The sequence below is a fragment of the Ctenopharyngodon idella genome, chromosome 7 (assembly GCF_019924925.1).
Source record: "Ctenopharyngodon idella isolate HZGC_01 chromosome 7, HZGC01, whole genome shotgun sequence".
Taxonomy (NCBI): domain Eukaryota; kingdom Metazoa; phylum Chordata; class Actinopteri; order Cypriniformes; family Xenocyprididae; genus Ctenopharyngodon; species Ctenopharyngodon idella.
The window spans coordinates 22,799,316-22,943,494 of record NC_067226.1 but is presented as its reverse complement, the minus strand read 5'-3'; the positions used below and the strand labels follow the sequence as shown (position 1 = coordinate 22,943,494).

Here is a 144,179-nt window from a genome sequence, read left to right as displayed (position 1 = left end):
ATATATATATATATACACATACATACAGGGGTGCACATATGTGTTACGCAGGTGCGCATGCGCAGTAAAAATAAACGATGCGCACCAGAAAACATGGAGGGAAGCGCTTTTGAGTACCAACATTTTTGAGGACCGGTTCACAGGGACACGTTTACTTACTGGAGTAGGATTTTTCTCCGTCTCTGGTAAGATAGCAATCATGATGATAAGTGTGTTCTTTAATTATTAGGTGTGCAACGGATCGCAGGTAATCCGTGATCCGTACGGATAAGGTCCAATGGTTCGGCACGCATGTGATTCGCGGATTAACTGCTAAATTTAACCATCTTAGAGTGAAAGTTTATCATTTGGACGTGTTTTGTCTCGGCAATTAACACATTCAAACGATTTTAAAAGCGGAAGAAGAGGCGAAAATCGGGAGTCGCGAGCTGTTATCTGTGCGCACAGCCTCACACTGCCGAAACGCGCGCACGCAGAGAGAGGGAGAGAGAGAGGGAGAGTCAGACAGCGCTCGAACACCGAATTAATTCCTCTTTCGCGTTTACTTGCGCTTCAACGGACACATACACACAAAATTGTCAAAATACCTGTCTCGGCAAGTATTCTCTCGGTTATGTCATAAGTGAACAGTTGAGAAAGAAACCGGATGTGTGTCAGTTACTCGGTCCGTGTTTTCCTTCTTAAAGTGACAGCAGTCTAATATTCTTGCTGTTGTCTGTCATTAATGTTAGTAAAAAAAAATAAAAAAAATAAATAAAAATCATTATCATCATCTACCATGTTCGAGAGAAAAGAAGATAAGTGAGGAGAGCAGTCAAGAGGAAAGTGATGAGGACAGCTTTTAGGATAAGTGTGTCGTGTCGCATAAAGTGTGAGTACCAATCAACATCTCCAGGTGCTCCCTTGAGAACCGGACCAAAAAAGTTATGTGCACCCCTGTATATATATATATATATATATATATATATATATACTTGAAACCATTTTTTAAATAAAGATTGTTTTTTTCTTTTACTTGGGCACACTTCTAAGTCATTAAGCCATATTAGCTGTGCTCTGTTATTCCTTTACACTTTTATTTTAACCCATCCAACTTCACCCCTCCACTCTTGGAGATCTCAGATACACAACAGACTGTGCCAGCGCCTCTTTCAATGTCATCAGCCACTGAGCTGGGACCAGGTGCCCGCTCTTTCACTCTGGATGGCATCAGTGTCTGTGTGTGACTTTCAGTGTTGCCAGGCAACAATTTTGGACCTTGATTATAAACAGAAAGCTAGACTAGACACAATAGTGACCCCTGTTGGGCCGGGTTCATTTCAGTTGATGATTATTGAATATTTGCATATAGTATATCAGGTTTCAGCACATTGTTTTAAAACTGTAAGTCTCAATGATTTGATTTAATCACACAGAGAAAGGAAATTCACATCTGTGGCTCATTGTACCCTGGTTCACCCATTACATAAACCCACACAAACCACTTAATAGGTTAGTTCACCCAAAAATTAAAAAGATTACTCACCCTCATGACGTTCCAAACCCATAAGACTTCCGTTCATCTTCGAAACACAAATGAAGATATTTTAATGAAACCTGAGAGATTTCTGTCCCTCCATTGAATAAAAGACTAAATTAAATCTGTTCATCATATAAAGCGATCGAGTCTCTTCATAAAATGTGGACTAAACTGCTTAATTCATATGGATAAGTTTTACAATCCCTTTATGAGCTTTTTGAAGTGTCAAAGTAGTAGTTGTGGGGACTGTCAATGGGGGGCGGACAGAAATCTCTCAAATGTCATTATAAATATCTTTATTTCAAAGATGAACGTCTTTGGAACAACATGAGGGTGAGTAAATGATGATGAAATTTTAATTTTTGGGTGAACTAACCCTTTAAGGCACTAAACCACTAAGTGTATTCAATTTATTCTCCAGGTTGGGAGTAGATGACAGCTGATGGGAATATTGGGTGTCATTATGGGTTCTCAGCTGTACCCGTGTGCTCCCAGGCTTTGAGGTCCAAGACTAATCACTCAACCTTGTGAGAGTCAAAATTCCCAGGCCTTCAAGAGTCCCAAACGCAGCCGCTGTCCCACACACACTGATACTCCCCCTCGGTCCTCCCCTCTGTGCGAACGCACTCTCATCTTAATGAGCGTAGAATTGGAAATCAGGCCTGATTGTTCTTCGAGCGCCTGCCTGGAGGCACGTTAGTGCTGGATGGAGGACTTGGGCCCTGAGAAGTCATACGTTTCTCTCTTGTTTTATTGTGAGCAGATCAGGCTCCACAAAGGGCTCGTTAGCTGGTCCCCCTCCTCCTCTGTCTCTCTCTTTCCTCTTCACCAAGCGGCAGCTGATTATGAATATGGGCTTGGGGTTCTAATTGAAGAGCTCTTTGCTGAGGGGACGTGCTATGCCATGGATTGGAGTTTTAGTGCTTCCAGTGGCTAGTCCCTTCACCATGGTTCAGGATCACATGCTTCATATTACAAAGGCACGTCCAGGAGGGTTTGGTTGAGAGGTGGAAATCTGCAGGGACCTGATATCAATATTATATCAATATCTGGATCATGATAGTTATTCTTTAGTGGATAATTATATAAAACTGATATTACTCGCTTGTTTCTATTTCTCCTCTTTCCCAAAAGTATTTATGTAAAATTTTTACCTAAAACATTTAGCTTTTAAAATATCACAATATGGTAAAATTTGGTCCCTCATTTGGTCCACAATGAAGGTGTTTAAAAGGATCATTTACCCAAAAAGGAAAATTTTGTCATTATTACTTACCCTCATGTAGTTCCAAACCTGTATGACTTTTTTTCTTTCTTTCTTCAGTGGATCACAAAAGGTGAATATTTGAATCCTGCTCACCTTTTAATATAATGGATGTGAATGAGGACTGGATCTGTAAAATTAAAAAAAAAAAAAAACACCTTTAAAGGTTTCATAAAAACTGGTTAATATGCACTATTCCAAGTCTGAAACCATATGATAGGTATGTTTTGTGTGATGAACAGAGCAAACTAGTCACTATTCAATACAGTGACTGAATCATGAGTCAGTGAATTGACCTTGGTCACTGGATCAAAATGATTAGTGAATGAATCATTAATGGAAAAGATTTGATTCAAATAAAGGATTTGTTGACAAATCAGAAAACTACTTCTGTCATGAGCATGCTAGAGAGGAAGTCAATATACAGCAAATAGTCAATAAATAAAATTATAAAGGTTTCAAACAACATGAGGGTGAGTAAATGAAGACATTTTTAATTTTTGGGGGGTGAACTATCCCTTGTAAAGGTCAAAAAATGGATTCAATTGATACAATTAATTAATAGGTCTCTGAGACAAGCCCATTTTATGCTCAGTTATTCAACTCTGTAATTTTAAATGTGCCATTAATTTTAGAGGAGAGAGAGAAAGAGGTGTAGAGACCTGAATGGCCAGATTTATGCCAGTTCTAACGTGTCTGTCCTTTCTGTCCTTGAGAAGTGCTCAGTCACACTGTCAGCATCTCTCACACTGCGCTCAGGAGCCAAACCCCAGCATGCCAAAATCTGAGCTCACCGCATGAATATCACCAACTCACTGTGTGTACAGTCGCAGTGCTGGAAAAATGAACAATGTTTGGAGCAAGGCGTTAAAATAAAGACTGTGGAAGACATATGAGCATGATATGACATAATATAAATCCTTTCCCCCCATTTCCTGCTATGTGTGCACAGTTATTCATTCTGAATACTTACGAATAGCTACTTCTCATAAGAGTAAATCCGCTTAATATTGTGTAATAGATTGAGATTTCCCAGTTGTGTTTGTGGCACGATAGAGATTAATGTATGAATGCAAAAATATCCCAGAACCTCCCAAAGTCTCTCTGAACTGTATTATTAGATAAGCTTTTTTAAACACCCAGTGCAGAGATCACAAGTCTACATACTTCTTTCCAGCAGAGGGCAGTCCTCATCTCTACATACAAAGTACACTTGGCACTGCTACTCGCACAACTCATGGACATTGTTTTTGTGTCCAGTCAGTAGGTGACAGAGGGGGAGAAATTTAAATACTAAAGGCTAATAAGCTGATTTGAGACCTGCTGTCTTTTGCTGCCCTGTTTTCAAGCTCACCACTGCGGCTTCAGCACAGCTTGTGTGTGCCGTTGGTTAAGGTGTTTGATTTATGTGTTGATAATGTTATGAGGTCTTTTATTTTTTGACACTATGGTAATGTCCTGATTATCAGAATTAGACGTGTTTGTTTATTTTTGTCTATAGACATTTTTGTGCTAAGGAATGTGCCAAACAGTTTCAGTAGGCTAATTTTGTGCTCAAAAATTAGACATTTAGCCATACAGCGCTTTATTACGATCCCCAGCACATTTATGGACGAATTAATAATGTAAATCTATAGGCTATATATTTGTATTGTTAGTAGAGATACAAAAAAAGATAAACTGTTACATATGCACGCTTCGTTTTGAGACATCAGCTTGTAGGCTCTCAGCAGAATAAGAATGCCTATTAATACCAGTTCTGTTAACATTTAAATGTTTTTGTTTTGTTGTTTGAGGGTGGTCTGACAAATAAAAAAAACATTAAACACTGTTTACATACATACAAATAAATAAAATGTTTATTTGTTCACTCTGCAGACTTATTAGCTACTCATAAATAGTCTAATAAAAGAATTTCAGCGCCCACTGACCACAAAAATTCAAAATATGAAAGAAGTGCTATTTGAAACTGTATAACTTTTGTTATTCATGTTTTGCCAGCAGGACCCTGCAGAACATCTCAGAAAGCTCTGCAGAACTGAAACAGCCAATATTCATAAAGTTCTGCACGTACTTACTCATATGTTTTATTAAATATTCTGGCTAATAATTATGGTTTTAGCTAAGAATCTCTAAGAAAATAGTCCTCTCAGCTCCATTTAACACATTTCACTATGTTTAAATCCATTCCGCTGATTTTCCTAAAAATCAGTCACACAGATTGCATCTTGACCTGCTTACGAGAAGCGAAAAATAGGCTCCATCAAAACTTTGAACACAAAAAGATGTCCCTACATGTCCCATATCTCTCGGCCTCTCTCTCTTTCTCACGGGGATAGTAGCTGTGGTGGGGGGTGGTTTAGGTAGGTCAGAGTTCGCCATCACTGGAAGCCTTCTTCGTTCGGTAATGAATTCCCCAGGTCGGAATCCTGGGCTCTCCCGTTAAGATAAACAATGATTACACCTGGAGGGGAGAGTGAGGGAGCGAATCTGTGTGAGTGTGTGTGTGTGTGTGTGTGTGCGCGAGTGTGTTTAAATCAGTGGCAGGTGCAGCAGCAGATCAGGCCTCATTAGCAGCACCTTCTGCCACAACAGGCCTTCAGCAGATGGGAGTTCCACCCTCGTACACTACCTCACCTCATATGGCATGGGCGTTTGTGTGCGTGTAAGGAGGGGGTATTGAAATCAGCCTTTATAATAGTTAGTTGCGTACAAGCTGAGGCAGCAACGCAGTGGATCTGCTGGCTGATCCTGGCTTTCATGTATGCGTGATCTGTTTTTACTCAGCGCTGTGCTGCGGCATTTAAATCAGAAAGCCTGAAAGGAGAAGGGAACATTCCTTCTGTTGACATGTGGAATGACCAAACAGCTGATTTTCTTTAAGACCTTCACAAAACAAAATGACCAGCATGATAACGAGCAACAGCACCAAAAACCACAAGCACACACAGAGGCTTAAATGTATTTGTCTGAACATAATTTTACATTTATAACAGGATTAATAATCTAATGCAAATGATAGGAAATACCCGGCTCTTTAAATTTATGTTTCTAAGAGCAAATGTCTTGATCATATATTTTCTGTGAGAGATTAGTTTCATAAGTCCTTCTCATTGTAATACATAAATCCTTCTCCCTGGATTCATAAATATGTTTCACCATCAGCCATTCACAGTGCATCTAATACCTTCTTGCAAAGCAATAAGACATACATCTTTTAATTAAAAGGATTATTTTTATTATTATAATCATTTTTGACAGCATAAACAGTTGTTGACTCATTCTGATGTCTATACCCCTGGCCAGTGATAATTAAAAAAAAAAAATGTACAAGAAATGTAAATGTGAGTCAGCTCTGAGATAGATGTTTATATGTGAAAAGAATGTATGTGGAGAATCACATCCCACTATAGTAGATATGTACCTGCCTTGATGATTATGCATTAAAGAGGGGCCAAAAATGTACAAAAAAAGCCTAAATCAGTATTACTTGTTGATATGATGTTCTTTAAATGTGGATTCAAGACGTCATAATTATTACTTTGTTTTTAATCAGTTTAAGAAAGACAAGGGTGATACACTTAAAGGGTTAGTTCACCCCAAAATGAAAATTCTGTCATTCATTACTCACCCTCGTGTCGGTCCACAGCCATAAGACCTTCGTTCATCTTCTCAACACAAATTAAGCTATTTTTAATGAAATCCGAGTGATTTCTGTTTCTCCATAGAGATCCAAAGCAACTACCACTTTCAAGGTCCAGAAAGGTAGGAATTACATCATTAAAGTACTCCATGTGACTCCAGTGGTTTAACCTCAAGTTTATGAAAAAACAAAGGCCATTAGTTTCAGCACAGTAAAATAATTCCGTGTATTAGAATCTTAAAGGCCCGCTGAAGTGTCTTGGAACACGCAGCATTTTTCAATGTGTTGACGTGATTTCAACTGAAACAGGAAGACAGGGTGATATATCAAACAATTCCGCCCCTTTTTAAAAATAGCTAATAGCGTTTTGTTTATATCACAGCTCGGCCAGAGCCGTTAAACTCAGTAAAACCTTTTAATATCTAACCGTTTCTCCTCCTATTCTCCTCTATATCACTTTAAAATATAGCATTCTGTGCATAAATGGGTCTAATACCTTTCGTGGACTCGCGGATATGATCCGCTCTGTGCTCTCGTGTCCCTGGGCCAGAGCAGACAGTGCTCACGCTGTGGCGGTTCATGTTATACTAACGAGAAAACGGACTTCATTCACGTCAATGGAAAGCATATTTACACTGTCTAAATCGTTCCCTATTCAATATAGTGCACTATGTGCCATTCACCATGTAGAAACTAGTAAATGTGTGAACAAATGACTGATTTCAGCCGCAACTTCAGTGTCTGTTGATAGTGTAGGAGGAGGCGGGACTTCAGATTCTAGAGAGCATTTGATTGGACAGAAGATTTGAAGAGAAGCTGAAGTGCGATGTGATGTCATGAAAATCCGTGATTCGGATCCGGAAGTGAGAGACTGTAAGTTTTGAATGCTTATATCTCCTAAATGCGAATTTTGTCATTGTTTTTGAACACACCAGCTTATTCATAACACTAAGGCTAACATATTCATACTAAAAGCTAAAAAACCTAAGTTTTGATTTCAGGGGGACTTTAAAAGTAATGACAGCACCAGAGACTTACTGTAGCTTATTGAGAGTACACACTCATGTTTTCATGTCTGTAATAAAGGCAAAAAGCCCCAAAATGCCATACATAGACAAAAATACATCAACAAAAAGGAACAGCCAATGCAATCTGATCTTGCAAATTTCTATTTGCTTCATTCCTCAAAGAACTATTTTAAATTGTTCAGACAACTACAGTGTGGCATGATTTGAAAAACGGTTCTACTCCTTAGGTCTTTAATATTAATCTTTTTATTTTATATAACTTATATGATTGTATAATTGTACTTTATTTCTTTGTTTGTTGTTATAAATGAAGGATTAGTTTAATTTTTTTCAGGAGCATTATATGAAACAGGAGCACCTCAGGGTAACCAGACACCTGCATTCAAATATAATATTAGTTTTTGGCTTAGTCTCTAAAATATTCTTTCTATATTGGAGTGTTTTATGAAACCTGCATTTGACACCAGCCATGCCAACATAGTTTAATGTCAAAAGATGCCAATAATGTTGACACTGATGCTTAACACCCTTGTGCGTACCCCGTTGAGATGTCGAAGAAACCGAATCCTCTTTGCTATAAGAAGAACTTTATTTTATATCATAAACTGTCAGATTCAATCAGGCAAAAGCTGAATAAAGTTTGTGGACAGAAAACAAACCTTTGTGAAAAGGAAACCTGTGCTTGGAAAGTGTAAACACGGCTGGTCGCACCATCTGAAAATATATTAGAGTTATTCTGTTGATAATCGGGCCTTTGTGGACATGGCCTGGGTGTTTTGTTTCTAATCCAGCCCTACTCACAGCTCAGATCTACCCGTGTGATGCAGCAGTGTGGAATTGCTCTAATGGATCAGCTCTCTTTGGCTCAAATCATTGGTTTTGGCACAACCCTCCTGTAGCTTTTGGCTTAAAGGAGGCCATTCCTGACTGAGCCCGGACCCTGGCCAGTTCGAGATGAGAGATGTTGGTGTGTAAATGTGTTGCTTAATGTGCGATTGCTGAGCCCAGGGGTTCCCTTTAATCAAAGATGACCAACATTTCCAGGAAAAGCTTTGAATACAACACAAACAGGCAGACACAACCTTCTAAATGTGGCTAGACATGCAGACATGCTTGTGTTTCTCTTCTTTATGTTTGTTTTGCTCCAAGTCAACAAAATCAACCCTATTTACTTTCTTAACGCATTTTCCTGATCTTATTGTGCACAGTTCAGTAGTGCATGTTGATTCAATCATAATTAATTTATCTTCTTTTATGGAAATTTAGCTGATAACTTACTCTGCCTATTTGGCTGATGTCACAAATCGCTTTTTCAACCCCTGCTCTCCAATTACCTGGCCTCATTGTTGTACGGTTATGTAAAGCCAACTTTTTTATGATTCAATCAGCTCCCACTGTATAAAATCAGTGTATGCTCTGCACTTTTTCTTACTGAATATCTTGCTTCAGTCTGAAATGCGTTCGTTATTGAAGTTCCCTGCTGTTTTATGTATTCATGCCATGTTAGCGCAATGCAAGCACCAGGTATGCTAAGTGGTGCTAGAGGGTCCGCTGGAAAATATGAGGGTGAAACAAATGTATTTTTAGGGCCATTAATTAAAACATTAATTAAATATGTTTATTAAATGTGTTTATCTCCTTCCTTTCTACATAGATAAGTTCAAGAATAGTTGCTTTTATTGTATATAGTTTCTTCTCACCGCTGTACTTTAGCTGCTCATTGGGGTTGTAAGGTAAGTGTAAATTGGGGTTGCACTAAGTGTAAATAGCAACAAAAAATATTTTCTTTGCACTAATTGTAAATAGTAGTTAGCCTACTATTGTAACGGTTGGTCTTGTACAACGAAGGAATGGAATAGAATAGTCTTTAATAAGTCTTTAATAACTTTAATAACACTCAGGATATAAACTAGGGTGAATTCAGGTTGATTGGGACACTTTTCCTCATTCATCTCAATGGCAAAAACCCTATAGAACAACCACTTTAATACAAACAATACTGGACAAAGAAACTGAGGAAACACAGGACTAAAATGATTAACGTAGGACTGATTAACGTAACTTATGAACACATGCAAACTCAATCAATAACCATGTCAACAAACTAGTGAAAGGGAACACAGGCAAAACAGGAACAGAACACAGAGAAAATGAAACCAAAACAGAACTACACGTGACAACTATTTGCATAAATAGAGTAAATATACATTTATTAAGATCAAAAATGGATTCTGCCTTATCGGGAAATATACTTGTAAGTACCCCTAAAGCCCCTAACTTTACTCTAACTTTCAACACTTTATTCCCACTATTAAATACTAATTTGACACTTCAATTCCACTTTTTGAACACTTCGTCGAGCTGATGTACGATGTGAAAATGGAGAATAATGAATAGGGAAAAAAGGCGAATTCAAACTTGGTCGAAAACGCGGTTGGTCGTGTCAAAAGCTGAATCCTGTTATCAGTGAGATTTCTTATAATTATGGTGAGCAGAGATTAGTGCAAATCGCATCTGCCAACAAGGTGGGCTATTTGTAGTGTAAATAGACACTCCATACATGGCACAAAGTGAAAGGAAAATGTTTTAACACAAATAAAAAAAATTTTCCCAAAAAAATATTTGAATCATGTCTTTTGGCTTCAGTACATTTACGATATAAATGGCAATCATTTAATTTAGGAAATAATGTGTTGTATATAATACCACACTTTAATAAGTTTGTCACAGATGTGTCTTTGTACATGAAAACATGTAGCTGCCTTTAAGAAGAGGTTAAGCACAAGAGGATAATCATATTTGAAAACAAAAAACAAAAACAAAAAAAAGCCCTGATTGTTTAACCTATTCCACACTGATGTCTGTGTTAAAAACAGGGAAAGTGCACAAACAAAGAAGAAGAAAACAAGAAAGCACAGCTGCACCAAAGGCATGGACAAGACTGAGGAAATAGTGAGTAAATTCTTTCCTTTTACTGTTTACTTTCTTATTCCCTCATTTTCTCTGACTGTAACCACATTGGCCAGGGCCTTGGGCTGATAGGATCAATGTATAATCTGCACAGCCTCCGCATTATAGTGAAACCCAGAGCTCGAATCCAACAACACGCTTTTCCTCCAGGCTACAGATTAGGTAAATACAATGAGCAGGACAAAATGTCTGCTAGCACTTTGGAAGTTCCACTTGAATTTTGGCCCTCTATTAGTAGATTTATGAGCCTCCTGACCACAGAGCTCTTTCAGTAAGTGCACGGTGACAGATTGAGCAGTGCCTTTTGTCCTCCACTGTGTGGTTTTTAAAGAGCCCCTGAGGAATTTTCAAGAATGTGATTGGAGATGTGGTCATATGAGGATGGGCTAATTGATTGTGGTCTGGCACTGGCCAGAGGGCATATCTAACTATTTATGGATTAAGTGTTATGGTAGGGAGGAAAGGTCAAACTGTACAGATCAGTGAATATCTTAAGTAGGAATGGCTGACTCAGCTTACATGTCCTGGTTCTCCATGAACACGGGTAATGGGTGAATGAGACCATTCCTCTCTCAATTGAGACAGCAATAATGCCATTTCACTTGCTTTATTGCCAATACAACATTAGCAAATGCTGAACTCTGCTGAGAAATATATAAAAGAGCACAGAGTAATTTTTATTTATGTTTCACTCAAGGGGTAAAGCTGGTTAGTATGGTCCAGTTAACTCCTGCTGCCCAGTAGATGCCATTACTACACTATTTTGCTTCCAAAATTTTGCTCCATTGACAGCCATTCAAAAGTAGCAGTGTATTCTGACAAAATATTTTAATTTGTTTTTTTCAATATAAAAATTTTAATATTTTTTTTCCCTACAAGCAACATATAAAACCCAAGTATTTCATTACAGTCAATGTCTCATGATTCCTATACTGGGATAAATGACAATGCTAATAGATTTCCTCCAGGTATTATTGACCTTCTTCATGTCACTCGTGTTACTTCGTGTTACAGTTGTCTAGGACTTTATGCTGATACCCAATGTCATAACAGCGGTATCACCAAAAAGCAAAAGTTTTCATTGACCAATTTCATAATCCTTCTTGTGATGTATGAAAAAAAGGTTAAAAGCATATGTACTGTATCATGTTCAGTATAAAAAGGTGGCCTTAAAGAATTAAAAAACTTTTTCATATAGGTCACTGATAAGACTGAAGTGTCATGAGTGTACATTATTTTAAATCTCTTTACTAATTTTTGTTACAGTGGAGAAAGCTATAGCCGACTTACATCTTTAAATGACTAGAGGGCCTTTCATGTTTCTATGTGGATATATATCTATATATATATAGGGATGTCCTGCTCAACATTTTGTGCCCCCGATCTGATCTGAGTCATTGAATATTGACCCGATTTGACTTGGTGCACACTTCAAGTACAATGAAGTTATTAAAACCAATGTATACAGTGCTGTGCAGAGAAGCAAGATGCAACCCATACCTTATAGCAACGTTATGGCAATGAGTTAAAGCATATAATAATAAACAGAAAATTCACAAGTTCACACTTAGAAATAATCAGATATATTAAAATAGTATGCGTATTTGGCATGTTGTCCAAGGGGAGGGCTCGGAGCTTGGAATTAGTGAGGAATCAGGGTGGCGGAGGGATGCAGAAAACTGCTGAGGTACATAGGTGAGTCAGCTATATATATATATATATTCACTATAGTTTAAAAAAATGTTAATAAAATATGACAAGATTATGACAAGTTAAACTGTCAGAAAAAAAATTAATCTTAATTATGTCAGATAACACTTAAGCAAAACATGGTCAGGTCAAAGTCTGAATAATTTTTGGTTGTAAATTTTTATCAATTTTACTGGTAGTCCACTGTATGAAGAATTTTTGGGTCTAACATGTCACAGTTTATTTTGCTATCCTCACTTACATAAATGAACTATAGTGTCCTGCACCCACTAGTAAAAATAAATCAAAAATATCAAAAATGTCTGAATAATTTTTGGTTTGACTGTATATATACATACATACATACATAGGCCTCCTCTCGTGCTGATTGAATAGATAATTTGAACGTGTTCCTCCCAAACTTTGTTAATAATTTAATCATTAAATGACTTTCGAGTGATTCGTTACAAAAGTGAGCATCAAATATGCTAAACGTGTAAGCTCGAACCTGCGTGTGTGGTGGCCTAGAAATTAAAGCAGCACATTGAGCTTCTTCTTTTCCTTTTAATGGTGGTTGGCAAACCCACTTGAAGGTGCATACCGCCACCTACTGCACGGCACCTGCGAAACTGCTGGCGTAAAAAAAAATAAAAAATGATTGGGCTTATGATAGCCGATACCGATCAGTTAAAAAATGCCAAATCGGCCGATACTACAGTGGCCCAGAGAGCTCAACGCGCTGCAACTAAAGAAAACACATGCAAATAGAATAAACACCAGCAAATTAAGAAAACATCTTCATCAGTTTGACAACACGTGTTCTGAAAGTAAAATGCAACCAAATACAGAAACGCCCTGCAAATACACACAACGCACATACAATCAGGATGTTAAAATAAACAAAAAAAATAAAATTTCCTTTCAGGTCATCAACAACACCATGGATAAGTAAGTAGACATTGAACAATAAGCATGTCCCAGCCGGGTTCGTCACTTGTTGCGTCCCCTTGAAACATTTCTGTTGTGGTCTGTGCTATTTTCAGTGCATTTCTGTATTTGGTTGCATTGTGATTATTTGTAGCACACGTCTTGTCAAACTGATGATGTTTTTTCAATTTGCATGTGTTTTTCTATTTGCATGTGTTTTCTTTAGTCACAGTGTGTTTAGCTCTCTTGGCCACCGTACGATACTGATGTTATACTATATATGTATGTAAGACATTGAATCTATTTGTAATATATGTAAGACATGTAATCAATTTGATTACATTTCTCTTATGTATAATTTCTTTATGGTAATGCAGACGAGGGAAAACATAAGACGTTGTTAAATTCACAGAAGATGGGCTTCTGTTGGGTTTGGAAGCAAATGAAAAGAAACAGACACACATATGGGACGTTTTTTTAGTCCTCAAACATGCGCTTAGGCCAGATTCACACACCATATGGGAGTGGGTGAGAGTGTGGAAGCTCCTAACGCATTCTGAACACTCTGTCCAAGAACCCAGGAGTGAGCCAAGATCCCACTGGTCTGGCTCCGGTTCTGCCATGAGCTCATGAAAGCCAAGGTTACACTCCACAACTGCCTCAGAGCACTGCTGTGCCGCTTTATCTTTTTTTAGGGATGGAACATAGACTCGTAATGTTATGAAGTGTAATATACAATATGGCTTGCGTTATTGCTGTTACGAGACATATTATGTTGCTTAAGTGCATATATATTTGGATGGCTGTTAAAGGGAATTCAAAGGGAAACTGTAGATATTCTCCAGCGAACAAGACAAGATATGACTCATCACACATCACTCTGAAGCTGAACTTGTCCCCGTCTCCTTCCTGAAACTTTTTTTTTCTGGGGGGGTTGCAAAGAGTGTTTAAAATGATGGAGTCAGCCGCCTGAAGGGAGGGACCACTGACCTTCACAACGTTATGATGCAGCGCAGCTTGCTGGAGACCGTTCCAGGTTTCTGGAACCAATTACGAGCCAAAGTGAGGGAGAGAACGAAAGAGAGATTCAGAGTTGGTTTAAGGTGAACTGTGATAGATAAGAATAGCTTTGCAGCACAGAGAATGATGGGAGTTGTCTTAGGTGGATCTAAGCGGTGATAAGACTTTGTTTAGTACAGGCACGCTGCAAATTATTAAAGAATATGAAAAGTCCACAGCACACATAAATACAGAAAACATGCTCGGAGAGTCTCTGACACTTCCAACAAGAATAAACACAGCGATACCCATCTTTCGCCCAGAGGTTTCTTTTGGGGAGTATGTAATCAGTGGTTTTCTGTTTGTGGTTTTCTAGGCATGGGTGTGCAGTCGTCCTAACGCCTCAACCCCTCGTGGTTCAGTATTAATACCACATGCACCGGGCCGGACGAACCTCTGCAGGCATCTCTCACCCTCACCCTCTATCGCGCTGTGGGAACACGACGCCATCCTGTGAACCCCACAACCTGACAGCCGCAATGCGGGGGCCTTCGAGGTCCAACATGTGGCTACATTTGCAGGCGTGCTCCATTCCCTGTTTTTCGTTTCCTTTCTTCATTCCTCTTTCTCCTTACGCCTATATGCAGGATTGATGCGGGCCATTATGAAATAACCTACGCTATAGGGGGAAGCAAAGTAGGGATTTGTTGAAAGTAGGGAATAAAACACAAGAATGGTTTCCATTCTAAAATACCTATAGGCGGCTTCACATCTCCAGAGATGCATGATATGCAAGTGTATGGCCTCTCTTGTGCTGTTACACAAATTTACTGTAATCCAAAGGGTATCCAGTAACATAGTGTTTCACGTCCATAAAATGAAAGAACTGAACTTTAAAATTCAATACAGCCATCATGTTATTATTCAAGCTTGGGTTGTTTTGTTTCATTTTGAGAGGGGAATCAAAGAGATGACGTGGTAGTACAGCAGAAGTTTGTGCGTATAAGAGCAATATGTGTTTACACCCACATCTTTTCAGTAACACGGGCACTGTGATGGATGATCCCACGCAGCAGGGCCATGATGGGAACGGACAGCCAACACTAGAGGCAAACCATAGAGGCCTGACCGCTGGCTACCACACTCGCTGTCTTTGTGCCATGTGTTTCACTCTCTGCTCCCTGCTTTCAATTACAACACAGACAAAACAAGCATGGAACAAATGTCATTTCTCACAGTAGACCGAAGACCGAAGCTTTTAGCACTGGCAGTCTTTGTTCCCCTTGTTCATATGGTATGAGTTCCTTTTTCTATTCCAGTATTGAACATCTTTATATGCTAATGTTTAAAGGGACTGGTTTAAGTGTGGTTCAAGATAGTTAAGCATGAAATAAGGAAAGAAACAAGAGTAAAATAATATGAAAAACATTTGTAAAATTGAGGTAATAAAGCATGTATGCATGAAACTGAAAACATTACAGTAGTTAGGCATCAGGTTAGTGCCCTAATATGCAAACAGTTTCTCCATAGTTTTTAAAGTTGCTATATGTCTCTGTGCTGTTTTTAATATGCTTTAGGACAAACCATGTACAAATTTATAAGTCAACATCAAAGCTGAGTATTTTCTCTTTAAAACTGCAGTGATCTAAAAATGAGGTTTGAAATCGCTGGAGTTTCTGACGTCACAAACTACCTTGTAACCAATCACATCAATCTCATTGTTGAGATTCATAATAATCAACATATGAATCTCAACAATGGTGACAATCAACAAAGCTTTTTTGTGACGTTGTGAGTTGATCTGAATTTTTTGGGGGGTTTTTTTGTCACTATTGTTGAGATTCATACGCTGATTCTTGATGTCTGTGTGAGTCTGCATGACCTTGACACAACATTTTCTGCATAATGATTTAATAAAATTGTTTATAGTATTACAGCACTGCAATAGTATTGGCATGTGAAACTAACAACTATTAAACAATTTAGTCAGAGACCAGAATCCTGCATCAGTGAATCAGACCATTTTATGATGACTATATCATCACTTAAAAAGTGACCAAACATCATCTGATCTGAGCTTTTCTTGCGCTATAACAAACATGTATCAGAAACACACAAAGCAGCCAAAAAAATATTAATGTTAAAGAGTCAAGGGTCAAGAGCCCAACTAAAGCAAGCACTGACCACCAGAATGGTGACTTCAAACTTTATTATTTTATTCAATAAAACATCAACATCCAAACCTCTGTTAATTCTCAATAAGAACTTTAATATGAAATAAAGTCTGAATTGTAATAAGTGAAGATGCTGAGATCTTGAGAGATCTGTTAGTGTTTCATGTTCTGTTGGGATTTAAAGGGATTCTGTATTGTGTGTTTTGTGGGTCACCATTGTGCTGGAGAGTAGATCCTGTGCTTCAGTCCAGGATGAGCCAGAAAACATTGGTGTTGTGCTGGATGTTGCTTTATTTCATAACATATCGTTCATAACATATAGTTATATTCATTCATTAATTCAGTGTGCTTTTTCTGGTTAAATACAAGAGATCCACATTTTACAATTAATGTGTTTTGTTAGTAACAATTCAGGATATACATGTAAAACAACAGTGTTTTTTCTGTCAGAGTGTTTTGCACTTCATTAAAATTAGGATATTTTACATTTATCTTACAGACTTTGATTGGTAGTCATTGCTGAAAGTCATTTTTTTTTAAAGATTGTTTTGCAGTGAAGGTGTTTTATTATAATAATTCAGGGATTACCTGTAAAATACCAGTGTTTTTCTGTAGAGAAATTTTAATGAAAATTTCTGTTAAAGTTTTTTACACTTTATTTAAATTAGAATATTTTACTTTAATTTTAAGCTTTTTGTTTGGCAGCCATAGCTGCCAGTCATTGACCATTTTTTTTATGATTTTTTTTTTTTTACAGTGAAGGTCATACAGAATATGTGCTTAATGAGTAGTGATAAACAGTCAATATTCTAGTATTAATATGCATGCTAATAAGCAACTAGTTAAAAGACCCTAAAATAAAGGATTACCCAAACTTTCTTTTACACTATTAATTAACTAGACACTGCTCAACATTTTTTTCATACTATAACTTTTGACATCAACGAAATATCATACATACTAAAACCCATGCCACATAAATAAAGTTGTTTTAAGCATTATAACATGTCACACTGATGACATTAATAGTTATGTGTGGTTACAGCGCATTCATGAGACATCATGAGCTGTTAATGATGCTTTCATCAATATGTCATTGTGCCAAAGCCAAACGAGTTGTTGCTAAAACCTCTAATAAGTGTTGATCACCATATTAATTTCTCTGTATACCTTAGCTCCAGCAGTGACTCTATTGAGATGAACACATGTATAGATGCACATATGCACAGTCTTTCTGCTCTGACCACAGATGTATTGTGGAGCTTTATAAACAGCTGCAAAATTGTCTTTTCAAAAACATGCCTTTTGTTTTCCCAAGAAACGGTCCTCTTCCAATTGACGCATGGCCATAAGGACACCTGGGCTTCAGTTTACATGATATGGAAATGATTACAAGCATTTGACAGTTGATTGGACAGGGATAAAGGTATTAGGTTGCTGCATGTCTTAATGTGGATAGTTATTTTAGGCTCAAATGACAGAAGTAAAATGACATCACTAAAACACTGTCTGGAGGTTTATTACACTGGAGAAGTTACTAAAGGCATCATAAACAAGCATCACGTCAAACTTTTTGGTAGCTCAGCATGTACCACGTTCTTAACCTATCCAAACACTTTGAGATCCACTATAAATATCGCTCATTTTACCTCACATAATTAATGATGCTAATTAATTGGTTTATTTGCTAAATCTGTGGCAAGACCAACAATTATTTCTCTATTATTTCACACAGCACCATGACAATGTCAGTCGACAGATAGAGACTGATCACAGGTGCGTGTTTTGCCCCTCAAATGAATGGGTCTGACATCTGGCACAGGGTTGTAGTATTAGAGCCAGAGGCACCTGTGTATGTGTCAGGGACACTGGAACAGCAATCATGTGTCATCTTCTCTTCAGAGACAGAGATTTGTGGGTTTATGGGGTGGAAGGTAGAGAACTGGAAAACTGTCAAGTGCTTTTACACATGGGCTTACAATAGTGAATGAGTAGATTCAAATACGCTGCCTGGATTTTCAACCTCCCTATTGGCTCATACCCAGAGAACTACATGGATCATTTTGCTAAAGATATTCAAGGACTACTGACTACTGAAGATGCATGATTTTTCATGTCAAGCATCAAAGGCTTTCTTAAATTTCAGAGAGGCCTATTACAGATATCAATAGAAAAAGAAGCAAATAGGAAGTTCTTATCTATAGCGGTTCTTTAAAGGGTTAGTTCGCCCAAAAATGAAAATTCTGTCATTAATTACTCACCCTCATGTCGTTCCACACCCGTAAGACCTTCGTTCATCTTTGGAACACAAGTTAAGATATTTTTCATAAAATCTGATGGTTCAGTGAGGTCTGCATTATCAGCAATACAATTAATACTTTCAATGCCCAACACAAAAAGTATTTTCATCATTTCATAACATTAAGGTTGAACCACTGTAGTAGTTCATTAAACTGAGCTTGTAGGCTATCTAACTCAGACTTTCTCATTTGCATGTACTGGAAAAGCAAGCACCATGGACTGTTAATATTTAGTATAGAGTTCAGAGTATTATAGTAGTGGTTGTAATCACTACAGAATCATGTGGGAATCTTTTTTTGAGAACAATAGACAGCCTGATATGTATTAGTCTTGGTTCCTGTGTTCTGTACAGAGGAACATTTTATCCACGCAATGTTTCTATCTTTATCTTTAAAAATACCTTATGTCAAGTGGTCTGCCCAAACAAAATGACTCCCTAATGCCTTTTATATTTATAAGGAAATATATTAGGCTCAGTTCTGAGACTTTCATCCTAAAGAGCTCACAAATAACAGAAAAATACCCAAAATGTAAATGTATTGTAGCTATTAGAAAATTAAATAACAAAATATTATTTTATTCTCATATCTTAGGATTTAGCTGATGTTCAGCAATTAAATTAACAGGGTTTTTTTTTTCCACAAACAGGTTATTTGTAACTGGGTAAATTTAATGAAATAATGAAATCAGACTATTGGAAAAGTTTTTATCCAGGATGATAAGCATGAAGGAAAGACACTTTGAGGCACCATTTGGAGTTTCTCAAGCTGTTTGAAGAAAACCAAATGGTGTCTCAAGTATCTGTAGAAATCATTTTTACAGTGATGAAAACAGGCTTCAACTTCAATTTTCAGTCTAAACTCTAGTACTTCGGCAGAAAGCGATTATAATTTTCCATAACGCAACACTCCATTTTGTCTGCTGAATGGCTTAATTGTATTAAAGCAAAAGTTGGCCGCCTAACATAAACCATAATTACTGAACAGATTCTTCACCATCGAGGCAAACAGAGGTAAACGCAATATGTGGGTGACAGTGTCTATAACTCGAGTTATTCATCAAGCAATTAGGTGGACGTGAACGTCAATTTCCTCTTTACCAACTGTCACATTTACTCTCACTGTGTTGCGTCTAAAAGTGCGTCACTTAGTAATTTTCCTGCTGCGAAAAATACGTCAATTAAAACAAAATAATAATGAACGATAATCAGGGCGTGCGCCAATAAATTAAAAAAAAGAAAGAAAAGAGAAAAGTTTAGTTTGGAGTTTGTTATTTTGCGATGGGGATCTTAATGCTTTGGAGAAAAGGGAGTAAACGCGCGCCAAGCGCTGAGCTGTTGCCAGGCGCTGTTTTAACTCGCGCGCTGCCCGCTCTCGCTGACGCCAAACAACAAACAGCAGGTGACCCGCGCGCCACTCAGCTCTGACCAGCGCGCGCACCTGCAGCTCATTATGCTGCCTGAGGTACTTAATGCAGCGCAGGTGGGAAAGAGTTGCAGGCAGCGGCTTGGGAAAAAACACGAATTCACATAACAAATTTAAACACACACCTGTCGACACGTAGACCTACACATATAGCTAGTAATTTAAACACTCTTCATCTTTAAATGCACATCGTCCTGCGTTTACATGACAAATATCATGCTCAGAACACAAATAAGGCACACATATATGACATATCTCTCATACACTTCACCTTTAACTTAAGCTAGACTACATAGTGATGGTTTTAATTCAGCCATGTCCAAAGTGGCCCAATTAACAAATGGAGGTGAACCAATGATGTGCTCCTCATTCAAAGAATAGCTTTCACATACTCACACATTCTCATTCAGTGCAGCTTGTTCTCCCCATTTCTCACTACAGACCTGGGCAAAGTTCAACTAGGTGATCCAGGAGTGCATTTAGCACTTATGCAGCTGGCAATCTCAGTTGGAGCACCTAGTCACATTTAACAATGTTAAAGTAGAAAACAATTAGTTGATCTATTGTTTCTTTTCACTGGTAGACAATGATTTATGCTTAAATTATGTGTGTAATTTTTAAATTAGGTTTAAGGGTGGAAATTCATGCTTTTTTTAAGTGTACATTTCTGTGTGAATCCCATTGTATGAATTCAAATTTACCACCTCGTAAAATAAGTACGTTTTTTCATGAGATCAGGTTGGTGAAGATATCAAAATATTGTCTGCAAAATATTTTTGCCTACAACTGCTCATTGTCTGTGTATTATTGTAGTACTATTGAAAAGCATCCCTGAACTTTGGAAAGGCGCTATAGACTGATTAAAACAACAACATTAAAATCATTGACATGAAGTGAATAATATCTATTATTTCATTACAATGGCACCTTTTAAGGGGTAGGATATAGGCAGCAAGTGAACAGTAAGGTCTTGTGTTGGAAGCAGGAAAAATGGGCAAGAGAAAAGATCTGAGTGGATTTGACAAGGGTCAAATATATGATGGCTAGGTATCTTGGTCAGAGCATGGTTGGCCGGGTGCATGTCACCATTTACCTGGGGAAAAGATGGCAGCAGGCTGCATTATGGGAAGAAGGCAGGTTGAAGGAGGCAGTGTTATGCTCTGGGCAATGTTCTGCTGGGAAACCTTGTATTCATGTGTACTCCTGGTATTCATGTGGATTTTATTTTGCCGACACCTACCTAAAGATTATTGCAGACCATGTACATCCATTCATGCGATGGTGTTCCTTGATGACAGTGGCCACCTTTAGCAGGATAATGCACCCTGCCACACTGCAAACCCTGAATGGTTTGAGGAACATGACAAAGAGTTCAAGGTGTAGCCTTGGTTTGATTTAATCCAATTGAGCATCTATGCTGGACCAACAAATCCGATCCATGGAGGCCCGGTAGGATATAGGCAGCAAGTGAACAGTAAGGTCTTGTGTTGGAAGCAGGAAAAATGGGCAAGAGAAAAGATCTGAGTGAATTTGACAAGGGTCAAATATATGATGGCTAGATATCTGGGTCAGAGCATGGTTGGCCGGGTGCATGTCACCATTTACCTGGGGAAAAGATGGCAGCAGGCTGCATTATGGGAAGAAGGCAGGTTGAAGGAGGCAGTGTTATGCTCTGGGCAATGTTCTGCTGGGAAACCTTGTATTCATGTTTACTCCTGGTATTCATGTGGATTTTATTTTGCCGACACCTACCTAAAGATTATTGCAGACCATGTACATCCATTCATGCGATGGTGTTCCTTGATGACAGTGGCCACCTTTAGCAGGATAATGCACCCTGCCACACTGCAAACCCTGAATGGTTTGAGGAACATGACAAAGAGTTCAAGGTGTAGGCTTGGCTTGATTTAATCCAATTGAGCATCTATGCTGGACCAACAAATCCGATCCATGGAGGCCCCACACCTTATTTCAGTTAATTTCACCACACTTCTACAAGTAAACCTATACGAGTCGACTTTTCACTTGTTTTTACTTAAAGGATTAGTTTACTTCAGAATTAAAATATCCTGATAATTTACTCACCCCATGTCATCCAAGATGTTCATGTCTTTCTTTCTTCAGTCGAAAAGAAATTAAGGTTTTTGCGTATCGCAGAGCAGTGCAATATGTTTTTTTTTATTGCACTAAAATGGCCAATCATTCCGCTAGATAAGATCTTTATTCCTCGGCTGGGATCGTGTAGAGCCCTTTGAAGCAGCACTGAAACTGCAATTTGGAAGTTCGACCCGTTGAACCCTGTTGAAGTCCACTATATGGAGAATAATCCTGGAATGTTTTCCTCAAAAACCATAATTTTTTTTTCGACTGAAGAAAGAAAGACATAAACATCCTGGATAACATGGGGGTGAGTAAATTATCAGGAAATTTTAATTCTGAAGTGAACGAAACCTTTAAGAACCCAGAACGAACACTTAACTATGAGTTACCTTATAGAAACTCATTATACGCTATATCATGAAATAACTAAACATTTAATGCTACATATTTTTAGACTGCTGTTTCGTTCTTTAATTGTAATTCAATTAATAACTTTACCTTCTTTAGCCAATGAGCACATACTGTACATCTTTACATTATTGAATTTAAATCTTCTTAAATCATAAATTGAACGTAAACACAATCAGTTAATTCATTGTTATGAGTTGGTGTTTTATGTAAATTATAATTCTTTTATTTTTTTACAGTAGGTCTGCTTTTTTTAATCAGCCAAAGAACTTGCAGACAATGCTTTTTGCTGTGAGATCGGCATCCACCAACATGGTCATGTTAATTATTCAAACCTTGACCCCTTGGCTGAGCATCTTGACCTGCAAATTGTATATGCAATTAGATTATGGAATATCAGTTTGAAGCTGACTGAATGTCTGAATCCTTGTCGATAAAACACAGTGGTGCCAATAAAATGCGACATCCAACCACCGCGAAGTTAATGTGAGTGTCTGCCGAAGTGGTTGTCACGTCAGCATTACAATGATAAAATGCAATCATCCATTGCATGCCTTGTGCGTCCCATATTTTTCCACTAAAGACGCAGTGAGCCATACAAAGCCAGGACAATAAGCTTCCAGAGAATCGCTGCTCTTCAGCACTGTAATAACAGACTTTGTGGTGACATCTGCTTTAACTTAGACCCAAAAAGCCCTGCACTTAATAAAGCAGCATCAGTGTTGTATTGGGGATGAGAAAATGAATGTCTCTTGGAAGGAGTGGGGGAGGAATTCCTTCTCTCTTCACCATGTGAACCGCCTTCAAGAAGATCTCTCAGATGTGGGAAAGAAGAGTGAGAGTCACAACGCTGCCTGTTTTACATTTGTTAATGGATGAGAGTCTACAACAAATCTAACAGCCAAAAAGCCCTAGACAAAAAGCCCTTTCCTACTCATCCTATACACAAACATAATTGAAAGATCAGCCACGTATGTCTGTCACTGCAGACACAAGCAGACGGTTGTCTGGTTTTGGCTCTCACAGGTCTAAACATAGCATTGACATCACTGATAGTCTTATTTAGCCCATTGAGAGGCTAAGATGTACTGTAGCAATATATGGTTGGAACTTGACAAGACCCGGCTTGTTCTGTGCCTATTGTGTTGTGATTCCATTATAATGACTCAATCGATTCATTTCAGCCCAACTGCCCTGTCTCTGAGGTGGATTAGTCATGTCTGAAGAGGATAAAGAAATTGCGTGAAGAAAAGGGGGGCCTAAGAGTTTGCCTACCAACTGAGGAGAGCTTCAAGACAAACCGTTACGGCCCATACACCTTAAAGGATTAGTTCACTCCAGAATTCCTGATCATTTACTCACCCCCATGTCATCCAAGATGTTCGTTTCTTTCTTTCTTCAGTCAAAAAGAAATAAAGGCTTTTGAGAAAAAACATTCCAGGATTTTTCTCCAAATAGTGGACTTCAACAGGGATTGAAGGTCCAAATTACAGTTTCAATGCAGCTTCAAAGGGCTCTACACGATCCCAGACGAGTTTCTAGCGAAACGAACGGTCATTTTCAAAAAAAAAAAGAAAAAATTTATATACTTTTTAACCACAAATGCTCGTCTTGCACTAGCTCTGCGATGCACGTCCATGACTTTACGCATTACGTAGTCACATTGGAAAGGTCATGTGTAATGTAGGCGGAAAACAAAAAACTCTCATCTCATATTTTCTCATTTTCTCATCTCAAATGCCCTTTACAAAAAAGTTTTTTTGATCTTCCGCCTACGTTACGCGTCACCTTTCCAACGTGACTACATAATGCGTGAAGTCATGGACGCGCATCGCAGAGGTAGTGCAAGATGAGCATTTGTGGTTGAAAAGTAAGCTTCACTGAAATGGCAATTTGGACTTTCAACCCATTGTACCCCAGTGAAGTCCACTATATGAAGAAAAATCCTGGAATGTTTTCCTCAAAAACCTTAATTTCTTTTCAACTGAAGAAAGAAAGATATAAACATCTTGGATGACATGGGGGTGAGTAAATTATCAGGAAATTTTATCTCTGGAGTGAACTAATCCTTTAATGTCTGCTACTCATAGTACTAGGCCATGAATACTCAAAGAAAAGAAAAAAAGACCAAGGCATTTTTCTAAATATCTTCTTTATGTTTCACAGGAGCACGAATCTCACACGGGTTTAAAGCGACATGAGGGTGAATAAATTATGACATATTCTTCCTTTGACTCTGTCAATGATGTCTTCATGTCAAAATGAGGATGTTTCCCTAAAGAAGAGAGGAACAGTGCTGTCTGGAAACTTGTGTTTCTGTTTCTGTAATGTATGCATTATTGGTGAGAATCCTAATTTGCATTGAAATTCAATATTCCTCTTTCTGCAAGGAGTCCTAATCCTTATGCGCTGAGACATAAAGACCATAAGCCCCCGTCAGCTCCTTACTTGAGACATCACCCTGACTCCACGCAGGTAACCTAATCCACAGCCATTTCCCAGCACACCCCAGCTGCTTGCTTTCTCCTTCCCTGTCATCACACATGAGCCCAGTCAGGGTCCATTTGGAATGTGATTTATGGTCTAAGATGGCTGCTCTGATTTGCGACTGTAAATCTGGCATGTCCTGGGTTTTTGTGACTAACAAAGTATTGATGGGGCAGTGAACGTGGGCTGCAGAAATTTAACTGCACCACTGTGTATTTAATTTATTATTAAATTAGTGATCTTTATCAAAGGGATAGTTCACCCAAAAAAGGAAATTCTGTCATTATTTATTCACCTCATGACTTCTGTGGAACATAAAAGGAGTTTGTGCACTTATACACTATGTACTTATGCACTGTGTACTCAACAGTGTAGTGTATGAATTTTATAAGGTTATTTTATCATTCAACATTTGAGTCTGATAGCCCCTCCCCATCCACTACGTAATTAAAGCTGCGACAGTTGAGTGCACAAAGTGTCCAACATTCCCCACTTAGTTTTTTCGGTTAATTAAGTGCATCATCTGGGTATTTAAAGTGCACTTTTTCTTTTTGGAATTTTCAGTATGAACACACTATTTATACTATAAAATGTCAGAGAATAGTGCACAAGTACGTGAATTGGAACACTTTGCGAATATCATTTTTTAAACTAAACCTTGACAAAAATTAGTCTTTGAGAATGTCTAAGTATAAATCCAAATCCAAAACTTAATAAAAATAAGTATGTGTGTCTAAAAATCACTAGAGAATTTATGGTAACACTTTACAATAAGGTTCATTAGTTAAACATTAGTTAATGTATTAACAAACATGAACTAACCATGGGCAATACATTTGTTACTGTATTTACTAATCTAAGTTAACATTAGTTAATGAAAATACAGTTGTTCATTGTTTGTTCATGTTAGTTCACAGTGCATTAAGTAATGTTAACAAGATTTTAATTATGTATTAGTAAATGTTGATATTAACATTAACAAAGTGCAGTTCATTATTAGTTCATGTTAACTAATGTAGTTAACTAATGTTAACTAATGAACCTTATTGTAAAGTGTTACCAAATTTATAAGCCACTTTATATAGAACTCTATAGGAATCTAGTGGCTACACAATGGCATTACATAAGTTTTTCTTTTTTTTACCCCCACCTATGATTTCGGTGAACTATCACTTTATTGGAGTTTCAGAAACACAAATATGGAGACAAAAGCTACAACAATAACTTATTGGTAACACTTTATTTTTACAATACATGTATTACAGTGTACTTACCCAAGAAAGTACTGTAATATAAGGTAATTACATGGGTTAAGGTTAGGTTTAGGGATAGGTTTAGAGTTAGTACCTAGTTATAACCCAGTTATTGTAATTGCTATAATAAGTACATATTATGTACATGCAGAACAGGACTATAAAATAAAGTGCTACCAACTTATTTTATTGTGTATTTACTATAGTAAAACCAGAAAATTTTGCATAATTTCCAGCAACTAACACTAAAACAAACCCTAATCTTAAACCTATAGTATGTACATGTTGTTATATAATATTGCTCAGTACTTATTTGTGTAATTACACTGTAACAAGGAAAGTTTTAAATAAAGTGTGACTGGTACAACAATACAAACATTTAATAGGTCCTCATGTTCAGTTTCCATTTGGCAGTTTCCCTCAATCCATCTGTTTCAGCTGAAGGTAATGTCTCAGGGTTTTGTAAGAATGGAAGGTTACATTTAATTTATCAGAAGTAAATTGTAGCTTGCAGTTTAATTGCCTGATAAAGACAAAACATGTCAGTAACAACAAAACAAGGTGTGCATTTGGAAGCTGCTCCCAACAGATGTATTAATCTTTCATTTTTCACTGCAGATGTTGCTGAGGTACTGCAGACAGCCAACACAATTATCAGGTAAAAACCTCAAAATCCATTTAAATTACCTCAATTTACTCTCTTCCTTCCCTCAGACCTCTTGATGGTAATATTCATCCATTTTGAGTGGGAATTATTCCCTCATCCGGAGTTCATTGCACAGTTTCTTCAAGGGGGCTCTGATGAAAGCTTATCATAAGGCCCCTTGTATATTTACAGCGGCTCATGACAGCTGCATAAGAGAATCTAGCAGTTGATATACCCTTGCCATCTCCTTGCTCCACTAACAACTAAACGTTCTTGACTGAGGCTGCGGAATGTCTTAGGAATCATAAATCAAGGCCTTGATAGAAACTTGGCAGCCGCCACAGCGATCCGTTGTAATGTTACATTAGAGTGGACTGGTTAGAAGTTACCAAACAGTTAAGTGATGGATGTTTTTAAGCGCAGAGGGACAATTTGGTTTGATGATAATTTGAGAACGTCTATCTTTCTTGTCACTGCAGCCACTGCGAAAGCCGGGTCCAGAGAGCCGGTCCACATTCCTGCAGTAGATAATTATTGTGATCAACGTGGGGATGCACACATCTTTCCATCTGTCTATGATCTACACGTCGCTTGCTGTGCTACACCTTAAGCAGACACACACCATACAGAAATCCCCTTCCCAACAAAGCATCCCTGCTTGTTGCAGGAGAAACCCAAGGCTGTGTGAGAATGATGCTGTGGGAGTGGGTGAGATCTATTGAACAGCCAGTCACGGCTCAATATGAAGTTTGTTTGTTGCCTCCCTTGTCTGTGGCATATGCAAATCAGGCGAGTGGAGGGGGTGCGTGTGTGTGTATGTGTGTTTAGCGGGGTCAGTCTGTGGGAAAGTGAAGGAGCTAATCCTGAGTGTTTCACAGGGGAGGAGAGGACCATTCAGTCGCCCGCCCCTCCCGTGAGCCCACCCCACCACTACAGCTCATTGCATGCCACTTCTCAAGACAAGGACGTTGTGTTTTCTCTTTGTATCAAAGTCCCCTCTCACCCCACCCCCCGTATACACACAAACACTTTAATGCTGAACACCTGTTTCTGTACACACACATCCCGCTGATGCAGAGACATGATAAAATCCCACGCTCCCATCTACCGTGGACCACAAAAAAAAAAAAAAACTTTCGCATACAATCTGTGGATAATCACAGAATCAAATGGTATCAATCTAAACTGTCAACCTTTTTATGCATTCTTCAAAGTCTAAAATAGACAAAAGTATTCAGTTCCTTAATTAGAACATTTGCAAGTAAATCTGGCACCATAACCCTAGTTATCCCACGCTTGCAATCAAGTGTTACACAATAGAGTCTTTACGTACTTATAAAACGATTTCATAACACGTTTCATAACTGCCTTCAAATGTGCATGGGAAGCTCCTGCTTCCGAGTTATGAGATCACACATTCAAGTCATTACATATTTCATTGGCCAGAGGAGAAATGGCCCCCCAACTGAGCCTGGTTTCTCCCAGGGCTTTTTTCTCCATTGTGTCACCTGATGGAGTTTGGGTTCCTCGCCACTGTCGCCTCTGGCTTGCTTAGTTGGGGACATTTAATATTCAACAGTATTATTGATTTGACTGACTGACACTGTTGGATGAGAACTGAACTGAGCTGGACGATGACATTACGGTTTTCTGCAGAACTGCTTTTTTGATGAAATTAACTAATTTAATAATTGAAGATCTTTACAACGGAACTGAATCAACACTGAACTGACTTGAGCTAAACAATGACATTATTTTCTTTTAGAGCTGCTGTACAGCCAAAATGAACTCTGATCACATCAATGAACCATTTTCCTGTCATCAGTGTAAAGCTGCTTTGAAACAATCTGTATTGTATAAAGTGCTATATAAATAAAGGTGGCATATTTGCCTAAAGCTAATTGTGAAAGATGAGTGAGTGATCAACTTTACACTAGTTGTCTGTAAAGTTATTCAAACATAGCGCCTTAAAGGGGTCATATAATGCCACTATTACAAGATGTAAAATAAGTCTCTGATGTCCCCAGAGTGTGTATGTAAAGTTTTAGCTCAAAATACCCCACAGATCATTTTTATAACATGTTAAATTTGTCACTTTTTGAGGGTGAGCAAAAACACTCCGTTTTTGTGTGTCCCTTTAAATGCAAACGAGCTGCTGCTCACCAGAAAAGGGCGGAGTTTCAAGAGCTCCTGTTAGCAGCGCTGATTACCTCATACAGATTCACTGAAAATGTCAGAAACCGTTCAGCCTTTTATGTTCAAACCAGAGTCGGACAATGATGGAGAGACTCAAGAAGAAGTGACAACATATAGAATGCAACAGGATGTTTCTGAATGGTTATTGATGAATTTATGTAGCTGATGTGGAGTTAACTATCTTAAAGTCATTAATTAGCATATTCTGTCATGATAATCTATAAATCGCTCACATGGGAACTGTTGTAAGCCAGAGAATATATGCTGCATGAAGATAGAACAGGTATAGTTTAGTTTAATTACGGTTATATCTTATGTTGTCATCTTGCTTTTATGACATGCTATTGCATTTGTGATATGTACTGTGTTGCAATAACATGGCCTCACCCCCCTTTGTTGGTCCCTACCAGCCATTTGTTGTAGTCCTTAAACAGCAAATTCTTTAAAATAAAATATCTAAAATATCTATAAAGTGAAATCATAATCAACCACCCCTTTAATATTATTCAAATACAGCATGTAAAATGAAAATAATAGTAATGCTTTAAAAAAAAAAAAAGAGAAGCTAAAACAGTAAAACAGGAATATTGTAAAATATTATGACTATAAATGTTATTAATATTAAATTTTAATATATTTTAAAGTGTAATTTATTCCTGTGAAGGCAAAGCTGAATTTTCAGCATCATTACTCCAGTCTTAAGTGTTACGTGATCCTTTAGAAATCATTCTAAAATGCTGATTCAGCGCTCAAGAAACATTTTTATTATTATTATCAGTGTTGAAAACAGTTGTTTTGCTTAATATGTCATGGAAACTGTGACATATTTTCAGGATTCTTTGAATAGAAAGTTAAAAAGAACAGCATTTATTCAAAATGGAAGTTTTTGTAACAATGTAAATGTCTTTAAAAAATGAATAAATACCCAGCAAAACCCCCAAATCTTTGAAAAGTAGTGTACGATAGTTTTATTTATACAATATTTCAGAATTTCAGAGTCCACTTGAAGGCTTACCAATCCCAGGCCGTTCCATACCTATAGTGTTTCATGATGGTGTTCACTTCATCAAACCGTCTGCTCTCTCTGAAAACAAAGCCAATCACCCAGAATCCTGCTGTGCCTCTGCCCCACCAACATTATCAGTCTTCAACGTCATCAAATCACCAACAGCAGGCCTTGATAAAAAAAAGCCTTGGAAAATATGTGGGACACTCTAAGAGCCAAAACCCTATACAGACTTCAGCCGCACTATTGAAGCCAGATGTTTACTTAACTGGCCAATTTTGATAAATGGCGTAATGATAACCATTATGCATTGGGGTAATTTTATATCAGCGCAGCACCACATTGTTTTTGTTTCGCAGCCAAACAAAGTCTGTCTGTGCCCACGGCCAGGTGCTGGTTTCGACCTAATTGATAAGCAGTCAGCAGGACCGTGGTTTTCATGTTCTTCCAACATGGCATCCACAAAGGCCTAATCTGCCTTATTCTTAGGCTTCAGTGAACTACAGCATTAGAGAAGCTTTGCTATGACACTAAGTGTACTCGGTGCTTATGGCTTATCAAGTGGACACAGTGGTGGGCTTTTGCTGTTGTTGTGTAATCACCAGTCCACACATAGATGTTTGTGCTGTAAGATATCCATAAAAAAATATATAAAAATCATTTTTTCCACATTTCTATCATGACAACTCTCGGAAGATTGTTAGCATGGTAATGGATATGACAATGTTAATGTATTTGGTCTTGGCAGAATAGATCTGCTATGCTGCTGCTGCAGAGCAAGTACAGGAACTTGCTACTGCCAAAACATATGCCGATACGCTGCTGCACAAATAGCATATATCAATAACCCATAGCAGATCTGTACAGGTGGAGCTGGGGAAGTTGGAGGGTTTTAGAGGAACTCTGAAGCACGCTGCAAACTGCTATAGTGAATGTAACCAGCCATTTACATGTGTGAGCAACAAGCTCATTGGCTGCAGATGTGACATGGACCAATCAGCTTGTGCCAGTAGTTAACGCTGTAATTATCATCAGCTTGCGTTAAGACCCATCAGCCTGCGCCATCTAGAGTTTCAGGACAGAACTATGTATATATTGCAGTCTAACATACCCCTGCTCCAGTCATAACTGATTTTTTGGTGACGCACATTTGTTTTTGCTTGAGGGAGATTGTAGAAAACCACATAAAATAACAATTATTACTATTACATTTTCAGTGTGATTATACTTCCCACTTGAAGCAATATGCCACTTTTTTCTCCTACAAACAATACTTTTCATAGCTGGTCATTGATATATTACTTCTGCAAGAAAAACATATTGAAGATCAGCAATGAGTCCAAAACAACAGTTGCTTTGTAGCATAGCTCATTTTATTGTTTAAACAGTTTTGCATAGGAAATATATCCACTTCCAGTAATTGACTGCAGTAAAAACAGCTGCTAGCAGTATAGGCTGGATATAACAGTAACAATCACAAAAAAGTCAAGCGTTATTTACACTCATTTGTAATCTTGTGGCATTTTTAGCCCCTGCACCAAATTCAACCAACTCGAAGGCAAGGCAGTGCCTATACTGTTTATAGCTGTGAAAATGGAAAAAGTTGAAATCAACAGAAAATAAAACAAGGCCTTCACTATACAGCTTCTTGAAGGACACATGTGTTTCTTAAACTGTAAGTAAAAACACAAAAACTTGATAAAGTGATTCTATAATGTACATTCAGAACATACAGTGATATTTGCATACAACTGCTGTTTCCACAATCACTACTAAAAACTGTTACGACTTATTTGTTGGTGTTAGTGTTGTTGTTGTCATGTTATAAACTCAGTTACCACAATACCACTGAATTTGCAATGGGCATAAAAGTGCCACAAGACCCCCCCCCCTCCCTCCCCCCCCCTCAAAAAAAGCAAAAGAAAAAAGAAACAACTTTGCTGTGGAGCTGGCAAATTTTTTTTCACCTGACATTTTTTGTCATCTATTGTAGTACTAAGTGTAGTCTAGAGAAACACACTGCCCAACTATTACTTGATCTCTGTGAAATAGAGACTGGGGTATCCCATTTGACTAAATTATCCAAAATTGAACAAAGCACAAAAACACAAAACACAGAACCAGGACCAAAAAAAAAAAACAAAAAAACAACAACAACAATGAAACGTTTGGGGGGATAATAAAAAAAAAAAACATGGGAAGAGGCATCCCATAGAATCTATTTTGATTGGAGATTTTTTTGTATTCCCTAAAGAAAATTCCATGTTTTTATATTTACAAGGGAAAGTCCACTGAGACTTTGAGCTGAAACAGGCACTGCTTGAAATATTTTTCCTTTTTTTTTTCCTTTTTTTTTGTTGTTTTTTGGTAAACGTCTCATAATATGCTGGTTTTTATGTTCCTATTTATGTCAATGATCACTCATGCTGTTGTAAATGCCCTAGAAATGGAAATATGAGAGTAGATGTGGACCAAAATGTCCTCCTGCCGTTTCCCTGCACTGACACACAGAAGAGCTGAAAATAGACATTGCATGAGTTCCACTGGTCCTCCTTGCATAAGTTATTTACATGTGGCTTCTCTAGGGCCATGGACCATGGCTTTCACAACTCGATCAGACCATCATCTTACTGCTTTCAATATCTGAATTCTGCAACAAAACACTGCTTTCAAAAAGATCAGCCCTTTGAAAAAAGAAACTACTCTATATCGCTACTTCTACCCAGAAATAAGGTTTAATGTGATCGCCGTATAAGCCTCGTGACATTGTATGCTGTGGTGAGGGGAAGTGCCTCGAGCTACCATGACAACATTCGGTCCGACGAGATACCAACACTATCTAATCGTAGCTCCGAGGCTAATCAGAGCATCATCGCTAGCTAGACGTAATCCAAACAACAAACAAATGTGCCAATGAAAGGGCTAGTGGGAACTGCGGAAAGTGCAAATGCTCAGCTGTTTTCCTCTGTGATGGCAGCATGAAAAAGACATCTGTGGGTGCACACAAAGGCTTCTGGGAGTACCGAGCCTGCCCTGAAAACTATGCAGCATTCATCCTAACATGGCGATCCCTGCCCATGGCGGACATATGTAAACACTGCAGAATGGAGGTGCCTACGTGCAGCAGAAAAATCTCAGCCTTTCAGCCGGCAAATTCTGTACATGGTATGGTGGGTCAGCCTCTATTGACGGGGGGAAATAATGCATGCTTTACTTTGCACAAGACAGCAGAACAATCTGTGATGTCGTGTAGTGACATTACCCTGGTAGTTGTTGTTGGGAGACTCAAATCAGGTGCCTTTCTTCTAAAGTGACTAGGAGTTCCCCAACGGTTCAAAAGAACAAATAATGACCCTATTTAGCACAAATTTCCACATTATTTCTTGTCCCGTTTTCAATATCACATAATCACATCACACACACACACTCTATGGCCACACTAACAAAACAACACTTCAAACATTTATGAAATGTCTCAAGGATCCAAGTTAATCAACACGAAATACAACAAAAGACCTTCATCATTTTGTTTTAAACATTTACAGTCCCATACGGGAATTCACTCCACTTTATAAGTACAGGAAAATAAAAATAAAGAATTACATATTCAGCCTCTTTCTTATGTATCGGACAGCTGTCGAGTCGTAACACAAATCGAAACTCAAAACAGTTTTGTATTTTTTCGTTGCTTTTTTTGTTTCACTAAAAAATATGGACATCACTTAAATTCACCAATACATGTCAAAAGTTTTTCTTTTTACAAACGGGGAAAAAAAGAAATTTACAGTGTACACACTTTTGTCAACAAGGCAGGCATTTCAATAGAAGACCCTCATGTACTCTCCTCTCGTAGTGTCAGAGTCATCTTGAAACACACACTCTGACGTATTCATCTACCCACACACACACACACACGCACACAGTTCACATAGCTGCCAGAGCAGATTTTAACCCATAATGACTACTACTGAAAACTATTGCTATTACGATGGCCATCGAGATGACCCCTACCTACGTCCTCCTTCACGGTTTCCAACACAAGAATGACTCAATGACCCTGACACTCCCACCACTTCAGGAGGAAATGCACAATGCACTTCAGTGGCATCGCGAACGGCCAGAAGGCTGCAAAGCACTTACTTTTTGCAAATCAAAAGCAACAAAAAGACAGAACAGTGCACATTGAACGGGGTGACTCTAGCTTAATATTATATATACTGTATATATAAACATCTTGGTGAAGGAGGAGAGATTCAGCTTGACTTGAGGTCTCAGAAACAGACTGATTTAAAGGCTACAATTTGAAATGCGAGGGGGATTTGAAGTGAAGTTTATTATTAATTGATGCTGGTAATGCCCTGTGAAGCAAAACGCCTGAGATTTTGTGTTGTTCTGTATTTAATTGAAAGACACTATGGGTGGATGATTGCCTATATGCTGTAGGTGCAAAACCTTTTTTTTTCTTGATCCTCAAGACCATAAGAGCATTAAATTATTCCCTTTCCCCGAAGTCTAAAACAACTCGAAAATAATTATAAAAACTTGAGATAACTATAAAAACCGATTCTCCCCATGGGGGGTTTTGTTTACGGACTACAACCTCAATAAGGCTGTAAATTTGAGCACTTCAAAAGGGAAGAATAAAAACAGTGATATTTACTGATTGTGACAGATTTAACACGCAGCAACTTGCGTGACAGTGATTGTAATGCATTTTTTATAACAAGTCACTTGTAAATTTAAGGCATCTACTTGGGAATTGCATATAGCTATTTACTGGACAGGGAGAACGGGGTGGTGAAGATATCTGATAAAAAGATGCCAGCATTTAACACTTTGCCCTAGTGTGCGTAATTCGCCGGTGATTGTCGCTCTCAAGTCAAGCTGTCTCCTCTATGAAAGTCGTCTTCTACCGAAGGTCAAACTAGCACCCCAGGTGGGAAGTTTGAAGAAGGAGTTTGTTAGTCACAGTAGGCAAATCAGTGACTTTGCAGCCGTATTAGACCAAATGGTGCCTTCTTTGCAGACATGCTTCAACGTGTGGAAAAAAGTCCTCCCCTTATAGAGAATACGAAACAAACGTCTCTCGCACGCACTTCTCTGCCTTTAGGTACACTTAAGGGAAAAAAGACCTTGTCGCACACTGCATAGAAAGCAGTTTCCACTTTGGTCAATTACGAATAAAAAAAAAAAAAAAGGAAAACAACAACAACGTCAACAACAGCAACAACAACAACAACAACAATATCAACAAAATAAATGTTTACACTATTTGTATTTCTGTACTAGCTTCTAATTATCCACATAGCTAAAAGCACTACCTACATAGGCAAAACTTGGTATTGCATAATTCTTATAAATCTGGACCCGCCCTCCCCAATAATGACTGGAAGATGGAGAAATAAACAAACAAACGATTAAAACAGAATCAAAAATGACAACCACCAAAATACTGGAAAAAAAAAATGCTGGTTGATTATAAACTTTAGAACGGTAACTATACACAGCCTTGATACGCACTGTAAATGAGAGATAAAGTAGTAAATGAAGCTAAAAATCAACAATGTCACAATTTCATCCAGAGTACAAAATATTTCTTATCATAAAAATGTTACTTTTTTTTTTCCCAAAAACGATAGTAAATGCAGCAAAAACAAGTGTAGTGATGTTTTCTAAAGTCGAAGGCAAGGCACGTAACGTGGACTATATATTTTCGTGCAAATTAAGATTATTGGAAAGATTAATTATATAAATATGTCTGATTGGAGAGACAATGGCATTGTGAATGCCGGGAGCAATCGACGATTTCTGGGACTGCGACTGTTGGGAACTACCAAAGTGGGTTTGAAAAAAGCACCTTGAGACCTCGCCTCAACCTGCAGGTTAGTGTTGAAATGAGTACAGCTTTACACACATACACAATTTGTCTTAAATTACTCTGCGTTCCTCTTGTTTCTCATGATATCAAAGTGTAAACAGTAGCTTTACAAGCTAATAGCCGACTAAACATGCATACTAGATCGGTGAGTAATATGTCAAAATAAGCCATTTTACACACGCCGTGTGTCTGAGTCTTTTTTCACCTACTATAAGTTTTCATTTTAATAAATAAAAAAAAACTACCCGCATGTTTGGGTACGGCTCAAAATAAGTGCTGTCTTGTTCGTGTTCAGTTCTGCTCACGTAAACGTTCACTGTCAATCCCACTCTTTTCTTCCATCCTTAGCTTTCCCTAGTTTCCCGAATCAAGGATGTGATTTTTTATTTTCTTTTTCTTTTTTATGTTTTAAAGTTCACCTAAAAACATTTACTCCCCATTCCTTTAGAGTCTTAGGGCAGACAGACTATGATAGCTTCCCTTCAGTAAAATCATTTAAATTGCACTTGCCTCTTATGAGATATTGTCTTATTTTTCTCAAAATCCTTTTCAAAGGAAATATATATATAAAAAATAAAAATAAAAATTAAAAAAGGGGTTGTATTTCTTACCTAATAATATAGGCTTTTTCTTTCATTGTAGGAAAAAAAAAATGTTTTCAGAGTTCTTAACTCTGGAGAGTAAATTCCAACTTTTACCTTAAAAGGAAATAAGTACAGGACTGACAAGATTACGGTTTCAAAAGATTTTCCACTGTAGGTAAATTAAATGTTGAGGCTAATATGAAAATAGAAACATTCAGTTCATTGAAAATTGTTCCTGTGTTTATGTTACGAATACGATGAGCCTCTGTTTGATGAAAGTTTGTTCGAATCGCAGCCCGCTTTACAAACCATCCATCCAGCCAGCCCTTGTGTGGCCGCCCCCCTCTAAATCGTTTCGTAAACCAAGACTAGTAATCGTGACATAAGAACAAGAGAAACACTAACAAGAGAGACTAGCATGTCATGCATATACAGTAAGGCATCTAAAGTTTGTATGGTAAAGATCACAGTATCTCAGTTCAGGGGCCTCCTTACACAATGACTGACTGGTGTGGAGAGGCTCATGTCAGAAGAGAACACTTTGACCCGACTCACTCTACTGCTCTAAGCCAATGTCCTTGAGAGGGTGGGACAAAGGTCCATGTCGATTGTATAAGTGCTGCTTGCTGGTTTGTCCGAGGACCTGTCTCTCCTGGGTCCAGTTCAATTGCTTGATTCTGCCTGGAGGAGGGGCTCACCAATGATGTTTATGCTGTAATTCTGGACATTTGTTGGCAGAATCGGAGTCCCGTTCGACACTTGGAATGGAATTAAGCTCGCCCAGGTACCAGGACTGCAGACACAGAGTGGAAAGACAGATTGTGGGAGTTATTATAATCATGTTACATACACACATACATGTGCTGTCAAACGATTAATCGCATCCAAAATATATATACACACGTAAATATTTTTTAAAAATATATACATGTATGTGTGTGTATTTATATATACATAATAAATATACACACATGTACAAACTTTTATTTTAGATGCGATTAATGACGATTAATCGTTTGACAGCACTAAAAATGGATAACATTTCAAGTTATATAAATAGTATATATATATATATATATATATATATATATATATGTATATATATAGACACATTAAAGTTAGAACATCATCAAATTCTTTAAATCTGAATCAGTTAATGAAAGAGATATAACAGGTCTAGACTTTTTCCCACTCTCTTTTGAAAACTACCCCTTTCCTTTCCATTAAATACACACACAGACACACACAATAATGGGTTCGGCATAGTGTCAGGGAACAGGATATCCCAGAGAAACAAAGCACCCTTAGTGCACATGCAAGGGGGAAGTTTCCCCAAGAGCACGCATCCATCTCAGCCCCCTGCAGCTGACACCCACTTTTGGATCAATAGGGTTAAGTCAGCGGGACCGTCTACAGACCTTTCCTATCTGCATTCAGCACATGTTAACGGCACTACAACACGAGACTGTTAATTGCGAGCTGTGGTGCGAATCTCAGATGCAAAAGCACCAGGGTGCACAAACAGCATGTTGTTCCCTGGGGGGAGGACAGGGGGGCTGAATGGTGCGTACATGTGTCGAATAATTAGGCAGGCCAGAAACCAGAGCCCTGGTATGCCCCCCTCCTCTTCTCTGCCTCCGTCTGAAATACCTGTCTCACCCAATCGCCGAACACAATCTTTCTGCTTGCAGATTACAGGCCGTACTCCTGCTCTGTCAACAGTGCCCGGCGCACACAGCCACCTCTTTGTTTTTCCCCCCTCTCGTTTCTTTTTTTTTTGCCCCTGAAAAAGAAAGGGGACATGCTCGAGGAGGGGTGGAGGGTGGTGGGCTGATTGAAGGAGAAGGAAGGGGACTGTTGTGTGCAAAGACTTTTCCCTGGGTTCACTGCTTTGGATGCAGGTGCAAAGCTTTAGTGGGCTTTTCTTCTGGAGTTTGTTGTTTGTTTTCCGCGGGGGAGACGAGGGCTAAAGCCAGTGGCTGGTGAAGGACAGGGACCCAGCGGATGTGGAACAGTGACTTTATTCTTCCTGAGGTAGCCCGGGGTGATACGGCTGCCTGTTGCCTTGAATGCAGCTAATGATTCAGTCTGAGTTTTATACAAATCACTCGCAGCCAAAGCCTGAAATCTTGGTTAAAAAAAAAAAAAAAAAAAGTTGCATATTATGATTCCAGTGCGCACTGGGTCAGACTTTAAGGAGAAAGACAGTCACAAAGTTGTTGTATGAATGGAAACTAAATCAAATGTGCACTAAACTCGCTTTAAAAAGGGTTTAATATATCACATGAAGAACTAACTGGACTCGGTCTCTCCTCCCTCCTGCTGCCCCTTTCCTCTCCCTCTCTCTGCCGTTCTAGCCTGCTAGAAATCATCTAACAGGAAATGAGAGATTAAGTGTTTCAGAGATGTGGACGGGAAGCTTTGGGGCTCAAATCAGACTCAAGTCACTGTTTGGAGGATTTATGACTTGACTTGATAAATATTAAAGTACTTGAGACTTGATTTTGACTTTGTTGCAATTACCTGCGAGTTGAGCTGATGACTAGAGACCCGTCATTTCCTATGAAAATCCAATGGCATTACAATTGTGCACCAAAATTTTCTCTTCTCTCTCTAAGTTTTACCAGACTGAAAAAGCAAGCAGTACATATTGATATCATCTACCAATATATGCTGGAGTAATAGCTGCTGAAAATCCAGCTTTGCCATCTCAGGAATCAATTACATTTTAAAATATACTCAAACAGAAAAACAGTTCTTTTAAATTGTAATAATTTACACAATATTAGTGTATTTTTGATCAAATAAATGCAGCAATGGCAAGACCTCATTCAAAAATCGGTAACACTTTAAAACAAGATTTAATTTGTTAAAATCAGTTAACTACATTATTTAACAAGAATTAACAATGAACAATCTATGTCATTTAATAATCTTTGTTAATGTTAATTTCAACATTTAATAATACATTTTTAAAATAAAAAAATGTAATTTTATCTGTTAACATTATTTAATACCAAAGTCCCTTTCAAGGAAATTTGTTCACTCGGCGGCCATATTTGCAACGCCATATGGCATATTTGCAGCTATTTCGGGGCATCCAAGACCAAGTCCTATCTATTTGAATGGGGGAATCCTGAAATCTCAAAAACTGCTTGGCAAACTCACAATTAAATAACATTTCAAATCAGCAACAAAATCTGACATGAACTGTCTCATAAATATTGTTTCTTACGCTCAAATATCGTTAAAAGGCTTATTTTTCAGGCTAGACCAGTCAATACGCATGTGCAGTCCTGTGCGCGAGTCTCAGGTTTCTATGGGAACCAGAGCTTTTAATGGCAGCTGCAGTGATGCAATAACTTTATCAATCAGTGATTGGCTCTTTTACTTAGAAGGCGGGATGTATTCTGCCATATAGCGTGTTGCATTTTCTCCCATTCTAATAGGAGTGAACCGTTTTTCTATATCTATAGTCTTTGTTAATACACTGTGAACTAACATGAACAAACAATGAACAATGGTATTTTATTAACTAACCTTAACAAAGATTAATAAATGCTGTAAAACACATATTGCTGTTAGTTCTAATCTATTAATTAATGTTAACAAATGAGATCTTATTGTAAAGTGTTACCAAAAAACCTCACTGACCCCAAACGGTGTATATATATATATATATATATATTATTTAATATTATTTATTTATATACTATAATATAACTATATATTCTTTACAAAAGATGTCTTGCTAATCAACCCTGCTAAAAAGACGAAAATACTATCATTGCCATGCTTTTCACCTGCAAAAAACGTATGGTCTTTCTTTAAAAGATCACGACCAAAGAACTTGCTGGTTAGGAAGTTAATTAAGAATCCAGCTAAGATGCTATGTTGGAGACCAGGATCCAAAACAACATAATGTATGCTGGTCTCTTAAACAGGGAAAGTGAGCACAAAGGAACTGTGCTGTAGTTCTTCTCTTGCTTTCTGCTTCTTTCCCTGAACACGTACATCGGTCCGTTCCAATAAAGGATTACTAATGGGCCAGCAAAACAGACTACCGCCCATCAAGCTCGTAAATTGTCTCATGTACTGCTGCCCTAAACTTTGCCTTTGCAGAGCATCAATAAACAGTGTCTGATTGATTGCCATGGGGTGGGGTACTACCCCTTGTTTCCCAAGTTCAAGGTTCAGTGTGGTGTTACCTACTGTCTGGTTTCCCCAGTTACCAGACAAGTGCAGATGTGATGGGCCCCCTTCACAAGGGAGATGGGTGTTATGTGGGATAAAAGGGAGAGGAACGAACAACTCTGCTCCCTTATCAGACTCTTGCTTCTTCACGAGCCGCTTACAGGTCTTTCGTCCTGAACGTGCACCCTCTTGCAGGAGCAAGCATGGGCCTGCTTCATTTTGGAATCAGACGCTAAATTAGATTATCTAATGCCATCTTAATGGATTGCTGACCCATTTCCTACAGGATGGCAACAAACAAGCCTGGCTTCAATTCAATTTGGGTTGAGCTGTGGACTGGCATGCATCACACTGCGGCACTGCATCTTTGCAAGTACATGCAAGCAACAAATCACATTTCCAAGTCAATGACCTGAACTCAACTCTTCAACTGCTTCAGCTTTCATCTGCAGCACATTGCCTTGCTTTCAAATCACGTTCTATCAGGCTGCAAGCTTGTTTTTTGCAGTTGACAGAATGATGGTAATTAGTAAACTTTTAATGAATATTTTAAATGTAACATCTGGGCTTGGTTTTTCTGTGCCCCTATTTTATGTCGATTATAAATTTCTGTACATAATGTTGGAGAAACAGTAAACGGTGAGCCACTGCTAGAGAACCTTTTTCCCCTCATTCTCCGTGTGGTCTATTATGAGGCCAGAAAAGGGGCTGGAATGAAAGCAGGGGCCTGTAACACTGATGCCTACAGAAGGAAGTGAGAGTGTGTTCAGTGCAACTTCACCTTTCCACACATTTACTGCAGTGAGGAAGTGCTGAGCAAGGCCTTTCCCACTGCAGGGAGCTGGAGAGACTAAAAAAGTAGAGGAGAGAGGATATAGCTCAAGGACATATAGCTCACACTAAGCCCACCTTACACAGGGATTCGGTCGTGACTGCTCTAAGGATTCATAGAAGCACAGCTTTCACTTAAAATGTAATAAAATGAGGCAATGAGGTTTGTGTACAAATAAACGATTTGTACATAACATATTATTTAACTATAATGACAAAGCAAAAAACATTTGTAATAACTTTTCAAATTTATTAAATATAAAAAAAACTGAAAATCACATTATCATAAGTATTCAGACTTTGCTAGATATTTGAAATTTATCTCAGATGCATTCTATTTTTCTGAATAATCTTTGAGATGTTTCACATTGTTTGGAGTAAATCTGTGTCAAATTCAGTTGGATGATTTAGAAAGACACACATCTGTCCATTTAAGTTCTGAGAGCTGAAAATGCATATCAGAGCAAAAGCCAAGCCATGAGGTCAAATGAACTGCCTGCAGAGCTCAGAAACGGGATTGTGTTGGGGCACGGATCTGAGGAAGGCTACAAAAAAAAAAAAAAAAAAAATTCTGTTGCATTGAAGGTTTCCAAGAGCACAATGGCCTCCATAATTCTTAAATGGGAGAAGTTTAGAACAATCAGGACACTTCCTAGAACTGGCCTCCTGGCCAAACTGAGCAATCGGGAGGAAGTGCTTTGGCAAGAGAGATGACCAAGAACCTCAAGGTCACCATAGTTGAGCTCATGTGTGGAGACTGGAGAAATGTGCAGATGGACAAACAGCACTCCAACACTGAGCTTTATGGCAGAGTGGCCAGACTGAAACCTCTGCTCAGTGCATGACATATGAAAGTCTGCTTAAGATGAGCAAAAAAGCTCCTTAAGGACTCTCAGACTGTGAGAAACAAGATTCTCTGTCCTGATGAACTGGATGGTCTGGAAAAAAACAGGCACCGCTCATCACCTGCGCAATACCATCCCAACAGTGAAGCATGGTGGTGGTAGCATCATGCTCTGGGGGATTTTTTATTTATTTTTTTTACAGCAGGGACTTGGGAATTGGTCAGTGTAGACAGAAAGCTGAATGTGACTAAATACAGAGATATGCATAAAGAAAACCTGGTCCAGAGCACATAGGACCTCAGACTGGGCCAAAAGTTCACCTAGAGTGGCTTAGGGTTGACTTTGTGAATGTCCTTGAGTGGCCCAACAAAAGTCGGACTTAAACCCAATCAGACATCTCTGAAGAGACCTGAAAATGGCTGTCCACTGACAGTCCCCAGCCAACCTGACAAAGCTTGGGAAGATCTGCAGAGAAGAATGGCAGATAATTCCCAAATCCAGGAGTGCAAAGCTTGTCAAATCATACCCAAAAAGACTCGAGGTTGTAATTGCTGCCAAAGGTGCTTCAGCTAAAGCCCAAAGTATACTTCACTTTTTACGCATACGCGCGGGTCAGCATACAGTGCGCGTGATGCGAATTTCGTCATCAGAAGAGTATGCGCGGACTGTACGCGCACCTGTCGGATTTTTGTAACCACGCATACTTGTACGCACAGGTCGCATATGCGCATTTCATTTTTTTTTTTTTTTTTTTTAACAGTAATTAGTTTATCCACAAGGTGGCAACCGTGCCCTAGGGGCATTGATTCACAAGGTAGTCAAACAGAACAGACCGAAACACATGCAAGCTACAGCGACGATGGAGGCCTACATAGACGAGAGATTGTGTGAACAGGTTAGAAAGTACTCTCATTTGTACAACTTTAGCAAAGATGTTTACATGCGTTGTAATTCGTGGCGAGAGATTGTTCAAAACTGTGCATGCGCTGACCACATGTGTCTAATGAAGTATACAAGGCTGTGTGTTCGACTGTGACGAAGTAAACGAAGTATACCCAGGGCTAAGTTAAGGGCCTGAATATTTATGCAATTTGATGTTCATTTTAAATTTGCAAAGTTATAAATCTGTTTTTGCTTTTTCATTATAGGGTATGGAATGTAGATTTATGCAAAATAAAAATGATTTAAAAGCCTTTTGAATAAGGTTGCAATATAACAAAATGTGAAAAATGAAAGGGTCTGAATTGTTTTAATCTATTGTAATTATTAAAGTTTCATAAATTGTGTTTCGTTTTGTAACTATGGTAAAAATGCATTCTGCGCTTGTTCAAGAGAGAGAATGTTAGCTTTGCTTGATGCATAGTAGCATTACCAAAAAGCATCTGGAGAGAAGATACAAAAATTGTTCATCTTGATTTCGATTTCAGTCTTTCACTGTAAGATATTTATGAAAATATTTTTTAGAGAACATTGCAAAACTTTAATGCAGATGGGAGGGTGAGGCGATTAAACCGAGCAAACAGTCTCGACTGCCTCAGCTCTGAAACCCCAAGCTTAGCGGTGACCTTTGCAAATATGCAGCTCTTTGCTGTCAGTGAGCCTCAGACAGATGCTGCTGCACTAAGGCTGGAGTTCTGCACTTTCCCAGTAGTAATCGTCTTCCTAACTTCCATTCTTCCAGGTAGATAATGATGTTAACCATTAATTACTCTGATTTTCTTTATAACTGAAGAATCATCAGAGGTCATTTTGCACTGAGACTCCAATAATCTCATTTCAGAGGTCTAACTGACCACGAATGTCTAAGGAGGCTAACCAAGTGTGACTTATCATACATAATGAAACAAAATCTTGGAACAACATTTATGGGGAAATCATAAACACTGTTGACTCTAAGATGGGCAGAGGCTCTTATGGCTATTTTGAGCTGGCAACAATAGATCAGGAAGATTGGCTAAAATCTTTCAACATCTGTTAGTAAATCTCGATTTTGTTGTTGTTCAAATATTTTTAGCAGCGTTGCTTTAAAGTGAATGGAGATGGTTCTAGAGTGCTGTGTGCTAACATTAACAATAATTGCTAGATGCCAGTATATCAAAACCTCTGAGAAATTGCATCTCTAAAGTCATCCAAATGTAGCACCTACAACCATCAAATCCACCACTTTCAATGATAAATTTGTTCATGTTAATGCACTGTGATGTGTGGTCTCTATGAATTTGGCCGCAGATTGCTCATCCAGATGTGCACAGTAACAGTCTTGTGACAGCCTGAAAAAAGTTTTGTGAAGTTCCATTTATTACACTTTGAGAAACCAAAGTTTAATGATCAGCAAAGGAGATGGACCTAAAACATTTGGAAATATAGTTAGAAGTCAAAATGCAAATCAGCACATATTCAATTTTCTATAATGTTGTTTGCTTATCTTTATCTTTCATGAAATATTTAGCCATTACGTGAATGAGTGATGCATTCATGGCCTTAAACACGAATACATGAACAAAATTCATCACAAATACACTTTTGTGATGAATGTAAAAACACAGAAAAGGGGGGCTTGATCTGGACTGGGTTGGAGGGGGTGTTGGACTATTGCAGATATAGGTTGTACATAGTAATATTAAATGGAGAGGTGGGTTGAAAATAAAGGAAACGTTTACCTTTGCCAAGAAATCCCCAAAGCCTCCTCTGAGCCATATGACCTGATGTTTTGATTCACGGGCCAGTCACAAATCCTCAGCTGTCAATCAAACACCTCTCAGTCAGACAACTGGGCTAGCACAACGGCACTAACACATATTTAGCATGCAACAAGACCTGGAGCAAGACCTAAGCTCATCTCAACACATATTCTTACATTTATCTGATGTTAATCTTACATTACTAGATTAAGAAAACACCATCACTTATGGTCAGGATTAATAATTCTGCATTATGGATTATATATTAGATCTTAAATCTTCTGTTCTAGGCCTAAAATAATGCCTAATTTAAATTACAATTAGATTCCATTGAAAGAAAGTTGCCATCAAAAATGCAAGCAAACAAAAGGTAACTATCATATGTAGCATGCAATACCATTAGAGGTCTAATTATTAACCGTCCTGAAAGCAAAAGAAGAGGTTAGTATACAAAAATGGGGGCTGGGTTACATGGAAGTTATTCATCTATCCCAGAATATACTAGAGTGGGAGGAAGCACATGCATTCCAAGTAGTGCATGCAGTTACGGTCACTTCACTGCTGTTAGATATTGTCAAAGCATCCTGTTTTCACTGAAGCATAACATGAAACATGCTATGCCTATGTGAGAGATTAATCTTGGTCACAATTTACAAAGCACCAGTTTTTGAAAATGTCAGTGTGAATGAGAGGGAAAAATAAACAACTGGTCACATTTACACACAAGCATGCAACAATTTGTATGCATGGAAGTGTGAGAAGCCATCAACAAACAACAACATTAGAGTAAATCATGACATTTTTTTTGCCAGACACACAAGTGCTATATGAACCTTCATCAGGTATATTCGCTCTCTGAATATTCAAAGGTACTCTGTCAATAGTTCTTGCCATTTCTGGAAAGGACCTGTAGACTCCCTTTCCACTGCAATAAACCTAGGAGGGTGAATAATTGATTTTCTATATTTACTTCAAAGATGCTTTTTAGTGTTCACCCAGAGACATTCGGGTGGCTAAAATACACATTCCCAGCATGCAAGCCACATAAATTAGGTGAGCAGTGCTAACACTCAACAGGAACTTCACTAGTAGCATGGGGGTCCCGTCATGGGTGTTGTGGATATATATCAAATTATATGTACTACAAATTCAGCAGGGAAAACATGGAAACTACATTATGTTGTACATTGTACCTACAATGTAACTATGTGTAAATCAATTAATTAACCTTTAATTCACATTAGGCACTGCCGTTCAAAAGTTTGGGGTCAGTAAGATTTTTTTGTTTATAAAAAAGTCTCTCATGCTCACAAATGCAGCATTTATTTAATCCAAAATACAGTAAAAAGTAACATTGTGAAATTTTCAGCAGCCATTACTTCGGTCTTCGCTCAAGTAACATTTCTTATTATTGTCAATGTTGAAAATAGTTTAATATTTTTTGCGGAAAACATGGGAAATATTTTTGTGGAGGACCTTTTTTTCAGGATTCTCTGATGAATAGAAATATATATAAAAAAAAAAACAGCATTTATTTAAAGGATTAGCTCACTTTCAAATGAAAATTAGCCCAAGCTTTACTCACCCTCAAGCCATCCTAGGTGTATATGACTCTCTTCTTTCTGTTGGATGTGTCAGGATATTTATTAATATTTTTCCAATTTTTTTCAGCAGAAAGAAGAGAGTCATATACACCTAGGATGGCTTGAGGGTGAGTAAAGCTTGGGCTAATTTTCATTTGAAAGTGAACTAATTCTTTAACTTTTTAGTGTATTAATTTCTTTAAAGAAAAAATATTGTGATCTTGTGAAAAAGAGTGCCATTTAGCTGAACATGCTCTGAAGAGTGACTAATAGAGAAATATGTAAGGTATTTTCACTTTGCTGTGTGCGGATATCCACCTCCGTCAGTACTGCCAACTCTACTCTAACAAACTCTAGCAATGAGTGTGACACTGTGTGTGTGTGTGTGTGTGTGTGTGTGTGTGTGTGAGAGAGAGAGAGAGAGTGTGTGTTCTCGAGTGACCTGAAGCCAGAAAACAATGGCACTGGGGCAAAGTCTGAGGTCAGCTATCAGACTGTTTTGGTAGTGCACATTCCTTCATCCTGTTTTGGTCGACCCCACGCATTGAAAAAACACACACTCGTACAATATGCTGAAAGGCTCCTAGATGTATTGTACTGCATGTAACCTCAGTGTTTAAGTTCTCTGGAATAAAGAGGGGTGACACAACCCACATAATAAACTAGAAAGTAACAAAAAACAATGGTACTAGTTAAAAAAAAAAAGGTTTCTTAAATGTCAGCACTGAGAGCCTCTAGCTCCAAATATAAAAATAAATAGATAAAAAATAAACCAGTTTCTCCCAATATACCTTAAATTTCAATCTAAGCACAAGTGTTATTTTAGTGGAATAACACTATTAACTGATCTCAGTGGTCTTATCTGCAATGAAACAGCTGAAATCCCACAATGAGGTAAAAAAATGCCACAGTATGTTGGCATCAAAAACATAATAGTAAGAGACAAGCTCTAGGCTTGAGGTCGGCAGTTATCTGATCACGGGTGCCATCTGTCTCTGGCACTAGCGGATCGGATCACAGAGGTATGCTACAGCAGTGCTAGCACCTTCACAGCTGTGAGTGGTGGTTGCTTTAGCATTTTTGCATGAGATAAAGCCAAATAAGATTGTGATCACTGGCCGAGAGAGAGAAGGGAGGGAGAACAGAAATGCTGAAAGAGAAAGGGAAGAACCCCTGGGGAAAGTGGCTAATGAAATCTTCTCATCACTGGTGTTTTCACAAACACATTACACAGGGGTATCAGTCTAGAGCAGGTGCTGTTGGGTTGTGTGCACGAATGTTCATCTGTCATTCTCCCCTGTGTGTTTGGGTTTTGAGTAAGTTGTGAATGAGCTTGATTTAACAACAGGGCCATTGTGATCATACTTTAAGGCAGGTGGGGAAATCTCTGGCCCTCGAGATCCTTTTCGATGGATGGATCTCAAGGGCCAGAATCGCCCGCCACTGCTATAAGGATATCTGTCAATAACTGGTCATCTGCTGTCTGTCTGATGCATTATATATACAAACACGGCCTAAAACTTTTTGCCACACCTTTTTGCCGATGACTAAAGAAAATGTACTGGCCATAAACATTTTTTACCATCCATGAAACATAGATTAATCCTTATTAAAGTAACAAAAGTTATTCAGTCAAGAGCAATGTGTGATTGTTCTTTGTTTTTTGTTGCTTTATTAAAATTAAAAACACAGATGACAGCAGGAATATTAGGCTGCTGTCACTTTAAGAGCTAATGCACAGATACTGTTACACATTCATTTTATTTCTCAACTGTTTACGTTCACTTAAGACATAACTGACTATGTTTTTTGACATAATTTTGACATAATTTAGTTTGAATGTCTGTTCAAGCGCAAGAATATGTGAAAGAGAGCTCAATTCAGTATTCGAGTGCTGTCTGAGACGCGGGTTTCTGGGCGCGTGCTTTGGATGTTTGCCCACAGAAAACTTCCCACATTCGTGATGATGCAGCACTGGCCCGTCATCTGTCCCGATCATGTTATACCAACAAACCGTTAGACAAAACATTAAACACATTAAACTGCCATATTTATTATTTATACTTTTAATATAGTATATTCATAGTTGCCAGGTTGGGAGAAAATGTATTTCAGAGAACCTTTTCAGAGAATCTGAGAACCCTAAGAATGAAAGTTTGTGGAGGCCTGTTAACAATGCAAGAAAATGAAAATGTGGAAAATTGCCAATAACATGACAATTATTTTTAATTAATTGTGAGAAGCAGAAATCATGATCACGAATAAAATATGATAATTATGCAGCCCTAAATCAGCATACAAACTGCCATTCAAAAATTTAGGGTTTTTGAAATATACCTCTTATGCTCAAAAAGCTGCATTTATTTGATTAAAAAATACAGTCAAAATATTAATATTGTGAAATATTATTAACATTTCAAATAACAGTTTTCTATTTTAATATATTTTAAAATGTAATTTGATGGCAAAAGCCTTAACTGCCACTTTTGATCAAATTAATGCATCCTTGCAGAATAAAAGTATTATTCCTATAAAAAAAATAAAAAAAACACTGACCCCAATGGTGTGTCTACACAAAATATAATTTACAGTAACAACAGTTTTTAAAGATTAACCTTAACTGAGCATGTCAAATGTAATCTAAATATAAAGACATACTGAAATGAGCATGACAATAAATCGGCCAGTTGATCGGCAAGTTGGTCACAGTTATCGTCTAAAGCAGATATTCTCAAAATGGCCAAATAATAGTCTGTAACTAATTTGGAGTAATTATAGTGTTCATTTAATTTGTATGTCTCATTTAGCATCATTAATCCGTGTTATGTATATATCAGCATTGTTCTGTCTATCGGCTGGCTGGCTTTCTAGAAAATGCTGTCAGCCTTTAAAACACCAATGCAGTTGACCACTAAAGCTTTCTTTTTCTGTTCCAATAAACAAACGTCCACAGCTCTATGCGACACTGTCCAGGTTTTGGATGAATTGTCTCTATAGCTTATCACAGGAAACTGTCCATTACTCTAATGGCTGCCATCCCAAAGCTGCCACTTCAGAGTCTGAGCACCATATCATACAGTGTATGTGTGCGGTGACAAAAGACTACAAGCATATTATCTGAAGGACCTTGGGCCACAAATCACAAGCAGCATTACGTCTCAACATCTCACATAGGGGTTATAAGCATACAGATGGTTCTTGTAAATGAAATAAGCTCAAACAGTTGCTATGGGACCAATAGGAGGAGTGATTATGTATGTATGGACACACCCGCTTGATTTACTGACTCCAGTATACGGAGGCTAAAGACACGGCATGAATGTTTACGTAATGGAGTCATTATAGTGAGGGTGTGTTTGAGCATATACAGAGACCCTCTCGATGCTAGGCCCTACAAAAGGAATACAGGGATAGAGAGAGAGAAAAGCACAGAAAGAAAAGAAGGGAAAGAAAGAAACACTAAATGCGGTAAAGAGAGAGGGGAAAAAAGCTTAGATTTGAGTGAACAGTGAGAAAATGAGAGGAGGCATTAAGGAACAGAGAGAGAAAGAAAGCGTCCCGCTGAGCGTCTGGAGCTTTCTCAGTTTCCAGACGGCCTGGCTGAGCTGGAGGCAGCACCCTGCCCCACAGCATGCTGGGAAAGGAGTGCTACGGGTCTGTAAGGTGACGCCACGGCGACGGCTGTAATCCATACGCCCCACGCGTCACACTGCACGCTCTGACAAAAGCTCAGCAGGGGAACACAGGTGTCAATACATCTCATAATATCCTATGATAAATCACTTAGAATAAAGGCTGCTGTGTACGGAAGACATTATTTACCCAAACGAAAGCGCCGCAGGTTAACTTGGGTCAGGACAGGCTATACAATTCTCACTTTTGAGGACAAACAAAAGCTGCGGCTCATGTAAACATGATGGATGGTTGATATATCATCCTGTCTTCATTTGATCCCTCTCTCTGTTAAGTGAACTAAAGCTAAAACAAAAGGCATTAAGCGAGCCGTATGAGACACTGCAGCAGCTGCGGTGCCTACATGCGAGACCAGCTAAAAGATATTATAATCACTCATTCATCCAGCTCACACACTGAATCGCTGTTATCAATATCAGTCCTTTAATTATATCCAATTACACCATCTATCCGTCACTTCTGCATCTTTATAAAAAAAACTTTCAATGAAGGAAACAGCCCCATGTTTTTTAAATAAGGCTTACAGCACTGACCCTGTTGGTGAGCTCTACATTTCTTGGCCCCGTCCAAGTATGCAAAACCAGAGAGCAATAAAAGCGAGGCTTGCCATTACTGTAACTCAGGAGCAGGGCAAGAGAAAACCACTAATTATGATGTCGCCGCGTGCAGATGAATTCAATTAGAGGAGGGTGGAAAATACTGGCCTCAGACCAGCCCTTTCATGCTGCAGAGGGCCGTCGCACACACGCACTAGACTATTACTCTTTTTACAATACTGAGTGTTTTGCCAAAAAAAGATCATTTCACTAAATACCTTCTAAGCCGAGCCTGACATAAACCAAATTGCTCAAGTTAAGTACTGCATTTAGTCATATATCATTTTGTCTATCTGAAGACAATACTAGCTATTGTTGCACAGTAGTTTTAACACTAAGACAAGATAGATTTTATGTTGGAATTGGTCTCGAGGGAGGTGATCGCAATAAAAATTCAAGTCCAACAAACGTCCCCTGCTGTGTATAAATCCAGCAATTACTTAACATGAACAAACTGCATGGTAGAAAAACTGAAAAAGTTGGACTGTCTGAAACTACTTGATTTGAATAAGTATAAGCATTATGTACTAATGCCTGTCTAACTTCTACAGTGGCCCCAAAAAGTAACTGAAATTTCTGTCATGAATTACTCAAACTCATGTCGTTCCACACCGTAAGACCTTTGTTCATCTTCGGAACACAAATTAAGATATTTTTTATGAAATCCGAGAGGTTTATTTATCTCCCATAGAAAGCAACGAAATTACCACATTCAAGGTCCAGAGAAGTAGTAAAGACATTGTTAAAATAGTCAACGTGACTACAGTGATTCAACCTTTATGTTATGAAGGGATGAGAATACTTTTGTGTATAAAATCAAAACAAAAATAATGATTTTATTCAACAATTTCTTCTCTACCCTGTCAGTCTCCTATGCAGTTGACACAGTGAATGCAGTGCAGCGCTTCCATGTTTACGTCCGTATGCTGGTTCAGTATTGGCCAACACTGTACACGTGAGCAGCACGACGCAAGCATGTGATGCTGACACAGGAGCCGGCCAATAATGAGTTGGCATTCTGACGTAGAACACGGAAGCTCAGCACTGTGTGTTCAACATAAACCGCATAGGAGAATGACAGGGTTAAGAGGAAATTGTTGAATAAAGTCGTTATTTTTGTTTTGTTTTTTGACTATTTTTACTACTTTTCTGGACCTTGAATGTGGAAATTTCGTTGCTTTCTATGGGAGAAAAAAACCTCTTGAATTTAATCAAAAATTTGTGTTCCGAAGATGAATGAAGGTCTTACGGGTGTGGAACGACACAAGGGTGAGTAATTAATGACAGAAATTTCATTTTTGGTTGAACTAACCCTTTAAGGCACACTTAAAATGTAGGAATATCACTGTGTAAATAATAAAACATCAAACTAAGAGGCTTTTATTTTAAAGAAAGATCTTTGGAAAAAAGTGTGTTAGGTTTAAAATGTTTAAACAGGATAAACTGTTTAAAATAGAGCATTTGAACACTTGCTGGTTGTCATATGTTAATCGGACATAGCTAATGTGAGGATATACACCTGTGGTTACTCTGCTAGGACATCTGTATGAACTTGAGGGCAAGTGCCCTAATATATCCACTGAAATCACACTGGAACTATTTGGTTAACTGCAAAAATTTGAAAACAGTAGTGCCATGTAGTGTCATCTAGTGTCATTTGTTGGTTTGATATTTTGCAGAGATATTTATACACAAGTATGGCTTAGTTGTCCACCTAACTTTTTGAAGCCACTGTATTTTCAGGGTACTTAAATGAAAATGCCTCAGTTTTGACTCAGCTTATTTTTTTTAAAAAAAGAAAAGAAAAGTGGACTCTGTGTCTATGAATTTATGGAAACCAATGGATTCTTCATAAAAGTGACATTCACTCACACTTGCAAAAACCATAATCCTCTAAACGTGACCGTGGTTACAGTGCAAGTGGAAAGACGTGCTCAATAACAATGAGTAACAGAGGAGAGCTTGCCAGGAATGTCAATGGCATTAAACGCTTAATAAATATAATATTCTATGCAGTGTCTTAAAATATGTTACATGTGCCCAATAGGTGCATTCAATTAACAAATGCTGACACAAAACAAATTCAACTTGCAGACAGCAGGAGTTTCTTCCTCATTTTGTCTCAACAGCCCCGTATCTTCACGGGACCACAACAGTGCCTAAAATTCATGACCAGATTATTTGATGTGCTACCTGTCTACAGCTCTGACACCTGTTGGGAATATAGAACAGCTGGATGGGGATTTGAGAGAGAACAGGGGAAAAAAGAGAAAGGTAAAGGGGGTGGGTCATATCTCACCTGTTGCTGGTGAAGAAAGGCTGGGTCTCTGGAGCTCAGTCCCACAAAACGGTTGGCAGTGGGGGTGCCTGGAGCCGAATAACCTAAATAAATGTTCAAAAAGTATCAAATATATTAATACAGCTGGTGTTTACACAAGTAAAACACTACTGTTCTAAAGTTTGGGCTTAGTACAGTTTTTTTTTTTTTGGTTACACTTTATTTTAAGGTCTTTTTTACACTGTAATTATACATTTAAGCACAGAGTAATAATAATTAACTACATGTACTTACTATAAGGTTAGGGTTAGGATGTGGTTTAGGTTAGTTGCATGTAATTAATCACAATTTATAGTAATTAGTATAGTAACTACATGTGTAACAAAGGCACTGTAAAATAAAGTGTTACCTTTTTTTTTATTATTATAATTAATTATTTTACAGTCCTGTTTCCCATGTACATACTATGTACTTATTACAGTAATGACAACAATTGGGTAATAACTAGGTACTAACCCTGAACCTACACCTAAACATTACTCAGTATTTTTAGGTAAGTAAACTGTAATTACATGTAAGTACACACTGTAAAATAAAGTGCAACCAATTAATTAATACTTTTATTCATCAAGGACACAAATTTAATTGATCAAAAGTGACAGTGGAGATGGGAGTAACTCACCCTCTGAGGATGTGGTGATTGGCTTGGTATCAGTCATTGAGAGAGACACCGGTCTGACCGTGCCGTGGTGGGGTGAGGGGGCCAGTACTGGCGTGAAGTGACCCGGCACTTTCCCCAGCACCTGACCACTGCTGTTCGGCTGGAGGAAAAAAGTAATCTGTTAGCATACCAGGCCACATGGTTTCATGTTTTTAAATTAAGCTAATGATCATGTTCATTTTTTTTTTTTTTTCTGTGATTATAGGCAGATTAACGCAATCTTTTGATGTTCTCCCATCTTCTTCTGGCATCGGCGCTAGACAGCTGAGTGTGCACTTTTCATGACTTATTCCAAGTTGATACAAAAAACAGAGAAAGAGGGGGTTGAGGGAACACAGGATTCAGACGCAGACACAGAGCGAGCGTCTACCTCCTTCTTCTCCGGACTGCAGGAGACAGACTCGACTGAATTCACATAGCGGGGCCCTAAGTTCAAAACTCAAACAGGCCTTTATGAAAGAGAATGGTGTCCATGGGGTTCCCCAATGTGAATAGAATGTTTAATTAGGGTGTAATATAATCTGCGTTAAAGCAAGCATAAAAACATCCTGGCTCCCATCCACCTGATTATATGCCCCGTGTTATTTGCAGAGCGATCTCCCCTCACCAAGCTCCAGACCCCGGCAACGGCAAATATTTACGACCTTTATCGTTCCCTGCGGTTTCTCCCAAGTAACAGTTCCAGCGTGCTATGCCTCGTCCAGTCTATGAGCCCTTTGTTTACTGTTTGAGCGGCGGGGATATAAAACTCGCTCATATCGAGACCTCGCTTCAATCACACAGAGAAAGAAGAAATCCCTCAGACAATCAGTGCTGTGTTTCCCAACGTATCAAATCACAGCAAATATTCCTTGCACTCGTTTTGATTTTTAATTCTTAATGCATTGTTTTAAACAAAACAGATTTTTTCCCAATCTGGGTAAAAAATGGGAGAGACTGTGTTAATGGTGATACCACAAGCAAATTAGATACTTTTACTGGAATACCCATTCTAACTTAACCTCTTTTTTTTTTTTTTTTTTGTTAATGACTTTCCACACTTCCGCATATTTTAAGCAACATAAGAGAGGCATCAAATACCTTCAAGCAAAAGGGAACTGTAAGCGTTAACCAACCGCAATATAATCCGAAATAAAAGGAGTTTAAATTTCCCCTTAACAAAATGTTTGGAGAGGCTTGGCCTTTTTTTTTTTTTTAATTTTGTGGTACTAATTAAGATGAGTGGGACAGTCTGACTTGCTTGGCAGAGATGCAGAAAGTTCTTTAAAATGCGGCCTCACCAAGAGCCCCATCCATCACCTGCTAAGGAGGAGGAGTCAGCCACCACGACCACAGCAGAGTCAAAAAACTGAGTCCTTCAATTAACAGGAATGAGGTAAAGCTTGTGTTTTGCATGTTTTTTTTTAAGCTTTATAAAACATAATGAAGACATAATAGCCTATATAATAGTATTAAAAGTATAAATGCAATAAATAATCCCCTTATTTTCTCTTAACTCATACTTTAGGGAATCTCAACTCCAGTTAAATGTGCAGTAACAGAAGTTTTCATAGAGTTGGAGACACATTGAGCACATATGTGTTTGTGCTAATGCGCAGTGGCTGCCATGGTTGGAGTGTTTATTGACTCGCTTTTGTTGTTGCGTTTTCCCCTCTCTCTCTTTTCGTTCCCCTTCGCTTCATTTACGCCGCTGCTGGTAAACAGAGTCGCCACAGCGATGGAGAGGCCGTCGTTTGGCTCCGCGCTCGGCTCTGAGCTGATTTAGACAAGGCGCCGACAGAGAAAACCACTAATGATTTTGTGTTCGTTAGCTAAACTGGGTCAATTACCTCGCTGAAACAATGTGGCCTGTTAATCAAACTTGAGTCCGATGCAGTGGGAACAACCAGAGACACCAAGACAGACAGGCTGCGAGAGGTAGAGGCAGAAAGAGAAGAAAACTGCGCTAAAGCACCTTTGTGTTTACAGCATGTGCTCTTACAATGAGGGTCTCATTAGTTTTAGGGGGGGTAGAGCGGCTTTAGCTCACGGTATGGCTAACACATGTGACAACATGATGATTATGATTGGAGAATTTACGGTACACGTGATGAATGTTATTTCAAGTTATTTTATAAATGTGAATCTGTTCTTGCGCGTCTCAGGAAAGGGAATATTTCAACTGAGACGTTAAACCTACATCCTATTTTAACAGCTGGCATCTATTATGTATTGTAGACAATGCACACACAGTCATGAGATTTAAAGGCTCTGTTCCAGTACAGATAAACTGTACTAATTATGTATGATTGCATTAGGGTCGGGGTTAATGCATGTGTACGTTAAGTCTTTGTGCGTGTACGTGAGTACTCCATGCTTACCTGGCTGCTCTGTGGGCTGGACGGGTCATAAGGCTGCATGTAGTTCTTGAGGGAGTCGGGTGGGTTGAGGTGCGGTGGGTAGCGGATGGCGCTGTGAGAGATGTAGGGCGATGGGGCTGGGGGAAGGATGGCAGGGGCGGAGAACTGCAGCGGAGAATGTGGAGGTGGACTCCTGGTGGAAATTACTGCACACACAGAGAGAACAACTACTTTAGTAATAGAATTTAATTTGACAACATGTAAACTCAATGAAATTTAATAAAGGTCTTCTCGTGGGTCGTTATCATGAAGCCATACCACACATTTACAGAATACCTATGTGAAAATGTTTACAATGCTGTGTTCAAGTCAGGTCAGAAATGAACAAATTTATGAGCTGAGAGAGCTGAAGTTCTACGTCAGAACGGCGACTCATTATTGGCCGGCTCCTGCGTCAGCATCACATGCATGCGTCGTACTGCTCACGTGTACAGCGTTGGCCAGTTCGGCGTTCTGATGTTGAACCTTGAAGTGCTGTACTAAGCCTACAATGTAAACAGCGTAGGAGACTGACCGAAAAACTTATTTTTTTTTGCGCACAAAAAGTATTCTTGTCGCTTCATAAAATTAAGGTTGAACCACTGGACTATTTTAACAATGTCTTTACTACCTTTCTGGGCCTTGAAAGTGGTAATTAAATTGCTGTCTATGGACGAGTGATATACCTCTTGGATTTCGTCAAAAATATCTTAATTTGTGTTCTGAAGATGAACGAAGGTCTTACGGGTTTGGAATGACATAAGGGTGAGTAATTAATGACAGAAATTTCATTGTTGGGTGAACTAACCCTTTAAGGCAGCATTAGCGTTCAAAATGTTGGGTTGTTGTTAGAAGGTTTGCTTGGATCAGGGAAGGATTGTGAGAAGTATTTTTAGAAAAGTAATACCACTATGGCCAACGGTGGTAAGTCCTGGGTGGTGGTGCTGAGGGAAGGTGCCGAGCCGAGGTGAAGAGTCCTGTGGAGATGTGGGGCTGAATAATGGCTTCTCTGGCTTCTTCATGGTGGGAGAGGACATGTCTGCTGGAAAGAAAAAAAAAAAATAGATGGGATATCAGATATAAGTTTGCACAAAGTTCTTGCACAAAGCAATACCAGTGTAAGAAATGAAATCTGGGATGAGCAAAACTACACGTTTTCAAAAATCAACTTAAAAACAAAAAGAAAAAAGTCTCACTAATTGACTAGGCGACTAAATCTTTACCAAAATTATTGAACTGAGCATCCAAGAAGACAGTCAACAACATAAGAACACAAATTCTTTTGACATTTTCATGTCTTGTTATGCTGTTTCTCTTTCAAGTTCCCTCTCTGTAGTGCAATGCAGTGTATCATCTATCTAGTTTGATTGTTTAAGAAAGAGATTAACTTCATATCTACTTCCAACAAGAGACAAAAAAGTCTCTTCATCAGCAGACACGGAGGAGACATAGTGCTTGGCCTGCTTGTCTCTGGCGCTCCTCCCTGACAATCATAGATGAGATGAGAAAACAGAAAAGAAAGGGAGGCAGACGCAGTGAAATCAGAATAATGAAATAAGGAAAAGTGAGGGAGGGGGAAGAAAAGAGAACCGCTAGCTAATGACATATCAGCAAGCACTTCACATGATGTGTATTCTGTCTTGAGATTGTGTGTTTGGATATGCGCAGATGCTTTAGATGAAGGAATGAATCACAACTACGTCTCTGTATATTTAACTTCATAAATGCTCCATCTCTCTCTCTCTCTCCCTCCTCTTTCTCAGTGTTGTGATGGCAGGAAAAAGGTAAATGATCTTTACTCAAAGGCATTGGAATGTAGGGGGATTCCATGTGTCTGTCTCTTATTCAGGGTCCAAAATTATCAAAATTACTTTTACCACTACTACCAATGACAAGACAATTAAGAAAATTTAGATTTCCTATCCATACAATATTTCTTTACAGTATTTTTCTTTTTTATTTATTTAAATGCATTTTAAAACATTTAAATGATTTTATTTTACTACATATTATACAAAAGATATAAAAATGTACATAATAGTTTTCTAGACAGAATCTATAGATAAACCTTGCAGTTACGGCACTTTAACAGAGAGCCATGGACACAATGTTGGCTTTATACTGTACGGTTATGAAACATGGATTTTTCTTCCTCAAAAAACTTTTTGACTGCATTTTCCTGTTTCAACATGTCCAAATTTAGCATATGGCTTTCAAATAATATTTTGTCATCACACCTGTTGCAACAGAACATTGAAAAAAAAAGAAGAAGAAAAAAGCTGTTAGAAGGCAGGATTGTGCTCCCTCAGGAATATCCATATGTATGTTTGAGGAGAGAGGGAAGGAAGGAAGAAGAGAATGAAGGTGGGTGGGATATAGAGAGAAAGAAAAGCCTTCACAAAAAGCCTTAAAAAAATGTGTGTGTGGTGACCAGGGAACGACTACACGCATCTGAAGACACAGATTGGGAAAAGTGATATATTCATTTTTTAAAGCTACATCAACAATTTGCTGCTCCATACTGAAGAAAAAGACATGGAGAGAGTGAGAGACTTGTAACTAAATCGAGGCAGTGGCCACGCAATGACACTGTTTTTTCAGAAAGTTGATTTGATATGAAATTAGAAAGGTTTGTGTTTCTGTGCACATGAGGACTAGGCTTTGGCTGAGACAGTTTCCTTCTGTCAAGGCCTCATATGGCTTTAATATTCATGCTTCGCTCCTTCTGATATGGGTTTTACAAAACAAACCACTTTCTCATGAGCTCTATTCTACCCCATCCCCCTCTTCACTCAACCCTCCATCTCTCACAACAGTTCATCAGCAAAACAACGGCATCAGAAGTCCAGGAAATAAAGACGAGTAATAATAAATAAATAAGATTAATCAACTTAATTGCATAAATCAACATTTGGTCAGAAAATCGACCAAATTAAGATAATTTTAAGTCACCGTTTTAGCAGATGAGTAAATTCTTGAATAGACATTACAGCAATCCATTCAATTGAGTTTGCCTGTTTTTCCGACACAGACTTGAAGGCTAAATTTTTTTTTCATAAATAATCAAACAAAATTAACCTGCTAAATTGACAGCCCTAACGTAAAACAAGTAACAAAAACAAGCACATGCAAGGAAAATAAAACATATATATACATATACATACATATACATGTATGTATGTACAGTGCTGTGTCCTGCTTCCAGGGAGAAGAGTATGGAATTTGAATTAACTACAATTAAACAAAAAAAAATGTTGAAATAGCTGAGTGTTGTTATTTTAGCACTCTAATTCTCCCTCTCTCTCTTATACTGGCCACCTGTTGGTCATCAAGGGACAAGTTCAAACAGACTCTGTCACACCTGCCTGCTTCTCTGTCTGCCTCTAACACACACACTATACAAATACAATCTCTCTTGACTACATGCGAAAATCTTAAAGTTTCACACGAAAAGATTTTCATTTAATCTATTAAAACTTTAAAACCTTTTAAGATCTGAACTGACTACTACAGAACTGGTTGACAGGCATGTGAGCGAATGAGTAACTAATGGTGCAATCTCAACGTTAGAATAGGAGATCTCTCCTTTCATTCCTTGCCACACACCCCCTTCCCCCTCTGTCCCATCTGGGTCTGGTGTCTGAACTCAAAGGTCACAACCCTGCTCTGACCTTTGACACACCCATTTTAGAGATCAGGTCAAGTTCAATAGTTGCCACACGCCAGACAAATCCCCCTTTATGAAGGGGGAAGCATGGCTAATCAAATAGCAACCCATGCAGGCTAGTCTGATCTACATCTGATGGATTTGTTTTAACACATATACATTTTTTTTTTTTTTTTTTTGCTAAAATGAGAAACTATTTGGGGGATTTTGTCTAAAAAAATGTGTATACTGTAGTGAAAGTATTTTAGGATTTTGTTTGATGATGTTAATAGTGCAGAAATTAATCATTAATTTTATATAGACAATATTATATATTCCTATATGGTTTAAAGGGTTCACCCAAAAATAAACATTGTCATTAATTACACACACTCATGTCATTCCAAACCCTTTTGCTCTTCTTCAGAACACAAATGAAGATCTTTTTGATGAAATCTGAGAGCTTTCTGTCCCTCCATTGACAGCTATGCAACTGGAACTTCGACGCTTCAAAAAGTTCATAAAGAAATCGTAAAACTAACCCATATGAATTGAGCTGTTTATTCCAAATTTTCTGAAGAGACTCGATCGCTTTATATGATGAACAGTTTTAATTTAGGCTTTTATTCACATATAAACATTGATCAGCGAACACAACAGAAGCTCAACCGAAACCGGTTGACGTATGAGAACAAACCTCTCGTGAAAGCTGAAACGTGCTGCGAAACACACAAGAATGAACCTCATTGGTTCTCGCACATCATGCGAACATGCTTGAGCTTCCGTTTACCATAACTGATGTGTGAGTTTATAAGTGTTTATGTGAATAAAAGCCTAAATTCAATCTGTTCATTATATAAAGTGATCGTTTCTCTTCAGAAAATATTGGACTATATATGGATTAGTTTTACGATCTCTTTATGAAATTGTTGAAGTTTCAGTCTATGGAGTCTATGGAGGGGACAGAAAGCTCTCAGATTTCATCAAAAAGATCTTCATTTATGTTCCGAAGATGAATGAAAGTCTTACAGGTGTGGAACGAGATGAAGGTAAATAATTAATGACAGAATTTTCATTTTTGGGTGAACTATCCCTTTAAACTAGGCTTAAATTGGGCTAAAAAAACAGTCTTTTACTACATAATGAAACCAGACCCAATACTGACACACACATGCCCGCACAAAACAAGACTGGACAGATCCACCCTGCGAAAATGTGACATTTCTCCTTAATAAATGACGTCTTATCGAAGGTTTCAATCAAAACATACAACAGGACAGCTGTCTCTTTCTTTCTAGTTATGTAACTGCAGCGCACTAGAAAGTAGTGCACAGGAATGAAAATTTTTGACCAAAACCTACAATTTCTGGACACATAAGGCTGAATTAATGTTAAAAGTTGTAAACGTGAATACTTAACTTTATTAAATTTTTGTGACTTGCATAACTGTATAAAAAACACTGCATATAGATAACTGTATAAATAATGTAATATGATTTTAAACAAACTTTATTTGCAACCTCAATTTGCAGTTGCTTTGAAAATTTGGATTCAATATGCTTGAATTATCAATATGCTTCAATATTATCACAAAAAAAAAAAACCTCCAGTGAGCAGTCCCACTCATTGTAAGTGACATTTTATACCACTGAAATTTTCAATGGTCATAATTTCAGGAAATCATTATTGTTGCAGAAACGTTGTATGAGTGTTAGAAGGACAGCCGAGGTTATGAGAATGCCACAGTCTGATGCTGACTGATATGTTTTGCTCAGTTTTGCATGAAGACTGGAGTTCACAGAGTGCTGCAAGAATGAAGACCAGTTTATCAACATCACACTTTACTGAGAGCTGAAGAAAGGGGAAAATCACACAGAAAACATCTTCACACAGAGGACAGAGACAGAGGGAGAGTTTAAAGAGAGAAACAGTGCTGAATAGCTCTTAGTATTGCTTAAATGGAGGAAATGAGCTTAATGCTCACATGATAAAGAAATGACCTCAAGAGCAAGCCTTGACTATGAACATTCTTCTCTCACCTTGGTCTCTCTCATGCCAGGGTCTGCTGGCCGGTGAACTGGGGGACGGGTAGAAGTCTGGCCCTGTGGGGCTAGTCTCCATACTGTCCTCTTGGATCGTCTTAGGCCGCTTACTGGAAAGGACAGAAGAACATGCATTAATTCTGACTTCACCCACATTGAAAACCATTTTTTAAAAAAAACATTTTTTAGCTTTTGTTGTGTTTGTCTTCACTGAAAATGGCATAAAAATGACACTGAAGACAATAAACAGTTTTAATAATGTACTGTATGTGTATGTATGTGTGTGCTGTGTTTGAACATGCATGCTAACCTGCTATGAGGAGATGAGAGGGTCCGGTGTAAACTCACTCCTGAGTTCAGGTCTTGATAATATGGCTGACTTGGCATGTCAGCCATAGGGAAGTTCACTCCTGCACCCTGTGTGATAGGAGCTGGTGAGATGAGAGAGAGAAAAGACAGTGGTTAGGCAGAGGTAGAAATGAGGAGTAACTTACATCATCGATTTAGCATTAGGAGTCAATCAACTAAATCACTTTTAACACACTCTTTCTGGCTCTCAGTTAGAAGCTGTTATTCAGGGCAGAATTTGCATGAAGGCAAACCCAAACATGACTGTAGCTGTAACTCAATCTGAGAGAGAACAGCCGTAGGGGCTGTAACAGTATGAAGTGTGTCAGAGATATCATATCTACAGAGAAACCACAAGAGCCAGAGCACCGTTCAGCGGTCTAACCTCTGTCACTAGCCTCTTTGTTTACATACAATAGCATGACACAGCTAGCTTGGTCTTTCATGAACAGAGAGCTCTAAACCTGCTATTCCTTAAAATGTTTTCATACCTTTCATAATATGCTGGTGATTTATTAGCTGGCTAATGTACACTGTAGCATTGAAGCACATCTTTTAATGGCAGTATCTGTGTTTATTAAGGCAGTGGTTTTGGTGCTATAACACATGTATCATGATATAAGCTATAAGTTGCTCTGAACACAAATATTTTCTGAATTCACAAAAAAAGTCATTTAAAATGTAAATATTACATTTTTATATTAAATTATAAATATTTTAAATTATTATATTATATTATATTTTACTATATTATATAAGTTTAGCAATTTTGTGTACTTGTGGTCTTATATCCCATCATTAATCATAGTGTGTGTGTACATTATGAGGACATCCAGCTGTCTTTGTAATTATGGTTAAATAAACATAAAAAACTATTTTTATTAAAAATGTATTAATGCAGACATTTTTCTATGAGGTTTATGTTTAGGGGTGGGGTTAGGGGATAGAAAATATTGTTAACTCAGTATAAAAACCATTACACCTCCTCATAATGATAGGAGTACAAACAACTGTGTGTTGTGTAATGTATGTTTATATATTGCCTGAAAAGAAATTCACAATTAGTTATTTATTTTGTTTTTTTTATAGGTTTAACATGGTAAAATCTTCCCAAGTATCCACTGGAATTAGCTTAAATTTTCCCTGGTGTGCACAAACACCTGGTTGGGAATCACGTTTCACACATTCAAAACCAAGAACACATGGCTAAAGCATATTCTTACTGAAATAATATGCAAGGCTTCTGTTATAGTCTTAAGAGTTTCATATACATTTTTTTCTTTTCTCTCTTTTGCAGTAGTTTGAGGAGACGTGTCATGAAGTTTTAGCAGAATGTGTGTTTTCATGTATGACATGATATGGCCTGAGGGTCTGAGGTGAAGGAAACACATGAGAAATTATTGTCAGTCTCTGCTGGCACCGAGCCCAAGACCTCCTGCCGCCACGTGAATTCAGGTGAGCAGGTATGACATTTGTTCTAGTACTTAATATGAGCACAACAATATGTACAGTGTTCACTATAACCTCATGTGAACTGCATTACAGGACAACACCATGGCCATTACATTATACATTTAAGACCTTATTTGTGTGCAGTAAACTGTCAGTTTGTTCAGAAAGTTGACAGACCTTCCTTTGTTCTGCTGTTTTTTGGTACATGTTGTTTCCTGCAGGTAAGTCATATGGCTGAGGATCATAGAGGCCACAATGATTGGCAGTGTGTCTGCATGTGGGACAGATCGCGAGCGTTGTGTTACATTTAGGTGTGACATGGATCAGTTACAGCGTCACTGAGTGCATCATACACCCTTAGGGTGAACTGGAGCGTCTTTTTGTGTGTGGGGTAAACTTGTGTGTGTGTTTCAGGCCCTGCTAACCCCTTCGGGTATTTGTACAAATCTTGCCTGAGGGCAAAATTGTCCTCAGCCATCAGAGAGAGATTCTTTTTGGAACATCTGTCATCGTCTCTGATGAGAACAGGCATGTCTACACATAAACTACTGCATGCTTGTGCAACAAAACTTGAAAACACACACGCGCACTCACACACACACACACAGAAGACCCGCTAGACTGGATTTTCCACACATGTTCTGGGCAAGTCCCTCCCTTGCTAAATCAGGAATGCCTCAGCATAAAGCATGCTGGTTGTGTTGCTCTGTGTGTTTACTTAGCTATACTTGTGGGTTGAAGCTGTCGCAAGAAGTTACAGAAATTCCCTTTGGAGACAACCTCCCTAAATTCATTTGCAGATTATATATAAATCTATATAAACATAATCATAACATTCATATAAACTAAAAATGCTAAATATTTTCTTTTTAAGCTATGGTTTGGGTTAGTCTAGTAGATTCATAATAATCTTAATGCGAAAACAAAAGTCCATGGTGTGACCTCATTTAGCTAGACAAATGTGCGTTTAAAGGTTTAGCTATACTTTGAGACCCACATTTTCGAAAATCACCCAACACATATAGTGAAACTTCTCAAAAAATCAACTTGCCAGGACATATGAAGTCCTTCTCACTATGTGAAAGTCATGTTTTACATTAAATCTACTGATTAGGTTCAGGGGCAGATCTACCGCGGTGGCATGGGATGGCAACTGCCATCCTAAGAAAAAGCATTGCCAACCCATCTGCCACCCAGTATAAAATATCAATGTAAGCAGTTTCCTGTACTGCTTTTCAGCAGTGGTATGTGATGACAAATAAAAAAAATAAAAAATAAATAAAAAAAGATGTACTGCAAAATAATGGCAAGAAAACACATTTTTTCTGTAAACTGTCCCTGTGGGTTGCACACACATGCAGCACGCCCAGTGTAGTCAGCTTCATTTAAACGACTCTTATGATTATGAATCGGTTCTTAGTGAGTCAAAAACACACAGTGCAACCAGTGTAGCCCAGTTTATAATCAAATTGACTGTTTTTACATGTGTTTGTGTATCTGAAAATTACTGCTTCTTGGCTAACTCAGAGGTCCTCTGACAATTCTAATCTCGACTGTATAGGATGTGAGCGAATTCTATGACTGCCCATTTAACTTTCATGATAGATATAGACCTTTTGGCCATACGACAAACAAAATAAAAAAAACAAGACAAATCAAATCAAATTAATAAGAAGATCCCGATCATAGAAACTGATAGCAGAGTTCTGTAAGAATCTAATCTTAATTAACTAGATTGAAAAGTTTGAAAGGCAAATTTTATGTTGGCTTGTCTTAAAGCCAACTTTAAGTATGGTTTTAAAATTAAAACTAGTTTGAAGTTAGGTCAGAATAGATAGATGTTCTGAGCGTTTGGCAACCAAGTCTTGCTATGTGGTTTCTATAATATTTTGGGTGGTTGCTATAGGCTGTTGTTGCTGAGGTGCTGCTAAATGTTGTTAGTGTGTTTTAGATGGCCTTCCATAACATCCACATACAGACATTTCCACATCTGTTAATAACAGGAACTCTAAGATTATTTACAAAACTGATCCAGTCTCAGTCCTTTGATATTTTGGTATTTCTTTCTACTTAGCAAATTCAAAAGTTTTGCTGCTCTTAAACTCGCACTGAAACTTTTAATTTATATAACATCCAAGTAGCCTACGTAATATTAATAAAACAATTTGTCTACTCTATGTAGTAATGATGATATACTCTTAGAAGCTCAGAGACATTTGAAATCTCTTGTGTTTAATATACAGTGTCTTGACTTGGTGCCCTGGATACTGACATTTTATTTATTTTTAGACAGATTACTTTGTGGTAATGCAACTGTTTCACATATTCATGAACATAAATGTATGTCAGGTCATAAATCCACAATAACTATGCATGGATGCTTGCTTTGGTGTTTCCTCTCCTAATAGTCGTCATGCCACCCCATTGCCACTCTATAAATAATTTTCTATCTCTGCCCCGAGTAGGTTTATGCGTTTACAGTATCTTTACCTGTATAAAATATAAAGCTATGTACTTGTATAAAATTTCTGTAAAAAAAACATGCGTCTACAGGATGCCCTCACTAACATGCAGTAGTGAAACCAGTGCGTGTGTGTGTGCGTGTGTATGTGTGCATAGAGGGAGACTTACTTCTGGACACTCTCACCAGCTCCGAAACACTAAAGACCCCTGATTTAACAAAGCTCTCTTCCAAGTAAACTGTGGGAGACAAAAGCATTTTCTTCAGACACACGTCCTTACTTAACACATACACATGAGGACAATTCAAATGCAGGCATCAGAAAACATTTAAGTTTCCACATAGATTAAACAAATCTTTTTTCCTCATCACCATTTAATCTTTACTTTCAGGGAACGTGACAACACTAACTGTGACTTGTATTATGTACAGACTAGATAGATTAGGTTTAGAGAAAGCCAACTAATACGTAACACTGCATTCCAGACTTGTGCCAAAAAAAGACCAGCCCCACAGGGTCAGCCTCCCAGAGCATGCCAGGACATCCAAGTTTTTCCCACAATGCACCGCAAAGCCCAACAGGAAGTGCAGTGAGGGCCAGGGTTTCCACGGTAGCAGTACTAGCTGGGTCTGAGTCGCAGCCCGAGAGCTTTATTTTACTTGGCTGAGGTAAACGCGCAACCTACTCTTGAGGTAAAGACTTAATTACACTCTCCGTGATTTTCATTCTTTATGCATTACCTAGCAGTGAACATGTACAAAAAAAAAGAGAACAAATAAAAGAGGAAAAGATAACACAGGTGAGTCCAGGGGAACAAACACAGGTCTCAGTGGCGTGACAAAAAGACGCTGTTAGAGGACCACCACAGTTCGCTCCACACGCCATCTGCAAAATCAGCGCAAACTAAGATCTGACAGGACTGGTGATGTCATGACATGGCTTGTTTTATATAAATGGCAATTTCTGTTTTTCTTGTAAAAATCACAGACATGACATGGTCGGCTTTCCAGTTGACTTTAATTTGCACTGAGCAGAGAGTATAATTATGGTCAAAACCAACATATTCTGATCAAATAAGCCTGTTTCGGTATAATTTCTCTAAAAAAGCAAAGTTAAACTGGTAGACAGGGTAGGATTTCTTTTTTTTTTCTTTCTTTCTTTTTTTTTTGGCACTGTGCAATATAAAGGAAAGTTTAGCTTTAATGCAGCTGCTAAATAATTAAATTAAAATATATTTGTAGAGTTTATTTGAGACCTGGTTTCGTTTGAGTGATGACCAACTGAGAAAGTTGTTTCAGTGTTAGATGACCAGGTAAATATCTCCGTTTCTCTTCTCTGAACATGAGTTACACACCTACAGGTACAGCTTATATTCAGTTACAAAGATAAATACACAAAAACACATACAATCTCAGGTTTCCCACACCTTTTGATAATTGAATTTCCATAATTTTCTTCTAGTTATTTGTGATTACTGGATTCAATTTTTATAAATTAGTTATTTTTAAATAATTAAAATAAAAGGTGTTGTCATTTTATAATTACTAGCCATTTCTAGCTGATTAAATATTTAAGAGGTGAGCACAACTAAAACAATTTATACTGACTGTAGGAATTTCCATGACTTTTCCAGGCCTGAAAATCACAATTTTAAAATTCCCCAGATATTTTTAGATTTTCTATGACTGTGGGAACCCTGAAACAAAATGATGAAAATGAGACAAACAACCTTCTAACATGTATGTCATGCAGGATTTATCTGTTTTTATGGATTGTCATTATTATGGGTACACTAGCACCTGGCAATAATTTACTTTGACTGCAGATGTAGATTTATGTGCATTTGTATATTTATGTATAATGTTGACATACCTGGAGGGTTCTTGCCAGGCTCATTGTTGCTGGGACTTCCTGACTGTTGCGAGTCTGAAAACACAAATAAAGTTGGCGGATTAAAACACAAAACCTAGAAAGAGCAGTAGGTCTACAGATGACAGTACTGCACTTCACTGTAATTTATCATCCACTTGGCAGTGTTTTCCCATGTTTGTTTAGCTGTTATGGTTTTTGTTGACATTAGGAAATGAGGAAAATTCAGAAAAATCAAAACAACACAAATACACAATATATAAACAACATACAATAGGATCCAAAAGACCACATATTTTTTCATTTAAACCTAGAAACAAATTGAAAACTTCAGGATTTTACAACATGGAAAATCTCATCTCTGGTATAAAATGAATAAGAAATATTCCAGTTTCTGCAAATTTGTGAATCTGATCATGTGAACTATTTGTACAAACGGTCAGATGCTTTTTGGATCATCACAAAGCATGTTGGAGAACATGATCATCAGGTTTTTCAAATGTTTGTGGTGTTCATGCAGCTCGATTAAAGCAAATGGACAACAAACCCAATGCAAAGAAAGAATGTGCATGGTATAGTAAACAGCCGTTAATGTCATTGCTGCCCCATCGTACCTTCCTGAAAAGGAAACTACAGTTTCTTGGTCCTGACAGGACAGGCCAGATGTGTGCAGTTACATGCTTGTTTCTTTCAGTGAGGGGGAACGGGAGAAGAAAAAGGGAAGGAAAAAAGGAGGATGTAAGAACAGGCAAAGGCAAAGCTGAAATGTGCCTCAAAAGTAAAATGGAGATTCAACACATGCCCCACCTTGTAGAGCATGAGCAAAGTAGAGGAGTGAGGGAGGAAAAGATGGAAAAATGAGAAGAATCCTGCCTGTCATTGATGTGTGCTTTAAATGTTTACATGATTAATGATGTTACCTTACAGAACCTTTATGAAAACCCTCCCTTGATCCTTCAGTGCTAATGATACACCTCCAGTGGCCCAGTCTTTTCAGGAACTTATTTAATGATCTGCTTATTTCAAGATCACAACAAGCAACATTGATATAAAAATTATATAGCGATAAACCAATAATTATTTTCATGTTATTCCACACCCGTAAGACCTTCGTTCATCTTCAGAACACAAATTAAGATATTTTTGATAAAATCCGATGCTCAGTGAGGTCTGCATTGACAGCAAGTTAATTTTCACTTTCAGATGCCCAGAAAGCTACTAAATACATATTTAAAACAGTTTATGTGACTACAGTGGTTCAACCTTAATGTTATGAAGTGACGAGATTACTTTTTGTCTGCCAAAAAAAACAAAATAAGTTTATTCAACAATATCTAGTGATGGCCAATTTCAAAACACTGCTTCATGAAGCTTCAAAGCTTTACAAATCTTTTGTTTCAAATCAGTGGTTCGGAGCACGTATCAAACTGCCATTTTGAGATTTGCATTTTTATATAGATTACATTTAACAGTTATTAAATTAAATTTTAAATAACTCAACACTGATATCGGCCAATGCAATCATGATGCCTAAATATCGGCTTTTAGTAAATAGAAAATGCAGGAGAGAATATGAGCTGGAACATCACTCTTGTTCCTTCCTAAGCTCCATTTCAGAAGTGAAAGTTAAAGGGGCAGAGTAAGAGACAGAGAGATAGAAATAAATCCCACCCCCTCAAAAATGACCATTAAACAGAGCTGCAAAAACGGAATGTTCTTGGCTTCAGCTCAACAATGACAAAGAAAGGGAGGGAACACCATACATTAAGAAGAAAAAAAGTCTGGAGAAAATTAAGATAGAGCAAGAGGAGGAGAAAAATCCCCACTCATGGTTTGTCCTGTGCATTTGTGAGGAATCTTAAGAGTTATTTCTGCATTAAGCTTCGACAATTTTCTTCCCACATAATAAATAACACCTTAAATAGTGTTTGAATCATGAAAGCTTATTGGACCATCGGCCAACAGCTGAGTCTTTGATTGGACAGAAGCAGGTTGGCATTGTGACAGTGCCCGTTCCTATGCCAACTACCCTCCCCCTACAATTCACAAGCAAGTTCTACCCCATCCATCAGTCTGCTTAAAGACATCTCCTACCATGCCAATGCCCCAAGAGAGAAAACAGAAACGAAGAGAGGTAGAGGAATAGTTTGCATCTCTAAGTACAATCTTGCATGGATGTTGAGTGATTAAACAAATGGCACAACAATGGCGCAGCTGGCACACACTATTAAACAGCTCTGATCCAGACGCACTGCTACGATACACAATTAATTAAAGTAGCCATGGCTAATTTCAACAGGATATTCAAAATTTTGCAATAAATATAAAGTTTATGTTTTGCCATAATAAGTAATACCATATCTACAAGTGCCAGTATGGCAAATATTATACACTCACTGACTACTTTATTAGGTATACCTGTTCAACTGCTTGTTAATGCACACATCCAATCAGCCAATCACGGCTGCAACTCAATGCATTTAGGCATGTAGACATGATTGAGATGATCTGAAGTTCAAACTGAGCATCAGAATGGGGAAGAGAGGTGGTTTAAGTGGAATGATTGTTGGTGTCAGATGGGCTGGTCTGAGCATTTCAAAACTGCTGATCTACTGAGATTTTCACGCACAACCATCTCTAAGGTTTACAGAGAATGGTCTGAAAATGAGAAGATATCCAGTAAGCGACAGTTCTGTGGGCGAAAATGCCTTGTTGATACCAGAGGTCAGAGGAAAATGCCCAGACTGGTTTGTGTGTGTGTGTCCATGTGTGTGGCTGTGTTTTACACATGGTGGGGCGTTTGAATAAGCAACCGATGGTTCGCTCTGAAAATAAATATCTATAAGCCACACATTTAAACAGTTTGGCCAGGGCAGTGCTGAGTGTGTATGCTTGTGTATAAGAGAGAGACAGCTCCCAGAAACACTCTGAGCTTCTCCAAGCACAACAACCCTTGGCACCCAACAGCCCTGCCACTTGTTTAAACAAACAAACTGTCCAAGGAGAGAACATGGAAGAGAGAGGGCAGAAAGAAGAAGGGAAAATGAGTCTTTCCTTTCTTTGTGCAGTAGCCCATGAGGAAAGTAAGGTACAACTACTTTTTTCTGAAGAAAATGTGGACTGTTTGCCCATGCTAAACTCTTTGCCATGATGCTAGAGTATTGCAATGCAGTTGCTAAGGTCTTCTGAGTGGTTTGTAGCATGTTAATATGCAGTTGCAAAGGTATTCCTGATGGTTGCTAGCTCATAAGGGTCAAAAGAGCCCATTCTGCACTCTTAAATTCTCTGGGAACTTTACACCAATTGTATCACTGTCCAGGTGAAAATTGAAAGTTTGATGGGTTAGAAAAGCATAGCAGAGTTCTCCTTAAAGGCTGTGACACACAGAGATAACATCAACGAACAAGTGGCAATGAAAGCCGTCTGTGTTGTCGCCTTGTGTCATCTGTGTCCGGGCCAAAAAGTAGTTTTTGAACACACCACAAAGACTACAGCCAACTAGCGCGTATGTTCTGCACCCGCGTGAGAAGAAATAACTCTCCATACCAGCAGGTGGCAGTAGTCTATAGACATCATTCAATTCACGAGTTCACACTTACAAATAATCAGATAGTAAATAGTATGCGTAATAGTATGCGTGTTTGGCGTGCTGTCCGAGAAGAGGGCTCCGAGCTCGGTATTTGGCCCTAACCCAGAGTACTTCCCCCCTATTCTGGTTATTAAAGTAACCAGGCAAGTGTGAGGAGACAGGGAGGTGGAGGGATGCTGTAAAACTGTCGAGGAATATGGGTGAGTCGACTGTGTCTATATATATATGCTTTCACTCATGCTGATTGAGTAGATATGTTGATTACTGATTGCTAACAGCTGGCTGAAATGACGTGATGATTAGTCAGATTATTTGAACGTTGCTCCTCCCGAATTTTGTTAATAAAACATCATAAAGAGAAACCGGAACTAGGACTGCGGATACAGTTCTACACTTGTTTACCATTTCGAATATGAAACATGTTGTTCAGTTAGTCTTCATTCTGTCACCAATTCAACATGCTCAATTGGCCAAAAAGCTGCCGATGGAGAACAGACTAGTGCCAACACTGCAAAAACTGTCCGACAGACCCTCAGTGATGGCCACACAATCTGAGGTATCATACATTTTGTATGATAGCACATACAGTACAGGGCTAGCTAAAACACCAAAGTTCAGCCAAAAATTTACTCACTCTCAAGTCATTCCAAAACTGTATTATGTCATCTACTGGGGAATATAAAATTATATTTTTAAAAAATGGCTCTCTTTTTTTTGTCAATACAATGGAAGTCAAAGGTTACCAACATTTTCAAAAATATCTTATTTTGTGTTCCGCAGAAGAAATAAAGTCTTTGGAACGACATGCGGGTGAGTAAATGATGATAGAATTTTAATTTACAGGTAAACTACCCCTTTTAAGTTATGGGTTTGTTGAATTCCCTAACAGTATAAGCAACAGTAATAGTGATGCATTTCTTGGTGACTAAAATTTAAGATGAAGACATTTGATCTAGGATCATATCCACATGAATAGAAGCAAGATGAGCTCATCGCGGATCGCTTGAGCTTCATAAATACGATGCGATAATGTATCCTTGTGCCACCTTATCTACTGGATAGCATCCATATAGCTGTCACAATTATACCTTCAGCACTTCTTCCACCTGCAGTATAACGTAATGTTATTCTGCGGGAAGAATACCTCCAATACCTGAATCTGGAATCTATGAACCCAAACACACAAGGCGCACACACTTACACTTGGCTCCGGCCCCATGTAACCCAAGCAGCCTCTTGTCTTTTGTTTTGAGCGTGGTTGAGAGCTATCACATACTTCAGCAACTTTAATTCACTGTATCACACCCCCACCCTGCGCACGCAAACGCACACGCAAACAGACCTGCCGCGTGCACACCGTCGACATTTCAGGAGGAGGCGTCTGGCAGCCATTTTAGAAAGCTGCACACATGTACTGTTATGCTTGCCAAAGAAACCAGGCCCGAGCCAAGAACGCTCTCTCTCTTTCACTCTATCCTGAGTCCTGAGCCAAGCAGAGGGAGGGAGAGCGAGAAAGAGACAGACAGCAGAGAAAACCAGAGAGGCAGAAATATCTCCTAATTATGGGCAGTCCTGGCCGAAATGTTTTGAACTGTACAGCTGCAATTGTGTAAATATTGTGTGTGACTGAGTGACACCCAGCGATTGAGTGTGTGTTTGTGTGTGCTGGTCACTGACCTGCTCTTATGACCTCGCGCTATGGCTGACATCAGCATGCATACCCAAAAAGTGCACAGAGCAGGATCTTTGTGTATCTTTCCTTTTCTATTTATACTTCTACACCTATCAACATTTCTCTTCTGTGCTTTTTTTAATGTTTACATCTTTAAATTAATCTTTCAGATGCATATCTCTCTCAACTTGTTTCACTTTTCCTATCTTCATTATGGCAATTGTTGTTAAATCACAGCTCTTTATCAAAGTTTGCTGTAACCCAAACATAGATATAGTGAGCAGCGTGCCAGCTCTAGAGATAGAGAGCGAATGTCAGATGAGGCTTGTGTAAACGGACATCTCTTTTCTAAAAGGATATCAGTACAAAAGCTGATGGTCATTTCATAATGCATTTAATATCTCCTCACTCCTGTAAATTTAAATATTTAATTAACAAATATAGACTCAGTTAAATATTAAAATATCATAAAACTATGGATGCTTAAAAAAAAAATATGTGTTTATGCCAAAGTATTTTGTTAATCAATGCTATATGCTTACAGATGTTTTAATGATTCATACTATGCAAAAATCTTAAAAGCAAGCAAATAAATAAATATAGCTCATTCTTTTTTGTATGACTGCAAAACTGTACATTTAACTTTGACCCACTAATTTCCCAAATCTTTTGTATCACTATAAAGCTGCATTTATTTTAACTGCAAAAAATACAGTTAAAACAGTAATACTGTTTTCTATTTTAACATTTAATTTATTCTTCTGAGGACAAAGCTGAATTTTCAACAGTCATTTTTCCAGTCTTCATTCAAAGAAACATTTCTTATTATTTTCATAGTGAAAACAGTTGTGCTTTTTTTTTTTTGTGGATGCTTTGATAAATTTTTTCAGGATTCTTTGATCAATAGAAAGTTCAAAAGAAAAGCATTTGTTTGTAATCGTTTGTAATATTGCAACTTTTGATCCATTAAATTTGTCCTTGCTGAATAAAAGTATTAATTTCTTTAAAAAAAATAAACTCTTACTGAGCTCAAACTTTTTGGTAGTGTATATTATACAAAGGAATATTCCTTTAAATATTGAAAATTCAAGTAAATAAAATATACTCAATGCTTGAATGGTTGAATATGGTTTGGTGATGTTGGTTTTCTGTACTGGACAATCTTTAGATCTGTAATTGGCCCAAGACTGTTTTTATTAAGGGCTCTGATTAGATTACAACTCCAGTTTTCTCTTATTGAGTATCTTTTCACAAGGGTCTGCAAGTCACAGATCAGACTACACACAGACTGAGACAAACACCGAATCTCACTGCGACGCAATCTATCCACACATACACAGACAGACAGGGTGTGAAAATGGGACTAATGCCTGAGTGACAGACATATATCCCCCACCCAACCCCCAATCCTTTCCCAAAAAAAAAAAAAAAAAAAAGTTTCTCCCCAGCCACACATCCTCACATTAAACACTGGCCTCAGTTTCCCGCCTGATCTCAAGCACTTGATTGCAGACATGAAGAGGGGAGGCTAAAGTCAGAATCTCCAGGGATGAATGAGAGATTGAGCAAAAAGAGAGAAAGAAAGGGGGTGGGAAAGAGAGACAGAGTTGAAAAGAGGAACCGAACAATGGTAGAGACAGGACGGGGCTATTAAATAGGAGTGGGGTGGATCATGCTAGGACAAACTAGAGAGAGAGAGAGAGAGAGAGAGAGAGAGAGAGCAAGACTAAAACAAAAGAGAAACTTTGTGTGTTTCAGACTGCCTTCTGTGACTAAAAAAAAGTGCAAATAAAAGAAGTGTCTGGGAAAACAAGTCACTCAGGGCACCTTACACACACACACACACAGACACACAGACACAATGTGCAACTTCAGGCACACGTCTTCACAATATCACACTGTGTTAATAAAGACATACAGGCATATAGCGCACACAATGGCTGAGACGCACACTGCATCACGCAGCGAGCACCGATGTACACATGTTCCCATGTCAGCACAACACTGAACCCAGGGTGGCTCATCCGTCACGTTAAAAATGACTGGACCACTGTGACAGCACTATGTGTGTGTGTGTGTGTTTTCCACCTCAGTAACAAAGGAAGCCTATAGAGGGCACATCAATTCAAACTCGCTCACAACTGCTCCGTCTGGCCTTACAAACTTTAGTCACACGTTCATTCCAAAGGGGCCTCACATCCTAGTCGTCATAACACACATCAATAAGTTGACAAGTGTCGACCAAACCTCTCCAAAATCCCCCCCTGACAGCGTATCGCTTCTGCTCGTATTGTTGTTTGATTGGCCAAGTGAACGGTCCATTTGCATGAGTGTGCGTGGAGTCATGGGATGCCACCGTCGGCCTGATCCATCCGTAGCTGTGGCAAATGTCCAAGCCTTTTTGTAGCCGTCAGACGTGAGGAAAGGAGGAGTGAAGAGAAAGAGGGAGGGAGGGATGAAGAGACTGAGACTATAGATTCAATTATGCATGCACATTTCCCCATTCATAGAGGCTTCTACGGATGAGGACGGGGGAGACGGAAGGGGGGAACCAATGACATTCTGCCGTATGTAGCTCCTGTCGAGAGGAACACTAATGAGGTGACACTCAGTGGCTGGAGCCCAGCCAAAACAGTCCATTAACTCCACACAAGTAGTTAAGAGGAGGAGAGATGGGGAGGGGAATGGATTGAGAGAAATGAAGGAGAAGAAAGACAGAGAGGGAGGGAGGGAGGGAGGGAGAGAGAAAGAGAGTTGTGAATGACGCGACAGGAGGCCAATGGCTCTGTGGAGTATGTTGATCAGTAGCAGTATAGTGTGTGTGAAAATTAGCAATGTATGCGCAAAACTACATATTTTCAAAGTCGACAAAGTTGATGTGTGCAATGGAAAGGGTCTCGAGGTGCATCAGAAGAGTTCAGGCCAAGAACAAACTGCTCTCTTTTAGAAAGTGTTGTCTTACACAGCGCAAGTCCTGGCAAGAATTAAACTCTCACGTGCTTTACAGATCACAACTCTCAATGTTTGTTGTTCAAACTAAAACCAAGCATCTAAAGCAATATTTTATGCTTATTCTACTAGTTGCATGCTCACCAGAGTACTGCTCTCACAAGTTCATGACTGAAAAGTCAATATAGCATTTCTTGCACATCTACACATGCATACTTGCACACTCACAGTGTGAGAAGAAATCCTGTTCAACCGCTTTGCTATGCTTCCACTGTCAGGACATGTCACAATAAGTGTATCTTTCTTGTACACAATGTAAAGTTACTCTCCTTTAAGCTATATTCACATGAACAAAATAATTACATGTCAAGAAGTGCCAATTCAGAGAATGCAGAAGTTATGGAGCAGGAATATTAGCAATAAGCTCCATCAATTATTAAGTTTCAGTTTATGCAAGCAGTCAGGTGAGGTGATATTTGCATATTGTAGCACCAGAGCAGGTTAGTCAGAATCTACACCAGCATGCCTAAGGGTTTTCTGTGGTTTGTTAAAACAATTGTGTTCTTCAGATTAAAAAAAAAAAAAACACTTGAGGAGACACTTGTAGCTTTGACTTCACTCAAATATTCTTAGATTTCTGAGAACAGGTTGGAGTTGACCTCCACATTGCAGATTTTATGCTAGTTTGTTAGCAATTGAAAAAATAAAAACACAACTAATATTGTTTCTTTATGATTGACAATGATGCCAATTATTTATAAGCATCCAATAACCAATATGCAGAACCAGTTTTTATTAATTGTTCAGTTAAAATGTTAAGTTTCTTTACCAAGGTTGCTTTACCAAGTTGTATCATGTATCAGTAAACCCAATATTCAAGAACTAATTGCCAATGAAACATTTAAGGGTGAATATCATGTTGAAAAAACAGCATATGTTGGTTAGGTATGTTTTGAAGCTGGTCCTTAACTGGTCCTTAGCTGGTTTAAGATGGTCAAGTGCTGGTCCTAAGCAACTAGCTCCAGCTCAGGACCAGCTTATAACCAGCTCAGGACCAGCTTAAACCAGCTCATGACCAGCTAAGGACCAGCATAAACCAGCTGCCATGCTTCAAAAGATACCAAACCAGCATGTGCTGTTTTTTTTAACAGGGTATTGGTTTAAAAAAAAAAAAAATGGCAAAGAAAATCTGTAAAGTTTGTGTCTTGTTAACACAAACCCTGTTTTTATGTACTGGTTGCGTTAGCATGTAGCTAAATTGGTTCTCTTAAACTTTTATCGCTTGAACATTGACATTCAATTTTCACAAACTCATCATCTTACATTGCATAAGGGGTTGTAGACAATATCAGCATGCACAAATTCTCACTTTGAAAATCAATGGAAAAGTATATCTTCCACGCACTTTTAGCTTACCATTTTCAAAATACTGTGATGGAGGTCGTGCTAATTCTAATCTCACATACTATTTAGGATGGACAGTATGTAAATTGTGATGCAGAATGGAAAAATCACACAGATCAGCATCCCTTATGCAACTGTATTTCCGTCAGCTGCAAGACATCACAGTGCCAACCTCAGTTGATAGCCAAGCTTCCGTTTGTGGTGAGGGCCAATGGGGTGTCAGCTCAAGCATGAGGAGGCGGGGCAATTTGCCAACACAGTAGAGAAGTAGTACCCAAGTATGGCCTCACTCCAGCTGGGCCAGAGGCGACAGACAGCCACTGTTTAGCACCCATATACACACACAAACACCCATACACCCACACACACAACCTAATTAGGATGTTGAGGGAATTATTGGATCATATAATGCCACATCTAAGACGAGATCTTGGCCTGAAACAGACAAAGGAACAAAGCACACACTCATTTAGACAGCTCCACTGGCACACGCTTCTGGAACAAGATGGGGGGGGGGGAAACACTGAGTTTAATGTGTCATTACAAACATAAAAACTGACTCCCAACATAGCCAACAGATGTCTGAGCACTTTTATAGTGCTACGACACCACTAATTTCAGTGCACACAGAAAAAAACCTCAGCCAGGGCTAAAATAGATGCTGCAGGTGTCTCTCAGTGCAAAAGCACTCTATTACCTGTAAACTGCTCTTGACATTCTGTGCCTTGTCTCACCTTCATAAAATGCTGAATTATGAGTCCTTGAGTCCCTGGTCTAGTCAGTTAGTCTCTTGATTAATGGTCAACAGACTTCTGGTGTTCAAATCCGAAATAAATTGAGGGATAGAATTCAGAAAGAAAAAAAAATGTACCAAGAATTAGTCGGCTGTGCCTTTGAAAGGTGAGTCCTTGACAATAAGTAATCCCACCAAGTTCATCATGTCATCTATTGTTTGAAGATTTGAATCGCTTTATTAATATGCCTCATCATGATATCCCAGTTTTCTCTGTAATAGTCTTTAGAGAGTGATGCCTACAATCCATCAGAAATAGATCAGAAAGAGCAGAGCTCCTTGCAGCAGATGTTGATTTTCACTTCCACCTTAGTACCTGACAGTCCTTCTACTGGACCCCCTCCATTCCAAAAACTCTCCTGACTTCTATCAGGTATTTATCAATTTCTCTTACCTCTACATCACGTAGTGTTGATATGTATCTGAACCCTCTATGGCAGGGGTGTACAATCCTGTTCCTGGAGGGCTAACGTCCTGCAGAGTTTAGCTCCAACCTGCCCCAACACACCTGCCAGGAAGTTTTTAGTAATCCTGAAGACCTCAATTAGCTGGTTCAGGTGTGTTTTAGGAGGATTAGGTGTGTAAGTAGGATTGAAGCTGAACTCTGCAAGATGGTGACCCTTCAGAAGCAGGATTGGACACTGCTCTATGGTGACCATTGCTGAAAAATTTGACATATTCAAAGTCAAACATGTCACTGAATATCACTGAATTGTAATCTTTTGACATAAGGTCCAAGAAGAGCCTGAGCTAAAACTCTTACGATTTTTAAAGATGTTTACCTTACTGCCAAGCTACGTATGTATAGGGAAGCAAAGACATTGCTGTGATTTAGCATGTAGACACGATTTTGGCCAACTGTTGTAACTATCAGGTACTGTCAACCGTATGTTTCTTTCTCCTGAAAATTGGCCCCCACAGCTATGAGTTTTTGTTTTCTGGGATAATTATGTCATTCTTCTTGAGAAAGCTATCATATTTAAAACAAAAAGCTACAGTTTCCTTTTTTGGCAAATGTAGCAAGTGCGTGAAACAGCTTGCAGGGGCAGGATGGTGTTCCCCTGACAAAGCCTTTCCTTTGAATTATGTCAAAAAGCCAGCAGTTGATGATTAATACAAGCATAATAAAGCAGGCTGTCCTTTCACTCTGGAGAGTGCACACGACCGCTGAAAGGTCAACAAACAGGCCGATAGACCATTCTTGCCGCAGCAACTGTCCAACAGCCTCAAAGAACTCCAGCTAGCCCACCAGAATGGAGTGATGCAATCCCATAATTCACGTGGCAGGATCCCTCGTCCCTGGCAGATGCTCAGGCAGGCAAATCCTCCATGTGCTTCTTTGGCTTGCCGGGGTGGCCTTGGGCTTCAACAGTAACATGTGGTTTGGCTCCAGTGCTCAGTTTATATGGCCGATTGTAAGAAGAGGAACCGCTAAATGAATTTCAGATTCTGTTGTTCTAAAACCATAAACAATTTTACACAAAGCCTGGCATTAAGGAATGGGGTCCTGGCGCAAAATGAGAAATGCTTCCAATAACAAACAGCTTTGTCGTCATTCTTCTGTAACCTGTAAATCTCTCCTAAAAAAAAAAGAAAAAGAAAAAAAGAGGACGCATCTACTTGTAGTGAAATGTCTCAATGAACGTCTCACTGAAAGTATGTTCAGCAAGTCATTTGATTTATTTTCACAGTACCTCAAAAATGTCATCTTTCAGGTTATAGCAATTCTAAGCAAACATATAAGTATAAAAGTAGGCCTCGTGAAGAAGATACAAGAAGTGCAAACAGTGTCACTTTTTTATAAATCATATGTGGTCTAGAATAAGAGTTATGGCAGGCATTCCTGCACAGTGTGGCAACAACCACCCTCCCTCGCTTTAGGGGCTGGAATGCAAAAGGTCTTTATGTGCGGTTCCGTTTTTTGGGGCAGTCTGCCAAAACACTAAAATGATATGAAGAACAATGCCAAGCTGTCATGCAGCTGAATTCAGAGGAGGCCTGTTAATTCGCCTTCACCTACAAAGGTGGCATTTCTTAACAAATCTCCAAGCAGACACACTCTCAGAGGTAAAAGAAGCTGAGGAAGGCTTAGGAGAAAGGAAGGAGGGCGCAAGCCAGCGTTGGGAGGCCTGAGATGTTAGTTCACAGTTTTTGTTCTCTTGACCTCAAAAGGCAAGTTCACGTTAATCACATAAGAGCTCTTTTGTGCAAACGATGTAGCCTCTCCTTCATAAGAATGAAGTGGCGGATGGAACTCTTAGTCCCAACAGTCAGCTTTTCCAAGAGCCAACTCAGGAATTTCCCGTCCAGCATTATTTCTTCTCCTGTTATTTTTTTCTGCCACTTCCTCTGTTCTTTGCAACTGTCTACTTGACCTAAGATTAGGGAACTTTCTTTACCTTAATAGCCAAACCTGTCACCTTCCGTCATCCTAGTTTCTGTTTATTAACAACGCCAATCAATGGGTCAAAGGTGAGCGCGTCGTCACACATGGGAAGTGACGTACGCTTCTCCTGCATAGCTCAGAAAGACAAACATGAAGAAGTGTTTTTTGGGACAAGTTTCAGGGCTCAAGGAATTGAGTGAAGAAAGGGAAGGAGAAGGAAGCAGAGGAAAACAATCCTGTTCTCTTACTGTACGTGATGTGATCTGATCTAGTTTTTCAACACAGAGCAACCACCCCTCCAGAGCACCCCTGAAGACGTTCAGTGCACAAACACATTGCCACTGTTCTAGACAACACACACATTGTTTCCATTCAGTTGCTGCTGCACGTTGGGAGATCGGGGCTCAGAGGCACACCCTGTCTCTTCACCTCAAGAAGAATTCTAAGGACCAGAACACTTTTAAGCTCTTTTTACAGCCCAGGTATGCTACCATCGTGAGCATTAATTATTATTGCCTGCAGCAATTTTCCATCGTCTGAGGAAAAACCCAGCTACATTTTTACTGCCTTTTTTTCTGCCCTGTATGGCGCTGCCATAAACGTGTAAACGTTTGATCATCTACCTTTTCATTTCATTATAAAGTAAAACTGCACATTGCACAAATATATTGACATGGTCAGGGTTGGATACATCATTTTAATTGTGATATAATTATACAATGCTATAAGGTATAGATGAATCCCAATCGAAACATAAAATATAATGCCCCCTAAAAGTATCAATTATAATCCAGAAATTAATTGCATTTTTTATTTTTGAATAAATTGATTCAGACAAAACAAATTGCATCATGTTGTTAAACCAAAAGACAACGATAACAAATGCCTTCACTCCAGTGGGTGTTTTACTAAATGTTCATAAATATTTCACTAAATAGTTTGTGGGGACATTAATAAATCTGGGACCAAACCAGGAACACAGACAGCTTAAGTTTCCCTTTCCCAACTTATCGGTGGGAATACACTGTCCATTTGTTTCTAACCAATTAGCATGGCTTTTGCAAACGTAACTAGACTGTAACCAATGTAAGCACCAACAGTCCAGAAATGTGTTTCCCTCACAATAAATCTTGTTGCTTTACAACATTAGGGGCCTATGCTCAAGTGATACTCCCCTAGCAATAGGATAGGCTTCCCTGCCAAGGCTGCAAAATGTTATCTGCGCCGGGCCTGGACATGCCATTGCATCATGGGAACTGGAGAGAATATCAAAGAGCCACCATTAGATCAGACACACTAATCCACACTCTTGGCAACTGTTTGCATGTATGTATGCCCCCAACCTTCAATACTGGACTACTTTTACTCAGAGAGGGACTTTTCCAAATGCTCCCTTGAAGTGAGGTCAATCTCACTGCTGACACCAGTGGCAGGCGTCAGGCAGCAGGGCTTCGGCCACAGTCCCAGGCGGTTGGCAAAGGTGCTGCAACATTTCCCATCCGTGGCCTGGGGCCCCAATCCAAGCCACTCAAGTTTGGCATACTTCACCTGGAACACCCCAAGCTTTCATTTGTAAACATTCACTATGGCAAATCCAGGAGGCCATAATGTCACACCGCTAAAAGTACAGTAAAACAGATCCTCCGCAATGCTAAAGCAGAGACAGAAGGAAACGCTGGGGGAAGGGCCTTTATTTAAGCTTTTCATGCTGAGCGCACAAAAAGCAGGGCATGCAAGGTGGGTTTTTTATCATTTGAAGGAATTATACAGATCGTATGTCACCATATGGAATTCCTTTTACACATAATGCATTTCCTTCATGGAGACGGTCTGTGAGAGGCCATATAGCATGTCTACAGGGAGAACTTTTTAGGGCAGAGAAAAAACTCCAGTGACTTTCAGTGCACGTGGGGTGGGGGTGGGGGCCTCCAGCAGGGGCGGTCTCTACTCGCTGAAGAGAAATATGCCATATGCACTCGTTGAACTGGGGCCTGTGCAGGCTCCTCTCAAGGTTATTAGAAAATCCTGCACACCAAGTAGCCAGTGCAAAAACAAACAGTGCAGAAGCGAACTTCAAGAAAGTTCTGCTACGGTCTGTGACTTGCTGGGAACTGTCAAGTAGTCCTGTACAGTCAAACAAAAAATTCTATGATGATTTGCATAGAATTAATTCACTTAGTTTGTTGTATTGGACACCTCGTAATGGCAGTGATTTGTCTCTATCCCCCAGATAGCAGAGCTGCTGCCTTTGACACAGAGCTTCCTTCCCCTTCAAAGCGGCAAGCGCCGGGGCTGTGCATCCGCTGCCGCACCCCTGGGCCCTCGTCCACACAAAGGTAGGAAACGACAGCCACAGCGGTTCACATTGTGACCAGGTTTCTAAATCACATCTTGTTTCATGCACCACTCTTCATGCAAGTTTCACAAGAGGAAATTATAAACACAACAGTGGCTTGTAAAAGTTTCTGCCCACAGACATTAGAGTACTCTTAAAAAAAAAAAAAAAAAAAAAAAAAACAGGCAACTAATTGAGTAACGCCACGGCTTATTGCGGTGGCATTGAGTTACAGTGTGCTGTAAACAAAGCCTGCACATCTACAGACAAAAGTCTCTGAATCACTGACAAGTTCAGTGCTACATGTACAGGGTGCGAACCAGCTCAAAGTTTATTAAGGATTAATCATAGGTTAAAACAGAAATGTGTGGTCTAAATAAAAGAATGTGGCACAGTACAAATCGTTTGATGATATTCCCAGCTTACATGTATTGGTAAGCAGGAAAGTATATGAACTGCTGGGGAATTTCTGTCAGCCTGCTCTCATTAGGGGGTGGTTAACCTGTCAACATTCCTCCCGTGGTCTGAATAGAGGCCTACCTCGATAGGCAGTAAATAAACAACCAGGTAGATGAATTGGTTCCTTTGCATTAACAGATCATTAGCACCTCGTAAAGAAGCTATTTTCTGTTTTACTACAGATTAACCCCCGTCTTCATAAAACCAGCCCCAGGAACTCATCTGCCGCAGGTATCTAGACCTCACAGTGGGAAAGGGGCTTGATGACATCATCTTAAGTAATCTCTGGTCTCTCTAGACCCACAGACACTAAAAGAGTTGGACGGGACATGAAGGGTCATTTGTCTTTCCTCAATCATGGATCATGCCATTACACTATATTCTTGTACAGAGCAGAAGGATGGGGAAGTGAGCAAGTCCAGGTCCCTGGAAGAGGTCTTTAGCTCACATGGTCTTGAGGTAAGATTACACAACTGAAAGAAGCTGGTGCCTTTTAGGTGCCTTTATCAGTAGAAGATAAACTAGGTCACAATGTGATGACATAATACAAAGGTGTTCCAATATAATAAAGGAGCCTCGGTCTGCAACACACAGGAGCAGATATGGATTAGATGTTATGGCTGAATGTTTACACAAACCGTTCAATTTCACAAAAGAGACTTCACTTGAAGGCAATGTGGGTGACTGCTAACTCCTTGGATTAGCTCTGGTTTTATTAGCTGTCATCTCTGGCTGCTCTTTGACAAAATTGCCATTGTTATTGAAAGGTCTTGAGTGCTTTTGCTGAAAGGAGAGGGTTGAAACAAAGGCAATAACTAATCTTTTTTATTGGATGTTGTAATCACTCCATTCGCTGGGCTGACTGATAATATGCCACTAGCAACTTACACAACCCTCCCAACTATCTGAAGTGGGCAGGCTTAATGACAAACCAGCCAAACTAGATGAAACATTTCAGCAAGTAAACGATTTGCTATCACCTTATTTAACCTTGGCAGCTGCAACTAAAGCTCAGTGGAAGACGTCTGGAGTGTTAACCCTTAGTGCACATAAGGTAAAATCCCTGAGCTGCTGTGTACTTGAATCAGCACTTCATAAAACCCTGGCCTGGGTCATGGGAATGAGCACTGAGTGCTTTAAAAGACCAAAATAGTTTCATTAAAAAAACAAGACTACAGGATTTTAAATAGTGATAATCAGTTCTCCATAGAGCTCTTTTAAGGATTTCTGTTTTTTTGTAGCATGTGCAAATAACAGAATAATGACTTTAGCAGATAAGTCACATACCCCAGAGTAGTTAGCATGTACTGATCAGCCTTCAACACTATACACATGCAAGTAAAGCATTTTTTTAAACTGGTGATATTTGGCCTGTGACATATTAACTGTTTCCTGTCATGTTGAAAAGTGACAGTGGTAGCAAGAACATTTTATGCTGAGCTGCATATTTTGGTCCCCTCTGCTGGGCCTCTAACCATACGCCTGCACAACCCCAACCTTTTGTTTTCTTTTCAAGTAGAGCTGCTGCTATCACTTATTCTAATTGATTATTAGTTTTATATTAGATTATTGAGTTTTTAGAGTTGTCATAAGCTTTGGGTTGGTGACGTTGAAGTCGTGGGACCGTGGTGTAGTTTGTTTATAGCCTACCTTTAACTTTTTACTTCTGGCCAATGCATTTAGGCTTCAAAACTCATTAAAGTTGTATATCTGTGAAAATTATCTTGATGGACAAAATGTGCAAGTATCATAAACCTTTTTTGATCACAGAGCTTGTTTTTGCGATGATCCAAAAGCCTATGGAAAAATCCTATTGGGTTTTGGTTGAGGGAACCAGTGTGACAAAGTGACGTCATACCTGTACCACTCTATAGGGCTCAAACTAATTTATAAGTGCATAGAGTGAGAAGGTAAGGCAAGTACAGCCCTAATTTCTGTTTGCCGTGAAATCATTGTGCTCACAGAGTTAGGGCCAAGGATAATATTAGGCTAACATGCTAAGATAGGTGATACTAATAAGAATTGCTATGTCTGGCAAAATCATAGGTAAAATCAAGGTAAATCAAGCCCACTCAAGGGCTGAAGCAAACATTCAGACAGTATTTTATACTCATCTAATTGTACTAACTCAGTTCTTTCCCTCAGTTAACCTGGAACAAGGAAATATATTCTCCACTTCTAAAGGTTTTATTCTGTCCTGTCTCTTTTCCTGTAACTCAGTCACACATCACAATACATTAAAACAGACAGTGTTTCCTTATTGTATGACTTGAAGTCATCATCAAAGTAGCAAGCAGTTTTACTTTTTACTGGTGCAAGAGCAGGAGCAGTCCAGACTAACACTAACCTAACTCTCAAAAGCTGCCAATCATGTCTAAGTAGGGCAAATTCTAATGGAGGACATGAAAGTCATGGTGCTAGGCTTGGTTTACATTGTGTTTTAGTGGTTTCTACTGTGTGGAAAGAGGATAAGCATCACCCTCACTTTATCTCTTCAGCAGCACTCTGTAGAAGACATAAACATTTGTGCAATCTGGTCTTAGAGGCCTCCATTGGAAAAGGGGTGAAGGCATGCCGTCAAGAAGAGAGGTCATTACAGTAGGCTCCACTCCAAGTTAATGAAGACTCACAAAAAAACGGGCCACATTTTATAGCTAGTTCTCTAAAAATGTTAAATATTATAACCTCTTCAACCTCATTGCCTACAAACAATAAGCGGGCACTTATTCCACATCCTCTCCACAAAAAACACAGTTTTATTATGGTGGCCAATTCAGACTCATTAAGCATCGTAGAGCACAAACAATGCTGTGCCTGAAATCTCTGGGAGCCTCTTTCAGGGGATGGCGGGTATGAAAGAGCTCTCTGTTATACCTGGCAGATGACAGACGTATGTATGTGAGATATGTCTACTCACTCAAGTGCAACGCCAAGCACAGCTCCCAATATGACGCTTATCACAGTGCAACTGTACAAGAAACTTTCAAAAGCAATCAATCGTAATAGTAAGCATAACTACAAAAGGGACAAAAATATAATAACAGCTGGTAATAATAATAATCAGCTAGTAATGATTTAATATAAGTTTAATTGTTAATATTAGATTGATGCATTAAATATCATTAACAATGAAAAGCAATATAATATTGTTCATTGTTCAATATTGTCCACTGAACTGACTTTAGCTGAATGACACAATTGTCTTTTTTCAAGAGCTGATGCCTGATGGATTTATTAACTTTAACAAATTAAACCTTATTATTTTTGTTACCGCAGAACTTTTATACAACAATGCTGTGATTACCTGCAGCACTTGGCCTAGAGAATATTCAGTAAAACAGCCCTCTTTCTTGTGTAACGTTGTTTAATTATGTCGTGCATGTTCTTGGGACAGATCTTGTTTTGCCAGCATAAACACACCACTGACTCCTAACCAAATTCCTGAGTATATGTATGCTGACTAACATATGACAGCAACGGTGCCTCAAATCGGGCTAAACGAGTCACCATGTTCTCAATCATCTTATTACCAACCGAGCGAACGCAGCCAAGAATCACATCATGCACACTGTAGTCTATGTAATGCAATAACTTGAACTAATAAGTTCAGTACATGCTCTTCTACATGCTGGGTCTTATTGGGTACAGACGATAAGAGACCTCTAAAGAATGCTAAAAAAGCCAGATGAATCAGGTTTCATATACAGTAGAAGCTAATCCTACATTCCTGCTCTAAACACAACCAGAGCCATGTACTGTAAACATAAGTAAGTGGACTTTTGTTGGAGTCTTTAGTTTATTGTCCCACAGAGTACCAAAAATAAAAAGAGAGGACAGAAAGAGTTAAACACTGGGAGTCTCTGAAGCTTGACAGTCATGTATACAGTGCAGCTTACAGCTATTCAGCAGGTGACTCTCAACCCTAGAGCCTGGTATGCAGCTCATTTCCTGATTACAAGTACATGCAAGTGAAGCTGTAAGAGAAAGAAAGGTTGAGCGAGATGGCGGGAGAGCAGTGTTTGGTTAGTAGCAGTATACATTAGCTTAGCTTTCAGTGCTTTACAGGAACACGAGTACCAACCCCTCAGGACACACATCCCAGCGGAGCTAGTGGGATTTAACGGCTTCTAAGAATAAACAAAAGTTTTACAATAGACTCTTTAGTAGTCAAATATAGGTGTGGTCACTATTTTACAGATCATGGAAACTGAACTTAAACTTAACTGGAAGACTTATACAATTGGGATAGTATTGGGTTCATCTGGCCCTGATCTGACACATTTCTTTCCTGTGGTAAAAGATGAACTGCGAAGGTATGAAACCGAAATTTTATATTTTAAAAAATGCAACTGTTGTGGTGAGATGTTAACAGTGTTCCAAGAGTTGATCCATGTACCATGAATAATATCAGAACATACAGGACACATACAGGACCAGATTCTGTATTGTAAAAGTACTACTATATCTTTCCCTGTCCTCATCTCTGCTTTCAATTTGAAGTCTGGAGAGTCATAATGGCCGGCGTGTTTTTGCGGTTGGCTGAAGCATATGGTGTGTGGTAGCGTGTGGGTTCCACGCTTGGGTGAGAGGAGAAGATTGTGAGATTTATTTCTGCAAAGTTACAACAATAGCGCTGGTTTATATTAGTGCCTGATTTGAGTTGAACAGCATCAGCCACCAGAACATGAGACATGTATCCCCTGCGGAAGGGTCACACATCACTGGGACACATGTTAAACATCATGTAGTGGGAATGATGATCTAGTAAAAAAAAATAATAATAATTGCAGCTTTCACTGAGATTTATTGTTAGTTTAACTAGTAAAATACAACAGACTGTTCACACTATTGCTTGTTCCTTATCTTGTCTTAGAGATCCGCAAAATATTGGGTCATCCTATCATGTTCTTTTTAACTCTGATTTGTTCGTTCTTCTTATTCTGACTAGGTCAAAACTGGAAGCAGATAATATCAAGTTTTATTGTTTCCAATTTAAATAGTTTAAATAATTAAAAAACTTCTGTTGCAGTATAGATTTATTATTTGAAGCTGTGTTGAAACCAAAGTAGTGGCAAATTTTCCTTCTTTAATGTGAAGCACATCCGAGTGAAATGGATTATCAAAAAAGAAAAAGAAAAACAACACAGTTTCAATTATTGATATGCCTGTGCCCTATCAATTGTACAAGTAATATTCATGATTATTACTTCTTCTCCCACTGTTTCTGTAGCATAACTGCAAACCACTTTCTATATACAAATACAAACCTGTTCCTCTTACTCGAATTACTCCAATTAGACCGAATAAGCACTGCTCTTTCCCATCAGAGCAATTTTCGCTCAAATTATAAGGAATGTAATTACTATCCTTTATATCTGAAATACGTTATCTGCACCACATGCCTTTTCACCTGTGTTCAGTGCAGGCTGTGCTTGACTGCTTATAGAGCTTATAGGTTGCTTTTCCTTGGCTTGTCCCTTATCAATCCCCCTTGTGAGCTAATCTCTCCTTGCAAAGCTCTCCATTTTGTGTTCCTTTCTAGAGATACTGTTACATGCAGCCCAGACACAACTTGCAGGGCCAGGGTGGGGTGGAGGAACAGCGCAAGGCTGATTAGCGCACTTCCGCCCTCCTCAGCATGTGATACATGTGCACTCCGTTTACTCCCTCAGTGCGCGTTTTGTGCCATACCACCGGAAGAGGGGGACGAGCGAACGGCCGGTGAGAGGAGATGATGTCATTTGGCGGGAATGCAGATGGCCGGATCAGTGGAACATGGAGTCGCACAGGGTGGACACAAGCTCTTGTGAACTAATAAAATATAATTCATATTCCTTATCCTTATCATATACAGACTCTTTTTTTTGCCTTGCAAAGCAGGTCAATATGCAAATGCATTGTTTGTAGCATAAATGGCCAGTCTATACAAATCTTGCTGTTATTTGTTTTTATATTAGCAAAAGCATCAATGTGAGTCGGAAGTATCCGCAAGCATTCAATTCATTTCCCACAAACGCAGCCCTCTGCATGTGTACAGTTCCAGTAGATGGCTATCAACTAGACTGAGGGGACTTATCTCAAACGCAATTGTGCTATGATCTTATCTGGCCTGTGTGTGTTGTTTATCATTGTTGACATGGAGGCCTGGAGTGGAGTGTGAGGGTTTGGAGTTCCCCTGCACTGATAATCTAGTGAAGTGAAACGGCCAAATGTGTTTGTGTGTGTGTGAGACGGTTGGAGATTGGTTGTGTCGAGGAGCTTGATTTGACACAACATTTAGTCACACATGCACAAACCTCCCAGAGAACATGCACACACATGTGCTCTTTCCGGACAACCTCTGAGGTGACCACTGGCCTCACGGTCTTTTTGCTTCTTTCTTAGAAAAAGAGAAGGGGGAAGAAAGAAGAATTTTTCTTATATGTAAGGAAGGGAGGGACGAGAGAGACCCCCACACAGTGCGCTAGTATGGAAGACAGCGCAAAAGAGTGAGTGTGAAAGGGAGAGCTGACAGAAACTTTTCCTCAGAGGAGAGGAGTGATTGGCCCTGTGTTTACACAGGTGTTTTACGAGCTTGGCAGATTGAGCCGTGCGTTCCGTAGCATCCTACTATAAATACTGCAATGCACAGACATGTATTGCAGAGATCCAAACCACAAAATGCACAAAACACACACCTTAAATGTTCAGAAACTGAATCTGTTTGACTTTGAAATGGAAAAATAATGACCTCTGAAAACAAAATGGCTATTGTTATTGGGCTTATGATACCTCTTGCAAACTTTTTATTGTTGAGAGTGTACATTGTACAAGCACCTACATGAAAGAAAGAAGTGGCACTTTTCTATTCTTTGACTAAGGCTAAGACAAGAGTGAATGAGAATGTCTGAATGCACTGTTACTATTATTCAACTCTATATATGACAAAACCAACACAACCAAAGCTTTATCATCTCATAAACACACACCGTCATGAACTCTGAACCTTTTGATATGTGGCATCTTTGATGTTACCAGAACCTGTTTACACGATATGCTGTATATACTGCTTATAAAGCGTGTAAGCGGTCTGTCAATGAATATGTCTAACCAAAGGTGTTTGAGAAGATACAGGCACAAAACTCTGTGCTAATATATGTGTGGTGTGTGTGGGGCTTGAGGTTGGACTGAAGGAGAGCAGTCAGGGCTTGCGATCAGGGTTGATGGGGACCATGTGGAGGGGGCGAGTGGAAATCGTCCAATCAGCTGCCAGCACTGCTCAGTTAAAGCAGATTGCTCCAAAAACATTAAGCCCCAAACCACTATGAAACCCACTCAACACACCCCAAAACCATTGAGAGGGCTCTGAAAATGTCTCACAGTGATAAATACTCTTGGTGATTCTGTGGGCCATCTCTCGCCATACGCAAGAGACAGTCCATGAATTTTCTAGGCGATGATTTTTCCGGGGTAGGTCGCCAGGTCTTTCCCCAACCCTCCCCGTTACATGGCTAGGGACTCACACATTTATACCTACAGACAATTTTTAGTGTCTCCAGTTCACCTATACTGCAAGTTTTTGAATTGTAGGGGAAACTGGAGCACCCGGAGAAAACCCATGCAGACACAGGGAGAACATACAGAATCACACAGAAAGGCCTTCCGGGAACCAGGACCTTGTTGCTGAGGCGACAGTGCTACTTACTGAGAAACTGTGCCACCCATATGCAGTATATATGCTCTGGGTGTGTGTGTCCACGGTTTGCAGTGTGTGTATGTGTTCACTACTCACTGTGTGTGTGTGTTCACTACTCACTGTGTGTGTGCACTAACTTGGATGGGTTAAATGCAGAGGACAAAATTACATTACTAAAACATTACTAAAAATTACATTACTAAAACAAAAATTTCAGTGAATTTGGGTCACAGGGGCTAACCCCAAGATTCCTTTTTTTTACCACTGAATTTCAGAGGAATTTCAAAGACTTCCCGCCATTTCGCAGGCATGTCATTCAGCGTCAGCAGCTCACCTCACAGCCAGAGGAATGCAGCTGTGGCTCCGCCCACCGTATAATTCTGCTGCATCTGCGAGACGAACTAAAGGCAGATACTGGCAGTGAGTGCGTTCACCTCAACAAGCCAAAACTACAGCTGTGAGTAAACTCACTGAGGTAATTGTTCCAAACACTTTGCTCTGACATAGATTACAGCAAAATAAAGCCTGCATGCCAAACACAACACATCCTTTAGACTTGAGCTGGAGTTTGTGTGTAAAAAGTAAAAGCGTTTGGAATGGGTTGGTGTAAAAAAAGCATTTGGAATGAAAAAATTATAAATGTCGACGAGTGAGCGGGTATTATAAATAAACTATACACACACAAAAACACCATACATAGGTGTGTGTGTGTGGAAAGCAATGGTAGTTGGTTGGTAGAGTCTTCTAAGGTAAATTAAAAGAATTTAGGTTATTGCAGCTAAGATGTTTGAGCAGCTCATGCAACTGCTCAGTGGAAAGAGCGTCAGAGGCCCCAAGCAGGGTGTATGTGTCCTGTACAACCTAAACAAGCCCAGGTTTACACACAGTCATAACACCCCACACTCTTTATAATTTATAATACACACAGTACAGCCCTTATAGTCTGTATCTTACTGCATAAAGCTTTACCTTGCTCAAACACACTACAAATATAACTATAACACTCCCACAGGCATACTAACAGACTAGAACTAGATGACTGAAGACTGAAACCAATACTGACACTAAAAACAGAGCTAAGTTTCCAGGTTTCCTTTGGTCATGTACACACTGCAAAGTGTTGGTACTGGTAGTCACAGCCACAAGTAAAAAATACTACGGCTGGGTATCGATAAAGATTCCATGAATTGATTAGATTCTAATTCACAATTGATTGAAATTATGATTCAGCTGGGAGTTAAATCTTTATTTGGCTTACATATAAAAGCAATTCTCTCTCTGCTAATTCTGTAAAAAAAAAATACAGGGCAGTGTTTCAGACTTATTCAAACCAGTAATCCCTCTTTTTGAACTATTCATTAAAGGGTTAGTTCACCCAAAAATGAAAATAATGTCATTTATTACTCACCCTCATGTCGTTCTACACCCGTAAGACCTTCGTTCATCTTCAGAACACAAATTAAGATATTTTTGATAAAATCCGATGGTTCAGTGAGGCCTCCACTGACAGCAAGATAATTAAGACTTTCAAATGCCAAGAAAGGTACTAAAAACATATTTAAAACAGTTCATGTGACTACAGTGGTTCAACCTTAATGTTATGAAGTGACGAGAATACTTTTTGTGCGCAAAAAAACAAAATAATGACTTTATTCAACAATGTCTAGTGATGGGCGATTTCAAAACACTGCTTCATGAAGCTTCGAAGCTTTACAAATCTTTTGTTTTGAATCAGTGGTTCGGAGCGTGTATCACACTGCCAAAGTCACGTGAACCATTGAAAGCATGTTTCGAAACACTTATGACGTAACGAAGCCTCGTTTACTGAAATCAAATGACTTTGGCAGTTTGACACATGCTCCGATCCACTGATTCGAAACAAAAGATTCGTAAAACTTCGAAGCTTCATGAAGCAGTGTTTTGAAATCACCCATCAAAAATATCTTAATTTGTGTTCTGAAGATGAACGAAGGTCTTACGGGTTTGGAACGACATGAGGGTGAACTAGCCCTTTAAAAGAATCAGCTCATAAAAGTAATTTGTTCACTAATCGAGTTACAGTTGTCCTGCTGCGCATTTCTGATTCACTAAAAAGAACCATTCAAAAGAATCATTTGTTTGTGAATTGAACCATTTTGGTCTCATTGTTTTTTGCATGCATTCCCAAAAGACATCTCTCTGTTTTTATCCCTATTGAGACATTTGGAATCACAGTTGGATCACAGTTCTACAAATTTTTTCCCTTTTTTCTGTCCCTCTCTTTCATTCTCAAACCTCTTTTTAGTCGCTCTGCACACCTATAAGTACCAGCAGGCCGACAGACAAGTGCCTGGCACTCGAGCTGTTTCACATACACTCAGACCTACACACACACCCACACACACACAGACTGTAAACAGTTTTTAAGGGGACATGAGGCCCTATACAAACACAGCAAGCTTCTATTGAGCTCTCTATTGAGACGACTGCTGAACAATAGCAGGCCAGAACGTCCATCCGCAGATGTGTGTGTGTGTGTGTTTCTTGCAGACGGTGTGAGTAAAATCCAATTATCAAGGCCATGGCATTAACATTCCTGCAGTCTGGCAGGTGACAGCAGAGCCTTTTCAGGCAGCAGGGCCGCCACACCCTGACAAAGGCCGGCGATGAAGATGTATAGATGCAGAGTGGAGGTCCCGCAGGGGTGCGCTCACAAACACAAGGCCATTCTTAAGGAATTCATAGCTTTTGTTGGTGGAGTACAACAAGACTGTCTGTGTCATTTGACTACATGGCGGCTTAGGGTGAGAGCTGGAGTTTCCCTGTAAAGACACGGTGGACCAGACAGGGAAGGACTTTTAGTACTGGGAAGTCAAATTCCATAAAAATTTTTTAAAAAAACTACTGCCAACCTATAGGCAATAGGGAAAAAAGGAAAAAAGAAAAAAAAAAATCAAAAAATGAGATCTTTAACTTAACGGTTTCTCCTAGACAGTAACAAGATTAAATGGAGAGCAAATTAGCTAAAGTGTTCTGCTTCTCAGATTGTCTCTAGAGAACAAGACCCTCGAAATCTCACATGAACCTCATCTAGAGTTGCAAAAAATAAATAAATAAACAATTTCACAAACTGAGCTCAGATTTGCCAAGATAATATCTGCACTCAAAAGTCAGATTTCAGTATAGAATCAAACATTTTAACAACAAAACCAAATTATCGGAACATGATATTCAAATTAATTTAAAAAATGTTAGAGATGCACCATATCAGTTATAGACTGATATTACATTTTTTATTTTATATTTTAAAATTTTCTATTTATTTGTCGAAATTGGATATTTAATTGGTCGTGCTCTTTTCCCAAATTTTTACACTTCGATTTCCTTTGTCATCTTCTAATGCACACGTAAGGTAATTGTTATAAACAACAAAACCATTTAATAACATGTTACACATACTTTTTAGAAAATTTCTAAATAAGTATCATATTTATATAGTGCGTTATAAAGTTGTAATGTGTAAATTCATAAATTCACTGATTTTATTTTTTAGTGTAATATAATTTATTTAGAATAAATAGTACAGAACTTTAATATTCATTTATCAGTTATCGAATTAACGGTATATGGTTTAATCGCTAATAATTGCCTCATTTGTCTCATTTATGTTTATTTCTATATCGCAGAACACACAAAAAATATATACTTCAGGGCAAACATCTCAGACCTAGCTAATACATAAATTATAAGCATAATTAAAGGGTTAGTTCACCCAAAAATGAAATTTCTGTCATTAATTACTCACCCTCATATCGTTCCACACCCGTAAGACCTCATCAGAACACAAATTAAGATATTTTTGATGAAATCCAAGAGGTATATGACTCGTCCATAGACAGCAATATAATCAACACTTTCAAGGTCAAGAAAGGTACTATAGACATCATTAAAACAGTCGACTCAACTGCAGTGGTTCAACCTTAATTTTATGAAGCGACGAGAATACTTTTTGTGCGCAAAAACAAAACAAAAACAACGACTTTATTCCTCAATCTCTTCTTTTCCCTGTCATTATCCTTACGCAGTTGCCACAGTAAGCACAGTGAAGGCTTCCATGTTTACGTCCGAATGCCGGCTCAGTTTTGGCCAAAGGAGCCAGCCAATAATGAGTCAGCGTTCTGACGTAAACATGGAAGCGCTGAACATAAACAACATATGAGAATGACACAGAAGAGAAGATATTGTTGAATAAAGTCGTTATTTTTGTTTTGTTTTTGTGCACAAAAAGTATTCTCGACTACTTTATCGATGTCTTTAGTACCTTTCTGGACCTTGAAAGTGTTGATTATATTGCTGTCTATGGATGAGTCATACACATCTAGGATTTCATCAAAAATATCTTAATTTGTGTTCTGAAGATGAATGAAGGTCTTACGGGTTTGGAACGACATGAGAGTGAGTAATTAATGACAGAATTTTCATTTTTGGGTGAACTAACCCCTTTAAGCATAAAAATCTTCCTGAGCTATGAAATAAACAACCACCCAGAGAAACACTTCAGATTTTATTAAATAAATTCACCTGATAATTTGCTATTTAAAGTGTCATAAAATGTAATTTTCCCTATATGGTGGGCATTAGTCTAGTGGCCTGTGTAATCATAACTATACATACTGTGAATTATACTGAGGTTGTCACAGTGGGTGTGCGTGACTAAGAGCATGTCACCAGCTACATGCCAGTCTGTGTCCTGCCCTGAACTCAAGTATATATATACACACACTCTCACTCTCTGTCAGCATGCTTGAGATCTTAAAGAGATTTTGTGTGTTGCACATGCAAGCAATGCCATGATAGCTTTAAAATCCTGTGTGATTTATTATATAGCAGTGATGTAGCTGCTGACACAGCCTTTCACACACACACACACACACACACACATGCACAAACACACATTCTCTTTCAGGGTGATCTGATCTCCTTGGGAGATGCCAGACAAGCACAGTAGCAGAATGATTGGCGGTGGCCCTTTGTACTTTGTGAATCTGCAGGTGCAGCGGATCCCTTACTGAGAAGAGCGAGTGTGTGTGTGTGTCGTCACAAAGCCCTGTGCTGTTCTGCTTTCTGCACTCACACATCAACTCATCTAAGATCAGATCCTCCTTTAAGAGCACCAGCCTTACCAGCTTCCAGCCAAACCGCAGCATTAAGCAGAGCTGACTGTCCAAATCCCACAAGATAACATAAGAGAAAGAGAGAAATAACAAGTGTGAGAGCATTCCTCACAATGCTGAGGACTACAGAAGTTAGCGCCTGAATGAAGCCAGCAAACTTCATTCTCTCTTGAAAAGGTGAATAAAATTAAAACGGATGCCAGGAGATCCTTGTGTAAATGTTATTCAAAGACTTCAGCTTCTCCAATTCTCTTCAATTCAATGGGATCACTTTTCAAAACACAAGCGAAATAGATTTTTTCGCTTGTGTGAGTGGTGAGAGGTTTGAGTGGTGTTTGCCTAAGTAAAATTCGCCACCACAGGTTATTGTAGGTGGTTGCCAAGGCGGTGATATGTGGTTGCTAACGTGTTCTGAGTGTCCTTTAATGCATTGCTAAGGAGTTGCTAAGTGGTTGCTTACTAGCTGATGTCAAAGAAAAGTAGCAAACCTCTCCTTTATCAATGACACATTTTGAAGGGCCCTTCCTGTGTGTGGCACACATAATGCTGCATAATTTTTATGAAAAAGTTGAAAACTAAATCAAATTGCATTCATATACTCTAAGTATAAGTAACGGCAACAGTGATTCTAGCCTTATGAAGTACTACTAATGATACAGCTTGTCTATTCTCTACACAGCCAAAGTACATCTGATCGTAGTCTACAACTGAAGTGTGTATGTGTATTGTCTGCATCATGAGGGCTTTTCACTGGGGATGCACCGTTCATGATTTTTCATTGCCGATTCCGATTTTTTTTTTTTTTTACACAAGCAAACTGGCTGATTCCGCTACCTGTAAGCAAATTTATTTGTTGTTTATTTGCTCTATAACAGGCCAAAACTGATAAACCCCCAATTCAATATTTATATTTTTCTTCCAATATTTCAGGCATCTCGAACAGTGAGCTTGCTGTGCTTGGTACAGTATTTTCTCTGCTTGCACGTCTCTGTTCAATGGAAGCTTTTTCCCCCCACGAAATAAATAAAAAAGGTAATTACGACTTTATATCTCACAATTGCAAGTTTATATCTCACAATTATGATATTTTTTCTCTCGCAGTTGCGAGTTCATATCTCACAATTCTAATTTTTTTATATTGAGTTTATATTATAATTCTGACTTTTTTCTCAGAATTGCGAGATATACACTCACAATTGTGAGTTATAAAGTCAGAATTGCGTGAAATCAAGTCAGAATTGCGAGTTATAAAGTCAGAATTGTGTGATATAAAGTCAGAATTGTGAGATTTAAACTTGAAATTGCATGTTATGTGCAATAGTGAAGGAAAAAAGACTGACTTTTTTCTCAAAATTGCGAGATATAAACCCACAGCTGTGAGTTATAAAGTCAGAATTGCGTGAAATAAAGTCAGAATTGCGAGTTATAAAGTCAGAATTGTGAGATATAAACTTGCAATTGCATGTTATGTGCAATAGTGAAGGAAAAAAGACACTTTTTTCTCAGAATTGCATGTTATAAAGTCATAATTGTGAGATATAAACTCACAATTCTGAGAAAAAAATAGTGTATATCTCTCTTTTTTTGTTTTTTTAATGCTTTTATAAAACCTTACGCATGTGAGTTATCTGTGACGGGAGTTAAATGTGTTTGTGTTGGAAGTGATATTGGTTGGAACTTGAGTTAGTAGGAATTTCTGAGGTAAATTAAAAGAATTTAGGTCACTTCCGTTAATGTAGTTTTGTGGAAACAGCAGCAGAAAATGTTTAGTAACATCTAACAGGGAAGTTGTCTTATAAAGCGCAATGTGCATAACCACAGAACCATGCATTAAAATGTGACCCATCAAATAATAGCGGCCAGTGTTTATCCTAATCCTTTAACAAAAGATTACAAACATGAAGGGTCATTTATCTATTAAACAGCCTTGACATGAAAGCTAGAATGAAAGATCTCTAAGAATGAATCCTGTACTGTGTGTATGTGTGTGTGTGTTTGTGTATCATGGGGCTGGTCACTACTCTTGCCAGTGCTGGTTAGAACTCCCCCACACTCTTACAAACCTTCTCTCTCTCTTCAATAACTCTGTGGCTTTGTCCGCAGCCAGAGGGACTGAGCTTAATTATTCTTGGATTCAGCATAGAAAAAAAAAAAAAAAGTCAACCCTTTTTCTCATTCAGTTTTTCATTCATGCGTTCTGGTACTACTCAGCCATTTCAAGCCTGGTATAGTAGAACACCTTTTCCTTATAGCAGTCTGTCATTCATTTTCTATTCCATATCTAATGCCACAATAATCTTCTTACCAACTTTCCATGCATGACTGTCCTAACTCAAAGGTCTCAACAAAACTGCGACCCACTTACTGCGAGCCATCTTGGATGAATTTGTGCTTTTCGGTATGGATTGTTCTTCCTGATTATGGAATGGTAAGACATGTAATTGTGTCTAGAAGGGTTTGTATTCATTTGAGCTGAGCCGACAGTGACCACTGCAACATACACTTCATCATTGCTAACCCAGTGGGAATGTAGCCCCTGACAAGCCACTTCCCGCCACACGTACACAAGCAAGCTCCAGCAGCTGTGTAAGTGTGCGTGCATGCACAAGCGTCTTTTGGCTACATATATAGTGACCTAAATACCTTAACTATTTCTATTCATAAACTCTGTACATGTCCTAATGCTATATGCACAAAAGCACACTCATATTGATCTACACAAAACCAGATTTGATTGACCTGGTGCCGCCAAGCTAACGTCAGCTCAATAAAAACACATCAAGCACTTTAAGACATTTCTCCACACTCGCACACATACACATGGCGGAGGTTTGCTAGGCCAGCGGGAGTAGGGGCAGGTTGGCGAGCTGTGGATTACAGTCTGACAGTGGCCCATTGTTAATTGAATGCCATGTGTGAAAGCTACAGAGAGATTAGTTTGTACAGCTGCTGCCATTTGTCATAACTGCCCTTAACAAGACACACATGGTGGGTTTTGGTTCAAGTCATAAGAGTCCTGGCTTCTCTCTTGTTCACTGCCCAAAACTTCAGCATTAACTCATGAAGATGTTTCAATACCAAAACACATCACTGTCCTTGAAAGACGTTTGTTGTTTTACTCTTTATTGCTGGGTTTTCTTATTTGGGCTTCTCTCTTGAGCAAATCAATGTCAGTTTTAGTTTTAACTACCTATTTTAATAATCAACTTACCTGAATCATTGATCTTAGGGACACTCTGATTAATTAGGCTGGTTGGGGTTCACCTGACTCTGATTGAACAGACATGAGATGTGTGCTTGTGTTATTATTCACATTAATAATCTCCCTTTATTGCACACAGACATGCGCTATTTCGAAATGAAAGTTTAGCAATCCTGCATTTGTCAATGTAAGGGAAAGGCTAAATATGATACATCCTCTCTGGAGAACAATGGTCAACTTTCCTCTAATCCTTCTTAACGCAGAATTAAAAGTTCAGTGTATTGTTCTGGTGCTCGGAAAAGACACTACAGAACATTGTAATGCAGCCCCACTGATGGCAAAGGAATGAGCTAGAGGAAATTCCAGCAGGCAGTTATGGATTGGGATGTTTTCAGGTTTAGGGGTAAATGTGCTCAAGCAGGTATCACAAAACTATGGGAAAAGTGAACTAGTTTCCAACCCAGTAATCAAAAAGAAAAGCCTTCTTTGACCTATAAAGTGTCCCCTTCCTGCACGCCTTTTCGTCACAGCCTATGACGTCACCACAATCTGTTCGTTTTTAATTGATCGTACGTTGCCACACACTGAAATGGGTGAAAAGTAAAAATGCAATGTGTAAGCTTTTGACCAAGCACAGCTGTATTAAGTATGCTTTCTCTGTCACAGAAAACTTTATTGGACCACATAATTACATTATTATTTTGGGAAAAAAGCATAAATGTACTGTGGGTTCAGGGCCTATGCACATGTAACATCCTTAATTACAAACTTCTACGGCTGAACTCAGGACCCAAATCTGAAGTGCTTGCACACAAAAATATACTGGCAGTACTGACAAATGCCATGGCAGAGCTGCGGTTATCAAAGCTGTATGCCTGATTTTGTCTAAATGCAGGCTTCAGGAACTGAAGTGTGGGCGAGCGTGTGTGTTTCTGCATGTGTGTGTGTGTGTGGGTGGGTGCATGTTCTACAAAAGTCAGAGAGGCACATCGGGGGAGAAGGAGAGAGAGGGAAAAAAACAGCAGCTAGATTCCTGGGCCAGCAGAAAGGCAGGCCAATTTGAGAAAAATTCCAGTAATCCGGAGCCAATGCGTATATCCTTTCAGTGCAGGCTCTCATAATGAGGCACATACGTAGCCGTTAAAGCCCTGTATTCATTAGCGGCCCCGTTACCGACAGAGTGCGTTTAATCACCGCCGTCCAACTGCTAGTTCCGTAGCGCTCTGCGTTTAACACACCAACTTCCCAGAACCCTCGGCCCTGAACTGTCACCGGATAGGGCAAATTACAGGAACAGACTTCTTCAGAAATGAAGAGCTGAAAGCAGCAACAAGTTCACTATCAGTGACAGGTGGATACACACTGGGGATGTCAAAAATAGCGACATTTCACTGACAAGTCGAAGACTTTTATACTAAGATAAATAATGGAATGATAAAAGTCTTTCGACAATTAAAATATGAGAACTGTAGTGTAGTTTAAAAACATATAGCCTAAAAGACCGATTACATCAAAAGTCACTCATTTCTCTTAATTTATTGCTTTGTTCTACATTATTGACTGTTTACATGACTTGAGAAACCTGAGATAATTTTTATTTAATTGAGTAATACCAGGAAAGCTAAATGTCATTGTTCTCATTTAATTTGTAATATTTAATCTTTAAAATAAAAGAATATGTTTCACATATTAGTTTTGTAGTGGAATCGAATTGTATTGAGAATTGTGAAATCAGACTGGTATTCCTTTTTGACTTTTGAAATAGTTGTATCATGCAAACACCAATACACAGTAGTGTCTTTTTAATTTTAATTTTCTTTTTCACAAACCATGTAATAAAGTGTTACTCAGAATCACTAACCTAATATGACTTTTTAGAATATATATATATATATATATATATATATATATATATATATATATATATAATCTATAAATGTCTTAGATTAACAATAAAGTGTGGTGAATATTTGTTCTGTGGGTGGATTACTAGTAAAATGAACGAAACTGTTAACTCCCAAACCTGAGTAAACATGATTCAGAAATAGTCCTTGTAGTACCTGAAGTCACTAACTAATTTTCTAACTTAGACAACTTCATTCTCTGTACTATCAGGGCTATCAACTATAACTAAACTAATTGAACTCACTCCTCTTGTTCTCTCCTGCTCTCTTTTTCTTTTCTTTTTTTCTTTTTTTTTACTGAAATCTGCCCTTATACAATGAAGCCGTGTGAAAACAGGATGCTATTATCACTGGGGGAAAGCGACTGGAGAAGTATGTTTTGACATCTGTCGTTCCCATGATTATCGCTGGTTAGTTTTTATGTTGACCCACCTCACAGGATGTCCATACAGGATCCACTGGGCACTCAGCTACAGAGAACTAGTGTGGCTATACTTGAGGGACTAGAACCAATTGCAGACCTGGACAGAAGTGTACTTATTTCCTTTGCAATAAGATTTTTACATTATCTAAATTGTGCTTGTCAGTGTAAAACTTGTTTCCAAACAGTTGCTAAGGTCTTCTGAGAGGGGGGGGGGGAGGGGGGGGTAAGGTTGTTGTTCTGGACTCTAGCTATAGCTTGTGTCTCTTCTACAAAGTAAGTATATGCATTTTTTTTTTTATATCACCTGTTTATCGTCACTCTGGCTACAATATGCTTCATTGAATAGTTAAGTAATTCAAAAGTAGTTGTGACTGTTTTTCATTACCTGTCTGACTGATGAACATTGCCCTCTCAGGCACAAGAAGGTGACTTGACTTTCCTTGGCATGCATTAAAACACCTAGTGTTGATAAATAAGCAGATTCCACTAGGCAACAAATCAGTGCTAAGACTAGACTAAATGCTTTAAAGGAAAAGTTAAGGGAGATAAAAAGCGTGTGACATGTTGCACTATGAATAATGCTTCTGGAGCAACTTTTAACCCCATACAAAGTCACTCATAATGTGTTTTACGTCTTGGGGGTCATCTTTTTGACAGACTTGACCCCATTGTTGCTTCCCAACCCTTCCACACTGTTACCTCTGGGTTGTCTGTCTCAGCGGTGGGGGGTACTGTACCAGACAACACAAAAGAAGAGACGGCCATCACTCTGAATCCTGTCTGCCATGAAAGGACTTTAACTGTGGGCCGAGGGGGGAGAAGTCACTGTCTCCCATGGCAACCTCCTCGATTGTCTCTGGCCTTCTCTGGCAGCTATTCATCGGGCCCGTCCCCCTAATGAACGACGCCCATCAGCGTAGAGATGTGAAAGACACTGACTGTCCCACCACGGAGGAATCCAGACTCTCTCTCTTCACGTCTGTCTTGTGCCCTCTTCAGCTCCCCAGGTCTCAATATGGGTTTCTCTGCTACCTTAACCCTAAGCCCCCCTTTTGTCTGCTTCCCTCTGGATGATCTCCATTGGTGCAGCTGCATGATTAGAATGTTTGGTTGATGGCAAAGAGGAGAAGAGGCCATTATGGGGTGGTGTTGGTCCAGTCTGGGGGGGAAAGACCCAGACACCCCATACAGTGAGATACAGTAAGGGAGGATGAGGCCATCCATCTTCATTTGAAGGGAAGGAGAGGTCGGTGCTGGTCCTCTTGTCAAGAGGGCCCCAGGGATCACCAATGCATTAGGGGTTCTCACAAAGCCTCCGTCTGCACCAATGACGTGGGGTTGTGTGGAAGCGGCTTTGAGTAACACAAGATAAGTCTTTAGAAGAAAACAAAAAGCCAAGAGGCAAAGCAGGAAAGTCTGTGACCCCTGAAAAGAGAGGTCATTTTCCAACATACTTTCCCATTTTTTCACAATAGTAGACTAGGCATTTAAGTCAACATTCGTGATAGGCTGCGTTTCCACCACTTTTGATAAAACATTCCAAAGGGAATATCCCTTCTCCCGACCACACACTCAGACACCCACTCAAACACGGGGTGAAGCAGCACCCACACTGCAGCACAGACCCTTCCACACTCCTCGTAACCACAAAGATTTATGTACACATTACAGTCTGTGAAAGAAGGCGAGGGAGGTTATAGTGTGCTTGAGCCTGAGGGTATTCAGTCAACAAAGAGTCCCGGAGATACCATACACAAACACACTCTCCAACACATACATAAACTTATTTACACAGATATAAACTCATGAGGCCTGTTTATAAAATCTAGAATGCGGCACCTTAGAGGGAAATGTAGAAGCAATGGACAAAAGAAAGAAAGAAAGAAAGAAAGAAAGAAAGCTAAGGACTCAAGAACAAGTAAAAACTAAAAGAAAATAATCCAAGATTTCTTCTTGAGGTTTTTTTTTTTTTCAGTTTTTTTCTTCACAAAAAAAAGAAACAATAGCAAGAAAGAAAGCAAGAAAGAAGCAACAGGCAACAAGGTAGAAGAGAAACAAAGTGCAGAATGTAAGACAGCACGACAGAAAGGAGAGAGCGAGAGAGAACAAATGAAAGGGTGGGGGAGATTTCCTTTGCGGCAGCATGTGGAGTAACAGTACACCACTGAATTGAACCAACAGCGGGGCTAAGAGGAGAGACTGAGGACAGAGAGGGGCGGGAGGGAATCAATAAGGGAGGCCAGAGAGCTGGAGGGAGCTCTAAATGGATTAGACTAAGGGAATGTGTTCGATAGGTTATGGCTTTTGCGTGAGCTAGTCACCGCGGGCCATGCAGAATACTAATCAGTACTGCAGCCTCTGCTTCAGAGACCTCACTGCATGCTCAGCACAAACGCACAGCGACCTCATCCCCCTCTCCGCTCCAGCTCAGAGATCACAGACGCATCTGTAGATTTGTACAGCAGATTTGTCCGCACTATCGCGGTGAATCCGAATGTTTTCCAGTGACATTCCTGTTATGCTTGCATCATAAACTCATCCAGTGGGATGCGATCAGATGGCCTTGTACCATTGGGCTGCTTGGAGTAGAAGGGGATCAAGTTCCTCCACAGAAAACCAAATGGATGGTGGAGGTTAAATAAGGCCAGCATATGCCTGCCTATCTCTGCTCTGGTATTCAACAGCTTGCACAAACTGCTCTACATACAGTATATGCCACCATAAATTTGCAGCTTAAATACTTTGAAATGCACTATAAGCTAAAGCAAAGGGTGTTTCTGGAATAAAAACTGATTAATCTGCCTTTTAATATGGATTTCTTTCAGTTCTAAAGCATGTTCTTGAGCAAAAATAAACAGAGATGCAAAGAAATGTTTGAATGTGTGTTTTAGTCAATCAGACTCTTTAATCGGAGGAAACTCAGCAGAAAAGCACTCACAACACCCACAGGCCACTAAGATTATCGTCTGGATTGAAGTCGTAGTGGCAAATCCTTTCACTGCTCCTCCGCCGCCCCCCTCCTTCCTTCTCTTTCCCTCTTTATGTTTAATGTGGCGGTACACCAGTGTACTAAAACATCAAACAGAAGCTATTGCCTTTCATTTCCACAACTGAAACCAAGTCGTGCGTTGTAGTTCTTTTTTGAAAGCAAAGCACCAACAAATGCGCGGTTCAGAGGAGAAACCGAGAGCAAGGGAGAGAAAAAGAGGGAGCGGAAAAATGAACCATCTGTACTGATTTTTGGGAGCCAGTCAGTAGCTGCGGGCCATCAAGTGGATGTGCTGAACACTTTTTGTCTCTCTCCAAAGGACAAACTCTACCGCCACAAGGGCTCACTGGAAACAATTAGCAAATAAATAAATAAATGACTAAACAAAAACAAATGCTGTGGCCCTGTTGCATTCCATACACTTGTAGTTCTGTATCGGTTTTCCTTCAAGTTTTGGTTATGGTCCCAAATTGTCAATGGATTTTTGTGTGTGTGTGGGTGTGTGTGTTTTGTCCCAGCCAGCTGTCCTTTTAATTCTCATTATTACAGCACACTAGAGTTTATATTGTGTCAGTGAACACTGCCAATGGCGATGATGCATCCCATGGACGTAAAGGAAAATTGCAACGGTTTAGAAATGAAGAGCTACGTATAGAAAACAAAAGTTGAAAATAGGGATGGTAATCATAATGAATTTAATGGTCCCATTTAATTATATTAATGATTCATTTCCACTGTCAAATTGTGAGATAATTTGCCTGAGAATATATCTATAAAAATAAATTTGAAATAATTCTTACAAAAAGTGCTAAGTCAAAAGTGCAGTCTATTTAGAGGTGGCATAAATATGAGCCAATAACAGGCCTTAGCTATATATTAAACAACAATACTAAATAAACAAAAGTGTGATCAAATTTATTCCTAATAATATATTACTCATGATGTCCAAATTTTAACTACACGTTGTCATATGATAAACCAGTCAGTAAGTATGGATTTAAGTCTCACAGTTAGATAAACTGTCTTGATTCAGTAATAAAGAACTCATAAGATCATCATTTGTTCAGGAATTGGACAACACTGGTTGAGCAATGCACCCGAATCCAACCTGCAGTATTTCGGCTTTATTTCAAATCTTTCAATAGCCCTAAAATACCTCTTGCGCTTATACAATAAAATTACACAATACGCTCCATCATGGTTTTCTCTAGTGCCCCTAATCAGGAAGAACAATCACATGGTGGTTTCAAAAATACTTCTGGTCTAACATTCCACGTATGTGGACATCAGGGACAGAGTGAATTAGATAGGAGGAGACAGACAGAAAGAAAAAAGTGAAAGTGGAGAAACCACAAGCCGTACTTAGTCACTGACAGGGGTGATGACCTCTAGGTCACGCTGGCTAGTCCTGACCCTGCCGTATACGCATTCAGCTGGAAAACTAGCCGCAAACAGCTCCTCTACAGAGCACACACACGCTAATAAAGGCCCAATAGGGAACTCAGTGTGTGTGTGTGTATTTGTGTGTTGGGGGTTTTGGCAAGTTAAGAGAGGGAGTTTGATGAATGACCAGCTCTTCTGAAGGAGTTGGCAACCGCTCCGCTGACCCAGACATCCAGAGGTCATGAGTCAGCTGGGGGTCCAGGTGCCCCCCGAAACGACCCCCTGGCCTGCCCCCACGCGCCGCAGGTCGCCACCTTGTTTTCAAAGATCTGTTGTGCTCAATTAAACTTCACATGACACCTTCCACATCTTTAGCGAGGTCTTGACACCGGGGGCAAAAGCTAAGTCCTGCAGTCATAAAACAGACCTCTTTAACATACTAGAACAAATGAGAAATAATCCATCCGACACCAGAAAAGCGGCCAATAAAACACTGGCTACTTTACAGGGTACCAAAATAAACATTAGGGAGTCTGGGCAGGAAATCACGACACCTTCACATTGTTACTGATACCTTGAGCTCTTGCGATTGTGTAACTCCTTCTAGTTGTTGAGTAATGCTGATTGTGCCTGCACAAAACATGACAGTTTATTGATGGCGTTTGAGGTTAAAATTGACTTATTAATTGTTAATTCATTTTCTTTAATTATTTAGCTTTAGAAAAGGACAGCTAGGTATTTGAAACAAACCAACTGCCAGATAAATGTAAATATTTATGAAAGGCTTGAACCGGCACTTCATTTTCACTAGCATTTTTGAGGTTTTGTGTTTATTTGAAAAATAATGTCATATGTTTAGGATAATGTAAACACTGAGATAAAGGTTGTGAACATATTCCAGAATGTGATGGAAAATAAATATCTTGGGTTCAAATGAAAAATGCCTGTTTGATATAAACTGGCTGGCTTCTTTTCAAATCTATTTCTGCTTAGTCACTGTTCTAGTATAAAAAGCCTATACCAACATTTTTCCTCAGAGTATAAAACGCAGCAGATGCAAAAAACAAAGGTACATTAATGAAACACATGTTATCAATCATCATACAATACAAACTATTAGCATACTTCCCTTGTCTTCAAAGGCCCTGGCAAGTCATGATTTATGAGTTCTAAAGTGAAATGAGCATCACTTCACATGTACAGACTTGACTTGTAGGGAATCAGAGAGTTGCAATAGCTGGAACAGCACAAGCAACTTTAGCTGAAAGGTTTCAAAGCATGGATAAATGCAGCTAATATAAATAAATTATTTATTTTTTGAAAATCTATTTGAAAAATATACAAGTAGAAAGTACTAAAAAAAAGATTACAAAAACAGAAATGAGTTAATCACACAAAACAAAAGGTATATTGTCTTTTGTTTTCTCATTTGCTGGAAATCTGATTGTTCAAAAGTGCTGCTCTGAATTCTGTTTAAACGTTTTCAATAGAGAATAACCGTGATCTTGATAAGGTTCTAATCATTTTACGAGAGAATGGAGCTGAACAGTGCATGCACAGGCACAGAAACCGGCACAAATGACATGGCCAGACTTGGTGAAGTGCAGAGGCAGGGCATGGCACGATGCCCACAAACAAGCTTGCCGCCCCTCATTCCTGTCCTCTTCACCACCTTTTCAATGGGCATTGAGCTGGGCATTTACTAAGCTGCTATCGCAAACACCGGCGAGTCTGCTAAGCCTTCATCCGTAAACCCATGGCAAACTGTTTGATGCCCCTATGGATGCCAGGTGCTGCGGATAGCGGTTAAAACACCTTTAAATTTAAACCAGACCATGAGATGAATTACAAAGAGTGCACACACAACACTTACAATTACACTGTGAAAAAAGTAAAACATGCTATGAAATAAATAGAACAAAAGCAGTAATGGTTTGCAGTCACTTTATAAAAGACCCTTCGCTGGCATACGGACATCAAAATCAGCTGAGCACTGAACACGATTTACTTTTTTCAATTCACAGCCACAGACCACAACCACAATTTCCTTATGATGTGGGTAAAGATTTCCTTTTGCTTTACATTCGGTTTTATTTAGCTGGATTTTATAAAAGTGAATCATGTCAACTGCCATTCCACCGCCGTCAGGAAACTTTCCTCCATGCCCACTGCATTGCGGATGCCAACTAACGAATCAAAGGCATGCAGTAAGCAGACAAAGAGGGTTTGATATCAACGGCCATCCTCAGTCACTGGCACTCTTCCTACCACTCTTCTGGCACAACGCTAACAAAATGGCCGCCCTGGGTGCACTGGCATAATGTGAGGGCATTGTCTAGAGATGGGCACTGGATACTAAAGGCAAAACACTCCGCACTGCCACGGTAAGCACTTAACAGAGAACCCAATATTCATTTGCTGACACTTATTTACTTCAGTAGTTTCTTCCATACTCTTCTTTTTTCAGATTATAGAAAGGTCAGAAATATCTTTAGTGAGTAACATTTATAGCATGAGTCAGCCACTACGATTATGCTACAAAAACAGTTAAAAAGATTTTGAAAATACATAAAATACCTGTTAGAATTTATATACAAATTTAAACATGTTATTTGTAAATAAGAGTGGAGACTACGGTCAATTCAGAGCAGTATACGAGAGATTTAGGCGTGTGAGTGCCAACAGGCGAATGCACGCCATCTTACAAAGACACAAAAGAGATTCTGATGCCAACCATGGTGCCAGTGGCAACCATTATTGTCCCTCCGCTCTGCCTTCTGCTTACCCTGGCACTTCAGTTTCACAAAATGGAGGTGCCATGCCTGACGATAATGAAAACATTTACATACTCACAAAAGCAACACTTCTATGATGTTAAAATTATTTTTGTCGTGTAGTGATTCTTATAAATAACTGAATTGTTGCTCCCTGGAAAATATGGATGATGTCCAAATGAATACTTTTCAAACAGAAAACTTAAAATGGAAATAAAAGGAATAGTTTATGTTGTAGTCTTCCTTATTTTTAAGTAATTTTGAATAAAAGGCAATGTTAAATGAATAAATGTGAAGGTACTTATGTGTGCAGAGGAGTTAAGACCTTTTTCCTTTACTTTGCTAAAATAAACTAGCACAAATAATGGTTAAAATAACTGAAAAATACCAGAACAGACCTAGTCATAAAAAAAAAAAAATTTAAAGTACAAAATAGAATTCTAATAGAATGTTATTGTGTAATTGTGCACTTATTCTCATTATGTAATACATATTTTGCATGTATTTGTATAATGAGTACTTGTATGTTTTTATACTTTATAGTTTTCATTTCTGATGTAAATTTTGTATTGTATTCTGATACTAACCTGGTCATAAAAAAGTGCTGCTTGAGAATTCTGTGGAAATATCTTATCTAGGCTAGCTCATTTTTAGAAATGCATGCGATTCCAGCACATGCAACAAACTTTTGTCACTCATTCTCTTTTTATATGCCAACTAATCTGTAAAATGTAAAATATGTTAAAATACAAATCATTTTAATACTACTTAAATGTACCAAAATAGATCAGTTTGAAACTTTCTTTGCATGTAAAACAAGATATGTATGTCCTTATTCTTATATACATAACAACTGGAAATTACTTTCATTTTATTTTGCCTCTACATCCTTGAACCTAGTAGTTAAAGTAGCACATGTAAATCAAGTCAAGAAATGTTATTTCCCAACCTCCCCTCGCACTTACCTTGGTCCTGGACATAGTATGCCAGAAACAAGTCCAGCTCTTTCACAGAGACAGTGATGTGGTGGGGCTGGACGCAAAGTGCCGGGTTGGTGCAGTGCGGGGACTTGACCAGCCGCTCCCCATCTGTGCTCTCCAGCGGAATACCTTTGAACAGGATGACCATCACCAGGTCCAGCCGCCACACTTTATCTGCCTGCCTCAGGCAGTCGATACGGCGGATCTTGCCCTTCTGGTCGGGGTTGGAGAGAACACAGCACGGGTGCTTCTTGCCCGTTACGCTGAGCACAAAGTCCTCCCGGTACTCCTGCCGGATGTCCTTGCGCAGTTTGGCCAGGAGACGAGACGCCCACTTCTGCTTGATTTCAGGCTTCTCGCTGAGAAGCTCGTCTTTCACTGCCCGTTCCTCATCCTTGGACATTCGCTTTTCGTGCTTCTTAAAGTACTTGCGCTTTCGTGCCTGCAGGTTGAACCAGGTGTAGGCTATGGCACGGACATGAGGGAGCAGAGCCTCGATGAAGGGATGAAACTCATCCTGAGAAGAGAGAGAGGGGAAAAGGAGAAAAATTGAGCAGGAGCAGAAGTGACCTTTTGGCATGGATTCTCGTCTGAATTAGCCAAGAGCCCGTGCAGCCAAAAAAATAAGGCTGTTTAGAAAACACTGCAGATAAAGACTATTTATAAGACCCAAAAGTAGATAAAGTTATACAAATGACCATTTAATGGTCCAGAAAAAGCATTACATTAGAGCATTACAGAGTTGCAGTTACAAATATACTTTTCTAACAACTCTAGTCAGGTTTCCTGCTTTTAGAGAACTTTTAACAACTAAAGTTATTTAAAATGAGATTTTAAAGCATCAACATGAAACATTCATCTACCATTTCCACTGCGACAGGCAGCGCTGGCCTGCCTGCAGGTGTCGGAGGCACGCAGAAAAAGGATGCCACTGTTTACCGCGTCTGCCCGCGCCGTGCCAGTGTAAAGCAGACAGTTCCAGAATCACCAATCTCTCACTACCCTTCTCTCTCTCTCTCTCTCTCTCTCTCTCTCTCTCTCTCTCTCTCTCTCTCTCTCTCTCTCTCTCTCTCTCTCTCTCTCGCTCGCTCGCTCTCCGTCTCCAGCCACGCTCAAAACACCAGTCCGTGTGTTGGCACAAGAGAGCAAGCACCCCCCATACTTCCAGATCTCTTATCAAAGCGCCCTGCATTCCTGAAACAGCCCTTACCACAGAGCCCCACAGAACCTCTCAGAATCCTGGAAAAACCCAAAAGATAGTCTCTAAATGCCTTGGACAAGGACAGCTGAGGGCATGATTATCAACCATAGTTTGTAAAGAAAGCAAGACAAATGGGGATGTGTCTTTTGTCTAAAATGACAGAACAAACCTTCCCAAGGCCAGAAGCACTAGGTAAGGCATTTAAGTAAAGATAGAAGAGTGAAGAAAAGCGGGGGGTGAGGGAGGGAATCAATTTTACACCTTCAGCTTTTACTCTTGACTATGAGGAGGTGTTTGCGGTCCTTGGGAATCAATTTATTAACATTAATGTACCGCAATTATTACAAGACCCACCAAAAATCAAATCTAGATGGACAATGAAAACGACATCTTGGCACAAAACTCACATTCTTTGGGCCTCAGAGCGGTTTGGTAAGAGTGGCATTAAAATGCCAAACCAAAACTAAAGCGGCCTGACTCCGCAAATAAGCGGCACAGCTAATTCACACTTGTGTTACTGAGCATAAGGCTTTTTTGTCTTCATATGCCTCAACTTGCTATATAGCTTTACACTACAAACTGAGTAAACTTAGTTGCCAATTTTACAGAACACTGACATTTTTTCAGTTTTTTTTTTTTTTTTTTTACACATATAATCTACTCATCGCCTCAGCAAGTGAAAATGATTCAATATTGTCAAGCAATTTCAATCATGTTTTAAAACATAAAATAGAACAGCAGGAGAATTTTTCACACCAAACAATAAAAAACAAACACTATCACTTTCTGAAACTCCCCTTTATCATTTTTCAGTTCAACAAAATATTATTATTCTTTTATAGTTCTTTTTTAGTCAAAAGATCAATATGATGATGAGAAGGTTTAAGAAAAAAAAAAGTAAAAAGACAATGAGAGCAAGTGTGTGAGAATCTCAACACAATAAAAGACCATCTTATACACACACACACACACACACTGCAAACTTCTGTGTATTTTTTTTTTCACCGCCACACTGAAAAATGAACAAGGGCTGCAGTGAATGGATTGAAGAAGAGTTAAACCACATATTGTTCTGTGTGCAGGCGGCCGGCAGCTCTTTGGGAAACCACAACCAGCACACCACTGCCTATATTTCTCTGACAGCCCCACACACAGTCCACACTCAAGCACTGTATAAATACCATACAAACTACACAACTTAGGAATGCATGTGCAATGCTTCATGCGACAATGTGCAATAGTATGTGTTGCACAAGAAAAATGTAACTCGCCGAAGAGTGTGAGTTTTCACACTATGTGGGATAGACCTGGAATGAATAAAAACCCAAGTGCTGATTTTCATAATAAATCCGATGACAGACAATTTAATTATTTTTATATTTTAGCTACATGCAACCTATAATGTATAATGTCCACAAATCCACACAACAAAAATTATGCTCTATTATCGAAATAACTATACTGATAGTATGCAAAAAAGGATCTCCATTAAATCAATTTTGTTCTGCTATAAATTTAATGGCCCTATCTGAAGACAGAAAAAGCTCTGTGATAACTTTTCTTTTTCATTACTATTCTTGCCATAATGAATTTAAATAAATACAATTCTGAGGCCTTGCAAGATCACATATCCCTACAACATAACATTAAAATTAATGTAAAATAAAAACATTATTGATCTTTTGTCAGCAGCTGTTATGCAAATTTATTTCAATCGCAATGTTAAGGAATGTCCTTAAAACAAACAAACAAACAAAAAATCACAAGAATTTCTATTTTTAATAGTTCAAAGTGTAGCACGAGGTTGTTGGCTGCGCAGGCTCGAGGTCCTCTGTACTCACCATATCTCAGTCAATCACTCTCTGATGCCAAGGAAAATATAAACAGTAAAATTGTGTCAGCCAAAGCCGGCGGACTCTGTCCAACCGCTGAATCAACGTTATCATTGTTTTCATCTTAATTCACTCTGTGAGAGAAGCTCCCAAGTACAAACTAAAGCAAGGTTTCTCAAAGAAAGGTGAGGATAAAACGGTGAGCTCTCAAAAAAGTGAATTCAAAGTCATCTCCCTGTTGTTAACCTCACAAATGTTTCCTTGTTTAACTAAGTTTTTACCGCAAAATACATTTACAGACGACGTAAAATTAGATTGAAGTAAACACTGGTCTATTCAGTGATTATTCAAATAAACGTCTTCAGCTTCGCCTGATGTGCGCAGTGAGCTACATTGTATCACATAGCCTATACATCAAGTTGGATGTCCGTCGGATTTTTAGAAGTCCTAGCTACTTAAAATCGACTGCACTCTTTAAAAAAAGAAAGAAAGAAAGGTTCTTATGTGTTTTCAAGGAAACAACTTATTAACCATTTTCTCTCTACAAGGTTCTTGAGTTGGTTATATAATTCTTTGAAGATTAAAAAAGTTCTTGTACTAGCCATGGGTTTGTCAGATAAAGGTATTGGTTTTGGGTTTTGTACTTTAAAAAAAACAGTACATAGATGGTTTTCTAAAGAACTAGAGAATAAAAGGTTCTTTGTTGAATTTAAAAACGGCTTCGTTCTAATTTGAATATTTATTTTCAGGAGTGGTTTTAAAGGTTGCAGTTATGTTTAAATTAATCTATTTTCTCAAATGCTTTTGTAAGACACAACGTCGAATAAGTTGTTTAAATACGAAATTGAACTTTTAAAAGACGAGAGGGAGGTGTAGAATAAATGCGTAATAGCAACTGCAGCAATTTTAAAATGAATCAAAAGCACATGCAGTAAATAATGTACACAAACAAGCATAAAGAATTACATACTCAGTGATAATTCAAAAATATATAATATACCTGTGTGAGACAAATCGGCGAATACATCGTAGATCGCGCGGTTATCAAAGTCCTGAAGGGTATCAGATGATTGATATTATCGCTTCATTCTTCAGAGCCCGTGCTGCTCCGTGCACGTTTGAGTAAGACCTGATATCCTCATTCAAAAAAAACACGCTCTTATCCGGAAACAGAGAACAACTGGAGATCCCACACTTAGCATTTAACCGATCCCGGCGACTATTTAAGAGCACAAAAGATTGTAAACGGAGTGAATCTAGACGCATCCACAGCGCGTGAGATGAACCCGCCGCTGAGTAAAAAGCTACCGGAATCTGAGAGTTGAGTTTCAAATAGGAATCTCGGATAATATATCGCACGTGCAATAAGAAAACTTGAAGGCGCCTAATTTCTGATCATGTGTTCGCTTTTCAAACTTGATATAATATGGGTCGGTAACACCCTCTAGTCTGCTGGAGCCTAACAAATCAGTCTGAAGATTTTTTTTTTTTTCGCCTTTAATTACACAGTCATACTCCTCCTCTTCCAGCAAGCGCATATCCCATATCTCCAGCCCACCTCGACTGCACCTCCGTGACATTGACAAAGATTTAAGCAATTTCCAACTTTTTATCCAAATGACATTTTTATGTGGTGAGCACTTGGGGCAGGCATGTAAAACTATGAAGCGAGCACAATATATAGGCTATCATGTAAAGATTTCTGCTGGCTTCTTCAATTAGCCTACAAATTAAAACAATTTAGGCCATTAATATCTTGTTAACTATGAAGAAACAACAAGTGTATAAATCTTATAGCCTACATTGACCATACTTTGCATCGAGGCTATATGTTACTTTTTTATATAAATATGAATTAATTTTGCTTTTGTCTTTGATTACATTTTATACAGTCCACGTTGTCTTAATAAAAACAAAATATGATGCTTATAATCAAATCATATCAGGGAATATAAAGAAAGTTATTTTGACTAAACTACTTTCTCTAGACTGTCGTTAGTAAAGTTTACTTCCACTATCAGCTATTACAAACCAATACAGAGATATGGCATTACTTATAAAACATAAAGGCTGTGGTATTACATCATACGCTTGGAAATGCACAGTTTATTAATGCAAGTGTGGGTCTGCATGCAAAAGAACTCAAAATGAATTAGTTTATCAATGTTATTTCTGTGCTTTTTAAAAGATCCCTACATGACAACGGTTTAAATTTTGCGAGAAAGGAGAAAAATCAACAGCAATGCACGGTTATATCACGTATCCCAGTGAGAGAAGAGCACAGGGCCAGTCTGTTTGTTGGACAGATAATGATTCCCTTCGCGTTACATCGGCATCTTGTATAGAAGTCAAAGCCCACCCCCTCCGTCCAACTCATAAGTCCAAAAGGTTCAACAAAGACTTTATGAAGGACACTGAATCAATTATAAAATGTAACTACAATGGACCGCAACAAAAGCGCAACGCAACAAAGTCCAATGTTCATGGTTTATGGACGTAAACATTCTGCAAACAAACATCGGCGTAATGTTTCTTAGATTTAAAGTATCAAAGAACAAAGTTACAGCGTGAAAAAGAGTCAGTGCAAGAGTCGCTACGTAAAACAGCCCCAGACAAGCATTTAAATGACAGAACAGTGTGAGTAAATATCAACAAGGCTTGTCCAGGTATTCACGCTGCTGCTCCGTGCCAGAAGCGCACTGCTATTCAATAGGGGAGAGTTTTAGCTAACACAGGATGCATGCCAAGAGGCACAAACTCGACTTCTGACACAATGATATGACCCATATAGGACGTCTGCCAATGCATGACATAAACAATCTAACATTACTATCATTTTTTTCAAGTGTCTTGCTCAGTTCAGTCGTGAAACGTAATGCTATTGCTCTGTTCAGGGTTACATACGCGCAACACAGTAACTCGAGAAAAATATTCACAAATGTTAGTAAGACAGTGTTTTCCATCATAACGTAGCCTACCATTGCACTGTATTGCATGGAATTGAAGGGGGTTCCTGGAGGCCGGATGAAATTGAAGCCGGTACGCTCACATGTCTCAAGTTCAAAAAACTGTGCTTTTTTATTTTTTTCTCTTTTCGTTTCACGTTGTAGTGCTTACAAAAAAGAACACCGGAAGAGAATTCTTGGCAGACAGGCGGCAAAATCAAGTCAGCGAGCACCTCAGATATTTTTTATCTTCCTTCCTCTGCAAGTCAGTCTTTTTGGATAGCTTTTGGTGGTTGAGTTGAACGCGGTCCAGAATAGGCTGAGTTTTTGGAAGTGGGTAGGTCTGCGCCTTCACTTTCTCTGTCTGTCGTCGCTGTTGCTCTCGCAGGCAGCAGCCAAACGTAGCTGCGCATTTGGAATTACATCCTTGTTTCTGATTGGCTGGCGCACCGGTGGGGCTCCGCTCGGCGTTCCATGCCCTAGGCCCCTCACTTCCGCTCGGCAGGCAGTGTCACTATTTGCATATTAACATTGACCAAGTCCCATCAAAGCGAGACCGAGCGAAATTTAGACTAGTGGCTGAAGATAGGTCAAATTCCTCTGTCCATTTTGGCCTCCGAGGGATTAAGAATTGTTCATTGTGGACAGGCATGAAAGCAAATAAATTCCTACTAAATCAATTAGTTGCCTATTTTTTTTTTTTTTTTTTTTTTTTAAATATATATATTTTAATTAAATTGATAATAACTGTTTTCATACTTCATGCTGTTGGTTGGTTGGTTGTTTGTTAGTGTGTGTCCGATTTTGACAATCTTAAACCACATTGTTTATCATTGTTAAACTTTGATGACTTTCTAATAATAGGCTACAGACCATCTTTAAATCGTTGGAAATACTAGGCTATAGACTGTATTGCTAAACCATTGTTAAGATTTTGAATGATATAGCAGAGAAAGTCACCACTGTTAGAGAGCACAATGATGGCATTGATCCAGACCAGAACACCAGAGCGCCGCACACACACACACACACACACACGAGTCCAACATCATATGAATGAAACACGAATTAATCTGAGCGTGTTTATCGGGCTGGTGCTATTAAATTAGGCATTATCAAACTTAGAAAAGCAGACAGGAGTAATACAACGGTGTATAAGTATTTATTTACAGTCACAAATAAATAATGAAAAATAGTAATAAGTGTCATATAACAGACAGCACACACAATAAATCTGAATGATAAGCAATTCTGACGAATTTTATATATTTTATATATATATATATGCCACAAGACATGCTATTCAGTGGTGATTTAACAAAATTCATTGTGTCTTGGGTCAGTCGTTACAAATTTACATTCAAGTCAATCGCGCTAAAGCAGAAATATCACTTAGGCTACATTAAACGCTGCATGTATGACAAATAAATTATTTAATCGTAATTTTGTTGATAACATTTTTATCTGTTATTTCTATAATTTCAACAGAAGAAATGTCATTAGGCTATCCTAAATTCTATCTTTCCGACACACAAACCTTTATAACTGTTTTCGTTTTGTAACTGGATTGTCATCTTGTGAACGTCGAAAAGTTCGTTTTGGTTGTGACTGCACTCGTGGCTAACGAAATGAATCTGTCAAGATAAACGACTTACATACCTAGAATGAATAGTTTATTCTGGTTTACGCTGTCACCCTTGTGAAACAAACAAACAAGCCCTGTATTTGAAACAACAAACACCGGGCTTGTTGGATCATTATATCGAGTAGGTGGAGTGTGATACGAAATGAAGCGAAAGGGCTCCAAATTCTTAGACGTAAACTTTGGCAAGTTCAGTGGCGAGCGGAGGACAGGAAATCATTATTAACATATAGAAAGATCGATGTCCTTCTGAAGATTTTAGAGATCTGTTTACTCGTGCCTGTCAAGTGTCACATGAGTTTGGATAGCCTATGTGCCGTGTGTGCGCAGCGAGCCTCGATACTGCCTCCGTAAGTTCACTGCATTTCATGTTCAGAGGTATTCTATTCTCTCGACTCTAGACGTTCAAAGACAAACTTTTCTAGTCATTAATTTTACTTAGGCTATGTTGTGTATAGCTGGTGCATTAGTGAGTCCCTGATATTTGTGCGTTTCAAATGTCTAGAAATTATCAAAAAGATTCCGTTTCCTTTTTAGACCTAGAATAGGACTAGAACGATTAAAACCTGTTTTGACGGGTTATAGGTAAGTTGGTATTTCGCTGTTCAGTAAGTAGGCTATTTAGTCCTAAGAGTGAATATTACTTGATTATTAATTATGCTATACCGATATATTTATTGTTTTAAAAATATAGTTGCTTGCAACGTGCAAATTGATTTTAATGCAAAACAGTGACCTTCTGCTTAATAAGCTGTATCACCCTTTTTTAAGTCTACCATAAATCAGTTAACGATTCCATGATTGATCTGTTCTATGTGTCCTCTTTTTACTTCATAGTTGAAAGAGATGTTAAAAAGGTATTCTTTTATGTTAAGGTAACTGATAATAGCCCCTATATTTTGCATTTTAACATTTCACTCTGAGACCTATAAGAGCTTGTTTCCTATAAATTAGCAGGTTTTCTAAATGCATTATATTACATTTTGTCTTATTGAGCCAGAATTTAAATTTTATATGACAATCAATAATTAACAAAGAATTTAGATATTATTTTATATAGATATTTTCAGTCAAGGCATAGCCTACCTACATAGTAGTCTGGTAATCCTTCTCTTTTTGTAAGGATAAACAGATGCATCCTTACAATGCACATTTATTGTTCTTCTTTTTTAATAAAACTACCACTCAATCCAAGCAAAATGTGCAGTCATGGTGGGTTTGGATGTTTGTTTTGTCTTAAAGAATAACATGGGTGTTTCACAGAGCAATTAAAAACTGCAGTAATTTGTATTTATAAAACTATATGTTTTCCATTATTTTATTATTTTTTTTACAATACATCTCAAGGCAGATTCGCAGAAGTAGTCTATAGGCCTACATGAATATGAAACTGATAAATAATTTTTATATTGCTCAGGCTCTCTCCAAATAACGTAACTTTCCCATTTTAACAAGATTATTGTGTGGAATATGTGACACTAAACTTATTTTGAGAACAAGTGATGACTATTCAAATTCAGGCTATAATTTCATATCATAATTTACGTGTTTCAAATAGTTCGGCTTCATATGGAAGCTCTAAATTCAACATTAACATTTAAAAATGAGCCTACACGCCATTTTTGCAAATATTGCAAAACAGGTAAAGCGTTTGTCGAATATTATGCTATTAGTGTTTACTAGAGTTATCTTGAAGTGGTATTTGCTCTTAAGTGGCCAGAGAGCCTATAAATATATGTCGGAACGCTTTTTATCATTGCGCCACAAGGCCATAGCCTATTTGTATTAGCGGGCCTAGACTGCAAGCGGGGTAATGTGAAACAAATCATAGCGTATTAGATTAACATTTTCGCAAAACGCATTTTTTATAATTTACAATAGAACGTATGTAGACTGCATCCTCCTCTAACGTAAGAGTGCAGGAGCTGTGAAACTCACACAGGAGCACGCGCCAGTGACCTCGCTCTGCTCTGTTTATGTCCCATTCATTCCCTCGTTCCAAGAAGCACATTGTCTCCTTATATTGTCGTATAAAACTGTAACTCTTACCTTGGAACTCTATAACAGCTGTTTTGACAATTTATTCGCTTTAATTTTGCGGTTTAATACTTAAACAACATGATCACAGAGTGCCCACATCATAGCCACCTTAAGCCAGACGTGAAACATTAAGGTCCACGGAATATAAAAACACTGGCAGAATTTGACATACTTAATGACGTCTCAAAGCGACAAATTTGTTCGGAGATATTGTTACGATGCCACAATCGAAATATCATAACATTAATACTGTTTAATAACCTACTGTTGTCTTTATAAGGTTAAACTGTGAGTGTAAAACCATGCTGCTGTGTTTCTAACAACCACTTTCCATCTGCTGTCATAGCTCGCCGTGATCGTATAGTGGTTAGTACTCTGCGTTGTGGCCGCAGCAACCCCGGTTCGAATCCGGGTCACGGCAAGAATAGATGCAGTGGTGACTTTTACGCTTGTTCTTGATTTAACGTGACAGAAAAAGCGGCAGCGTGTCACATACAGCTGGCTAGCAACATATTGTTCGAGCACGTTGTGGTTGTCTGTTCTAAACTGACATCCTACATTAACCTGGATAACCTTCACTGAAAGAAATGAACTTTTAAACAGTAGGAAAGATTATGGTTATTGCTTTTGGTTATATAAAAACTTAAACATTTGTTTGTTGAATAAAATATTTGCTCTTTGTCGATCAAATAACCTTGTTTGTCGAAGGCAGAATGAGCGAAAACCACTTATTAGATAACCTATTGTATATACATTATGTTGGGGAGTGTATGTACAGCGCAGTTTACGTTCAGCCCACAAGGATGCGGTAGTGAACTGTGTCTGACAGCTTTTGGCGTCCCAGCCATGTGCCGTGATCGTATAGTGGTTAGTACTCTGCGTTGTGGCCGCAGCAACCCCGGTTCGAATCCGGGTCACGGCAAACATGCCTACACAAGGCTGCTCTTTTGAGTGACAAAATGATGTGCTCATGAAAACGCTAAAGAAAAATCTATGTAAATCACCTACAAGTCTGAAAGGTAACATTATATAGCATAGTAACCTACCATGTACTGTCTTCAACTTTGTAACACCTCTATTTATTTAAAATAATTCGTGTCAATTCATATTCTTGTATCTCAAAATTATATTTTTTCCCTCTACAGTGATTGCAAAATGGACCATAAAAACATAACTAACATTTGCCTGACCTGTGTGTTTTTAGGTTAGCTGTGCAGTTGTACGCACCAGATGATTCAAGCACCAGAGGGCAGCAAACGACTATGTATTTGAAATTTGAGATACAGGCTGATTAATTACCTTACTGTGTTCGTTTGAGATTACTGCACCTGTAGTAATTCTAGACACTGACTGTTACTGAGATGGCAGAGACAACTAAAAGGCCAGATAATGTTATTCAATAGAAATGCTATGAAAATGAATCAATAATTAACCTACCTAAACCAAAGTTTTGTCAGATAATTAAAAAATATAAAAAATAAAAAAAACTGCTGCTTTGTTTCTTTTACACATTCACCTATACTCATTTGAAGTTAGAAACATGCACATGTCCTTTGTTACAATGTCATTTTGCTTAATGTGCTAGTTTGCTTGTTTCCTATCTCTTTGCCCTGTGATCCAGCCTTGACAAAAAAATCTCACACTTATTTATCAAACAAAAACACAAACACACACTCAAAGACATGCAGAGGGAGCTCTTATGCACCTGTTGACAACCATGAAAGACTGGCCTTGTTCCTCGCTACCACGAACCAGCAACCAAGAACAAGAGCAACAACGAGAGGCACGCTCAAATAAACAAGGAGAAAGCTTATAGTAAACATGGAATCCTGCCAAAACCACTGCGTCCCATTCACACTCACACACACCCGTGCATGCATTGCACATCCTTCAGCTTCGAGAAAGAAGCAGCAGGCCTCCACAGAAGAGTCAGGCAAAACTGCTGTGTACTTGCTTTCTCTCTCTATGTGCATCTGTCTCACTCCTCACTTCAATAGGTCTTGATTGACAGGACAAGCATGCACCTATGTCGCATGAAATGTGCATCCCTGCAGGCTTTTGTCTGGTCTCTGAACACATGTTCCTGTAACAATGTGCATCTTCATTAGCCACAACTATAGAAGTCTCGCGGTCTGATATTTGATCTTTCATTTTCTCTAAACAGGGTTTCCTCCACAAACAGCCTCAAAAATAATGACTTTTTCTTGTGATAACACCACACTAAGAGTCTGTGTGAAAGGGTATGTTGAATGATACCAATTATTTTGACGTGCAATGACTATAAATACTCCAAGAAATTAGAGTAGAGATGTACAATCAAATATGGAAGTTGTATTCTCTGTAGCGGTGATGAAAATCTGACTAGTTACCATAACAATTATGATGTTTAAACGTCCACTACTACATTGGACTATTGTTGTATCACATTGGCATCAATAAGACAGTCCATTTACATTAAAATGTTTAACTCTTCTGTCTGAGGATCAGATGACTGTTTGTGTATATTTCACTGACTTCTTATCAGTTAGCACTGGATAGTTGAGCACTGAAGCATATAAATGAAGGAAAGCAGCTTCAGCGAGATGAATAAACATGAAATACACAGTAAAATCCAACAGTGATTCTAACTAACACTTTTTAGTGAACTTTACTTAATGTCTTAACTGTAAAAATCTAATCTGTACTATTAACATACTATGCCTTCTTTTACTCAGAAAACACAAGTTATGATTAATTGATCAGCTGGAGTACCATTTTGTCAAGCAAAAAAAAAAAAAAAAAAAAAAAAAAATTTGAGGCAGGGCAATTCTTAACAGACGTTTCACTAATTTCCTCCACTTCTGCAATTATTTTTCTCTGTTTGCATTCACTGATTACCAAAGTCATCTTAAATGTTCAATTGCCAATACAACTGAAATATTTGAGAGAACATCACATAAGCTTACTTCATAAATTGATGTTGATTTTCCTAAATGTTTTTGTTTGAACTCACCATTGTGATGATCAGTGTTCACTTTGGTTGGGTACTTGGAACTTCATTTGTATTATTGTAATTCTCTTCATATTGGTGCAGCGTCAGTGTTGGGTGTAACGCGTTACTGTAATTAAATTACTTATTCACTGAAAAAGTAAAGTAAGGGATTACTGTTCATTTTTAGGTAATTTAATTACAGTTAATGTACTTGCGTTACATACTGTAAAATAGTTCAACAGTTCTGTTCAAATCAATATTGAATTTAAAATCTAAATTTGTCGTCTAAAGGTAAAAGTGAACGCTGCCTCTTTAAAATCGTTAGCTGTAGTGCAGTTGCGTGAGTTCGCAACTTCGCACCAGTTGGTTGTGTAGTCGCTGACTGAAGATATCGGTAGAAGCGAGTGGCTGTTTTGCAGAATGGAAATAATCCAATTACTTCACTTTTTGACACAGGTAGACAAGAACATTACTGTAAAATGTAAGCCATGTCCTAGAGAGAAAACACTGCGCGCGCTCTCTGAGACGGTTTTCAGTCAGTGTGCTCTCGACCAAAGCGCACACACATAGCAGCCTCTCGCGAATGTCAGATTTTCGCGGTTTATTACACATAAACGTTCAAATACACACACAGTTATGTCAAAATGCCCGTCTTGGCGTATATTCGCGTTGGTTATGTGAATGTGAACAGCATGTGTAACAGCATATTGTCTCCGTCCATTAGGTCTTAGTACAGCAGTCTTTAAAACATGCTACTGTCTACTATTTGCTGTCTGTATTATAAATGATAAACAACAAAAGAAAAGCTTTAATAAGGATTAATCTATATTTAATTTATACAGTTATGACTATGCAGAGTTATTTTATATTTGATTATTCAATTTCCGTGGGTTTTTTTTCCCTTCTTCTTCTTTCTGTGGTATTTTTACTTACTACTATTAGACCTACCTGGAAAAAAATATATAGCATTGTTTTATTTGTATTTTTATATATTTTTACCGTGGTATTGACTTTGGTATCAAGTATTGTGCACTTTTGGTGGTATAGGTACCAACTACTAGATTTTAGGTATAGTGACATCCCTATTAGTTACTAAAAAAATTTAAGTATTATAAAGTAAATAAAAGTATTATAGTATATGTTTTAATAAAGTTAAAATGTTTTAAAAAGCTATAAAAGGCTAAACTATTCCATGTTTGACTAAATTATTAAAAGAGATTCCTTTCTATTGTCTATCCGGTCAAGGTTTATAGGGATTTTAAGAAGTAATTAGTAAGTTACTTATTTACGACACACTTATTGATGACCTTAATTCATGATCTTAATTTATGCTCTGAGATCAGTTAATACAAGTTGTCAGGTTACACCTATATAGACTGCTTATAGATTAAATGAACTAATTTAATAATCAACACTGAACTGACTTCAGCTGATCAACAACTGAAATGCATAATTTTCCTGTTATCACTGTAAAACACTATATAAATAAAGGTGACTTGATCTATGCACCATTCCTTCGTGCAGCAGTTCTGGCCCATACCTTGACGCTTCCCTTTTTCCTCTCTCAAGCCTTCTTTCTTTTTTAACGTCCCCTCATCGACCCCCCAACCCTGTTTAGAACAAAGAGGCCTTTTGTTTCCTAATTGCCCTAAGCAGATATTCGTCAGGCATGGCTACACATCGCTGTAGCAGTTAAAGAACCCCTGGTCGATCATTCTCTTCAAAATGCTCCTCATCCGATCTCTAAAAGATAAGTTAACTGATAGTCTGCATACCCATATAAGCCTTTTCACAGCTTAAAAATAGTCCCCACGTGTACATGCGCCACATGTGAGAGTACCATATTCACTTGCCCAGTGTTCCCAAAGGACTGAAAGTATTCTCTTTATCTTAACAGTCTTAAAGGTACCATCAGGTTGCATCTGAATAAGCATACTTCCTTAGTAGAAGAAAAATAGGTTGTAAAAAGAGAAGGATGCCCAAATTCACAATATTCATAAAACAGTAAGTGAAAAATACCCGGATGACTTACTACTTCTGACGAGATTCTGAAGTGCACATCCAATGGACACTTTACTATCCCATTAGGCCACAGGTAAGGATTTGTCAATGCAACAGAGTTCCGGAAGTAAAAATCTCATTCATTTTCTCCATAAGGGAATTGATTTACTAAAAGATAACTTATAAACCATTAAAGACAGACCTGTGAGCTACGAGGTTGTTAATCAATGATGTATGCTTTAGCAGAAGCCGTCAGTATGCATTTTTTTTAAATAAGTTTTTAAAAATAATCGCATTTGACAGCGGAAGTCCTGGTGAGAAACTATTACCCAGGATCTCAACCAATAAGACAACTGAAAACAAATTGTGCCAAAATAAATTTTTAGCACCTGCCCTGTCCCATATGAAGCACTGTGAATTATGTAATCGAGTCAGTGTCCCTACACTTTTAAACTTACTACTTAAATATTTGTGTATATATATGCATATTTTGCAATAAACATAAATATGTTGTTTTTATATACATAAACAAAATCTTTATATTTTCCTGATATTTGTAATTTATGTTGTTCGCAATGCGTTATGCGTCATTGTAGTTCTTTCCCTCATAAAAGCTGCTTACACAGTCTTGTAACACACTTGTAACAAATATTTTTTTACTTCAAATCAAAGTTTGCAATTTTGCTATTTACCTCGTAGTTGGTTGGTTTGGTTCATGGTTTACAACTCTTAACAAAGACCTTCAAAAATCTGTTTGGGAAAAATGAATGGAAAAAATACTTACGAAAATTTTACGTTACGAAAATTACGAACATCCAAAATTTAGGCCGCTGAAAAAGTGGGTGGGGACTGTTGCACCCTAATACACACGTTCATACTAATGTCAGGTTTATGTTCTGTTCTTAATTGGATTTTAGCTTCGTTCTGTTCTCTGTGTTCCTGGTTTCTGTGTTCATTTCCTGTCTTCCTTAGTTGACTAGGGCTGTGTCCAAAATCGTCCCCTATACCCTTAGGCTGTCATCTCACTATTTGAGATGACAGCCATTTGTAGCGTTGTCCGAAATTATAGTGAACGTTAACGAGTGCACTTATTCAATCCCACAATGCACCGCAATAACGAGTGTACAACCGATGTACGTTCAACGGCTAGAGAATACCCAAAATGCACTGTAAGAGTGTCCTCGGCTGAATCCTATGTGGCTACAGTGTATATCACACAGGTATAATACCTTTTTAATGGATTAAATTGTTTAATTAAAGTTTTTATACATAGTTTCCATGAGTTCAAGATACATCTTTTTATTACTACTGGAGCTGCCAGTTTGCTAAGTTTCAAAAAATTATTAAACAGCAAACACACACTATGCAAAAGCGGCAGCCTATCCAGCACACTCAGTGTCTGAATTTGCTCACTCGTTTTCATTCACTCCCTCAAGTGAACTATATTAGTGGACTAATGTAGGGAATAGTGAATGAGGATATAGGGGCGATTTTGGACACAGCCCTGGTGTCCTAGTTCATGAAGCAGTGTTTCGAAAGCGCCCATCACTATCATACTGTAACAAAATAACAGTCTCCAGCTCCGCATCGGCAAGGGGATCCCCTGGCTCTACCTCAGCCCGTCGACTAGTCGGCTACACCTTGGCTCCTCCCTCCTTCGGCTTCACCTGGGACCGTCATCCATACGGCTCCACCAGGCTCCCTCGCCCCTCTGGCTCTGCCTTGGTCAGTCGTTGCTCTGCCTATGCCACAGACTTCCAGGCCTTCAACTGCACTTCGTCCCTCCACCCCTTCGCCTCCATTGGTCTCTACCTTCCCTCCGGCTCCGCCTTGATACTGCACCTTAGTCCTCCGGCACCCTGACTCCACCTCGGCCGCTCGTCACTGCGGCTCCACCTTGGCCTCTAGGACCTAAGGTGTCGCCCTGTCTCTGTGTTTCCTCAGCTCAGCCTGGGTCTCCAACTCTCCTGGCTCCACCACTGGTGGTCGGACATCTGACTCCACCCACCATCGGTTAAGCCGTGGGCCTTCATCTTGGCTGTGCTACTGGTCACTCCCTGGCTCCTCCCTCCATTGTCTCCTCCATGGTCCTTCCCTCTGCCAATTAGCCCATGAACTCTTCCTCTCCCTATGGACCACCTTCTGCTTTCGCACACCTTCCCACCACCACTAAGGTGTAGTTTTTGTTTGTGGTGCCAGGATGCGTCTACTTGGGGGGGGAGTAATGTCAGGATTATGTTTTCTTATTTAGATTTTAGCTTTGTTCTGTTCTGTATTCCTGGTTCCTGTGTTCATTATGTTTTCCTTAGTTGACCTAGTTTCCTAGTGTGTGCCTGTTTGTTACCATAGTAACTAGGAGTGTAACGATTCACTCGTTTTCTTGATGCATCGATTACAAATCCTGACAATGAGTATGCATCGATCTTGAAACATGTTTTTTTTAATTGTGAATCGTTAATTTCGGTCAATAATCGATGTAAAATGCTGAGAATCGGATTAATCGCGATTCTATAGCGATTCAGTGCTTTAAAATATATAAACATTAAATTACTACATGCGCGAATTGATGGAGACGTTGTGCGCCCTCATTCACAGATACGCGCGGCTGCACTCTTTACCGCCTCTCACTAGATTGCGCTCGCGTTTCGTCCGTAGCCCACGTGTGAGCTCTCCTCAGGACGGCCACTGCTATTCACATGAGCAGATGACAGTCTCTATTAAGACAGCAATAGTTCTGAGTCAAACTGCTCAAGCCATTAATAAAGCTGCCAAGTCATTGCGTGGTCACTACTGTTGAAATAAAACGCTTTTATTGCATGGAAACGTCGCCGTTATTTTCGATAAGATAAAATACTAAAGTTTTAAGGAAAAGGGTCATTGACATTACCTGAGCAGTTTCAAGGCGCGCATTTATTGCATGGATGGAGCAAACACATTTTTTGGCTTATGTAAATTTCCACAAATGCCTATTTTTATAGGCTATTAAAATAAAGTTATGTAGCATCATTAAGAACTAACACGAACTAACATTAACAATGAACAAAAGTTTTTTTTTTGTTTGTTTGTTTGTTTTTGCCCTTACTCTCTGACCTCCTGAAGGCCGTTGTGTAATTCTTACCCTGACTAAGACACATTGAGGGAAGCATTTCAATAACCCTATGAATGCATATTAAAATGCAGAATCGAATCGAATCGCATCGAATTTTAATGTGAATCATCTCGAATCAAATCGTTCTGAATTTGCAAAAATCGTTCTTGAATCGAATCAAACACCTATGAATCGTGAATCGAATTGAATCGCTGTCTACCCAAAGATTCACAGCCCTAATAGTAACCTATCGTGTTCACCTGTCCCTCATTAATTTACTCATTTAGTTCTGTGTATTTATACCCCCTGTTGAGCTCAGTTACTTGTCAGTTATTGTCTATGTTTTGGTGCTCTACATTTGTGTTCTTTTTGAGATCTTTGCTTTATATTATTGTAGAAGTTTAGTTTTTGTAAATAAAGATTGCTTCCCTGGATCCAAGCCTCTGCTCTCTCTGTGCCTACATACTGTAACAACTATATACTTTTAAACAGCTACAAAATAATTACTTATTCAGAAATACCCAATCAGGTGACTCATTCCATATAAAATAAAACAACTATTAGATATTTTACATATTTTCTTTTTTAAAATACTTTTGATAGTCCACTTTAGACATTCTACTAACTATAAGTAACTTTTCAACTGCATGTCAACTAGCAGTCATTAGAGTATTAGACTGTCTGCTTAATATCTGCTAACACTTTATTTTGATGGTCCCCCAACAGCCATTTTAAATAACATTGCAAGTACATGTCAACTTATTCTACTTACCCAAACCCTAACCTAATAGCCTACTAATACTCTAAAGAGAGTTAGTTGAGATGTAGTTGCAAAGTGATGAGAGTTAACAGACATGTACTGTAGTTCTTAGAAGTTACTTATAGTTAGTCTAAAATGTCTAAAATGGACTATCAAAATAAAGTGTAACCTTTTTTTCTTCTCTGTATTAATCTGATTGCAGAGTGTAATTAGGGGAATGCACTATTTATTAATAATAATAATAATTTATTCTCATTAAATATGTTTTACACATGAAGAAACCAACTGTACTGTTAAATATACTACTACTAGTAGTATTTTATTTTTGTAAGTACAATTTGTTTCTTTATGTGTCAAACATTTAATGAGAATAAAATTCTGAGAGCACCTTTAATGGTTGTTTAATGTGGTACTAGTGTTACTAGAGGTTGATGGTAAGATGAAGGTGGCAGAAGCTCTAAACATGCTGCTCTGATAATACACAGTGCCGGCAGAGAGCAGTTAGAAGAAGCCGAGCTTGATCCCTATGATAATGATCAAACAAACCTGAGCTGAAATAATTAACACTGTGATTATGGAGAGAGTTTAGCTTCCAGACAAACAATACCATTTACTTGTTAGATCAGTCCGAGGATTTGAGTCTAAATCAAAAGTACCAAGGTGACCCATCTAAAAGTGCAACATCACTACTGTCATTATGTCTGCTGACACTAATCCAATGTTGTGATCAGTCTACATGCTGGTCATTGAAGAATTAAACCCAAAGCATCTCATGACTCTTATTTTAATAAAGTTATTTCCCAAAAACTTGTTTATGTTCATGCATGTTTAATTGATATGTATTTAGACATTCACAGAATACAGTCACCACAACTGGCACAATACAGACATTCATTAGTTAAACAAGTACAAATTCTAAAATAACTTTGTCTGCCCATTATAAGTCAATCAACATGTTCTCATCATCTGGCCAACAGTCATCCAATCAATATCATAAACACAGTTGTCATAGAATTTCCTCATTTATTTCTTCCCCTACCGCTAATCCTTTTAATTACTGCCTTACTCAATGCTAATGTTATTCACGACTAGTTGGTATTATGCTAATCTTCGACCCACATTCGGCAGGAGAGCAGGAGTATCGTCTGAAGGCCAGATTGCTGGGAGGCTGCATGCAGACTGACATCAGTCTCCCAGCTGCACAAAGCAAGCCAGACAGGGGGACTCTTGCAAAAAAAAAAAAAAAAAAAAAAAGACCCTCAATAAACAAAAAAGGGGGGGCCATAGTGTGTACCTTAATGAACGACTGTTGGCCACAGGGATTAGCGATAAATGCTGCTTTCCTCTCTGCCTAGCCCACCCCAGCATCTGCTGACAGTGCTGACATTTTGCGTCAGTTTCTTAGTCTTGAGTGGTCAGCATTTCAAACTGAACCATGTCTGGACCTTGTCCTTGTTTAGATGCTTATGTCTATCTGCAGGTGAGTCCATGCCAGATCCAAAGGTGTTTTATATTATTTTGTTGTGCCACATTTTTTTTAAGCATTATGAAAACTTTTTTGAAATGTGTTATGTTCCAAATTCTTGATTAAACTCAGATATTCCATTGGACACTGGTTGAGAAGAATGAAATCTCCCATCTGTCAAAATGAAACTAAAGCCAAGGAGAATGTCTGTCTGGATTTGATTATTTTACATAAATAGAGAGAATATACAATGGTAAACACATGACATCTTTTCATTTCTTAATAATGTACACTGTATAACATTCATGTATACTATAACATTTGAACTGAAAATGATTAAACATAAAGATAGTCCCTTACTTGTGTGTGCTTCCAAATCAATTACTGTTTTTTTATTGAATCATTTTCAGTAAAAATTATAAAAATCAGCATAATATAAAAATGTAAAAAACTGCATAATAAAATATTACAATAATGAGTGTGTATCCCTAACCATATATCTACAACCAGAAAAGACAAACATTAACTTTTCTAAACACTGGTTATTGCAGTTATCTTTCGACATATAGCCTACATAAAAATAATGTAACTTTAAATTACGCATACTACTTATACAATTTAATTTTTATTTGTTATTTCATTTGTCTACGAGTTCCAGAGTTCATTTTTAATGGCTCAGACATGTTTTTGTTTTTCTACACAAAAATTAATGACTTTATAACTGAAAATATTGTCATATTGGTTCCAAATGAGCAAAGTAAGATACCACTAAATTTCGGACTTGGAGCAAAAAAGATTATTCATGTCTTAACATTTTTGTAGTTCTGAAACATTTAAAACAGTGGCTTAGAGGCATCCCTGTACACCATAATTATTGTCACTGTCCTATGAAATAGCACAATAATAAATACTTAACTCACAAGACAGCTGGCAGAAGGAAAAAAGTATGACTTTTGATGCGAAATTAACATTCATAGTGGAATGAGAACCAGCAGTAGCTTCATTGAAAGCGACGCTCAAACAAGAGGCTTTTGTCTGCCAGGATGGAAAATAGACAAACTGAGAGAAAAATGTCAACAAGTGCAGAGCAAGACCACATCTTGTGCGACAGTGTTCATAAGCTGCATGACCAAAACCAGGGAAGAAAGTCACGGTCAGAAATATCAACGGAGCAGCGGCTGCAAGAAACATCATCTAGAATAAATGATTTCTTATAAAACTTAGTTTTCATCTGAAGGAGTCCCTGATCAACGCTGACAAACTTTCAAAATCTACCTAAACAGCAAGAATTGGGATGGACACCTTAAACTTAATTAAAAGTATGTTATAACCTGGCATAGATCAAGTATGCAAACAGAAGAGGGTCTCTGAAAAAAACCTTGACCTCCTGACAGTCAAGCGCAGGGTCCTGACCTCACGTGACACCAGTGACATCCCTATACAACATGCGCTTTATTGAATATCAACACGTTAGAGGACTAGGCATATATAAATCAGGATTACAAATAGCAATATGCTAAAATAAATAAAATGAAATACAGCAGTAAAAAATGAAGTAAATACAAAAAACATGTTTTTACTCTTTTACACAAATCTTCTGTAAATACTTCTGTAAATATCTCAGTAAACTTTTTCAAATGATAAAACAAATAATTCAAATTCAAATAACTGCTCGGCAAAACCTTTTCTCTAAGACATGCTATGAATCGCACTGAAGGAGGAGTTACGTCACTCAAAAATTGGTGGGAAAAAGTGAAGGAGAAAAAAAAGCTCCAAAAAGCACCAAACTTACCATCCACCAGGTCCTGGCTGTCATGTCATAACATAGCTGCCATTTGATGGAGCTGTCTGCCGTTTTCCCAGCCATTCTCCCGTCAGTAGCTTTCATCAGGAGCAGCTCAGGAGTAGATAACACACTAATCAAGCCTTCATCAGACGCCACTCTCTCAGCCCCATGTAGGCCAATCCTTATCACACTGCATTATGGGAGAAAAAAAGTGTACGCGCACACACACACACGCACATGCACGCACATAGCCCTGTGCTCTAGCGATGACTCCAGCCTTCAGTGCTGCCTGTAATGACAGGATCAGGATCTGAATCCCTCACACACACACACACACACATACAGAGCCCCCCACCTCGGCCAGGGCTTTAATTTTTTAAGCTGTGCAGAACAGGAGCATGGATCTCTCTCCTTTTTTTTTTTTTTTTTTTGGCATCTTGAGCTGTACAACAAGTGGGCAACCAATGAGGTGCCTGTGTGCGTGGATGCTTTTCAAAGTTTATTTGCATTTTCATCGGTTCTATATTGTTGATTTGTGGTTTTTGGAATCCCCCCGACCCACCCTAAAGCCATAAATACACACACACATTTTGCCCCCCCCTCCCCCGAACACTCCTCATTCTGTGTCGATGAGGGGAGGCCCAAATGGGAATTATATTCCCCAAACAAAGACTGGGGAGTTTCATAGACATGAGAGCCGGGCACGGTTCAGATATCACAGACTTATACAGCAAATGAGGGAGGGAGGGAGGGAGGGAGAGAGAGAGAGAGAAGCTGGGAAGAAAGAAAGAAAGAAAGAAAGAAAGAAAGAAAGAAAGAAAGAAAGAAAGAGAGGCGCAAACACCAACAGGTATTCCAAGTCTATTCACTTACTAGCCTGCCATACTTACTTCATCGAGCTTTGAACGGCACTTTCTAAGCAGCAAAGGAAAAACTAATTTGATTCAGAAGCAGCAAGAGAATTTAAACATCCTCTTTATTTACATATAAAGTAAATAAACTGTAAGTTCTCTTTAGCCGTGGTGCAGTTAAAAAAAAAAAGGTGTTTAAATTCATAAACATTTGAGTAACTCTGTCATATTCTGACTCGAAACATGAAGTTGGGGTTGATAAAAATAAAAATAAAAAATTCTTTATAAATTACACTAATGTGGACTTGATAGTGCATTAGAGGTGTTAATCGTTCTGTCATGTTCTTCAAGTATCACTGAAGCATTAGCATGAGCATGTAAAGAAAGTCAAAAAATAATTTGAGCTCAAAGTCAGTTAACAGAATTTAGTTTTGTTGTGAAACACCACAAATGTTTGTTTTTTATTACATTGAGAGGAGATAAAATAAACACTGAAAAGCAAATTCTATTTTCTAATAGAAAAGACTACAAAGGCACTAATCTTATTTATATGTTTAGTTAAATATTTGACAGTTGATACGAGTTTTAAGAGTTAGCAGTCTGATGCAACATGGAGGGATGAATCTTGAGATGGAAAAGACAATGGGCGTATTGTTCCAAAATACATACAGAAGTAAAAGGAGTGAAAGAATGGTGAACAGTTTTCTGTTGAATTTGTTATGCAATGTTAGTAGGCCCAATATTAAACCAATTGAACTGTAAAATCTTGATAAGGTTAAATGAAAAAAAATGCCAATATTTCAGGAAAACAAAAAGAAAAAAAAAAGAATAGACAGTTTTGGCAAAAAAAAAAAAAATATATGAAAACCCTTCCCTTTTCTGTATTACATCTTTGTCTTTATATTTATTTACTGTATATAGGACAAATAATCAAATATTTGATTATTTGTCTTATATACCAAAAAAAAGCAATAATGTCAATTTAGCAATTTTACTGTTTTGTGTAGCTCATTTTTTCCCCCAAGCTGACAGGCTTTTTCAGACTTTTGGATTTTTGAAACTCCAGGTGCTTAACTGGATTATTCCATGATGTTCAGCTTCTTCTTCTCATTTTAAATGTTATTAGCTGGAATATATCACTTTCAGGTCTGACAAAATTGTTTCCATTTAATCTTTACAGATTCTAAGAAAGGTGCTTGAAGGAATACAGTATGCATAGTGTATTTGTATATAATTGTAAAAATTCTATATTTATTATATTTTAATCAAAAATGTATTTAATTTTTACCCTAAAAGTAGATTAAAACAAATAATTTTAAAATTATATTTTATATACTACTATATTTTAAATACTTTGCATAGCAACCTTATTAGAAAATACCACAATTATTTAGATGTGTTTAGTCCACTCTGGATGCCTAACAAACTTTTCAGTTCATGAATGAAACGTGAAGTCTTGAAATGAACATGATGAAACACACTGTAAACCCAAACAGTACTACTAACTTATAAAGATTGAGTACACTGCAATTAAAGTCTGTTAAATCATTGATGAAACTTAAAACAATTACATTTTCCGAACAAAGAGTTTAGTTTTATTTTTGTGTAGCTCAACATTTTTGAGTAAACCCTTATACTTCAATTATTTTTAAGTTTACTGAGTGACAAAAAATGACGTCAACCATGTCACGTCGTTGCTCTAACCAACGTTATCAGAAGAATCCATTCAACATTAAACTGAGTTGCAGCAGATTTCAAGTTCCCAGCATGCTTTGCATAACACTCTGTAAGGGAGAATAAATGTTGAAATTGAGTGTTATTTTGTGTGTTTTTGCACAAGATTAATAAAGGGGAAGATGTGTTGTTTAATGTTCTGTTATTTTGGTATTTAAAGGTGTTTCTGTGATGTTGAAGTTTTTAGGGTTACCATCGTGGTGAAGAGTAGTGCCTGTGGTTAGGTCGAGAATGGGCTGTGAAACTTCAAAACTATATATACAGCATGTTGATTAACAGTTCATGCAAGTAAATAGTAATAGTGTCTTTGATGGTTACATTAGTGCATGCTGTTAGCGTGTAGTGCTGTTGTTAACTAATGCTTAACCATAAAGATTAGGTGCTAGTTTATCCATTATTTCAATTAAAATGTAATTAGGAAGTTTGTGTAGTACAAAATAATTTTTTTAAGTTCTACTATGATAATCTTTGAGTTGTTTACTTAAATGTTTTGAGTATTCTGAACTTTTCAGGTTTTACAACCACTGCATCAAAATAATTGAAAAATGAGAAATATTACGTATGGTAAACAATAGTTTTAAGTACAGTGGATGATTTAAAAGATTTTAGTTGCTTTACTTAATTTTTTTTTGTATTCTGTATTCTGAACTCATCAGGTTTTCAAATATTTAAGCAATCAGAATTTCCTAGAAGCAAGTGGAAAGGCATCAGCTAGCACATAATAATGGCTTGCATTAATAGCATTAGCGCAGCTTTGGCTGTTTAAAGCCACGCAAAGCAGGCTTTGACGACATTAACCAATTATAAGGATTCTCTTGCGTCGGAAGGCAGAAAGATGCGATGTGCTGGAGCCACTGATTTACAGTTCCTTCCCAAGCCACACAACAACCTCATGTTCGAGGCCTGTAAAGCATGCTCACATCCCACTCCTTCAGAATTATGTTTAATACACATACATGCAAACAAATGAAGCACTGCTCGTGCTTTTGACATTTGCAGATTTACGCATCAACCTGACACTCTGCTGTGAGTAGTGGGGTTTAACGCTGAATGACAGCTTTGTTCCATGTTTGGGACTCTCTTTGTAACCTATCCAGACCTTTTTCCCTCGGCAGCGCATTCCCAACCTCCACCTCCTCACAGAATGTTCCCGCCTGCAGCTGCTTCCCTCCACGTGAATTGTGGGATTGTGTGAGAACGTCCTGCGAGTCAGGGCACAGCGCGTCTGGCATTCAGGGGCCGAGGTGGCATTTCAGAAGCACCATGGCCAGAAGAATACCTAGAGTGTTGTTTATCCTCCTCGCCTTTTGCGTTGTGTCTTTCCATTCATTTCCGAAACCTTTCCCACATTTCCACACAGGGTCCCAAAGAGATTATTCTGTTTTCTTACACTTTGGATTTCAGGGGTCATCTAAAATACACGCTGTTCCATATATAGGCTCATTCAATGTAAGCATTAGTTAAATAATTAAAATAATTTGCAAAATAATAATAATAAACCAAAGTACAAGGTTATTGATCCATGAACGCTAAATGAAAGCAATCAGACAAAAGAAAACCGAGAACAATTTCATTACTTTATCAAATATTATGAGATGTTTTCACTGTTTTCTGAATATGCTAATTGAGTTCATGGACATTGACATTTCACTTGAATTTCCCTCACGTGTGCCGTATTGATTTTGACGCTGCAGATCAATACATTTTCTAGCCTTGATTGGATTAAGGATTACCTTTTCAGACTCTAGTTTTAATTGGATTTCTACTTTCTTTCAGTCAAGTGTTTGTAAGATTTACATGAAAAATCAATAGGCAAATCAATAATTTGAAAGCCCAGGAAGTGAAGGCTGTTGAATCGATCCAAGTAATGTGAACACCTGCTACAGACTCTCTGTGTATATAAATCTGTTTGAGCTATCTACTTACTACAAATCATAACAGTTGGAAGACATACATAATTAAGTCTTTTTGTCAACTGATATATTTATTTAAATCAAATATATTATTTATATAAATATTATTATCAATTCAGGATGTAAAAGTTGAATACCTCAAAAGACTTCTAAAAATGTCATGTCAACCTAATTTTACATGGAGCAAATACAGCAGCCGTGGCTGAGGATCATTTAGTTTATTTGAGACTGAATGTACAAACTAGTTAATGTTGACCCATATGGGTTGGGCAGTCAGGCAATTAGGAGAGAAGAGCACATGTCTGTTACTAATTGATGATTACTAATGTCTAGAGATGCTTTTTAATCCTAGTCTAGCACTGTCCAATGTCCAAGACACATTGGGATTATAATAACTGCAATCAAATAGATGTGTAAAAGAGATATCATCCCAAATATCACTCCTCTAGACACCCTGTTAGGTTTTATTAAGTTTTATTCCCATAATTCCCCCTTTTGTTTAACCAGATGTCCACTCCTAGAACAATAACAGGTGGCCATTTGTTTAATTAGGCCAGTTTACTTAGCGGGCCAGACACATGGGCAAGCAGCAAATTATAATTCAATATAAATACAATATGTATTCAATATACACCATTCAAATACATTAATTTAGATATTGAAAAGTGATTGACTGTAATTGGTGCCATTTTTCAGAACTTCAATAAACAGTAATTAATGTCAGAACAGACAATGATTGACAGTAATGGAGTAATCTTGGCTAAAAAAAAAAATTAATTACAAAACCTATTGCCATGATCTGTTGGAGAGTCTAATTTGTTCACAAATGACCACCTGTTGCTCCACAGAAGAAATTATGCCTGCTTCAGGACAATGGAGAGAAATCAGGGTTAATTTTCTGAAGCTATAACACTTAAACCTAAGTGTAATTTGAGTGTCAAATTAGGTGTCAGTTCTGAAATAATATAATCATTTAAATTCTGTTATCACCTATTGATGCAGAGGTTTGGCTTGATTTATTCAAATATTTCCTTGAAATAGAAAAAGATGTTTGTGAAATAAAAATACATTGAAGTTATTGGCCAATATTTGTGGGAAATTTCAGGGAAATTTCTGTAAATAGTTGGCACTAGCAACAACAAGGGGATGGGTTTGATTCACCGGGAATGCATGGATAAAATCATCTACTAAATGAATAAATGCGATAAAAGGCGAAAACAAACAGCTTCCTACTAAAAGACCATAATGAAAAGCGATTCAATTCCAGTTATAAATGCAACATGTCCAATGATTAATTTTGGCTGAGAGGAGCGACGCAGGCGAACACTTGCTCAGAGGTCATGACTCAGTCTCTCAGTAAGAGAGCGACATTAAAGAGTCCCAGCCAAGACGTTTTTTTCCCTTTGGGATGAGGTGGTCCTGCCATCACACAGGCAATCTTTTTGGATAATTCAAGGGAGGTACTATCTGCTGTCACTCAAGTGAAGAATGCCGAACGCCGGGGAGCCAGTCACTGCTGACAGGGGCCGTCATTCACACCACCACACAGTGCAGGACACACGCCGGGCCAATCAACAGAGGCCCCTACTGGGAATGGACAGCATCAGGGCGGGAGGCATCCAACCGTGGCAGGGAGAGAGAGGATGGGAGCGAGTGGGCGTGGGACCTTCTGGGGCAATGCCAAAGTTCAACAAGAGTTAATGGAAGCAACTAAACAACCACTAGGATTAGAGGTTGAGATACAGATTAGTTAAATTAAAGGCCTTGACATGATATCATTGAGCAAAATGACTAAATAATTCTCCTATTATATGAAGAGTCCATCAAATTCTTGTGAAACATAAAACAAAAGTGTCGCATTCAACTAATTATGCTTACTTTTACCTAAATAAACCAGAAACTGATCAAATTGCACAGGAAATGAAAACAACTGCTTCAGGCAGAAGTTCAAACAAGGTGGGGAGAGGACAGGGGTAGAGCTAGTTCTTACTGGCCCAGACGCCACCTTTCAGCAGGGCACAACACATACACATTTTTCTGATTCAATGAATTGTTCTTTATCCGACACACCATCCAAAGCCTCTCTAAAAGACGTCTCCTCGCAACCGTCCCCTGTGCTGCAGTATTAGACCTGCCAGCCTAGAGGAAGTACATAAGGAGCCCTTTGTTAGGTTACACTGGAGGGACATTGTGTAAAATACAGTGCCTGCCCAAGATAAAAGGCTTGCCTTTCCTCTCATCTGAACTAAGTTTATCCTCCCTGAAGTCTCTCCTTTCTGCCCAGCAGACAAAGGGATGACTTTAGTCTTAGGACCAGCTACCTATCAATACATTCATCATCCTAAGAGAAGAAAGTCATAGGGAACTTGCCAGAAATTTTTGAATGTGGGAGTGTCGTAAGCATGTTTATACACAAAAAAGGGGGGAAAGGCCCCTTAGTAAACTAAGCAAAGTATAAATAAAACATAACTTATCTAACTGAAAATTGTTTTGCTCTTTGTTTAGGCCACAAAACCCTCTTCAAAACATCCCATTAAACACTACAGGTAAATTCTTTACAGGATTAAACTCTGCAAATTGAGTCTTGGCTATCAGGTGGTCTGTGAAGAGCAGTTGGAAGCAGAAGTCAGCTCGTTCATGGCTCAGGTAACTGAGGTTTTGGTGTAACACTGAGCCTTGAATGGAAAGGACAATGACAAACAGGAAACACACTGTGCATTTCCATGGCAACAAACTTCCACGGTAGCCAAAGACCCTACATTGCCGAAGATCAAAATTACCAGGCTTTTATTTCATTAAGGATTAATAATAATATTGATAATCATAATGTGTTTTAACTTAAAATGTGAGAATTTAAAATATAGCTACAACAGCTAGTTTTGGTCCTCAAATCTGATTGGCTGAGTGGTGTTCCAAATGGCTTTGTAGTCCAACACAGAGCCGTTGAAAAACAGAGTTGCATAGTGTCGTGTCATGAGGCAAATGATAGTTCCAAACACCACATAATTGCAGCATTAAACTCCATTAATTTCAGTGTTCCTCAAGCACATTTGCTGGTAAGTTGATGAATGTCACATTTGATCTGTTTGAGTTTTGTTCGAGTTGTTATCCTGTTGGTTTTGTACTGTTCCCAGTTCAGTTTCCTTTGTCTTTGTCCATCAGTTGCCATGGTTTTTGATTTGCACTCATGTGTTACACCTGTGTCTAGTTAATCATCTCATTTAGTCCCTAGCGTGTCCCTAGCTGTGTTTGAAATCACCCCCTATACCCTCATTCACTATTCCCCACATTACTTCACTAGCTACTATAGCTACACTTCAATAGTTACTATAACTACTTTTAACAGTTGTTAAATTTTCTGCCATGTTTCTCTCCCTTGAGGTTGAATGAGTTTCTATGAAAAACTGCCCATACAAGGAAAAACGTATTTAGTCCCTCACTGAATATATTATATAATTTGTGTTTTGGTGAATGCAGTTGGTTGCCTTTTTATTTTTTGTGACACAATCATTGGATTCGGATGTGCCTTGTTGCCTTCCTACCTCCATATGCCGCCTGCCATTTTTCAGCTTTCGGACGCAGCCCCTGAAGCGCCTTTATTGTATGCTGCTCTCACCTCCTACTTGGAAAAAGTAAAAAATGGGAATACCACTTGAAGTCAGACATCTGACCTGTGAACTCAGGGTAGATCGATCAACCCTGACCTCAGCAAGGTTTAACCAACAAGCATTTGTTTCAATAAGGATATTATTACATGTAAGATCATTGATGGCTCCTCAGTACAATGTTTGGGCCAGTGTTGACTTTTAATTTTTTTTATGAATCTATATAATTTATTATGAAAAATAGCAACCTACACATTTATAAACTAAACTATAACTATAGCTACAACATGCGACAGTTGTAATATAAATCTTGTAATATGAAGTGAAAAATATATTCTCTTAACATAAATTTTACACACAAGTCAAAATACAATAACACAATAAAACGTGATCAATTCTAGCAAAGGTGGTCAAGTTTAAAAAAGCTTTCTAATTAATGTTGGTGCAGGATGATGTTTTCTCCTCTTTTCATCTGTCTTTTTAGTTTATGTGGCTGTTTTAGATCATGTTTGACTTTCTCCATAGCGTTATAAAGTAGTAAATTCTCAATAGAATTCAAATGGGTTGCACATTTTATCATCGACATCATGATAGAAACGGCTCGAGCAGATCTTATCACACTTTTGGAGCGCGCTGGTAAACGGCCAGAGTACGGTGATTTGCACGCCACTCATGCACAATTAAATAAACCGAGCTTCAATCATATTGCACTGATAATTGGTCTATTCAGTTCTGACGGGAACTTAGTGCTTCTAAAAGCTCAGAACGCGCAAGGTATATAATTAATTAATGGACACTCATGTTGGGTCAACAGTGAAGCATCCTGAGACATCCATGAGTGGGGTTGCTTTTCATGCTTTCACATCCAAGGGAGTGGGTTCTCACAATTCTGCCCAAAAACATTGCCATGAATAAAGAATGGTATCAGAACGTCCTGCAAGAGCAACTTCTCCCAACAACCCAGGAACAATTTATTGATGATCGGTGCATTTTCCAGCATGATGGAGCATCGTGCCACAAGGCAAGAGTCAGAGATAATTACATTAGCATTTTGGATCTGTGGCCAAGTAACTCCCAGATTCTAATCCCATAGAGAACCTGTGGTCAATCTTTAAAAGGTGAGTGGACAAGTAGAAGTCCACAAACTGTGATCAACTCTGAACACTAATAAGGCAAAAATGGTTTGCCATCAGTGAAGATTTGGCCCAGAAGCTGATATCCAGCATACCAGAGTGAATTGCAGAGGTTATGAAGAAAAAGGGTCAACACTGTAAATATAGACTCTTTGCTTATATTGAATATTTTTGCCAATAAAAGCCTCTAAAATTTATGAAATGCTTATTGTTTTCCAGTATACCATAGAAATATGTGTTTGAAAAACAGTCTACAAATAGTGAATCAGCAAACTTTACTAAACTAAAAATTTATGTCACTGCCAATACTTTTGGCCATGGCTATAGGTACTACACTTGTTGAAGAACTTCACGACCATTAAAAAAAGTAAGCTATATGTGTGTAGTATGAATGAAATCCAGACTTACTTCATCTGCCATGTTGGCTTTGTCACATGATCTACAGCGTCACAGTTGCGTCACTTCACTGCAATTCACATCTCCTCTCCCGTGGTTTCTTGGGATAGTAAAGTGTGCATTGAATGTACACACCAGAAACTTGGCAGAAGTAGTTGGTCATCCAAGTATTTTTTGCCTATTGTTTTTCTAATACTATGAATTCGGAGAGTGTTCGGATACTCTTTTGTATGTACTGTTTTTCGCATTCTACATATTAGGGAAGCAGGCATATTTGGACACAGCGTATGATACTTTCAGGAACAAAACACTGCTACTGTGTTCACCTTTGTTTGGAAATATTTACACTAGCAGATAAATGGCCATTAGAGAACTGACAACACTTGAGTTGATCAAATGAAGTTCACAAACGTAGCTTGGGAGGAGTGAATCCATCTAATCTTTTAATTAACTGCCGGAGCATATAAGCAGCCACTCACCTTGCTCCGGCGTCAGCTGATGAACTCTCCAGCGTCCCAGAGACACCTGCTTTTTCTCCTCAACCTAGAGGACGACCAGGTCATTCCACCATACAAGCTGCAGTCAAGAAGACCGCTCTCTCCTCCTCCACCAAGATTGACAGCTTCCTCTGTCTCTCGTTCTCCTCCTACTCCTCCTCCTCCTCCTCAGATTTCATCTCTACCCACTCACGTAGACACTTTGTCAATTCCCCCAATTTAAAATGGACTGTAAACAGCCTCAGTCAAGCACTTGCTAATTTTGGTATTCATTTTTCATGCAGATCCTCAAAGATCCAATTATACAATCTTCTGGTGAGTTCTAAAAACATTCCCAGCCCTCCTATACTCAAAACCCTAAGGGCAAAATTCAAGCAGAATAGTCGCTACCAGTCTAAGCGTGCTAATCTCAAAGCGACCGTTCGTACTTCCTTGTCCACTCGCATCGTCTCGGCTGCCGAACATAGTTCTGCAGTAGATCCCGCTCCAAATAATCCTCACGCTCCTTTTCAGTTGAATGTTCCACCCCCCTACCTTTTCCCTCTTCTTGTGAAGATCACAGCGTGAGGATGCCAGTCTGTCCCACCTTTTTCTTTTCTTCCTATTGCCCATTCTCTTCTTTCTGCAACTATACTGGTCAGGAAGCAGGCTCTTCAGCAAGAACACCTCCACTCCAGCCACCCTCTCACCCAACTTTCACGTCTTCAGCTATTTCTGGCGCAGATTGTAGCATGAGGATGGCCCCGCAATTGGCCCCAGCCTTTTCTTTTCCTAATTCCCACTTTTTTCCACCTGCAACCCATACTAGTCAAGAAGCATCAACGAGGATGCCTCTAGCTCAGCCCTCCATGTCTACAGCCCCAGCTCGCTGGCCATCTCATACCCTTGCATCAGCAGAACTTCTTCCACCTCCTCCTCACACAGTAGCCCAGGAACCTCCACCAGTATCTTCACAACTTCGCTCTCTAATCCTAGCAGGTGGCAATGTTGATCTTCCTTCGTTCCTTACAATAGTTCCTACCAATGAATCCCATTGCTCTTTCGAATGTGGTCTCTTAACCACACACCTTAAAGACTCCATCCCCACTACCTAACAAGTACTCACCTTTTCGGAATTTTGCATAGCTTTCAGTAGTAGTCTCATGCGCTGTCTATCCCACAAGATGCAAAGAGCTAAACAACAATCTCTCCATTATAGCCGAGCTCAGGTGCCCATATTGGGGGGCTCTTGATCTCTTGATCTCAAACTTTACAATAAAGTGTTTTTGGGCTGTCAAAGTCTCTCCTGCACCATTTGCAGATCGATTACTCACACAACTTCGTCTTGTCCCCAAATAACACTGGATCCCCTAAGTCTCCCTGAACCACAAGCGCCCAAGTCTACGTCATGCGCCCAAGTCTACATCATACATCCCCCATTCCAGGAGTGAACGTAGCATTCAGCCCATCAGTTTCAACTCAGGGAAACAAGTCTGTAACAACTTTAATAACTTTGGCATATTTGCAGTTACTGTGGTGGAGCTCATGCCTGCTCTGTATGTGCTGTACGCCGTTCTTCAGCAAATCTAAATAAAAATATCAAAATTATCTCTCTTCCCTTATCATCATTTCCTCGCTAGCAAACTAAAAAAACATCCGGACAAAAACTTTACACATTACCTCATTTCAGGTTTGAAAGAAGGATACAATCTTGGTTTGGAAAGCCTACCAAATTCCAGTTTAATCTGTGACAATCTCCAGTCAGCCTTAGCCGAACCAGACTCCGTAGAGGCCCTCATTAAAAAAGAAGTTGATTCTGGCTTCATGATCAGTTCACCCCAGCCATTTTCCCCCAGCAGATCTATCCATCGTCCAAAAAGTCTTCACACAGTTAGAAGTCCCCCTCTCCTCTCGCCAATTCCTCCCTATTCAGAGCTCATGTTCCCGTAGACCACCCTCTCAGTCATCTTCACACCCTATGAATGGATGAATATTGCAAGTTGTTTGAACCCTATAATATTACTGGACAGCCTGGAACTCCTTTAAAAACTTCCACAGAGTTTATAATTTAGCTTTTCCAGATTTTTCCCTCCTCTCAATATCTTTTATTTCCCACCTGAACAGTACCAAATCCAGCCAGGATCCATTAAAGTC

The 144,179-nt window shown here is 38.6% G+C and overlaps 1 protein-coding gene and 2 non-coding genes across 14 annotated transcripts; 2 read left to right on the top strand and 1 right to left on the bottom strand.

Annotated features, from left to right (window-relative positions):
• Positions 1 to 31,385: 31,385 nt before the first annotated feature.
• On the bottom strand, positions 31,386 to 132,451 carry LOC127515682 (nuclear factor 1 B-type-like). Of its 12 annotated transcripts, none has more exons than XM_051899575.1 (12): positions 131,924 to 132,451; positions 110,172 to 110,703; positions 68,119 to 68,172; positions 66,416 to 66,484; positions 62,295 to 62,415; positions 61,982 to 62,094; positions 57,207 to 57,335; positions 56,279 to 56,463; positions 53,880 to 54,018; positions 53,219 to 53,301; positions 45,027 to 45,106; positions 31,386 to 37,289 (listed from the first exon to the last, which is right to left on the bottom strand). In XM_051899575.1, exons 1-12 carry the CDS (start codon positions 132,017 to 132,019, stop codon positions 37,160 to 37,162), a joined length of 1,731 nt encoding a protein of 576 aa, XP_051755535.1. In that variant the 5' UTR covers positions 132,020 to 132,451; the 3' UTR covers positions 31,386 to 37,159. The 12 variants fall into 12 exon arrangements, with proteins under 12 accessions (XP_051755535.1, XP_051755533.1, XP_051755534.1 ...); XM_051899573.1 differs by having other exon boundaries at positions 57,204 to 57,335; positions 131,924 to 132,449; XM_051899574.1 differs by having other exon boundaries at positions 57,207 to 57,338; positions 131,924 to 132,448.
• On the top strand, positions 120,196 to 120,267 carry trnah-gug (transfer RNA histidin (anticodon GUG)). Its single transcript has one exon. It is a non-coding gene; the product is annotated as a tRNA-His (tRNA).
• On the top strand, positions 120,697 to 120,768 carry trnah-gug (transfer RNA histidin (anticodon GUG)). The gene has a single exon. It is a non-coding gene; the product is annotated as a tRNA-His (tRNA).
• Positions 132,452 to 144,179: the final 11,728 nt, after the last annotated feature.

Bases quoted from the DNA above. Each gene is read 5' to 3' on its own strand.
- LOC127515682 (XM_051899572.1), bottom strand. From the start codon at position 132,019: ATGAAAGCTACTGACGGGAGAATGGCTGGGAAAACGGCAGACAGCTCC. The intron at 68,173-110,171 runs GTAAGTGCGAGG...TTGTGTTTTCAG, and splicing joins ATACTATGTCCAGGACCAAG to ACTCGCAACAGTCAGGAAGT. The intron at 56,464-57,203 runs GTATTACTTTTC...CTGTGTGTGCAG, and splicing joins TACCACCGTTGGCCATAGTG to TAATTTCCACCAGGAGTCCA.